The sequence below is a fragment of the Pezoporus flaviventris genome, unplaced genomic scaffold (genome assembly GCF_033815535.1).
Source record: "Pezoporus flaviventris isolate CSIRO_AGI_PZ_B2104156 unplaced genomic scaffold, CSIRO_AGI_Pfla_v1 ptg000025l, whole genome shotgun sequence".
In the NCBI taxonomy this organism is placed as follows: domain Eukaryota; kingdom Metazoa; phylum Chordata; class Aves; order Psittaciformes; family Psittacidae; genus Pezoporus; species Pezoporus flaviventris.
This window is the reverse complement of record NW_026892573.1, coordinates 9,154,525-9,295,000: the sequence shown is the minus strand read 5'-3', so window position 1 is coordinate 9,295,000 and position 140,476 is coordinate 9,154,525. Positions and strand designations below refer to the sequence as shown.

Here is a 140,476-nt window from a genome sequence, read left to right as displayed (position 1 = left end):
CAATCCTGGGTCCCTCAGCCGTTCTTCATAAGGCATTCTTTAGACCCTAGGTCATCTAGCCCAACCCCTTTGCAACTGCAAGGACATCTTCAACTAGCTCAGGTTGCTCAGGGCCCCACCCAACCCGACCTTTAATTTTTCCAGGGTGGGGGAATGCCCAGACCTTTTTCCAAACAGTGGTGGCCACATGATTCCATAATCCTCATTTCAATAGGAAACCAGGCTAAAAATGGAACAGTTATCTAAAAACCAACAATGTTTCTGTGTGACTTCATAGACTTCATCTTTCCTAGCAACTTTAGAAATGTCTCTGGAAATACCTTTGAAGAAATACATGGCATTAGATATCTTGACTCTTGAGTCACCTTGACAGAGGCAAACTGATCTACCCAAGATCCCAAAGAATATTTTCTTTTCACAATATATTAGCAGCAATTGATTGGAGTTTTTTATTATATTTTTTTTTTCTTTTTTCCTTTTTTTTCTTCTAGAACAATGAACAGGAGTTATCTCTTACATTCAAGTGAACATGGCCCCACAACATTTCCTGTATCAATTCCCTATGGAGAAGGCAGGATGTTTAGGAATCATGATGCTGAGGACAAAGGTTGGTCAAAATACTACACCAACCCACTGCAGGGCTGGAATAATGGCTTCAGTGGTATTTTCCATCAGAGAAAACCAAAACCAAATGTAGTTCAACTTTGCTCAACAGTGAGCCAACAAAAATCACTTTTGCCTCTGACAGAAACCTGTCTCAAGTCCAGGACGTGTTCAGACAAGGGTGTATTTCTCACTCCTCTGATCCCCAATAGAAGGCTAATAAATTTTTGCAAAACCTGTGCCCCAGTCAGTTGACATACATATTACTCAGTGACAACGCTGACTGTTTGATCTTTGCTCTAAGGGTAAAGCACCATTTCAGGGTTGCTTGGCAGCTCTGTTTTCTTTGCCTTAGAAAAAGAGATGGATTCATTTAGAATCACAGGCCACGGAGAAGGGAGCTCAGGTGTGGTAGAAATGGCAGGTGGCTAGAGCTGACTTGACAGCAATTAAATGTACAGTTCTTTGATTAGGCTCATGGGAATGGAGTCATTAGCTACTGCGAATGGACCAGCTTGCTTTCCACTGCCTCATTAGCCATAATACTGATACTACTTTAAAAAGCCTGGAAAAAAACTCTCCCACACAGAATTAGAAAAGTTGAATTTCAAGGGAAAAATATAAGCTAGTGTAAGCGTTTTCTTGCTGAACAAACACAGCCTGGCTTTTCTGGTCACTGACAAAAAAGTGCCTCATATTTGCTGTACTGTGAAATAGCCCCAAACCCAGTGCTGCAAGCATTGCATTCACAGAGATCAGCAAGTTGCTTTTGGCGATTGAAATTTAATAATGGTATCATCAAGCAACGTCCTGCTGTGCTCCAGTTCCAAATATCTGTGCCTTTAAAAGCATTCTACCCAGCAAGTGAAGACCTTTGGTCAGTCACACAGTGGAATTACCAGACTGGATGTAAGTTGCACATAAATCTCCAAACTAGCAGGCTTAGCCCAGGCGAAGATTTGGCTTGGGCTGTATTTATCTTCCTGTAACATGGCTAGTTGAAGAAGGGCTGCAATAACAGCATTCTGCCGTAAATTAACGTCCTCCCACCCCCAACTCTACCCTTGCTATTTCATGGAAAATTCATAATGAAATAATTCGTACCCGCTCAGTTTTCTCTTCCATACTTCCTCTGGTCCTCTCTGTCCCACCAACATAATCTCTCTGGTTTACTAAACCAGAGTCTTCTTGAATCAGAACAAACACTGTCCTCCAGGGTCTTCATGTAGGGGTTCGCACCAACAACTTGACTGCACAAAAGCAATTCAGGAAATAGCAAGGCCAGTAACTTCTTGCCTCTCACATTGCTCAAGCAATAGGCAGAACACCTGAAGCAGGGACTAACGTAAGTCTTGTTTGTGAGTCAGTGACAACACTGCTGGGTCAGGGCCTTGCCCCTTACAGCAAGAGATGCCACACTTCCTTGGGATCAATATTGTTCTCTTGTAACACAGGGTACTCAACTGCTGTGCACTCATTATACCATCCCTCACTTAGTTGTGAGGTCTATGTCCAGATATCTCTGGATCCCATGGGTCTGTTCTCTTGTGACCAATGCTTGGACAAGACAGCCAGTTCCATGACTTGCTCCTTCCAAGGTTTCACAGGGACAGGATGCTGCAAAAGATCTCTGTGCCACAGGTGACTTACCCACATAGGTACTGGGTAGAAAGGTTCAGTTTTCACACTGACGTAGTTTGAAAATAACTATACAATCTCCCTGAACTAATAATCACTTAAGTCACCTTCTTTAGGTGCATTTGCTCTTCATGTGACAGTTGATTATGTAAGAGCTAAATACAGAAGAGGAACTGAGCTGAAACGGATGTTTCCTCTGAAGAAGGAGGTTCGTATTGTCAAAGAAGTCTAAAATACGTGTTACAAATTATCTGTTGGAGTTACCTGTAGAGAGATAGGTAACTTCGGTGAAACAGGACATCCACCCTAATCTCAATGCCTCAGTGACTGCCAAGTTTGGGTGAAACACACCCCATGTTAGCTGGTAACTCACACTTCAGCTGAAAGACTGAATCCCATCAGGATAGCCTTTCCCAACACCGTAACAGCAGGGGAAATTCCTGGTTTGAGATGGCATATAAACAGCTCACAGATTCCACAAATATCAGTCATTATTGATGATATTTGATGAGGAATCTCATCAGCCATGTAGCACTGTTTTTCTTCCAAGAAGGTGATGTTAGAAATGGAAAGATTCAGTCAACAGTGTCTTGCATTTATTTCATGGGAAGTAAACTTCCATGATGAAACAAAATACGCTGTGAAAGAAAAGAAGTGGTCTTGGGGGGAGGAGAAATCCCAGGAAAGAGGGAATGAAGGAGGATAAAATAAGAGGAAGAAGAAAATACTGAAAAGCTTCCAGCTTCTTAATTATTCTACTGTAGAAAACACAAGATCCATTGTTTTTTGCTCTTCCAGTGTCTGCCTCCCTGCATTTTAACAACAGTTGAGTGTCTAGCCTGACAGGCATTTTGACAAGTCTTCCTTGATTCCTACCTGCTTATGTATGCACCCAATTTCCTTTGCAGATCTGGTCTGGAGCGTTTTCATTCTAGAACCAGCCCTCTGGTGATCCTGTGTTGCACCTCAGGTCGCTTTTTACATGGAAATTAAAGCCTCAGCAAGCTCTGATAGGTGCAGAGAAGACCAACCTACTTTGCTCCCACTTCTGATCCATACCCCTCTCTCAGCACTTGCTTCCCCTCACAGCAGTCAAGAGCAGGAGGCTGACTCCACTTCAGCAGTTGCAGTTCATCATCTATGTCTTAACTGAAGTTGCTGAAACACAAGCAGAAGTCCTCTCCTGCTGGCTCTGCTGTGGGGATGGTAACCTCTAGCCAAGGAATGGAAAAGACATTGGTGGGCTACAGTAGCTGAAATTGCCACACAGAGTTTCTCTGGAGGTCATTTGTCAAGAGCGGTAACTGATTTTAAAGCCTTGGAAAAGTTCACCCTCTACGACTTAATATGGCTTTTCCATCCCTAACTTCTGTGGCTCTGAAGAAAGTGACAGATTTGTAAACAGTGCAGCAGAAACCCTTTCCAGTCAATTTTGGTGTTTTTTTCCCCTTGCTTCCCATTCACAGCAAATATTTTGGTAAAAAGACCCACTAAAACAGAAGAAGAGGATTAAGCAATATCCAGAGCTGCGACTGAAAAACTTGCAGTCCTCCACTGTCCTGCCAAAAACTGTGGCACAGCCAGGATGGAAATGGAAGGAAAATGTATTTTTCACCATGTGTGTTGACTCTGCTCCGGGGCTTAGATGACCTGTTGGTAAAAATGCCTGTGTCCTGTCTTTACAACAGATACATCAGTTCTAAATTATCTGTCCAGTTCTGCCATTGTGAGTAGGGCCCCTGTGGGAATTAATGGCACTGCATTGTTGTTGTTCTTGGCAGATAGCTCAAAAAAAACCAGCTTCCCCGCTGCTGGAGGCGAATGCTGGTGTTGGGAATATTTCTATTTCAGGCAGCTCTGTGTTTTGGGAGGAGGTCGGAGGGGTGGGGTGCCACGCTCTTTGGTGGGTGCCCCACACCAGAGAAGGCAGGAGCGCCTGCCCATCCTGCTGCCAACTCTGTGCCTTCCCACTGCACGTCCCATTATATGCAGTGGGAGCCAGGGGTCAGAGTGGGGAAGAGAGGCAATTTGTAGTCATGTTACGTTTCCTACTTCAAAACTCTGTTTTTACAACTATTGGCCTCGCCTGCCCCAGGAGCTCTGGCCTCTGCAGCGGGCTGTGTTGTTTCATTTCTGTCAGCAGTGGGTCTTTGCTCCTACAGGAAGGCTTTTGTTTCATGTCTTTCCTCCCCTCCCGCATGCTGTGCTGGCCAGGCAGCCTGCCACGTGCTCAAAAACCTTTCCACTCCTCTCCCATAGCCTCCCACTCTGCTCACCATGCAAACACGCATTAGAAGCTTCGGGCGCTGATGCTTGGGGGGCCCGCTCCCGTGTTTGACTGCAGCACGTTGTGCGATAAGAGGGTGGACACCTGGATGATGGCCAGTCCAAGCATTATGGCCCTCTCTGTTACGCTGTTTACTTTTGTGACAGTCTCTCCTTTTGAATCTCATGTCTGCAATGTTGATCTAGGAGGGTGGCCATCTGGATTCCTGCCTTCACCGCTAGCTGCGGATTCGTCTCCACCTCCTCAGCTCTCTGCCAGCCGATTTAACAAGTTTGCCTCCGGCCAGCCCCCATGTCAGGGCTCACCACAGCCAGGGGGACACAGCTATTATTTCTCACCCTTGCTTTTTCCTCTCCTTGGGTTAGACTGACCACGAGCAGCACACAGGGGTTATCTCGGCTCTGTGCCACAATGGTGGTTACAGCCAAATCAAGTCTAACTCATAGAATGAACTGAGACCCATCTAACCCTCAAGTCCAAAAAGTGGCATAGCCTCTAGTGAGGGATGGGAAGGGAATGCACAGACTCATTTTATTATTAGGATTTCCACCCACCAGGAGACCCTGACTGGGGCTCTGCAGTGGCTTTTAACCTTGGAGCCACTGCATCTATCTCATGTGGGACCCCTGGGTGTGGGGTAAGTTCAGAAATCATGCCCGTAGGTCAAAAAAGCAGAGAAAAGTCTACATGACTTTTGACACATTTTTTTTTCTTCTTTTTTCTTCCTAAAAATAATTTGTCTCAGGAAAAAGAAGCAGCCTTTCAGCCCTCCAGCTCCAGCTATTCTCCTCAGTCCTCACCTGGTCTCTGCATGGGGTTTGCTGCCAGGGTCCTGGGCACCTGGAAAGCATTGGTCATACATCTGCACCGTGGCGTGGACACAATGCAGATACCCGTGATGACTGGGACCGAGCAAGAGTTGGAGCCCATAAAAGTATAACTCTATCAGCATGGCTCCCTGCCCAGCCTAATTAGACCTGCCAAGAAAGGCTAATTAGCCAGGCTCAGTGCCACACTGGTGTGACTATATTGCTTTCAAGAACCACCAAGTATCTTGTGCAGCTCGCTTTAGCACAGAGATGCCATGTGAAGCTGAACAGACAGAGTATATACTCAAAGGGTTTCCCTCTCCAGCATGAGCACACTGAAATTGTAAGAGCCTGCTGCTCATGCCAAAGTCCATTTGCGTGGTAACGGTTTTTACAGCGGGACCACCATGAATGAGGCTTCACGATGCCCACAGTGCAATGAAGCACAGCAGATCTTCCCTTTTGCCACAGAGGAAAACCAGAACTTGGGACACTTGCTGGAGTTCACAGAGGGAGCCATGGCCAGGCCCAGCCTGCCCACCTTGCCCTTCCCTGCCCACAGAACTGCCCTGCCCGCCTGCCCAGCAGCACTTGGCCACCTTCCCTCCCCACTGCCACAGCCTTGGCAGTGTTCACAGAGGACAGCTCCCGAGCGTGCTTTGGACCCTGTGAGGTCTCTCCGAGGATCCCATCCCTACCCTGATGAACAGTCACATGCTCTGCTTTTCCCCTGGTCTCTGCTGCCACGTGAAATGCTGTCCGCAGCCTCACACATTTTGGGGGAATGCTGGCTGCCTGCAGGAGGGCACCGGTTCCACCATGTCTGCGGCTCCCCACAGCCGTAGGAGGGTGGAGAAGTTTGGTCTCCAAGTGCGTAAGAAGGTAGTGAATCATAGGAACAGCAAGGACTTGTTTACCAACATCTCTCTCCGTAAAGATTTAACACAGTAATTTGTGAGATAGCCGTAGTCTGGCTTCTAGTTGAGACAAGCTCAGCACTGTGCTCGGTTGGAGGAAAGGTTCCTCTTGGCTGATGTGGTGGGGACACTGCCCATGGAGCATAATTGTCCCAGCTCCTCCTGTGGATCGGATCTTGTCTGAGACACACACAAGCACACACACAGAGTAACACACAGTGGGACTCTTGCAGCTGAAGAAAGGGCTCAAGCATTGCCTGTTTCTCCCCCAGGTTTGGCTGACACTCTGACAGGGGTAAAACAAATGAGAAGGACCCTATGGAAGTGGTTAATATTCTGACAGTTAGACAATCGCGTAGAAGTACAGCAAGAGGAAAGCATGGGTTTCACACAACCAGAAATACCACTGCATGTATCAGTGCTGCATAATGCACCCAAGCATAGCAGCAACTCATTACCTTAGATGAAGGCTACAATGTAATTAGCTTAATTACAATGCCACCGGCTGAATTCACTTGAGAAGTATGCCATTCTCTGTGCCCTACAGGACAATGCATAATCCCAAATACTTCATCAGTTGAAACTGAGCTCTGAGATATGTTTGGGCTGCAGCATAGTCCCACAGCCAGGCTTTTGCTTAATACAGTTTTTCCCCAATTGCCAGAGGATCCAGCTACAGTTGGTGCCCATCAACACATTTACTTTATCAGTTGTGGGGACAGATTGGATGGAGCTGCATTTAACTTTACCACACTTGCAGAGGCCACAGGCAGCAAGGACTTCTGCCCCAATACATATTAACGTGACAGTGTTCATTTCATAGCTAAACAACTAAGTACAATTTACAGTTGTTTCCCACATACCCACGCACATCCTCACATCACATAGCCTGAACCCCAAATGCAGCCATCCTGCTTTTCAGGGGCCACAGCTCCATAAGATGTGATGCTCTATGGGATGCAGAGCAGGTTGGGTTTATGGCCCAGGTGCTGGTGACAGTGGAGCCACAGGCATGGCCCTATCCTTCCTAGAGGAGTTAGGGCACCAGCCACCTGAGCAGTGCTCAGCTGGCACACAGCTGGTGCAGAAGGAGCCCTGCCCCATAGCTGTCTTCCTGCTGTAAAACAATAACTATCTGGGGTTGCTTCAAGGCCTTGTTAGCCATAATCCCATACTTACAGCGCTATTTGGACCTTCATCAATTGCTAGTTTTCATCTTCAGCTCCACTCCCTCATCACCTTCTCCCACACGTATGCACTGTTGCATGAAACTTTACCTCAATTCCCAGAAAAGATTGATTTCTGAGACTTTTTCCTAAAGAGCTGTAAACATCACTGGCTTTTGAATTCAGCACAGTAAGCCTACAATTACAAAATATGTTTTGGGTTGACAGGAAATGAAACTGTATTTTCTTGGCAAAACAACAAACCCCCAAAATTCCACTTCGGATCATCCGAAGTGTTTGGTATGACCTGAAACAAAACACTTCATTTTTGTGTTTAAACTTTTCACCCCTTTTTATTTATTGCAGGCAGGAAAACCTCAAAACAAAAACAAATGTTTCAAACTGAAAAGTTGAGCTGTTTCACTTTGAAATCATCACATCCCATTGACTGCAGTTTCTCAGAATTGCCCCTTTTGGCTGAAACTGTTTTCTAGATTTCAGGTTTAATTCACAAAAAGTTTTGCACAACACCAAACAGCATCCCAAGGATTTCACCTGATTGTTTGGAATCACACACCTGAAAAGATTTGAAATTATGATCGTATTTTGCTAACAATGTTCTTAATACCAATGCCCTCTCAAAACCAACTCCTTCCTACTAATATATTGCCCTTCTTTTCATAATACCTCATGCAGGGGAGGAAACAGAGAAGGGGTGTTGCCTTTGACTTGGTTCTTATGTGGCAAGAAGGTAGGACTAAAGAGCAAATGTCAGCCTCTACTGCACTGCAGGCTGCAGCTGGGATCCCACAGCTGAGCTGCATAAAGTGCCACTTCATACTGGGCATGTGGGAAGTGGGATCCAGCTGTGTGGTGCCGGGAACTGGGTGCATCTGGGAATGATCTCCAGACTTAGGTCCAGGAAATAAGGAGCTACTCACCCACCCCTCTTTTGTCTTCGACTGCTCATCAGCCAGTGGGAAAGTTTAACTCTGTATGGGGTTTATTTGGCTTAAGTCTGTCTCCAGGTTTTGTCTATTAGAAATAGAGGGGAAACAGCCTCTTAAGATGTTTTATTATTTCCATTTCTAATTTCATACGAAAAAGCAGAACAGGGACTAGATTTGGCCTTTGACCCTAAAAGAGTTTGGGGCAAAGATCCCAGCTGTTCTGCATTTTAGCTGGACCTATTCACCGTTCTAGTAACATCTGGATGCATTAATGCTTTAAAGAGTGGAAATAGCCTTCAACACAGTTCTCTCTGCTTCTAAGCAAAAGTGAGTCGTCCTTATCCTTATGCCTCTGCACAAGCACCCAGATCATAAGACACACATAGAACTGCTTGGTCATAAGCAGATATGCAGCAGAATGAGGGTTAAAAAGGAGGAACAGAAGTGAAAGAGTTAAAAAAAATATGTTACAGCCTCTTCCAGTGTTTCCCTGGGTGGAGTGTGTAAAGGTTAATGTTTTCTAAATATTCAGGAGTAATAAATGATCTAAGTAGTTTTCTGGCGGCACCTCATGTTCCCAGAGAAACAAACGCTTCAAGGATATGCACCATTTCAGAAGAATGTGACAGAGAGAGGGGGAGATTTATTTTAAAACTTGAGATGATGTGTCTCATCATCGATAAAGAAGGTGCAGGCTCTTTCCGGCCAGAAATACCACCAGCTAAACAGTGAAGAACTCAGTGCCTTAGGATTAGTCTCACCACTGAAGGGCTTAAAATCACATTATATGAAGGTTTTTTGTTTCCTCCACATGCATCTTCATGTGGAGGAAACAGATCCTCTCAAATTCTCCATTCCCCCATAAAACCTTACTCCTTCAAGCCGTTTTGGCAGCACACTTGGTGTTATTTCATTCAACCGGGGAAAAAAATCAGCTGTAAAGATCAAATGGGAGTAAAAAATCTTGTAGACATTTGAAGTGTGGTCACTCCTGTTCCCGATTATGGGGGAGGGATGGTTTTTGTGGGAAGTTAATTGTCTTTGCAGCTATCCCATTGCCAAGCTTGGACTAAACCAGTCGATCAACTAAAGAAGCTACTGAGGGAGTGAAACAGAAGAACTCAGCTCCAGGCTGAGCTGTAGCAAAGATTTTTTCTTGCTTCCTTGACGAAAGGGGAAAAGACTGTTATCTCTTGTGCACCATTTACTTCAGGAGCAGGGTAAGGAAAGGGCCAAGGAGCGTGGGAGGTGAGGTTAAGACCTGGGATGGAGAACAGCATTGTCTGTCCTTCTTCCCCTACTTTTGGATGTGAGGCCAAAAAGCAGGAAAGAAAAGGGATGTAGCCTGTGCCAAGATAAGCATCAATAACATGATTTGTAGGTGATGATACAACGGCAGTAGGAAGCAGGACACATTGTAGAGCAGCTCCTGGGAGAAGAGCAGAGCAAGGTTTACCTCCCACAAAATTGGAGCAGGAGCAGTGTGAGGGTGGGTTGCAATAGGAAGCTCAGGACCTGGCTAAGATTGTAGAAATGCAAATAAGTATATGCATTTATTTAGTTTGATCTGGCTGAAACCTGGCCATTTGACTAATGGAAAATCCACAGCCAGAGCACTGATGGTTTGGCACCTTCACAGCACATACCCTTGTTGAGTTAGCAAGAGCTGGTGACTGTGCTTGCACTACACGCAGGGATGCTACTGGTAACAAGCCCTTCTCAACCATGAGCAAGAAGACTAGGGTTTCTTACATGGGATGGAGCTGCAAGGAGGAAAAGCCTTCAGAAGATTCAGGGAAACCTAGATTAAGTTACTGTGGTCAGTGATGCAAATACTGGAGAGCCTAAGATAGATTAGTATCCGTGGGGAAGGACCATCTTACCCCCTACACATCAAATCTTAGCTTCTTATCTGCCAGATCCAGACTTTCACTCACCTCTGAGTGCACTTACACTGTAAACTACAGCTCATGAAGGACTGACCTAGTTGGTGTTAAGTACTGTGACGCTGCTCTGCTTCAGTACATACTGCACTATGGGTGTAACAGCTCCCCTGGCTCCGCAGACATCCCTTCAGGTCACGCTGAGTTCACCCAGCTGCTGCTGGCAAACCCTTGGCTGAGGATTTAGTAACATACTGTGGGATCAGCCCCTTTTCTGATCAAACCCTGACCTGTCACTGGCGTGGCAGCAGGAGCAGGGAGGGATGCCAGCCAGATAGCTGCCAGCCACAGCTCCAGGGTCTTCTCATGGCAAGAGAACCAAAAACTGCTTTCAAGGAGGTTTGTTGGGACAACACATATACGTACAACCTCCCTGTCCCGTCAGAAAACATAACTAAAGACACCCCCTTATACAGAACAGCAATTTAACAGAAACTGAGTGATTGGCACTGGAATGAGTGTGGTGGGATGAACCCTCACCTGTGGGATCCGCACAGATCCAGCTGCTAGAACAAGCCCATGGCCGAGTGCTCTGTGCACACCTCTCTTGGGTAATAGCTGGGCTGAGGTCCAAGGAATCTGTATAAAACATGCTCAGGACTGCTCAGCCAATTAATCTTTTGTAACCTGTGGGGGGAAAAATGGCATGTGATCATGTAATTAATGGTTGGCTCCTGAGGTGCGTGCACTAATTGAGGCTCAGGCCTCCGGTTGCTCAGCAACTGTGTTTGCAGCATTTTCTAGAACTGAAATGCTTGACTTTATGGCCTGAATAAATGTTCTTTCAGGCCGTTTTGCGCATCAGTGCTCCTCAACCTAAAAGGAAAGAAGCAGACAGAAAAGGCAGATGACATCCTAGAGTACTGTCTGCCCACACTGGCCAGAATGGGTGGGACTTCTTGCTCTCCTGTCCTTACTCCCTGTTGTGAGGGCCAGTAGAAAGCAACAGCAGGTTGTTGCATCCTCCAGGAGCTCATGCTGCTGGACAGACGATGTCTGTCCAGTGTGTTTTGCACACCATAGTTCACAGCAGAAGAATGGCAGTACCAAGAGTCTGGGGCTCTCTTCCCAACAATGCAGCAGAGCCTGCTCCAGAACAGTAGCCTTCTTCCTCAGTCTATCCAGGATTGTTTCATTCTTTCCCATTCTCTTCAGCCTACCACTGTCCCAGACTTGTCTTCTTCTCCTTGCTGATTCCTCTCAGCCCCTTGTCAACTTGCTTGTTTTCTTCATTGTCCACCTCAGGTGTCTTTGTCTTTCCCGTTCACACATATCTCTCCTTCAAAGCCCAAACATCAGCAAATGGAGAGGAGCACAGTGAGTACTGAAAGAAAGAAACACCCTGAGAAACTCATGGTGACCCCAGCATATCCTGTGCCCATGATTACAGGGAAATGTGTGCTCAGCCCCTGCTTCCAGCTGTCTACAAACCATATTTCAAAGGTTTATAACTTGCTCAAATTTGGGCAGATTTTCCTGGACGCAGCAAACAGCATATTCCTGCTTCAGAGGCCTCCTTCTGCCAAATTTCAAGCCTTTTCCCCCTTCTCCCAGGGGAATGCAAGTACTTCAGAAAGAAGACGTTAACCAAGATGTAATACAGAGACAGAGTTTTCCCTTAAACTCTCAGAAGTGTTTGGAACAGTCCAGTAGTATCTTGGACACTTGTCATGGAAAACATCAGCTTAAACTGTAAAAGCTCAACAATGTTACAAAATCAAATAAAAATGTGCATTATAGTGGGCACTGTGAAGGTAGTTGAGCACTGATATCAAGATGCCACACTCAAGATATTAACAGCTTCATTCATACTAAACCAAAAGGCTGTAGTGGAACTGAAACTGGCAATTGTATACAACAGCCTACTGCCTGAAATGTGGTAGATGTTGACGGATGGGTGTGTTAATACTTTGACAAAGACAGCAGGTAACTTCTCTCCAGATTTCATTTTCATTCTTTACATAATTTGCTGAAGTTTTAATCAAAAAGGGATGCTTTTCTCACCAAAAAACATGAACAGCCAGAGCAACCAGTCCTCCCAGTCCCTGAGGACCGCAGCCAGGAACATACCTGCACTGCAGCACCAGGAACAGACACATGCCAGAGGGTGGGTTTCTGCTGTAGTTTTTGTAGTGTAATTATCTGGCAGGCCCTAGCAACCTCCTGAGAATTTTACTTAACACCATCCCATCGTGACACTGTGCTACAACAAACTGCCCCAAAAGAATCACCAGGGAAAGTGCTTGCTGTACCAGCGCCAGGCACCTTCAGGCTCCCCATCCAGGGTCTATCTATCTATCTCGACTTTGGGATTTTTAATGGGTGGCAGGAAGGTACTGAAACTTTTTTTGAATGTGCTGAATTTTAGGCTACAAGTTTAAATTCCTTTAAATTTTTTCTTATCCCCAGTTACAACCACAGACCAATAACCCTCTACTGTATTATTTAAGCTGTTCACTGAATATGAAACAAAAGGCTATCAAATCCATCTATTTGTTTATATTGTGATCATTGTTATAGCATACAAATATATGAAAGACAATGTGTTTGGTAGTCAGAACAACGTAACAGAGATGCACAGCTGACATCTTACCCCTACAGAGAGTTGTGTGAACTGAATTCCAATACTGTTCAGCAAAAACATTGCAAAGAGTTCAGATGCTTTGAAGTAGAAACTTACTGTGAGAAATGAATGTTGGGATATTTTTTTTTCTTTCTTCTTGTAGTACTGTTGGTGTTTCCCCAGCTTGAACAAAGTACAATCTGTACTTATTTTTGGTGTTGAGATGTACTCATTGAGGTTGTCTGTCAGACTGCTCATTTGAAAGAACATTCTCAAGTTGTTTTTTTTTAAAAAAGAAAACTATTCCATTCAACTCCAGCCTTCTACTATTTAAATTGGAAATTTTGCACAGCCTGATTTAATGGAAACTCAACATTTTGGGTTACAGAATGGAAAATTTTACCATTAACAAGCTGAGTATGATTTTTGCAGAATTTCACTTAGTTTGAACCTGTCAGCCATAATTTCTCCAGTTAAGAATCTAGCTGGATTTTACAAATGTTATCAAATGGCACAGGATTCACTGCTGGAATCAAGAAATATGGCCAAGAAATATAGTCAAGAAATATATCATGAGTCTTTTAAAGAGAACTGCCTTTCTATGTGTTTGGATATTTGTGGGAAGGACTTTTAGGACTGGATGGAAGGACTTTAAAAATAGATTTTAAATTTGAAATCCTTTTCACCTTCTCACAAATGTGATGAAAATGTGTTTCAGCAGTTACGGCATGTCTGCATTTTTTACCACTGAGTACACCAGACCATTAAAAAAGTTCTAATGTGTGTGTTTGATTACGTTGTGGCTCATGACATACTGAAATGTCATTGTTCACTCTGAGTGGGCAGTCATTTATCCTGAGATCCTTTAATTCCCACAGGAATGTCTGCTGGAAATACCTGAGATCATCATCTGCTTATGTACCTATGCCTATATGACAATAGTTAACTCTATTGGCGTCTTGAAAATTCTCATCCTAAATTATCAATGAATAGAGAAAGGCTGAAATTTGCTGTGTGTATGAATTTAAGTCCCATAAATCTCACATGCAGACAGCCATATCCTAAGCTCTTTCCTCTAGATTCCTTTCGTAGTTAATGAAGAGGAAATTCAGTCCCTCCAGAAGGAAATTGCTTCCAGTTATCTTTAATACCTACCTTTGGATAATGGAAGTGCTCTCTGGAGTTGCAAATCTCCCATTCTCTGCCCTTCCTCTTCCTCTTCCCCTCCAGCAATGATGGAAGAGGTGCCTATATTTCCCAAATCCAAAGTCACTTGTGATAAGTTCTGTACTTAAACAAGTGCATACAGTGGCCTCAGCACAGTTACTTGTATGGGTGAACCTACAGTCAAGATCAACCATCTACTTGATCTGGAACAAAACCTGTGATGAGGAACAATGATATGAGAAGCACAAATATCTACCTATCCTTTGTGGGAAAAGGTATTAAGACCTTACTCCTTTTTTCTTCTACTGGCTCCTGTACCCAGATATGCTACCAGTGAAAGTGCAGGTCTTCCCGTGCAGCAGGAAGAGCAAGTTCCAGTCAACATGGGATGTAAATGGGGTGCGTATTATGCATGAGACATATTTTATCAACCTCAAACATTTTTCCATGAAAATAAGGCAGCATATACACCCTTGCTGCTGCAGAGTGGTTTGCATCTCAGCGTTTAGTGCAGTTGAGCATACACAGAACACAACTTTGCTGGAATTACTAAGCACCAATTGTCTCCCAACTTCTTTGAAGAGTATTATCCTTTGATCATTTTTCAACTGCATCTCATATTTCTTGAGTCTGTAAGAGATAGTATTCTGAACCTACTTATATAACTCACTGGATTTTTGTGATTTATACTGCTTTTCCCAAGGAAGATTACCCTCTCAGTGAGCAAGCAATGGTCAATTGATTTCAAAAGCAAATCCTGTTGGCACTTAAGACAGAAATGATTAGACCCCTTGTTATCAAAATCCCAAGGTCAAGCCATCAAATATGACTGATTACATTTTCTAATGGTTTTTCTATGCTCATTAAAGTGCATTCAAATATTCAGAATCACCTCTGATCATGACATTCAAAACCTGCTCTGACAGCTCCTGACAAGCAGAAATGTATTCTCTAATCTTTAACCACATAAACAATAGATAACTGCTTGTAATTGGGTTCAAATTGATTTCAGGTGGCTTCAGAGAAAAGCAATTTCTACAACAGATTAACCTTTTAATTAATGTTTATTAAGTATATTAACAGGTGCAGGAATCCTCCTAAACCAGAAAATTACACTTCATTGACATTCATTTATGATAAAATAGCCGATCCATTCCCAGGCCATTATTCACATATTTATCATAATTTCTTGCATTTCATGAAAATGCCATTAACTCTAATTAGCTATTGTAACACTGCATGTTATAAAGACATTGTTCTATATTGAATAAGACAATGGGCATGTAAAGATCAAGATGTCCTTTGGCACAAGCTTTTAGAGAAGGAGCCAGCACTCTTTGCAAAATGTCACCATGGGCAGGTTATTCAGCTATAGGATTAGCCTTCTCTAGAGGCTTGTGTGATATCTTACTAATGAGGGAAACACAAATACATGAAGAACTCTGACAGAGCTCACACACAGTGAAGAACTTCATCCACAGATGAAAGACAGGCTGCTCTGTTAAGAGGAATGTAACCTGGGTACAGAGAAGTTTATTTTGCCATTTTGCCATGACTCAATGATAGAGTGCCTGAATCCAGATTGGAAGGAAAGTGATCTGCCAGATACCTTTGGAAATTTTCAATTCTAACTGAGGTTTGAGGTGATTTACTTGAGGCTGTTGGTGGTGCTGCCCCTGTGTAGAATACTAAATAAGAAAAGGCCTGTTATTTTATGGATGCATTTATAATCCTGGATTTTAAAAGGGTTACTGGTTATACTGTTCAACTGCTAGCTCATTTCTGGCTTTGCTTTGGACGGCTTCACCTAGTTATCCCCAAGACACATCTGCCATGGAGAGGGCTGATCCTGGCTAATGTGGTTGTAGGTCAGCATGTAGCATTTGGCTTTGGGGCCAGGATCAGTCCCTGATCCTCCTTCCTTTAACAGTGTAGATATGAACTCTGAGGCTATTTCTAATTTGCTGCTGCGCAAGGCCTTCCCACAATCTCAGGTCAACTCTTCTGATGAACAAATTGACAAACCTTGTATTCTTGGGTGGTTGTTTCATTTTGTTTTGCTGTAATTGCGGAAGTAGTCACTCCCAAGAGCTGTACAGCACTTCTCTACCTATGGTTTCAATTCAGCATGCTATATACAAAATACATGGTTCACGCACCAAGCAAAAAATTGTCTTGAAATATTTTCATTGTTCCATGGTGTGCTTCCATTCTGTAAAATTATGTGAATTAGAAAGCCTTTTTTACAATAATGAAAGAAATAAATAGGTGTAGAAGTCCTTCAATGGTAAAGCTTGTTATTTAATGTGGAAAGCTTTGTTCAGGTGCTGGTAGTGTATGATTTCATTACAGTATCCTTTCTTACCTTCCCAGTTCCAAATGAAAGACCTCGAAACACTACTTCAACTGATACAATATATTTCCTTCAAAAAGTAAAATAATAAAAGAAGGTTGATACTGGGTTTAGGAGAACTCCTTGGCAGACCTGTGCAGGGACTCTTGCACAGAAATAGTAGAACTTGTCCAGTCTATGGCTACAGCATCTCTTCCAGAAGGCAAGGGCTCTGCACCAGGAGAGGTTGACTTTGGAATGTCAGAAGTTACACATCTGCCTGCAGCATATGACACATCTCTTTCTGACTGATAACTACCTGGACACTCTCCTGGACACTCGCCAAAGACATGCTACTGAATGGATGTCTAACTTTCAGATAGGTTAACCACAAACCAGTACAGTCCTTAAAACCTTAGAGGGTTCTCCTACAAGTCAAACAAGATGCTACACAAGATGTTATTTGAAATATATATATATATATATATATATATATATATATATGTATGTTCCTTCCTTTCAATACTTGGGTTTATCTGTTTACTATGAAGCTTTTTTCCATACAGAAATAAACTGTAAGAGGACATGGTAGTATTTTTGTATTTGTTTGGAATATGTAGGTTTCCTGATGCTAAAAAATTCTGTCAACTTCCTAAAGAGTTCTGTTTTCAACCAGCTCAAAATTAAATTTGTCCTACCATTTCCATTCAGTTTCTTTGAGTCCTTAAAGTTTGACAATTTTTTTAGATATCCCAGAACTATGGAGTTCATTTTCATCCACTGAAACACAAAGGAGAGTTATTTTTCTCTTTATTAAACGTATCTGAAGTACAAAAAAAGAACTCCTCTGCAAGACTTACACAAGAGCACTTAAACAGCTCAAAGGAAAAAGAGTTTATGAAGCTGTATTAGTAGGCTCTGCTTAACAATATGACACTTCCTGATTAATATCATTCAACTGTAATGCATGAATAAATTGTAATTTAGATGATAGCACATATGCACCATCATATCAAAACCAAAATGAGACACTTAGATAATCATTGCCTCATAGCTTTCTCTCTCTTCCTTTGTTTTTAACTCCACATCTTTCCCCCCTCTAACAAGAGGATTTGTATGTCATACACTTACTCTAAGATTTTCTGTAAAGGCAGAAAGGTAGAACCTGTAAAGGTTACAGGGTAGAACACTGACAAAATGGGAGGACTATCTAGACACAGTCGCATACAGTTTTGTGGACACCGAAGAGCATGTTACAACCTTTTTAGCAAAAAGAGAAAGCAAAAGTAAGCTACTGTTGTTAAGGCAGCACCCTGGGACACACAAGAGCTGGATTAAGTTCCTTCTGTGCAAGAAAATTCTTCTAAGTTATCAGACACCTGCTTTCTGCAGCCATTTTAAGATACCAGCCTGACAGAGAACTGAAATAACACATCTAGGCTTTGAGGATCTGTGAACTGGGTTACATATCTTTGCAGGGTCCAAATATATTGCAGTGTCCTGGAAACAATATTGTGGCTCAGTTGTCCGTCCTTCACTGCTCTCATCCCAGAGATTCAGAAGCTGTTTGGAGACCAGGGCCTCACGGTGCTGCAGACACCAGAACAGGGCTTCGTGCAGGGCTCAGCCGCAAACAGGAACCAGAGATGTAAGTTCATGGACCCTATAGTCACTGTGCCAATTTGATTTAAGAAAAATGGGACTTCCCACCTGATTAAGGCCAGCTCCTGGGTATCTGAGGCACTACCTCTGATCACCTTTTCCTCAAACATCCAAAATTCATCTGAGGAAGGTTGCCCACGTTGAGCTTACCCTGCTTCTGAAAGTTAGGCAGGACTGTTCCTCGTCTTTCTTTTGCCTTCTGCCACTGTCCCTAAGCCAACCTTTCTGTCTTTCCCAGGTTCCATGTAGTCATCTATTGATTTTTCCATACTTCTTGGCACTATAAGGGAAAAAAAAAAAAACAAATTACGCATTTAAATGCAACTCTCTTCATTGAAGGAGGAGAAATGACATAATCAAAAGCAAAGACTAGTTACTTAATGGAAATTTCTAATGTCATTATGTTTTCCAAGCATAGAATCTATATTTCTCAGATAAGAATATTGATTGTATGGAAAAAAAAATAGAAGCCTAAATTGATGTTCTTTATACATTTATTTTGGAACAGCAATTAACTTGTTGGCCATCAAATTGTTGTCGGGGCAGCAGGAAACATTAAGATTGTCGGTAGGTCACAATGTAGCAGGTAGCATTAGGATAGTTCTTGGCTTGGCCGTATTGAAGATATTTCAGCTGAAGAAGTTGTTGACATAAAACAGCTGGGGAAAAATGGCTTTAATTTAGTTAAATGTCATTAAAGTTTTTGTGATTGTTACAGCAAACGCACTCGTTGTGTGTATATTATATGCTGTGGTCTGCCAGGCACTCTGCTTTAGACATGGTATCATTACAGGAGAACCACAAAAATGCTTTAGATTCTTTGGAAAAGTGAAGGGGGAGAAAAACCTCAAGAGATCCAAGAAGGGAAAAGCAGAAAGAGAGAGAGAGAATAGAAGGTTTGTTATCCATTCTGTTCTTGGAAACTGAACCAACAGGGATAAGACAACAAGGGTGCATATTTATAAAGCACAATAAAAGGCCTCTGTGCAGACATGTCTGCGCAGAGCAGATGAGTGGTGGAGTTCTGGGAAGAATTACATAAGGCATCTTGTGTACACGTGCTTGCGAACGCAGAAACACGCATTTGCACGCATACCCACAGTGCGTGCCCAGATGATGCCCCTCTTCACGCACAGAACCTCTCAGTCTCAGTTAAGAAACTTCACATACACTTCAGATGCAATACACGAGAAGTCCTGTTTCCTGCAGTGCCAAACAACTCAAGTCATAAGCAGCCTAACAGCAAGACTGTGAGTAACTTTTCTCTGAAACAAGGCTACTTATCCTGACTTCAGCTCAACAAATCCAAGAGCAATTATACACAGACATTTAAGTAGATATTGTGGACTTGGCAGATGAGGAAAGGCAGCTTACATGCACAGCTATTCAATAGTAGCATAAATTAGAGAATCTGCATCAAGAAGCTTTCAGATGGATTTGTTGTGTGTCCATAGCAGCTTGCTATGTGTTCCGTTTGCAGTTCACACAGCTTCCAAAATCTCAGTGCAAGCCCTGTGTCCAAGTAATAAAAAGACTTCGTCTTCTCTGAGAGTTAAATGTCAATTAGAACTATCTGGACAACCCAAAGCTCTTGCACTCTTCTCCTCTCATACCCCTGCTGTCTAGTCTGTAATTACTCTGGTGTGCTGACCCCCTAGCACAATATTTCCCTCACCTGAAAATTTAACCTTTTCTCTAGATAATGAAAGCTGTCTGGATGTATACCATCCCAAAGGTGCCTTGTTATACATCCATTTTCACCTTCCTCCCTTGTACAAGTTTCCACACCTTTAATTCTCTCTTTTTGCCAGAAGTAATGGTCTCTCCTAAAACTGTTCTTGATTTTCCTGACAGTTTTTACAGAATTAACCTATTTTTTACCCCTGAGTTTTCAGAAATGGGTGATCAGTGATGTGTGATGAGATGATGCTAAAGAATCTGGCTTTCTCTGCCTCTCTGGATAACCCATAAGTTTTCTACTCTGCCCTCTTGTCTTTAAATGTCTTTAGCAGAAGAATTCCTTGGTTCTGTTGGATTCAGCTCCACTTCCTATCTCTGCTATGGTCTCCCCAGAAACAAAAGTCAAGTCTCCATCCACACCTTCCACATGCATAATATCCCATCCAGGTTGCAGAAGTAACTGAGAAGACATGAGCTGCTGCTTGGTTAATCTCTATTGGCACTCCAGAGACCACTGATATCTGCTCTGTCTAATGAAGTAGCTATGAGTCTCTGCTCCCTCCGACTAGCATGTTCCCTAGCATGATTCCCCCTTCCTCCAGGAGTTAATTAATTTGTACGCTCATTAGCTAGGCTTAGAGAGCTATTTATGTTGCCAGTTGGCTACCAGTTCTTAGCTGTGTAATGCCACAGTACAGTGTTTCTGCATTATAGTTCTCGGACCCTTTCACAAGCCAGAAATGTACCTTTGGTCCAGAACTGTGAAGGTGTTTTTAAAGGGCCTCCTCTGAGCAGCTGGTGCTGATTGTAAGAGGCCAATATCAGATTCTTGGAAAATGAGAGTGAACTATAAAAGCACTGCCAGACCATAGTTAGATTTTTGAGCTAAATGTTTATTTCCTAGATGTAAATGGGCGTTTGTGTCTTACCTTGAGAGTTTTCCATTTGAGAACTGCAAATTTGCACCTCAGAGTGTCTCAGCTCCATCACAAAGCATAGCCTAGACAGTCAAAACTCTTCAGAAACATTTGCAGAGGAAATCAGTAACCTAACGAAGTAGGACTCATCAGTTGTAGCTAGCTAAAACAAAACAGGCTTTCTTCATAGTCAGTAGAGGACAATATGCATTTATAGAGTGCAAAATATGTGATATTCATTAGCACAGACAAATTCTGCCTTACAAAAACCTTTTTTTCTAAATAAACCGCAAAAGGAATAACAAAATTACAATCCCAGACACAAAATATAGCCTAGGTTTCCTGTAAGTCAGAGCAAGGTAAAACCCACATCAGTGACAGGCTAGTCCTCTGAATATCTATGCTGACATTTCAGACAGAGTGCTTAGGCTGCTTATCCCTGCCAGCATGCCATGATGTGCTGACACATGGGAAGGGATATTACCAGGAAAGGACCACAGCCCAACTCTAATGCTGAGGAACATGGCAGCCAAGCTGGGTACCTCCAAGCTCAGAGACAAAGAACCTCTCTACTGATCTGTGATCCCATATGACTAATCCCCACCTTTCCCTAACTCTCAAGGTTCTTCTTTTCTCCATCCTTATGTCCTTCCTCTCTTTTTACCTCTACTCCTGGATTCCCTCTTCTACAATAGGTAGCCTCCTGAGGAAGCTCTGAGAAGGTGATGTCTCAAGACTTTGCAGGAAGGAGGAGGTAAAGAAGATGCTGGTGCAGTGCAAGAGAGTTCTGGGCAGTAGAGTATGACAGCATCGCAGCAAAGGAGTTGCAAGGCCCTCCACATACCTAGTCATTATACACACCATGAGTAATTGCTCTGGCTACTCTCACAGGCTCTTACTGTGAGTGGTCTTGGCCCACAGGGTGGGTGGCAGATCCAGGTGTCCCCCAACCAGCTGTGCTGGGAGCCTGGGGTCATACGGCACGAGGGAAAGCCCAGTAAGGCACTGTGTAAGGGTGCTGGACTTCATCCTCCTTGCCTGGGTGCTGGGGCAGGAGGCAATGGGGTTAACATCCCTTCCACAGAGGGCAGTTCACACAGATCCTGGTTAATGCCAGCTTTTTACTTTGTATATGAAGCCAAAAGAAATCAGACTCCCTGTGCTGCATACTGCTTCAGGCACTTTCTCTCTTCCATTGTTACCTTCTCTGAAGGTTATCCTAAGATAAGAAAACAGATGAAGTACTACCAGGCAGACCATTTCTGCACAAGAAGTGCACTGTATGGTCCTGACACCCAGATGCTCATACTGACTGCTAACTGATTACCTGCACATACTGACTGCTAACTGTGGCCAACACAAATCCCATGTGCTGGTTGGACTTTGGTTTTTTTACACACAGGCTGGGAAGAGGATTTCAAACACTTGCCTGGGGCTTGACTTTAAGGAGCAGCTGTAGAAAAAATGAAGTGACTGTAACGTAAAACCCCACAGTATTTCCATATTATGTACCCATGAGCTACAGTGCCCAAATATACCCCACTCAGCCTCCTGTGACTGTGGGCAGGTTACCCAGAAAGTGAAGTGAGGATCTGTGCCAGGCTCCCCAAGCAGCTGAGGAGAGCAAGGACCAGATCTGCATGTGTGATAGGACTTTAGAAAATGCTCTGGCAAACGTGCTGGGAGTTCAGGACTGGACATAGATGTCAACGGTGCTAGCATTGCATATGTCCATTCTTAACAGGAATTTGCTAATTAGGGCTGAGTAATATAAGGAAAAGGCTATTTGCAGACACAGTCCAAGAATGACCAGCCTCAGAAAGCAGCTGCAAGTAGTTTTGCAATAAGATTTTATCTGGGCAGAATGAGTTTATAATTGGAAACTGCCCCAATCTTTCAGTCAGCTGAATCCTTACTTCTCTTGACCAGATCTCTATCGCGTAAGACATTCCTACAGCTGAGGGAGTGCAAAACCCCCTGCAGGTCTCTTCCCTGGGTGGAGGGATGGAAGTTCGAGAGGGATGAAAGGCAGAAGATTTTTACCTAAGTCTCAGCTATCCATCCATCTGAAAAACCAAAGCTGGTACTCTCTGGCCTAGCCAGCACCTCAGAGTCATGCTGTAAATGTTGATCCATAAACCTCAGTGGCCTATCCTGTGCCAACAGCTTAAAACCAAACCACGGGATATGGGTATGGCACTTAAGAATGCTGACCTAGGGGAAACAACTTATTGAAAAAACAAACAGAGCAATGGACTTTCAGAAATAGCAGCTTCTGCCTTGATCACTTCTCTAATATACATCAGAGGCATTTCAGCCAATTGATTTTTCTCCTATATGTCCTGCGCCCAAACAAGTCAGTCGGAGCTGGGAGCATTTGGCCGGTCAGGAATGATTAACCAGGTGACTTCGCTGCAAGGGCTGACATCTGACAGTAGCAAAAACAGATGTGGAAGAAAGAGCCCAGTGTTCTCGATCTAAAATACTGGCTCTGTTCTTCCTGGGGCTAGCAGTTAAAAAAATCAGAAGCAAAAGTAAGCATGCTAAAGCTAATTTCACAGATCAGAAGGGTCACACAGCAGGACCTAGAGATACTTGCAAAAAAGGCCACAGATTTTTTTAATTTTCTATCACTCTGGTGATTAAGACTTGGCAACTGGAACCATTTCTATGTAATAAAACATTTATGAACAGGCCAGAATAAGTGCTTTTTGTCTCTAAGTGATTAAGTTTTAGACAACATTGGCTTCAAGATGAAAATGGATCCGCCAACTTCACAGATTTCACATAGGCAGTCAAGTTACTGAAAGAATATTTAGATGTCCTTTCAAAGTAAAAATGAAATCAGGTTTTAGTGTCACATACGTGTTTTGGGACAGTATTTACAATAATAAAGTGAGTTAGCCTCCACATTAGAGGAATTACTATTGAGTATTCATTCTCATGCTATAAATCTCAGCCCACCTGGAAGGAGAAATGATTTCAGGTGACAGAAATGGCAGAATAGTACTCTTCTCTTAGTTAAACCAAAGGATATCTACTTTTTACTTTCTCTTTTCTTTGAATTCTCTACCACGTTTGACTCCTGCTCCTGCTGAATCTGCTTGGGCATTCATGCCTCTGCCATCTCATACTGATGTTTTGCACTTGACTACAACTGAGACAAAAAATCTCAAGTTTTCTCCAATAACAAAGATAACACATTAAAAAACAAGTGTGGCTGAGCTCTAATTCTGATGCTGGTTCAATTCACCAGGCTAATCATTTAATCCATGAGAGTGGGAATAAGAAAACTTCTGTTCCTCACATATTCCTTGGTTCAAGAGCAGTAGGAATTGTTACATCAGACATGTTTCTAAAGCGTATTCTAAGCTGTGGTTGAGTGTGGCATATTTTGAACTAGACAGAGAAATCCATAAAATGTATGGTGTGTTTCATATGGAAGGTGAAGGTAAATACATTAATTTTACTTACAGATCACACTTCACTACTTTTTCTCTCCCTCTCTCCTTCAAAAATGGAGCTTTTTTATTTTTGCCCGGTATAGTCTCAGTATAAATGGAGAATATATAACACATCAACATGTTGTGAGACTAATGACTTGAACATAGACCTGGGAATTTTGGCCAGTATTTAACTGAACATGAGCTTTTCGCATAATGTGGTGGCTAAGGGATCTTCTGTCTTTGGGTGTATAAGCTGGGGAAGGTTATGCACAAGTAGGGAAGCAGTATTAGGAGTTTTCTCTAGTACTAGAAAGACAGTTACAAATTCTATTTAGTTTTGGTACACGTTTCAAAGAGGATGATGAAACCAGAGAAAGGAACATTCAAGAGCTAATGCTCTGGATACCAGTGATGATGAGAGCCATCTCACCTAGTTTCAGCCACTAAAAAGTACCTAGTCCAAAACAGAAATGCAATCCGTGGGGGCAGATAGGTGTCTTTAGAGAATGACTCATTTCATTCTAAAAGAAGTGTCTAAAACAAGCTGATGAGTCTTTTGAATGAATCATCTTTCTTCACTGACTACAGAAGGACTGTACAAAACTACCTTAGACTAGGTGCTTCTTATATTTAGGTAGCAGAAGATACATCTCATACCAAGTGACTACACTTTCCTCCTGTGCATATAATTTAACCAAAAGGAGTCTGCAGTTGATCTGATTGTGCATAACACCTTTAGGAGACATGAGGATTCAGAAGAATCTTAGTGAAGGGCATGGTGGGTTCTCCTTCATGTGAAAACCTCACATTAAGAGATGTGCTCTAACTCAACAGCAGAATCTGAAGGTAGTAGTACTGGATACATCAGTGAAATCACATGCTCCAGATTATGGAGGTCAAACCAGATTATTTAAACTCATCCTAGTTTTTATCTCTGCCTCATACCTATGAACAGGGGTATTATATTGATAAGATGTTGATGAGAAAATGAACATGAGCTGACAGTGTACACTCGCAGCACAGAAAGCCAACCATATCCTGGGCTGCATCAAAAGGAACGTGACCAGCAGGTCCAGGGAGGTGATCCTGCCCCTCTACTCTGCTCTCGTGAGACCTCACTTGGGAGTATTGTGTGCAGTTTTGGTTTCCTCAACATAAAAAGGACATGGAACTGTTGGAACAAGTCCAGAGGAGGGCCACGAGGATGATCAGGGGACTGGAGCACCTCCCATATTAAGATAGGCTGAGAAAGTTGGGGCTGTTCAGCCTGGAGAAGAGAAGGCTGCGTGGAGACCTCATAGCAGCCTTCCAGTATCTGAAGGGGGCCTATAGGGATGCTGGAGAGGGACTCTTCATTAGGGACTGTAGTGATAGGACAAGGGGTAATGGGTTAAAACTTAAACAGGGGAAGTTTAGATTGGATATAAGGAAGAAGTTCTTTACTGTAAGGAAGGGTGGTGAGGCACTGGAATGGGTTGCCCAAGGAAGCTGTGAATGCTCCATCCCTGGCAGTGTTCAAGGCCAGGTTGGACAGAGCCTTGGGTAACATGGTTTAGTGTGAGGTGTCCCTGCCCATGGAAGGGGGGTTGGAACTATGTGATCTTAAGGTCCTTTCCAACCCAAACCATTCTATGATTCTAAGATGATATCCCTCAGAACAATGGATATAGGCAAAGCATGAAATAAGTAGTGAACACTTTATCAGACATTAATTCACACATTTCTAATAAAATTTAATTCTACGTTTTTTTGTCTGACACAAAGATAAGTGTTCACAGCTTTGTGGAGATTACTTTAAAATACTCTTGCTTTACTGCACAATTCCTTTCCTGTGTCCTAGAGACACTCCTGCTGCTCCCCATGAGGAAAGCAGGCTCACCTGGGTATATACATGTTTTTAGATTAGCTCTGCTGTTCTGAAAGTCAACACCAATTGGTGCCTTTAAAGACATCCATCCACTGCTGAAGGAAGTTAATTATATGAGGGCAGCTAATTGTTATTCACATATAATTTGGGGGTTGTAAATCCACAGATGGCCTTTAGTGGAAGTGTAGTTTTAGCTGTAGAGCACATTGGTCTTTCTTGTCTCTGTTTGCTCTGAAATTAACATTAATCAACTTTTGCCTCTATGCATGCAGTATCCCCCCAACCAGGTAATTACAGTAAATATCCAGAAGACAAAAAAAAAAGAGACAAGTTTTAAATTTATTGCTTCCAACCTTCAGTGTTTGGTCACTTATTCTTTTTGGTATTGCATCTAGCACTCATTAGTCACATTGAAAGTCAAGGATGTGTGTGCCTAGAAATGTGTCATTTTCCCTAGCACATCAATCAGTTAGTAGAAACTATTGCCCTTCTCTACACACCTGGCCTCTCATAAAATAATGAAGCATAGGCTGCATGCAAAATGCTCTCTGTGAGGCAGGAAAATCACCTCAGAACTCTTCTATGGGCTGACATCTTTTGCAGCAACAGCCTTCCCTTTATACTGTTGAAAAAGGATATATTTAACTGTTGCGTTACAAGCAAATTATATCAAGAAAAGCAATAATATTTCAAATTATTACCACTTAGAAACCATCAAAATAGTTACAAACAGACACAAACAAACCTACATATCTTGTTGCTTTCTCAAAGTTTAAAGAAAGAACGGGAATCTCAGTGGTAGAAGGCTTAGTTTAGTTGAAAGATGCCATACCCTGTGTCTGTGGGAATCTCTGTAGGGTTACGAACTACAACTGGTAAGTATGAGATAAATTATAAAGGTTTGTTTTAGGAAAACAGGCAAACAGCACTTTATCTCTCCAAACAAACAAATAAAAAACCCACCACACACACACACAAAACCAAAACAAACAAACAAAAATCCCCAGACAAACAAATGAATAAGTAAATAGAAAAAACATCCAAAAAACCACAAAGCACAGAAACAAAAAAACAGCAAAAAAGAAACTGGCTGCAACTTCATGGAAAATCTGGCTTCCATTTTCAGCCAACCGCTGCAGGTAAAGGATGCTTTTCACCCATTGCTCATGATACTGACTGTAATTTGGGGTTTTCCCTATTTTTAGTCAGTGTATACAGTGCAAATTAATGTTACACAGAAGTTTCCAGCTCTGGATCCTCTGCAGCACATTTTTGTAGGAGTTCATATGTGGAACAATGTCAGTCCTGATGACATTCATAGAAGAGCATTTCCTACTTCAGATAAGAGTTTTTGAGAGTTGACAGGTGACAGCATTTGTAGGGTCAGCCCAACACTGAGAAGGAGGTCAACCTATGCAGTGAAGCCTGCTATTCTTCCAGTATTTCTAACACAGACTTCACATGTCTGCCCTCCCTGACTGCTGCACTGTTCTCTGTATTTCTTGGACTCTGCAGGCTCTTCAGCAAGCTTTTCCTTCACTCTGATGTGTATCTAATGGCACAAGGCAAGAACCTGCAGTGTAAGCTGGTTTTGGTAATAACTACTTCCCTGCCTGTACCAATGGTCTGTTGTTCCTGTATCACTTTGAAACCTCTGAAATCCTCCTGTGGCTCACACTCTCTATCCCCACACACATAGCACAAGCAGAGGCAGCACAACCTCCTTTTTAGGAAATAAACTTTGGCTTTGTTGTGTTTAGGTGTAAGAAGCTGTAAATAAGGTGTTCTCAACCTTACTCCTGTACCAGGCTCCTCACTGCCATCACCACAGCCACGTGTGTGCAGGGGCACTGAGCCTTGCAGACAAATGTCAAGTCAGCCCCAAAAAAGTGCAAGTTCACCTCCAGGTCTCTTTAAACAGCTGAGCATCTATCACTGACTCTGTTTCTCAGAACTTTTGCTACGTCCTTTCCTCACACATTTGGGAAAACTGTGGATGCCACCAGGTAATTTTTTGTCATAGCAAATCAGCCTAACAGAAGAGAAAGAAGTTCATCCCGCCCAGTGGGATTCGTGACTCAGGTAGCAATAAGTGATGAATCATCTAAAAGTCACCTGGAATGCTTCTTGCATGAGCACTCAGCAAGGAAACCTTTTGATAATTGACAGGTAGTTCTTTACTTTCAGTGTCAATACTGAAAGTCATCTTATCACGCTATGTGGCATAGAAGGAAGCGGGAAGTTTGCTGCTCAGTTTTCTTCTCAACTGAGACAACAGCCATTACAGATCCAGAAGCTGTCAAGTTATTATTTCTCTGAAGAATAACATTTTTGGCACAACCCTTTAGCTCAGATTTATTCGTAACGATTGCCTACATACTCCTTGAAAATTCACCTGGTAGGGGACAATGTAGATTCTTGACCAGATTAGAAATGTCACTCAATATGATACACTCAGTACGCCCTTAACAATAAGGTAAAATAACAGAAATTTGACACTGACCTGTGAAATGTGTAACTGATACTTTAAATGAGGGACTTCATAAAAATGACAGCGGAAGTTTTTAATTATATGGGATTATTCTTAACATGTACTAAATTTTCCATCATCTCAGATTTGGGACTCAGCAAGTATTGAATATTGGGACAATCAAGTATTGTACCAAACAAAGCAAAACTAAATGAATTTGAAATCTCTTTCTAAAAATAACTAAGATCCAAAATTTGCTAGTCATTGGTTACTGCAATGGACTGGTCACTTTCTCCAACATGCAAGATATCTCATAAACCAAATTGACTTGTCCCTTTCTTAGGAGTGCCAGCCATTTGATTCATATTAGTCCTCTCTGTCACTGGGCCCAGAGAAAACATAACTTTTAAACCATTCATCCTACATGGAAGCATAGTTGCACAGTCATTCTATTAAACTGTTCTTGCAGATCTGCAAAGCAGATATTCCAGTGTCTTCCTTCAACATGGAGCAGCCAGGTTCCTTAATCCCACCTGCTTAACTCTGCCATTTCCTTGCCACTTATGACACAATCATCTTTTGAAAATGGTTTACCAGACATTTTTTATGGTTTTGGGATAGAACACCTATTTGTAATTTCCTAAAATGACTGGAACATCCATCCCTAAATACAGTGTTTAGCCTCATCTTTCCTGGATCGCCTTCCAGTTCATTTCCATCTAAATAACTCATTGCTGATGATTCCTTACCTTGCCTTCACTTCATTACAATGTGTGTCATTCATTTTAGATCTAAATTTATCCCTTCTGCCCACAGACATAGTATTATCTGCCTGCAAATTACTGAAATCAGAAATGCTGAGTCCTAAGTCTGAGGTTATGGAAAATTTAGTACATGTTAAGAATAATCCCATATAATTAAAAACTTCCGCTGTCATTTTTATGAAGTCCCTCATTTAAAGTATCAGTTACACACTTCACATGTCAGTGTCAAAAAAAATATTAGATTTTGGCAGTTTCAGAAATCAGGGTGAGCCACACATTTACAAAAGTAAATCATATTGTATGGCTCAAAGCAACAAGGTACAGAGTTTGTTTCTAGGTCACTCACCTCAAGTACACTTTGGTTGTCAGTTCCTGAAATTCGTTACAGTCTAATAAAGTTCTGTGTACATCCAATGATAAACAATTTGGTCTCCTTACCTTGCTCAGATTGATTCTTATAGGCTTTATCAGTATGACCAAGAATTGAGTGTTCATGTAAATGGAAACTCAGCCTCGCTCCTATAAATGGTATGCCTCCTATAAGAGGTATTTCGACAAGAGGTGAAGCTTTTAGAAGCCCCATAGGATATAATATGATTGCATGGAGACTGAAGGGTATTGTAGTAGGTGGTCCATTAATTTTTCCTCTTATGGTCTGTCAATTCTTTCTGTTGTGACTCAGTGCTGATAGAGAAATATTGTCACTTTAGTCCCCTTCACCCACTCTGTCTTCATCCCTGTCTTTCTCTATTGGTAAATCCATCTCTGAGTTGACTAGCTCTGTGGTTGCACTAACTCCTAGTACTTGCTTGAGATGAGCTTTCGTCCCATGCCTTAACAAGTGTAGTAAGGCAGGCCTGTAATTTTTCTACTTGCATAAAAGAATTTGAACAGACAAAACTGCACATACCAGGAAGTGAAACTTTTCAAGTGCAAGCACAATTTAATTAAAGCTACAAAGGGGCCTGAAGGAGAAAAATAACATATTATTAGCAGCTTGAATCTTGAGCTGGCCATAGGTCTGTATGTCAAGCTAGCTGCAATTTTGGTGTGAAAAGGAAGCTGGCCAGTGGCTCTTACCCAACTCAGTTACAGTCTTCCAAAACACACCCTTTCTCATGCCTCCCATCCTTGTGACACACCTAGCATTAAAAAAGCTTCCAGTAATATTGTGCCTCTGGCCTATATAAAATGAGAGAAATTCAAGTCTAAACTTGCCTGCTCTTGCTTTCGGAGGTAATAAACGCACCCTGCTGTGCTAATAGCAATTCTGCTTTAACACCACAAGGAGAAAGTCTACCACTTCTGAACAACAAGCACCTTTCCCCTTTAGCTTCCTAATTATTCTTTTTTCTGATCGTCACCAGGCACAGAATCTACTAGCTACTTTCATGGCGTACAATGATGACAAGCTTTTGTCCTTACCACAGACATTCAAAAGCCTGTAAGAACATCTTGGACCCTGCTGCAAAATTAAAGACACAAGCTGGAGCCAGAATACTCCATACTAGCACTGGTGGAAAGCTATGAGATGTTAACCAAGTTGTCTTTATGTCAAAAGAGACAGCTGATGAGAATCTACTCAACCTTTTCCATATTCTCTGAATCAAGCAAAGAGCACAGTCCAGACCTAGCACTTAGAAAAGAACAAAATTTGCAACCATGATTGGAAAGCAAGTTGGAATTGCAATGATCATCAACAACTTTCATGAAAGAACAACTTCAGCTTGGCATCTTCTCACCCTCTAAGCTCCAAACTCATCTACCTCCATCGTTCTCTTTGAGTTCCTTCAATGTAATTGAAGATTATTATTGAAGAGAGTGGTATTTTTAATTGCCTAACTTGACAGTTAGACAATTACCTATTTTTTTTTTCCTCATTGGTCATCTGGAATGAAAGAAGATGAGGAGGACAGCAAAAGGAAGAGGTCTTTTAGAAAAGGGTGCATGGAAATGATTCATTTCAACCACACAATTCTGTTTCCTCATGAATGTGTATCCCTTATTGCAGATTAGAAATGGAACTGGAAATATCCCTTGTATAGAATGTGTGCAATGTATACCTGTATAAATTAATCCACTTACTTAATACATTCATGGGTAATAACACGTCCTTTATACACATTACATAAATTACATTCTCTTTTCTTCTCCTTTAGAAAATACCTGAAGAACCAGACGGCCACAGAAGTTCACACCTCAGCTGGATAATAACCATCACTAACGGATGTGGGATTGAAAGGATGGCTACCAGGTGGCATTTCCAGCACCAAAGCTGAGGACAAGGACCACAAGGATCTCAGTGATGTAGTGTCTGGGTCAGCCACTGATGGGGAACATAATGTTGGTTAGCTAACAGTTTAATAAGGCAGAAATGTAGGACTAGAGGACTGGTTCTGCACCCAACCAGGAAGTATGGACAAGATCAACCTGTTCCCACCTGGAAAGAAGTGACTTGAAGAGAGGTGAGTCATGCTATGCCTCTTGCTCTGGCCAGAGGGCAGGCCCTAGTCCTGTGTAATTTACTAGCACGGGTATAGCCAAAGATTTCCGACCAGTTGCCCCAGAGAATCATGGGTCCCATGGGTCCCTTTTCCTTCTCTGATGCCTTCTCTTCCACTTTGTGGTACCTCACCTGTGGGTTATTCTTAGTTAAAGAGTACAGCCCATTTCTAGAGCAGTAGTTCTGTCCTGGTCAATTAAACATGAGTTCAGTTTACACACATTTAAGAAAAACTTAAAATCTGTAAACAGTGTTTATAGGATGGAGCGCAAATGAATACACCAGGTATATGGACCAAACCTTTTCATCGTCCCTTCTCACTTCATGTCTTTATTTAGACTCTGATCATGAAAATGATTCGGCATGGGCTTCCCCCCAGAACCAAGTATTACTTCCTAAAAACAGAAAGTGAAGTATACACCAATGTGTATTACATCAATACAGGTAAAATACCTATACAGATGAAATACAAAGAGGAACTTAATTAAGAATTACCAGGGGAAGAAAATGCTGGGAAAAGAATAGAAAAATCACAAATATCAGGGAAAATGGAGAGAAACAGACAAAAGGTGACACAGAGAAAAACTCATCTGTTTCTAAATGAGTGCAAAATTTTTCCACCGAATAGTTTCCTGTTTAATTGTTGCTATGGGATTCAGTTAATGGGAAATACAATGAATGTCAGTCCACTAGATGATGGAAATAGGACTTGTAAAAAACCTTTCAGGTCATTAGAAACATAGAGAAATAGGTATGGAAGGAACTTTACGGTTCATATACTCACTGAAGCATTGTTTGGGGAAGGTAATTCATAAGATAATAAAGATAATAATTCAGATATTAAATATTCAGAATAAATAGTCATTAAATATTCAGATAATAATTCAGATAATAATAATAAAGAAAATAATTCATAAGATAATAAATAAAAACATAAGAGACCATAATGCGTTTGACTTAGCACAAGTCATTAAAGAGCAGCACTACACAATAGCTCGCTCTAACTTTAAAGCTGGCCTTGTTTTGGGTGGGGGTTAGATCAGATGAGCTTCAGAGATGTCTTACAAGCTAAATTATTCTACAGTAATATGAATAGAGTGATGATAAACAAGCAAAGGATTAGTGGAACAAAAATCTCAAGAAGTCATGAGTGCAGATGAAAGTTGATCATTGAATAAAGATTCCTACAGGGAAGAATCTCAGGCAAAATACTCTGCAAGGTTTGGATGATGACCTAAGGCCTAATGCAGAACTACAACTAGTTAAAATTTGTAGATTATGCTGATGGGGGAAAGGGTAGATAATGTTGCAGGCAGAACTGGCAGGAGAATCCATCTGGCTTCATAGAATCATAGAATAGTTAGGATTGGAAAGGACCTTAAGATCATCTACTTCCAACCCCCCTGCCATGGGCAGGGACACCTCACACTAAACCATGTCCCCCAAGGCTCTGTCCAACTTGGCCTTGAACACCACCAGGGATGGAGCATTCACAGCTTCCTTGGGCAACCATTCCAGTGCCTCACCACCCTTACAGTAAAGAACTTCTTCCTTATATCCAATCTAAACTTCCCCTGTTTAAGTTTTAACCACTCTATTAGAGTCAAGAATGAAATACGCATGCAGCAACAATGACTGTAGACTGGACTGGCAGAATTAGGGACCATTATATGGATAGCAGTAAGGCTGGGAAGAAGTTCAAAGTCAAGTGTTCAAGCACTGCTGCAGAAACTGCCATTGTGATTTTGTGACCAGAGGTGCAGCTAGAAAACCCTGGTGGGAAGTGGGGGAGAAGGAAGGGAAAACTACTAGAAATACGGAGGTGAAAGGCAGTTGTCGAGAAAGTAATCTCTGAAATAAAAATGATCTACAAAAATTATTCAAGGGCTAGAGAAGGTAACTTAAAATCTAAGTGTTAGCAAGATCAATCTGTTTAGCTTCTTAAAAAGAAGACTGAGAGATGATTTTATTGCTGTGTTAGCACATTCATGAGAAGACAATACTAGATAGAGAAGAACTTCTAAGCAGAGAAAGACAGAATGAGAACCAGTGCCTGCAAACTGAAAACAGATTGTGCCAATGAGACACAATTTACCTTCTATCATTCTTTTTTTTTACTACAGAAAAAGTAGAGGTGAAAAAAATGATGTCCACTAGAAAAAGTAGTGATTATCTCTTTCCTGGATATCCTTCTATGTGGTAGCAGTAGAATTTAATAGGTTCAAAATAAAGTAGATGGATAAACTGTAATGGCCATGATTTATGGTTAAGATTCCTGGCCTTGCAAATTAATTTACATTTACCATAATGATATGCTTTTTTTGCTTATTTCTGATCTTCTTTAGAGTTGCTTGTTCCCATCAAACTTCTTACTTGTCAAATCCTTCATGATGTTGGGTTCAAACTCTATAGAGTTCTGTTATTGAACAAAGGGGTGAGTAGCACTTAAAGCACAAAACAGTGACTTAGGAGTTTCTTGCTTTGCCTCTGCTTTCCTTGTAACTATGGATGGATCACTTGGTTCCGGTTTCTCAGAGGTATTCAGGTGGCTTAGTGTTCACTGAACCAAAGGATTATTCTAATGGGACCCAAGTGTCTCTATAGACTTGGGTCTGAAATTTCTTTGTACAGCAACCTAACTCCACTTCAGATGCAAGTCAAGGAAACAGCACTGCAATACTGCTGCAGCATGGCCAGTGAGTAGAGTATCTTATAACATGCTTCAAGTGTTACATAGGTCACTTGATCATAGTCCATAGTTACAAATACATGCTCCCTACATGATTAGAACCATAATTTGCCTCCAGCAATTTCCTGCATCTTCTCTGTGTTTTGGATTTTTTTTTATTTTTTTTTTTCCTTTTTAAAAGTTTCCCTGAAAGCAAAACAGCAGCATTTAATTAGGGCTGTAATTTTGTCCTGGCATTTCTAATGAGGTGTCACCTGGTGTTCAGGTCAAAAGTCATGGAAACATCAACATATGAACCATAGCTTTATCTCCACTGTTTAGAACCCCAAAGAATCTCTATTTTTTCACTGTAGTGTAAATTGGCAGGCTTGATTATATTCTTTCAACACCAAGCATCAGATTGGATCATTTTCATACCACAGCCAGATTTCAAAATCCAGCTTTTCCCAAACTCCAGGGAAATATCGATGAGATACTTGGGCTGGAGATCCAGAACACTGGTGGTGTTGGGTGTCTGGTGTCAGACTTCCACGTCAGGTATGCAACACTAATGACACCTCTGTGGTTCAGCTGCAAAAAACCCACTTTTCAGAATCTGTTTAAAAAGACATTGTGAAGTTTGTTAGAATTGAAGATGTATTATGTTTTGCCTTGACAAAATATCAGCAGGGCATTTTGACCTGCTTTGTTAGCATGTTTTTAAAAGAAAGCACTAAAATAATGGAATATGTGGAAAGTTAACAAAAATCCCATCTTATTTTCTGTAGCTTACGATACTTCCGTAATAATTTTTTATAAACAAGATGTCCTAAATGTGTTAAATTAGATGAAATATATATAAGCATGTGATATCTGAATTGCAAATTGGTGACACAACAATCAAGTGGCAAAAATTTCTCACCATGAGTATGGGAATTCACATTATTCATGAGAGGTAAAACCACCAATGACTCACACAAGTGATCCCAGATAAGTATTGAGTTATGGGGCAGTAGATGCAAATTTCAAATTTCAAAGCCTTTGCTCATGTTAGCAACCTGTTACTTCTCCAGGTATTCCCAGCACCTTCAGCATGAATCTGAACTTGTCAAACAAATAATACCTGCACAAAAGTGCTCTCTCAGGTGTAGCTTTAAAACTCTTGCATTAGAAGTCCTCTAAGGACAAATCACCAAGTTTGCCTATAATTTTAGGCAAAAAAATCTGGATAACAAAGCATTGTATATAGTTTGGACAGTCAGGCGCATTTCTCCAGCTCTCCTTGATCTTTTTTGCTAGTATTTTACCCCAAGGTTCCTTAAATGCTGCCTGAGTCTTGGGTTTGGACTCTGTAGAGCAGCTTCCATATTTCCATCTTGCAAGCTCCACACCCAAAACACACCAGTTCTTATTTTTGCCACCCATATACACCCAAACTCATGAGTCAGCTGACCTTCTTCAGATACTGAAGATGCTCCTTCTAAGAGATGTTCTAACTTATCACATAGACCAAGTCTGTAGAACATGTATCCTCACACACTCTTGAGAACACAGTAGCAGAACAGCTGTACTTGGCCAGCCAAAGAGTCAATTTGTCAAATGCCTTCTGAGAACAGCAGAGGAGGACACTAAAAGAGTATACAAACAGCTTCAGAATAGAAATCCTTTCCACATCAGTCAGCATATGGACTTTCCGAACCAAGGGTTGCATCTGTATTGTCTCTTCGGTGTTGAAATAAGACTGGAGAAATAGATAATCCAAATAGGAAAATAGTTCACTGATACCTTTGATCTCCCACTTCAACTGCTTACATACCTTTGAATTTCCTATTTTGCACATCCCTTTCACAGCAAAGAAATATGCAGTAATATCTTGCTCAACTCCAGGATGTAAAAAATCCATGTTCCCAAACTAAGCTTTAATTTACACTAACAAAAAGCCCTCTGTGTGTTTTTATGAAAAAAGAATCACACCATAATACTGTTTTAAGATTATTATTTGACCGTTTCAGTTCTTCTTATAGAATTGATGTCCATTTCTCTGGAATTTATATCATTGACATATGAGAGTTGAATCCTTTAAATTAATAAATATATATTAAACAAACAAACAAGCAAACACCGTTTCCTGACCTTAGCATGAGAATAGACATGTTTCCTTAAGAGTTTTCCTCATAATCATTTCTTTTCTAATGAAGCGTTATTTTCCAATTCAAGAATCAGGCTCATCCTCCTTCCAGGCACTAGACCAATTCATTCATGCAACATCTGTATCCTCTGATATTTCCTGAATCAAGAGGGTTATTTGAGGTTCTCTCCAATTTCATATGGTATTCACAAGCCAAGTTTGCTTTGAGGGTTTCCTTTCAGGCATAGTTACCAAATACAGTCACGGTCTAACACTTCTATAGGATTTCCTACTAGCCTTGCTGCTATGACAAAAATTTACTTCCCGGAAATAGTAACTGGAATAACGTTTTCTGTTGTGTTGCAGATTCCTGTATTCTACACATGCTTTCTTTCTTCTGGATTTCCAGACCTCCTTAGAGTTTCCTTTTCCTGGCCAATAAAATGGTAACTCCTATCCATTTCAGCAAGCTGATCATTTTCTCACAGGCTTCCCTATGTAGGGATGAGAGGAACATTCTAGTAAAGGAAGCTTAAAGTTTAATCCAAGCAAAGATGCAAATATTTCAAGAAAGGAAATAAGCCTTGAGAAGACATTTAGGCACCTAAATTGATGAATATGTGTTCCTCTACAACATATAAGGAGAAGGTTACAGGGAATGGAAAAAAAAAGGATCAATCAGCAAAGCAAGCCATTTCTCAGCAGACAGAGCATGCTGCAAAAGAATGGGAACTGCCAAGTTTTGAGCTGATCTAGTCCAGCAAAAGAAATGAAAAGGTACTGTGAAAAACATCAGACAGCTCTACATTTGGGAGGAGGCAAAGGCACTGCAAGTAATCCAGATGTGACTATAAAACTACGCCAATCACGGTTACTATCATGAAGACTATCACTACTGTAGTTTGGGCAAAGAAAACAGTTTGGCTTGCTCAGCATTAAAACAAAAGCAGAGAAGGGACGGTACTGCTTTCTACAAAAAGCAAAGAAAACTTCTCAAGGAAAAAGCATTTTCCCTTTGCTCAGGGAAAGAACAACTTATTTATAAATTAATAGAGGCTGGCTATGCATACACTGAAAATGTCACTTGGAAATAAAGTCTCTAGCCACCTAAAGAATATGGTTGGAGAACATCCCCTCTTTCACAATACTGGGGTAAAGAAATTCACTGTTTTTAAGGAAGAAGGGAAAGGATTTCTCTTTGATATGATTGACGTAGGGTATTGGACAACACAGCCCACCAAATTCCTTCAAGTTTTTTACTGTGAAATAAAAGCAAAAGTGAGGAACAAATAAAGTAGAAGTGTTAGCTGAGCTGCACATCACATCCAGAGTTTATAAAAGCAGCAATTTGCAGTATTTCCTGCAAAGACTACATACTCAAAAGAGCATATACACATGTTGCAGGGCTTAATCCAAAACTGATTTCCTCTTTACTCAAAGAGGAAATTGCTCTGATTGCTAAGGTAACTGTAGCTCTCCAGGCACCAATGTGTTTTAATAGATACCTTCCCAGTCTTTCTGGCAACTTATTCAACCATTTCTTATATTTGATTTCACCAACCAGTTGAACAGTGTCTGTGAACTTGTTCACATTGCACTGTTGCAGCTTTAGTGCCCCGTTAAGCTCATACTATGCTTTAGCTGTATGTCATAAATTTCATATGGCAGCTGCTATGGAATTGCATCATGTGGAAAAAGCAGAACTGAAATGTGTGTGCAACATACTTTGCAGAAAAAGCCTCCATCAAAAACTCGAATATATTGAATATCATTACTTGTTTAAAAAAAAAACAAAAACAAAAACCCCAAACTTGAGATACTGAAAACTCCAGGGTTTCATCATAAATTCAAATGTATTTCTAGCTCTGCACTCAATAATACAGGCTGTATGGAATCCTAAATTGCCTAATAGAAAAATCAGAGACAGGCATCACAATTTGCATTGCATTAGTTCCACCTCAAGAAAAAAACTAGAGAAAGGTAATGAAGTGGAACAGCTCTCATATTAAGCAGATAGCTATTAAAGCTAGAAGAGGAGTAGCAAATAAGCTGAGATGAGGGAAATCAAAACTACTCATTCAATAGCTTAATATCTGAGCAGATTAATGTTATTGAAATGGTAGCGATTTTTGATCATGGGAATGAAGATGGCAAAAGTTTTTTAAGACTTTTTTTTTTTCATTCCAGCATTTATATTAAAAATGAAAATTATGTGTTGATACAGCCTTACCCTGGAGCTGCTCAGTTTTGACACGTCCACCTCTGTGATCCCAGACAAGTTACTGCCCCTCCTCTTCCAAAGACAGCTGTGTGTTCCTCTGCTTGATGCTGCTAAACATCTGGACTCCCCCCAGTAAGAAGACTGAAATAAGGTAAGGTAACATGGCATTAAGCAAAATAACATACTGAGTCAGACCAAAGACGTAAGGTGGCCCCATACTCTGTCTCTTAAGAAACCCAGCAACAGACCTTTAATGAAGTGCATAAAAAAGTGTGTAGGCTATTCCTAACACACAATGACCTATGTCTCAGGTGTTCAGCTCCACTAAGAAGAAAACTTATAGATTGCATTGGGTGTCTTTGGCAAGATTTTGGTAGTGGGGGGGAGGAGAGAGGCAGTTCTGCAGGGGTGACCTCTGTAGGAGGAGGTCTGGGACTGCCCAGCCATAGCCAGATCTATCTGACTCTACAACAGTCCCCTGAAGGGACTGTAGCTCCTGGAGGACCCACATGAGAGCAGGTACTCCCTGAGAAGACTGTGGTCCATGAAGGACCCACAAGAGAGCACAGGGAAAAAGTAGGAAGGAAGGAGAAGCACAAAAAAAGAGAATAAGGAACAAGGAGTGGCAGAAAGAAACTGCTACACTCTGTCCCTAATGTTCTGTGCCACCTCTTGCCTTGTCAAATAGACTGAGCATAACCTGCGGTGACAACAAGGGCAAGAGACTAGGAAGGGGAGAGGAAAGGTGTTTTCCGAAGTGCTTGGATCTTAGTCATCTTTACTTCTCAACACCTGAATCAGTGTCTTTATTTAGACCCACAAATTTTCTTGCTTCTCTTCCTATTTCTTCCCCTGTCCTGCTTGGGGGAACAACTGAGGGAGCAGCTGGATGAGTGCTTATCTACCAGCCAGGGTCACCCACCATAGATTGCAGATGTGCGGAACATAATTGCAGAAACTTCAATGCAGGAAGTTTTAACGAGGAAACACATTGCTTCAAATGCCTAAGTGTGATTTTATTGATTACTCTATAGCAGTTGAGTGTTCTGTCTTTTCTGCTCTTCCAAAATTTCATTTCAGATACCAAAGTGTTATGCTGGGTCCTTCTTTTATCATAGAAGAGTCTGACACTTGTGGTCTGAGTGGCATTTTCTTGGTAATAGATCTCTACCACACAACCAGTATCAAAAGACAAATACATTAATAGCTGATATGATCAAGTATTGTTGTGATGGTTGGACAAGTTTCTAAAGCAGATGTATGGGCCAGATCCATGTATGGACTAAATGGCATAACTCTATTGGTACCTTCCAATTTTTCTACCAGTGGGAGCACAGTTCACAAGCTCTGTACTCTCACTAAAGCCTGAGATACATAATAAAATATATTTATTATAATAAAACTAATCATGTTGGCCCTTTCCCATTTGGATCTTGTTGAACAGAAGAACACATTTAGATACAAAACCACCAGCAATGAAAGGCAGATGAGGTGAAAAGGCACTGTGTCTGTTCAGAGATTATGCATGTGCTTGCTAGCTCTGTGATGATCAGTGAAAAAGAATAGTTCATTTTGGTAAAGTTAAGAATTTCTGGTCATCACCCCAGGGGCTGACTCTTTAGATGTTACTTAAGTCATGGGACCAAAAGCGACTTGCTGGACAAGATTCTCAGCTGCTGGAAACTGGCATAGATCCACTGAAATTAAATGGAGCTATGCCATCTGGAGACCCAACCCAGCATGAATAAATGTTAAACAAGCAGTTTCTAAAATAGGAAAATGATTCCACTTCTGACTCGCCTTCTAAAATATCCTTAATAAATTGCCTAAATGAATTACAAAATAATTGAAAGGAAAATAATGCAAAAACCTGGCCAAGGAAAACTTTCTTCATCTGTCCTTTCAAATATATTGAAGACTTCATTCTTGTAAAAGAGATCTTAATTTCTTTTGTCAGACAATTGTGAACATCCCCAGGAGATTCACAAGCTCAGGAATGTCTCCCCACCTTGTCCTTCATTGTGAAGGCAGTTAATCAGTACAGGTCTGACACAGAACAATCTGGAATGAATACCAGAAGGGTGCGGGTTACAGTGACTTCTTGGGCCTCAACTCAATGAACTCGGCATTTAGCTGCATACCACTGTCACACCCCAAATGTAGATGTGCCAGGGACATGCTCCTTCATGGGTACTATTAAGTTATCTCAAGGGAACAAGAGAGAATTTCAGAAGACTATAAAAGAAGATAAATTACAAGGGTACACAAATACACAGTATAATCACACCATTTCAATCTCTCCAGGGAAAGAATTTAGTTTTAAGTTGCTTACCAGTGGAATTTTACAGCTCTTGTCAATGTAAATTTTCTCCAGTTACAGTGACAAGAAGATATTGAAAAAAGGGTATCCTTCAAGGAAGATAAAACTGAAGTAAAAGCTGTGAAGAGCAGAAAAGATAGATAGGCTATTCAAAGGGTATGTCCTCCATAGTGAATGCTGACTTAAAATTAGCTGCACTCCTGGGAAGAAAAGGAGAAAAAAAAAGATCTTGAGGATACAAGCCTCAATATTGTTCATGGACAAAATATAATTTTAGATAACCACAGAAACATTCTGAAAACTGTCAGAAAGCAAAAGCAAGGTGATGACTGGAACTGGTTGACTAATCTGTCTCAAACCTTGCCATTTGTCACATCAGGTAACTTATTCATGAGCAATATTTTCTCCTAGCAGTTGACTTATTATTTTTATTATGTGGTAGTACCGAGCTTCAGAACAGCTCACACCAGGATCTTTCTGGATACTTAGTGAGTCTCAGTACCAAAGGCATGGACCATGAACCACACTGAGGCACTGGGCTGATAAACTGTCTAGGATGTCCAGAAATAAAGCAGCTTGACACTTCTCCTTCCAAGTGAACAAAACCAAGATTATCTTTTTCTTAATGGATACTTGAAAATGTGGTGAAATCTGCAATTAGTTCTGCAGTGTGATGAATTATTAGTATTAATATTATTCTTATTTATGCTTAGAGAGCCTCTTTTCTTTGTATTGTTATATGATGAATGACAAACAGATGATGACCTTGAGTGGTAATCAAACAGTGATAACCTTGGGAATCACTCTAAGATGTATTTAATAGTTGACCTTGCCATCCCATGACATGTGAATACAGCTGTGTTAACTAGGACAGCACGGGCAGCAACTAGGAACATAATAAAGGAATTTGCTTTTATGAATTTGATGTCTCCATAGATACAGAAATTTCATTTATCTAGAAATGTAAAGAAATCAAATAATACAACCATATATAGGCAAACCCCCTGACTACTGTGAAATCAGAAAAGTCAAAATTTGCATCTTTCTGACTCTTGTGGCCATTTCAAACTAATCTTAATCTTTAAAGCAATGCCAAATTAGAGGATCGTATTTGTTTTCAAATGTTTGGCATACATGTTTCTCCATTTCTTCCAAGTTCCACTGGGGAGTGGAAAGAGCTAACATGGATTCCCAGTGTTGTAAAAGCAACCCATAGCTAAAGGTGTAGCCACACAATCCAACACAACCAAATCACTGGGTCCTACCACACTGTTGCCTGTTAGACAGTGCTTACCCACGTTCCCTGTAAAATGCTCTGAAATGTAAAGAACTATATCAAGGCTTTCTGAGACTGTACTAATGAATTGCAATAAATTATCTACTCCCTCCTGGGGAGGCTAGTGTTTAGTACAATATCTGAGATGAGGCTGAACATTTGAAGGTTTGAGAGGGAACTGATTCATAGAGACATCACTTAAATTCTGTGATACCAAGTGATAAAGACATATCCTGTGATGAATTTGGTGCATGCCAAGGTAGATGTTATCTGACTGCTCATTCAGATGTTTAAAAATAAACTAACAATAAACTAACACTCTTGCAAAATCTGTCTGCCATTATTTACAGCAACAAGCTGCAGAACTATTTGTTTCAGCGAATGCCACGCAAAGGAGCTTTCAGTAAAGAGATAAAAAATTTTATAGCTTTTTTTTTTCTTTTTTTTAATCTTTGCTTAATTGTGTCCCCATTTTACACTACTCTCTTTATTCTCTGCCCTTTTGACATAGCCAGCTGCCTTTCAGAGCTCTGTGAAGAAGCAGGCTGGCTTCACGCTGTAACAGGCACCAGCTCCCCAAGCCTGGTCTATTGATGAGTCACATTGCTTGCGTGTGCCTGTAGGCACATCGCACAAGTTCCTATGCCGTTTCCTTTTGAACTGCTGGGGAGGAGGTGGGGGGAAGTGTGTGTGAAACATAAACTACAAAACACAATGTTGGTATCAGAGTCTCCTGCCCCCCCGTAGAGCACAATAACCAGTGACACAGTGGAATGTCTGGTTCAGAAGCAGTGCAGGTTCATCCTGTTATTGGCCAAGCAGCCCAGGGAAGTGACATCAGGAGCACGGGGCTCTTGTTTGAAGACAGGGAAACACACTAAGACATTTCAACACTTCCACCAAGGCAGGAAGTCCCTTTTTTAAAGGTTGGAGTTTTCGCATGCCAGTCTCCTGAGCCACCTCTTTCCCTAGCTGTTCATCCCCAATTCAGCCTGGGAGAGGGCTACCACCCTTAGCTCAGAGAACACAGTGCCTTCGCCAGGCTTACTCTAAAGGATACCAGCCAAGCTGTCAGGAGGAAAAATTCCCACACAGCCGTTGCTCTGCAAACCTGTCGTTGAGCAGAATTTCTTTGTACTCTTGGCACTTACCAAATATGCCTTCATGTGCTTAATGAGGTTTTCCCTCTCCTGTTTTCAGCTGCCATGCCACCATGCTTGCAAGGATCACTTCATCCCCACAGACCCACAGCAGCTCAGGCAAGGCACAGGACAACCTCTCAGGAGGCCAAGCCCTCTTCTGCTCTTTCAGTTGTGCCAATGTGTCTCTAAACAGTACTGGTAGTTCTGCCCTTTCCAGAGACCGTGTCTAAAGCAGAGCTTGATTTAATGGCTTAGGTTAGGACAGTGTGAACTTTTGGTGACTAGTTACAACAGACCCTGTATCTGCTCTGGACAGAACTGGTTCAGTTAAGCTCTCTGCAGTCTCACTCACAGGTGCCACAGGTGAGAAACTTAATTCATATAATTCATCTTCTTGGGCCACTGAAAACCAAACAGCCTGTTAAATGCTAGCTTAAGGGCTGCTGGCCAAAACCAGGTTGTAATGCAGTTTCCCTTTTCACTGTGAGATTACTAGAGGGTCTGAAGTATTTCTGGAAGCCTTAAAGTGTTTTCTCTTATTACACAGTCCAAGGGAGAAAACCCTTTAACACTTGATACCAGCAGCAAAATATCTATCTGAGCTACCATGAGGGGCCACACTGCAACCTTGAGCTAAGAGCAGCAAGAGCTCTTGAGAGTACAAGGATTATTTTTGGTGTGAAATTCAAAGACTGATCAAAACCCCAACAGGAGAAATTTACCCTTAAAACTTCTACCTTCCCCGCAAAGCACTGCAAGATGAAAGTCAGGGCGTAAGTAACATCTTGAAATCCTCAGGTTTCTCTCTGGGCCACCAGAACAGGTGAGGTAGAAAGTGTCACTGGTGGTGTGTGTGGAAAGGATGGTCCTGAAGCAGCCACACTGCACTCTACAAAACCTTGGCTACCAAAATGTATGGAAACGCCTACACATCTTGTGGCCTGATAGCTCCAGAGAAGAAGCAACAGGTACTTCACAGTGCTCACAAGGAGCATGCAGAGAAGTGGTGACATGGATTTCCCCTGGGATCAGAGCACATGGATTGAACACCTGTAACCCATCAGAAAAGGAGGTCATGGTGGCATCAGTAAGCACGTAACTACATCAGTGCTTTCCAGTTTGCTGTTTCTTGAAATGAAAGCAACTGCAAAACACCCACTGCACTCCAAGTGATTGGTCCACCAGCAACCCTGTCCATTATAGAATTATGGAATAACATTGCTAGGACATTTAGAAGAGACTTTTTTTTCCCACATAAGCCAAAAGCTGGAGTTTAAAATTCCTATTGTATGAACATTAATATGAAAAGAATGCTGTCTCCTATTATGGAATTGTGTTATAAAACTGGAATGCTGTCCCTGCCCCATCTGGCTCACGATCATCTAGGCTTTGCCAAAAATCAACCTGTACTACAGAGCGTGTGTGTCTCACAACGGGAACTGCCTCCTGACTCACAAAGACAAGAGTCCGCAAATGTGCAAAGCTGGCAGAGGGTGTTTTTTAATCTGTCGGTAACAATCAGGTGACGTGTTTAATCGTTCTGAATTCTGATCTCTACTCAATGTGCAGCCTCCCAACCAGCAAACTGCAGCTGTGCGCCTCTGCTTGTGAACTGCACCCATTGTCCCTCCCAGGAGACTGAAAAGAACTCTAGCTAATACTCCTTTGTCTGCCCTTCTTTTCACTCTTGGCTTTTAAGCAATGACCTAAAAACATTATGCCCAAAGTTCAGAGCCTTGGAAAGCTGGCAGGAGCCTCTTTGGTGCTTTGTGCCTCAGCAGCACACCTTGAAAGTGCAGGTTGTGTGAAGGGAGTTCCATGCAGCAGGGGTTCTCTCTAAAATCCCTTCCTCAGAGCAGCAACTGCAAAAGGAAATTTCAAAGGCCAAATCCTCACTGCAGCAGTGCCCATGTTTGGAACTGAGTTACTCTGGGTATACACTGCTTGTAACTCACTGGAGTTTGTTTACTGCATTACGGATTGATTTCCTCTGGCCATGTTCTGAAAAATCAAGATGTATTATTTTTTAAATGTCTGTGCATGTCCCCGCTTTGCCAGCCTGTTTCTTGCATGAGATTTTTCTTTCCCCACCATTTCAAACCCCAAAGTTATCAAATTAGCTCAGGAAATGCCTCTTGGGAGGGCTTTTTCTTCTCATGCCCACAGGGCTACATCACATGCCTCATAACCGTGGACAAGAACTGGTAAAACTGCTAGGGTATTTTTGAAGGGAACTTGTTCAATTACACAGAGCACATTCTAAGCCGTACAGCCAAGTCCTTCTCTGCACAGGGATGATGTAAGCACATCCAGGAAAGTTGGGATGCCAAAAATCTCAAACTCTGGAGGAAATATCTGCAGGTCGACAAGACTGCAGATTGGTTGGAGTTTAGCAGTCTGTGGAGCGTTCTACTCGCAGCTTCAATCTGAGCCTGAAGACCAACAGAAAGAAAGACACGGTTGCACTTGTCAGGTAGCAGAACAGAGCCTTGATGGGATGGGCTGAAACACAGCTTCTCAGACCAGGGCTGAAGAAAGTAATATATTTCCCCAGCTTATGTGTAAGGAGGATGCGTGAGGAAAATTCACAAGGTTAAGAAGATGAAAATTGCCAGGATTTTGCACTGATGAAGCTGGTTTAAGTATTTGAATAGAGGAATGCTAAATGTAAATAAAAGTAGGATTGTAATACTCTGACAGCACTGGGACATGTGCCAATGGCAGATACCAAGGCAATAGATGGTCAGGAAATACGACACATGGATCCACTTGATTACTTGATAGATGCTTTTTAAAGCCTCTTGTCTGCCTCCATCCAAAGTTATTTCCGATGCGGTTTCCCAAAAGAAGGAATCTCTGGCAAAGATAAACAAGACTGAGTTGCCTTCCTCTGCAGGCTAAAACAAAGATCACAAAATATAGCGCAAGTGGAGAAAAAAACACAGAAGAGGAAATGCCAGTCATTTTCCTGACTAATAAATGCTCGGAGGAGAAATCCAAGGTTCATGGAAGGACCTGTGTCTCTATGGAGTCTGTACATTTCTTCTCCCTGCAATTCTCTGAACTCCATAACACTGACAGTTCTATTTTGCCAATTATGCAACTTCTTAATGCTTTTGTTGCTTTTATGACATGTGTCAGCTGAGTGTGCAATCAAACCAAACACAACTACAATAATAAAATAACCCACATTAACTAATTATCTTAATAACAACTCTGTTAAGAGTGAGACATCTGATAGGAGAGATAGAAGCAATAATAAAAGAGAACTTTCAACTGCATGAACAGACTTGCACGTCCCAGTGTGATGCTCCAGGGATATTAACTCTTAGAGTCCTGGGAGAGAAGTCTTGCGATGAACGAGAGGGTGATCTTTTCTAGAGACTCTTAAGGAATTCAAACCACAGGGATTAAAACTAGGGAAAAGTTCTGGGCTGGGAATGAGATAGGCAAGACATGCCTAAGAGATATTTCCTCTGTTGTCTGTGAGCTGCCCTCTGCTGCAGTATGTTATTGAGCACGTGGGCTGCTGGGGATGAGCTGTACCAGAAAATAAACACTAGATTTATGGAGCAGACTATGTTGTGAGCTCAGACTGAATACATGTGAGGCACGAAGGGTCATCCCAGGAGATCTTCCCTGCCCTTCACCAGGCCTGCTGATGCCAGAGTACAGGAATACTGACATCCATACTGCTTGCAACAGCACTAGTCTTCCAAAACTGGGGGAAAAACACACTGATGTAACACCAACCACCACATCCTTCAGACCCAGTATGTGAGCTGAATAAAGGCAGAGACACTCAGTGTCTCGTTTATCCTAGGAATCCTTCAACAGTCTTTCAGGACTATCCCCAAGGGCAAGGGTAACTTTATCCTATGCACACAGACAGCACAATGTGTTCCACACTTTTTGGAGCTTGAAATCATCCCCCAGTGGCTGAAAAGTGACCAGACTGATGAAACAACTGAGCTGTGCTTGTCAGGATGAGAGATTAGAGAAACATTAAAGTCTATGATTTTTCTTTTGGAATATATGACCCAAAACTTATTTCTGCACATGCGAACTAAAATAAAAACATGTCAAGGCAAATTTTCTTCCTGTGACCACTCTTCTTCATGGTGGTACCTGCATTGCTTTAGGAGCCTGAAACTATCAGCAGGTTCACTTAGAAAAAAGGCATGTTAGTCAAATGGGCTGGGTGCCTGATCTACAGAACCAAATAGATCCAAAGGAACCACAACAGACCTGAGGGAGGATTCAGACCACCAGCTTGAAGGACCCTGCTTAGGTGCTCTCACTAAGTATTCCCCTCTACAGTCAACCAAAAGACATGATGTCTCCAAAGGTTGTCGTTATTCATGGGTGGGTTACTGCATTTTTTCAATGGCTGCAGAGGAAGACCAGGGCAGTAATTACAAAGGCTAACATTAGCCTGAGAAGGCTAGTCTCCACAGGTTTCCACTGCAGTCAGTGGAGGGTGAGAGGCAGCTTTGGCAGGAATTTCATAGCACGTAACAGCACAGCTCCTGCTCAGATTTGCCCTTCTCCCTAGACTGTTCAAAGAGGGAGGTAAAGGAGAACGACCTGGATCAAAATCTCTTTATGAATAGCTGCCTCAGATACTTATTTACATACACTATGTTAGCCCATAGGAATACCTCAAGCCCCAAATCCAACCCACAAGAGGCTGTGCTAGGCACAGCCAGTTATAATCACAACACTGGGAATAGCTGTTGTGAGTGGCTCTGCATATGCCGGTTTCCTTTAGACAGGTAAGTAACAGAGTGTACATAACGTGTCAAACTGCAACACACCTCCCTTGAGACTGGGTCAGGCTGATAGACAAGTGCTTCTGTCCCTTTCAGAGTCCCCTACTACTATGACCTACCCCGGGGCTGTGATTCTGCTTTCCCAGTGACCCTGTGCTGCAGAAGCTGGAGCTGGACCACTGGGGCTGATCCTTCAAGCCCCATTCCCCTGTCCCGTCCTTTGCAGCCCAGACCATGAGTATCTTTTTCCTAAGGGAGAAAGTTCCCTTCCCCACTAGTGGTGCAAGCTATGGAACCATCGTTGGAAGAATGTTTGCAAGGAACATACTCAAGTCCAACTGCACACATCCTTGTTTTATTATTTTTCCTAAAGTATCTCTAGGGCCTTCAGGTGGTGGTGTGGCTCGCCATCGTCCCATGAACCTGTACTCGGTACACACACGTGTACTCTGGATTTCCCCAGTTGCTCTGCACCTGGAATTTGATGTAACGAAAGGTCCCGGGAAGCTCCTTCTGTAAAAAAATGAGGGGACCCATCATTACACGGGTGGCCAGAGCCACAGCACATCACTGGGGCTGCTGACGAAAGGAGGAAGCAAGGGCAACCACATGTCCCCTTGCAAGGGCCATGGAGGAGCCCTCTGTGCTTGGAAAGCAAAGGCCCTGAAGCCTTGCTGAGCAGAGCATTGGGAACCGGAGGAGCACTGCTGACTGGGCAGCCGTGGGATGTGAGGAGGGTCTCACTGAAGGTAAGATGTCTGCCTCCCTCACTCCCACCATCTGCTCTAGTGGGACTGTTTCCCTTCCCGGTCCCCTTCCCACTGCTGCTTTCTCTGTGCTGCCTGAAGAAAAAGGAAAGCCCTTAAGGTGGGACAGCTGTCTCTGGCAGCAAAGCAAAGCCCCATTTGGTCTCCTCTTGCCATCCTCCCCACAGGAGCGAGGAGCATGGGAGAGCAGGGGCTGGCTGGGGTGATACTCTGCACTGTTTCCTCCAGGGACTTGCAGACAACCCTGCCTTTTTCCCAGGCATTCTGCCACAGCTTTTGCAGTACCTGCACATGGAACGTCTGAGCGATCCCCTTGTGCACGTCGTAGGTAAATGTTCCCAAGAGAGTTTCTGCCATTGCCTCATCCACTCCCTTGAAGACAAGAGACAAAAGAGACAAAGGGAGTGGGTCAGGCTCCAGCAGGGCACCAGGAAAAGGGCATGCTGAGGCTGAACCCAGGAACCCTTCCCCACCTCCCTGGGCTCCAGCAGTAGTCTAGCACAGCTTAGGGTGATTGTGGGTCAGGGTGCTTTGAGCACATGCTCCAGGATCTTTGGGCATGAAGCAGAGAAGAAGCTCCCAGAGGCACAGGACCCCCACATACCCATAGGGGATGGGGTGCTGAGAGGAGGTGCCACAAGAAGCACATCTCAGGTATGTCTTTTCTCTTGGGCCAGCCCCCCCTGAGAAGCACAAGGCAAAGACTTACAAAGACAGTAAACTCTCTGGGGGTGCTGCTGACTTCCCCAGAGGGAGACACTGCCTCGGAGATGTGCCAGACGGTGAAAGCTGTTGGCCAGATGTGCACAGGCAGCCGGATGACCACATGGCCCTGAGATCCGTGGAAAGGCCAGCAGTTGCCAGGGGTAACACTGGGCTGAAACCAGAAAGCCATGACCATCAGCAGTAAATGCTGTGCACTTGGTCTGCCAACCTGAAAGCAAAGAGCTGAACCACAGGTCAGGCCTTCCCTTGTCATACCTGCAAGATTGTCACTGGAGGGTTTGCAAATAAGAAGGTGAATAGAGAAAGCAGCCAGGTCATCATGCCTTCCCCACCGTAACTCTTGGATGTCCTCTCCTCATCGATGCTGGCACCTGACATGAAGGTGGACAGAAGTTGACTAAGACAGCGCAGAGATTAGGAGGAGCAGCAGTGCATTACCATGTATTTCTCAGGCTTGAAAGCAGAGCTTAGCAGAGCCCGGGGCAGTGCCAGAGCCCGGGGCAGTGCCATACATAGAAGGATGGCAGGGATACTTTCTGTCTACATACCTATGGCTTCCAGAGCCCAGTCAGGCATCAGGACATAGTTCTCAAGCACCTTCTTAATTGCCACCTCTGTCAACTGCAGAATTTCCTGGGGAAAAAGTGGGAACGGCAAGATGGCAGTGAACACAAAGGCACATGGGGCAGTTCTGCATGAACACCGAGTCCTGGCACAGAGCCGAGGAGCATCTCTGTGTCGGACAACCCTAGGCAAGAGCTGTCGAAAAAAGTGATGACTTTGAGAGTGCCGAGAGGAAGCAACAGGAGGGTGCCCAGAAAGGCAGCGAGGTCTGTGATCCAGCCCCAGCAGCTTTACCTCTATTTGCTCCTCTTGGACAGCATGGTCTTTGAGGACCTCTCTCACAATATTCAGTACTCTTCCCCTAGCAGCATACACCTGAGGCACCTTCTGCTTGAAGTCCTGATTCACCTGGGCCTGTGAATTGCTGGAAGCAAAGGAAAAGCAGGTCTTGACCAGCAGCTGCCAGCCCCTGTGGGCAGGCTCCAAACTCCATGCAGAGAAGAGTCCCATGGGCTTGGGTCACCCCACATCCCCCAGCCCCATTCCTTCCTCCGGCTTACAGATGGCTCCCTTCCACCACCCATAGGGAGGATCAAGATCCCTGGACACAAGGCAAGGGCAGGCAGCACGAGGCCGTCTGAGACAGCTCCACAGGGTGTGCCCCTTAGGAAGAAAGCACTCTTACCCCAGTAGTTCCTGCTCAGCTCCGTGAGGCCTGGACGTCTGCAAAATTAACATACCGCATAAGCGTGAGGATCACTGCCAGGGCTTCCCAAAGGAGACTACCCTAGGTAGAGCTGGAAGAACATCCTGCTGCTTTGAGTCACTTTGGAGAAACCCTGACCCAAAGGTTGGGTTCCCTAACCAGCCACGTTCAGCAGAGAAGCTTTTGGGTCTCCATCTGAACCCCACAGCCCTCCAAGAGGTATGCAAGCAGCAAAGGCACCTTCTGGCACAGTGCTCCCCTCTTCAGCCTGCCACCCTGTGGAGGTCACTGAGGAGGAGCCCCACTCTGAACCCCATCAAGCCACTGAGGAGACTGGAGGATGAGCACAGGTGCCTCCCCCCAACACCGCCCCAGTGGTGATGGGTATTTCTGGCCAGGCGCCCCATGTTCTCAGGGAAGGCAGGAGGGCAGAGCCATGGCCTTTGCAGATGCTGACTTCCCCACAGCAAGAGGCGCTTACCCACAACACATCCTTGAGCCACATCGTCGCACCGCACCAGTAGCCAAGAGCTGTGAGTCACATTGTCAAGAGATGATTATTTTCTTCAGGAGCTGGTCCCTCTTCCCAGGGCTGAGGGAACCATTTTTGGTCAGGGATACTCACTGAACAGGATGGGAAGCAGCCGGAAAAGGAGCCTCAGGCCCCCTCTGTCCTTCTGGCAGGTGTTAAGTTGTCTAAAAGAGAGGGAGCGCTGTTGTTGCCAAAGCCCAGGGTTGGAACACCTATTTGCCAGGGATCCATTTAGGAGCTCGCTGGGCTACCACATTCCATGTGTGCCCAGCACAGCTGCAAGCCTGAGGGCCCAAGACCTGCAGGTCGTTGAGAAGGTCTGGGACACAAAGACCTCTGGGCCTGACACAGGGACAACAGCCTGGCCCTGCTTGGCTCTCCCCAGAGAAGGGTCAGGGCTGTGTCCCCGGAATGGGGTTGCTGTGCTGCAGGGCAGCGGGGCAGACAGACCCCATGCTCTGGGGCTGCTGCTGCTGCTGCCGGGAAGCCAGGCAGCACACAAGGCTTGTGGCACGATCCCTCCCTGCTCTCTGGGCCCCCTTGCTCCCAGCTGCCCAACCTGGCTGGCATCTCTGCAGACTGAGCACACTGTCCGGGCACTGGGAAAAGCCCTCTCTCCTCACGAGATCCCAGCACCTCTTCGCTATGCGTTGCTAGCTGCTGAAAGCGCTGCTTCTCACTGTCCCCACTGCCGCGTGGGGCGCTTTTCTAAGGGGCAGCTTTATGATCTCACAAGAGAGAACTGCTGGTGCCCATGGCAACCTCAGGGGCACTGCCCTGGACGCCTGGGAGGAACACACCCTGGGGGCAATTGGGAGTAACTGAGAACCCTGAGAGTAAGACAGAACCCTGCTGGGGCTACCTTGGAACCCCTTAGGGCAACCCAGAACAATTCTGGGAACCACTGGGAACCCTCAAAGGCAACCGAGAACCCTTCTGGGGCAACCGAGGGCTTTTCAGAAATGGGAGTAACTGAGAACCCCAAAAGGCTACCAAAACCCCTTCTGGGAGTAACTGGGAACCCCTGAGCACAAAAAGAACTCTGCTGGGGGTTACTGGGAACCTCAAGTGCAACCCCATGCCCATCAGGGGAACAGGCAGTAACTGAGAACCCCTCAAGAACCTGTAGTTATCCCTGGACTACTACAGTAATTGGGGTAACTGGGACGTCCGAAAGGCAACTGAGAACCCTTCTAGGGGTAACTGGGAGTAACTGGGAACTCCCATTCTCAGGAGAGCCTGGTCTGGGACAGTACATGAACTACATCAAAGAGAGCCCTTCTCAGCTGCTTCATGAGGGCATTATCGCTGTAGAGACTCTCATGGAATCTCTGTTTATCTGTGTTTCCATGGGAGGGTCACTTTGCATGTCAGATGAGGATATTCTTTTTAACTCCTGAAGCCATGAACTCCTGTTTTCCTTGCCCACACACCTGCCTCAGTCCGGAGTCTGGATAAGCCGGCTTTGCTGCCTGACTTTTTCCAGTGTGTTTGCACCTGTCTTACACAAGGAGGTGTTTATCTTGCATAGGAGGGCATACTGGTGACTGTAGTATCCACCTGGCAGCAGGAACTCCTTTCCAGTAGCTGAAACAACTCACTGGGAAGGAAAATGCCATAGCTGTACACCAGACTTGCCAGGAGCTCTTTCACTAGTGACTTCTGCATGGTCAAACCAAAGACCAAGGGACCCTGCTTTGTACCTGAGGCTGAAAGCACATTTACACATCACTTTGAGCAGCTGCTAAGCCAGACCAAGAAGTTCTTTCCTAGCCACACAATAAATATGTATTTTTAGCAGCCACAAAAATAGATTTCAACAAGGCAACTGAGAACCCTTCTGGGGCAACCGAGGGCTTTTCAGAACCCATGAGGGAAACCTGGAACCCTGCTATGAGGTCTCTATGCAGCCTTCTCTGCTGGCGGGCTCCAGCAGCAGGGCGGGACGGACGTGGCCGTGGACTTGAACCTGGCCGTCCCACTCCTCTTCACCACCCTGGCCCTCGTCCTCGCCTCCTTCTTCGTGAGGCCGCGGGGAGCAGAAGGGGAGCGGCCCCAGGAGCCGGCGGCCGCCGAAGCGGGCCGGGAGAGCGGCCCTGGGGACCAAGCGGCGGCAGGAGCGGGGCCGGAGGCCGGCAGGGAGCGGCTGCCGATGGACGAGGTCGGGGCGGCCGAGGAGTGGAAGGAGGCGGCTGCCGAGCAGCGGGAGAAGGCGGCGGAGGAACCGAGCCCCGCGGCTGAGCCCATCCCCACGACGGCCGAGAGCATTCCCCGGAAGCCGCCCGCCGAGCCCCAGGAGGATGCAGGAGACCAGGCAGCATTTCCCAGCAAGGCAGAGGAGGAAGAGCTGGACTCAGAAAAAGAGAAGCTGGCGGTGGGAGAGCCGGCAAGCACAGCAGCTACACCAGCCCCAGTGACAAGTACATCAGCATCAACTGAGAGTTCTGAAGGTTTTGAATGGCCTTTGGATATCCTTGGGACCTGCCTGCTGACTGTGATGGGGATCAGCATGTTGGCACACACGCATACTGTGTTTTACCCACCACCATTTTGTCTGATCTCAAAAGTTAAGCAGAGTCAGGTTTGGGTCTTGTCTGCGGTTAGATGACGATATAGGGGTACCAGGAGATTTTCCCCAAGGCTGGACAGTCATGAGTGGCAGGGTGTTTGGGACAGTACGGGCAAGTATCTAGTCCACTGGGCCCCTCCAGTGCTTTGGAAGCATCGGAGGTGCAAGGCAGCTGTGTGGAGTCCCCAGCGACAAGCTGCAGAAACTGCTGAAGAGAACAGTGAATTATTTTGAGCCTGGTGGGCCAATGGCACTTCAGGCCATCAGAGCAGAGATGCAACGCAGAGATGGACTCATGATCGAGGGGTGGACTTAGCAATGGACACTATTGCCCAGGTTATTCACGAGTGTGAACACTGCACACAGCCTCTCCTGTTCTGAAAGGCCGTTACAAGAGATGGAGCCTGACATCATGGACCAGATGGACTCAGCCAGCTTTACAGGGACTGGTCCATGCACTAAGATAAGAGTGCACTTAGATAAGAGTGATGGTATATTGAAAATGTGGGATCTGAGCATGATGTGAATGGGATGGAATAAGGAGTGGATACTGTCCTGGGTTCATCAGTAGCAGTCTTTTTTGTCTCTTTCTTAGTAGCTGAAGCAGTGCTGTGTTTTTGACTTTCGGCCTGGGAACAGTGCTGATAGCACCAATGTTTTTAGTTGCTGCTCAAATGTTTGGTCTGCCCAAGGACTTTCTGAGCCTCATGCTCTGCCAGGGAGGAGGGGAAGCTGGGAAGAAGCAGGGACAGGACACCTGACCCATAGCCAAAGAGGTATTCCATACCACAGCACGTCATGCCCAGGATGTAACTGAGAGTTACCCAGAAGGGCGAGGACTGCGGGGTTGGACTAGGCATCGGTCAGTGTTCGGTCGGGCTGGGGGGGGGGGGGGGAGTTATCAGTCGGCTGGTGCTGAGGTGTTGTGTTCTCTTCCCTTGTTATTTCCTTTTAGCATTATTATTACTGGTGGTAGCAGTAGTGATTTGTGTTATACCTTAGTTACTAAACTGTTCTTATCTCAGCCAGTGGGAGTTGCATTCTTTCCAGTTCTCCTCTCCATCCCTCTGGGAGTAGGGGGAGGACAAGAAGGGGGGGAAGTGAGTGAACGAGCTGCATGGCTGGGTTTAAACCATGACAACCTGAAAGAGGGAAAAGTAAACCAAAACCTGGCTCAGGAAAATCTGTGCTTCAAAGAATCATAGAATCATAGAATGGTTTGGGTTGGGTTGGAAAGGACCTTAAGATCATCTAGTACCAACCCCCTTGCCATGGGCAGGGACACCTCACACTAAACCATGTTACCCAAGGCTCTGTCCAACCTGGCCTTGAACACTGCCACGGATGGAGCATTCACAACTTCCTTGGGCAACCCATTCCAGTGCCTCACCACCCTCACAGTAAGAACTTCTGCCTCATATCTAACCTGAACTTCCCTTAAGTTTAAACCCATTACCCCTTGTCCTGTCACTACAGTCCCTAATGAAGAGTCCCTCCCCAGCATCCCTATAGGCCCCCTTCAGATACTGGAAAGCTGCTCAGGTCTCCACGCAGCCTTCTCTTCTCCAGCCCCAACTTTCTCAGCCTATCTTAATATGGGAGGTGCTCCAGTCCCCTGATCATCCTTGTGGCCCTCCTCTGGACCTGTTCCAACAGTTCCATGTCCTTTTTATGTCGAGGACACCAGAACTGCACACAATACTCCAGGTGAGGTCTCATGAGAGCAGGGTAGAGGGGCAGGATCACCTCCCTGGACCTGCTGGTCACACTCCTTTTGATGCAGCCCAGGATACATTTGGCTTTCTGGGCTGCAAGTGCACACTACTGAGTCATGTTGAGCTTCTCATCGAGCCCCAAGTCCTTCTCCACAGAATCCCTTATGTCCTCCAGGCTACTGCTATCTATATCCTTAGCACTCACATGTATCACTAGAAGTGGGTAACAGTCAGTGGGACTTACTAGAGCAGGCAGCCTCTCTGCAGCATCCCTGATCTGTGCCCCTGGGACACAACACACCTCCCTTGAGACTGGGTCAGGCTGACAGACTACTGCTTCTTTCCCTTTCAGAGTCCCCTACTACTATGACCTGACGCCTCTCCCTGGCAACACCAGTAGAGATCTTCTTTACCAGGGCATCAGCTGTCTGTTTCTGGTGCGAGTGCGTTTTCTCATCAGCCCCCGGCAGGACAGCAAAGCGGTTCTGGGTGAGGACAACAGATTTAGGAGGAAGCCCCTTACTTTTAATTGCCCTCTTCCTCCTTTTTTTGTTGTTTCGTTTTTTTTTGTTGTTGTTGTTCTTTGGGTGGGTTTTTTTTGTTGTTGTTACTATTTCCCAGATTCCTGGGTTAGTGGCCTCCTTTTTTCCGCCATGAGCTACCGTGGACACTTGAGGCCTCTGCACAGTTTGGGCCAGGAGCAAGCATTCCTGCTTCCTCTCAGCTTCCCTGACATCTTGCAGCCTATTAATAGCACCCCGCAGCTCAGCCCCTGCTGCCGAGGGCCTCCACCAGGGAGCACGGAGCGCAGCCCTGCCCATTGTGCACCCTCCCCTCACCAGACCCGTGCAGGCACTCTCTACACCCCGAGCTCTGCACTGCAGCCTCCCCTCTCATCGGTTCTGTCTGGGTGCCTACGCCGGCCACCGCCGGGGCAGCCAGAGTAGAGCTCCCGGACCGGGCCCTGGTCACAAGGCGAGCGCTCACCACGCCGCCCGCCCGCCCGCCCGCCCGCGCAAACTGCGCTGACCCGCCCTGTTTCCCCGCCCTCCTGGTCGCTCGCGCTCCCTGGGGCAGGTTTTAACCGGTCAGGGCTGGTGCCAATCCTCCTGGCTCCGCCCCCTGCGAGTCCCTGCTCGCTCTCGTCAGCTGAGCTGCCGGCTCCCGGGCAGGTCCTGTCGAGGACTTGAGGCTCCCTGGGGGGCTCTCGCTGCTCTGAGTTGAGGCTCCTGGGCGCTGAGCTTCGGCCCGCTCCGGTGTGGAAGGCGTCCTCTCTCGAGCTACTCACCTCAGCAACTGACCCACTGAACCACTGCTGAACTGGTACTGGCAGCAGCGTGAGGGACCACCCCGCATGCAAGACCTGAAGATCTTTTTTTCAAGAGGTTTTGTATGGGCGTTGGTTAGCTCTGCTAACACAGCCAAAACATAAATCTGGACAATTCAACTCAGATTTATTTTCCCACTAAATGAGCAGTTCCGCTTCAGTGTCTCTGCCTGACTGCTGTGCAAAGTTGCACAACACACTATTCCAACTTTTGAGGCATTGCTCATGGTGAGGACTTTGCTTCTTAGCCACCATCCCTCCTTCGAATGGTCACCACAAGGCCTGATGAAATGTACTGGCAGGTGTAAAGTGTTCCTACTCTTGCCTGAAAGGGTCTCTTCTAAGGACTGAGTTTTTGTATTACACCCCAAGCGTGATTTTCCAGGCTGTATTGCCACTCTCTTGTGACGCAGGCAAAGCTTCCCAGCTTTCCTTGCACAAATAACAAATGTGCCAAATCTCACAGTGCTGCTGGGTAGATTTTTTTCTGGGAAAAGCATTTGACAGAGACAGTAAAAACAGGGGTTACCACAGGTAAACACTGCATGGAAAGGGATCTTCTCAATAGACAAAGGAGACACTCCTGAAGCAGAACCTCTCAGGGAGCTCCTTGTCTTGAAAGCATTGACACATCCGTGTTACATCTTCACACAAACACATATACATGCACATGCAGAGATATATTTATACACATATATTCATACATACGCAAATGATTATATATACATTATATATATTATATTATATTATATTATATTATATTAATTATATTATATTATATTATATTATATTATATTATATTATATTATATTAATTTATTATACCCTTTTGGCTTGCACGGGAGTAGTGTGGTCCGTGAATGCCATGTGTCAGAGTCAGACTCACTGCAGCAGGCAGGCAGAGGAGGAAGATGAAGGGCTTGCATAGCACTGCCACTGTGACTGTGACTGCACCAGGCTCTGACACCGCCATTTCCTGCCCAGTTTTGGTGTGTTTCTCAGGAAACAGTACTCAGGATTTCCTCCTGGTTCAGACCATTTTCCAGGTAACAGGTGGGGTAGTGCTTGTAAGGACAAACATTTGGGTTACTGCTTGTAGTCACTGCATGCTTGAATGTTGCAGTTTCAAGCTTTCAAGTGAAATTAGATTTTCATAGAACCATAAAATGTTTTAGGTTGGAAAGGACCTTAAGATCATCAAGTTCCAACCCCCATTTTCAGGCAACTTTAGGCAGGACTTCTGTAAGATCACCTGTGCTGTCCCTTCAGCCCAACCCACATTCTGGGGCTTTCCCACCACCAGAAACACGAGTGAACCACGCTTGTGAAACTCCTGAATAGGCAAGAGGCTTCCTTCTCTTCCTACGGAGTGATCTTCATTATGGCAAGTGAAACGGGCTGGAGGAGCATCAATCTGCCTGCTCAGGACTTTCACAAGCACACTTAGCCCCAGCGTGCAGCCCAGTGGTCCTCAGGCCTGCTCTGTGGTTGGCAGACCTTCAAGGCCAACTGCAGCCATGGCCACAAGATCCCTTCCCAGGACAGACCAGCATTGAGACTGGTCAAGATTTTGCCAACAAGGCCAAGATTTTCACCTCTACCTCCTGGGATGCATCCGTGCCCACCAAGCTATCGGGTAGATTGCGTATGTCACATTTCCAACTCCGGTGGCTAATCAAATGTAGACTTGCATCCCACAGCACTTCAGTTTGAATCAGGAGAGAGCAAAAGTCAGCACAGGTCTCATCCTCGAGTGTGTGGAGAGCCCATGTGGGAGTGGATGTGTGAAGGGGAAAAGGCCACCTTGAAGACAGTGTGAACTGAGTGGGTGAGAGGACAGGGAGTTCCCTTGCCCAGACAGACTTTCTCAGTCTTTCCTGGGTACAGCAGTCACTTCCACCTGAGGGCTGTTTACTGTGTTCAGGAAGCACTAGGAAATGGAGGTGTCTAGTACAGGAAAAATGCCAAACACTGAGCAATAAAGATCCAGAAATTTCTGTCTCACTCCAGATACTCTGGGGATATTTTGTGACCAAAGTTTGTAAAAATACGTATGTGCAGGTAAGATGAGGAGATAGCTTAAACCCTTAGGCGTGTGGCCCTTCCCTCTCCTTCACGTACCCCCTCATCATTAATGGGATACAGCAAAGACTTCACACCTTGGTGACTAGGCAGTAATTTTCTCACAGCCATCAGGTGTCAAAATGTCTTTTTAAAAAGACAGCTTCTCCCTTCAGCAGTCTCCTCAGTGAAGGGATAACATCCCAGTGATGCCAACAGCCCCAGACCACATGCAACACTAAACAAGGAAAATGTGAGCACTGTTGGCAGCTGTCTTTTCATGGTGTTTAATAGATGGAAATGGAAAGCAGACATATGAACAATCAGAATGACTCTGGCAGACCAGCTTTGTTTCCTAGGCTAGCATCTAAGAGCTCTTCTTCTATACCAAGCAGCAAGGTGGTGGCCAGCCTTAAAACCAGAACCATGTGTCTCATTTATCTTCTCTTCTAAGGCCTGAACTCAACAGGAGCTTTTTACACTCTAATGACTGTGCTTTGCACTGCAAACCATCCAGCACAGGGACAGCCACATTTTTCTCCATGTCTTAGAAGTGTGGATTTATAAAGCCTTTCACAGAACAGGTCAGTCATGGAGAGAATAAACATAGTAAGTACAATTTACTCCCACCAGAATCAGATTTATTCATACCTATTAATTAGCCTTAATTATACGAAACATAACTGATAGGCAAGAATAAAGGAGTCACTTAAAATGTTACTTCTGGCAAAAACAATGGTATGAAAGTAGAAACCTGCTCCCCCTTCCTGCCGGAGATTATGCATGGACCATCTCAACATGCATTCTGGCAACCCAGTTCTTTCCAATTAAGTGACATCAGGGAAGCATTAGAAATAGTGTGGGCCTTTTTTCATTGCTTCTTATGACTATCTGACGTAATGCTGAGCTGTTTATCACCATAATCCCAACCTACATATCCTAACCACTGAGTCAGTATTTAACTGAATCTCTCAAACCAAAACAGTTGTATAGCAAATACTGCATGGGGTTTTCATCCTGAAGGTTCAGAAACTTTGATTATTACTTACATTATTCTAACAACATGGGTCAGTGCCCATGTGCTGTCTCTGGGCAGGGTCACTGCACTGGGCAAAGAGAGAACAAAGATATATTGCACCCTAAACAATAAATATTACAATGGTTTCTCAAGCAGAAGGTAGCAGAGAGACAGCATGAGGTTCAGAGGCAGTTTCAGCCACCATCCACTTCCACTACCGCTGTGTTTATCAGAAGCTTGAAATTTCAGGGTGTCAGAAGTTTGAAATTTCAGGTAAAGCAGCCTGAAAAACATTGCTGAGGAGTTTCTTCACGTAATTCTCTGATGTGTAAACCAAACTGTTGTTGAACTGCAGCACACACTAGTCAGCACATGTCTAATACCTTATCCATGGCAGGTCTGAAGTTAACTTCCCCTCTGAAAGATGATCTTCCTCCAGCCAACATACTTTGGTATGCAGAATCATGATCATCTGTGTGTTACCAAGGTCTGTGGTACAGACCACAGTGGAAACCCAGGCTACAGCCATCTCACATTTCTTCAAGTCTGGACCTATCCAGTAGAGAGCCAGTGAGGGCACCTGGAAGATCTGCAATAACTCTTTGAGCCATTTATTGCTCCTGAAGCATCATGGGTGCATTCAGAAGAGGGTGATCAGGGTTGCTGGACCACAGGATTCAGACGTAAGACAGCAGGCATGATTTGGACTGATCAGAATAGGCAGATGTTTACAGTCAAACCCACACTGTTGAATGGGTACCACAGAACACACAGGTTCTGGTCAAAGCCTGCTCCGAGGACCAGACCTAGCCACCACTTATGCTGTTAACAGCTCACTGTGAGCCATAGCACATCCACTCCATACATGGATCCGTGCTCTCCCGTTCAGTCAGCCTGCAGTGATCAATCCCAGGCTGTGTGGGAAGCATCACACCCAAAGTGTCAATTTTAAGTTACGCTTCATGTCTTTTGCAACAAGGCAGAGTGGGTCATTCCTAGAACCAAGGAGAACGCTACACAGATAAACCAAAAGGACAGACAAGCTATGGCAAATCCAGTGCAACGATGCAGGCAGAAAACACGAGGGCAATAAGTTTAAGCATGTCTCAGCCTGCCCTGAGGCTCTTCACCCCACAGAGCAGTCGATTGGTGTGAAAAGTGAGGTGGGAAGATGCTCAGGACCCCAGTGGGTGTCACAGGGCATTGGAAGCAGGACAAAACCTGGGGCATGCCCGTGACTAGTGGCCAGTGTCTGCCCTGGCACAAACGGGTTCCAGCTCTTTGTCAAGTCAGCAGGTGTGCCCCCAGCTCTCGTCAGAGCCCAAGGCCACCCCAGGCAGTGCAGCCCAGGGCGGATGACAGCAAATGTGAGTAATTCTTGAAATTTGTGGGAAGGCTGTTCAGACGTCTGACTTCCTGCTTCTGCATGTACAGAGGAGGTGTTTTTGTCTAAAAGAGTGGAAACAGCGCACGCTGATGCAAAGCCTCCTGCACTGGGGCAGAGAGCTCAGGAGAGCTACAACCAGTGAAATGGGAATGAGGAGAACACAGAGAACTGTGCAAGGGGGCAGTGCTGACACAGTAGGGCAAAGAGGGAAGAAACCTACAGCTGAGAAGGAGCTCATATATAGGAATTCCCCTTGGACCAAAGGGGAACTGGCCACTGAAGTGAGGCTGTGAGTCACAGCTCGTTTCCCATGGTACTGCTGGAGAAGGCCATCACACAGTTACCCCTGCCTCAAGGGCAGATTGCGTTATTTCAGTCAAGCCTAAAAGTCTTTTAATAAAGGTTAATCTGAATGGGAATGCCGGCTTTATATAATGGTTCATCATTTAAACATCATCATAAGTTCTCGATGGAGTGTGAAAGTCTGCAGTGAAGGAAAACATTTTGTTTTCAATGCAGCCAAAGAATTAAATAGGATTTCTGTCTGTGGAAACTATTTGCCTTATTCTCCAAGGCACCATAGGTAGAACACTTGAGGTTAACATGCAGAATCTCTTCCCAGCAACTGAAGCCACTTTAATATGAAACGCATCATTAGAGCGATAGGGCCCTGGTGATGGACGACACTGACAGATCACCAGAGTAACCCTGATGGGAGCTGGTGCTCGGAGAACTCACCACATTAATTTACAAGCCTGTCATGATTGCTCTGGGTTTATTTTTAACTAAAATATCCCCGCCTTCAGAAATCTACACCAGGGATACCCTGACTCTGCAGAATGTGCAGAGCAAGATCTGCAGCATATGCTTCTGTTTTCATCAGCCCAAGGATTTAAGTCAGGAGTACTCAATATTAAAGTAATGGCTGGGTTTTTTTTCCATCTCTGCTTCCAGGTTTAACATTCAGTAGACCACCGGTAAGTCCAGATCACATATAGTACATTCATCAACATGGTACTGAAACAAAGTAGACAAAGAAAGATCATCTGGTCCATCACCCTTATCCCAGTACAGCCTCTTTGTATATATCACCCATTGCTAACAGAGTTTTCTCTAGTTCAAGAACATATTAATACCACAGGGGTGGACACCTACAAATAAGCTCACTTCTGTCTTACATGCTGAATTGCCTCTGCCTGTAGCAGAAGGCACTTTCTAACTTGTCAACTGCTGCAGCTCAGCCATCAGTATCCAAGAGGTCTGATCCATTTGAGATGATGAAAAAGCTCATATAGGTGTAGTGCAAGTGTCTTGACAAGTGCACAGCAAGGAAGCAAATGAAAGCTGGTGAAGACAACAGGAAAAACAAACATCTGTTTCCCAGTTCATGGCATGTCCCATGGTCCCTGGGAGAGGAATGAGGTGTAAGTACAAGGCCATTCAGAGCAGGGCCCAGTGCAAAATAGAGCCAGCTTGGAGACAAAATCTGGTCAGCAGAAGCTTGAAGCACAGATGACTAGTTTGCTTTCAGCAAAATCTCCATCAGGTGCTATGGAGTCAGCACAGCATGAACTGGCTCAGCTACCAAGTGAAATCACCTGCTGTGCATTCTCCTGGCCTCCCAGTTCAATGCTTGCTGTTCGTCAGTTAGACTCCAGAGGCTCTGTGGTCCTGAAGAACTGGGGCACCCATGAGTTTACTAGCAGTAGTGTAAAAAATAATCAGGCACTTGCAGGAGGTTACAGAACTACCTACTCAGCTGGGATGCTTGGGTAGGATTTGTCTCATTCTGCTTAACAAGCCAACACCAAAGACACCTGTATATGAGGCAGTAGCCTGGCATCCCTTTATAATCACTGGCAGAAAACCAGATAATTTTTCAGCATACAAGTCATCTGGGCTGCCTTGGACATCTGTGTGAGGATGTGATAAATTATACCCAAGAGGTCTTATTTCTCTCTATGGACACAGAAGTAGCCATGTTAGCACAGAATGCCATGGTACTCATGGGGATAGAAGAGCAGGAGCACTGCCCATCCATTCCCCAGTACCAGAGAGAGTGGGCAAGGAAGGCAGCCACTCTCACAAACATCTTGGGTCTCCCCAGCATGAAGCAGCAGAACTTGTGAAAATTTAGCAAAATTCACAGGCAGTATTTCTTCATGTCTACAACTGCAGTTCTCATTAGGGCTCTAAAGCAGCTGGATATTTTTGGATCCCAGAGCTGCTGAGGATATACATACTAGAACCACTTCATAAACAGGTGGGTGGGAAATAGATAGCAAGTGCAAGAAAATCTCTGTGTCTATAGGCGATTTTTTACTTTGTGGTGATATAAATGGTGAAAACAGTTGTTATATAAGCTAAATCTTTTCAACAGATGGTAAGAAGTAAAATAAAAGGCAGATATTTGCTAAACTTATACACAAGGACCCTAAGGAAGGAAAATGTTCTTGCTTGTGTACAGCCAAAAATCAAATGAAGAAATAGGCTTTGATAACCACGTAAATGAAAGCCATGTGTCATTGAACTGAGTTTGTGGACCTGGAATAGAAAAAAAAAAACAAACAACAAAACAAAACCACAAAAAGAGATGCTCTCATCATGACTGGTTTCTGGTTCAAAGACAGCTCCCCAGCAGTGTTTAACTCACAGAAAGTGAAGCTAAGAAGAAGTCCAAGTTTCCATGAAGCAACAGGGAATACAGCATTGTGCAACAGCTCTTCCAAACCAAACGTACATTCAGGCATTGCCCAATCAAATGATAGCCAACAATGTATGCAACAATGAACTGATTGAATCTTATTATACACAACCCAAATGACGCTATTAAATACCTTAATCTCGGAGCTGACAGAATTGTGGCATGGCATTTTGTGAGCAGAAGTTATAATGAAGCAGTGGTATTACACACACACACACTCTTTCAACTTCTAACACAAAACTGGAGGCTGAAGGAATGGCATGTGGCATCATCAGCCAAGATTTTTCAGGCATAAGGAATTTTCTCACACAACCGACTGCAGATTAGGAAACTATCCTATTAATTATGGCTAATGGAGAAGCCTTTCTCTTCATCCTGTGAGAATTTTCAGCTAATATTTTCAACCACACGTGACAGTCGTCATGTTTGGGATTGACCTGGTAAATTTATAAAACAGCAGAACTGCCCAAAGTTTCTGTCAAGTCCATGCAGAAGACTGGAGAGCACCAAGTGCTCTCCATTAGAAGGTATCTTCACAGACATCAGGGAGGATTTGGATCTGATTCTCCTCCCATTTCTATGAATAAGTCCGAAGAGGATTTTCATTAAAGTCAATGAGAAGAGACTGAGTGCAAAACAATTAGCATGAAATTTAAGTAATGTACTGAACAGCAGTATTCTCGCAAGAAGGACAGATGCATTTCGGGAAAACATGAACTAGTCAATCACAAGTTACTGGAATGCAGGTGGAGATGAGTGGAAGTGCACAGTATCTATATGAAGTCACACTAGATGATCTGATAGTTCTTTTCAGATCTATGAATCTATTAATTGCCGTAGTTTCAGGAGAGGAAAAATACTCTATTAAAAGATCAGCTGCTCAGTGAGCACACTGACATTGTCAAGACACAGCACCTTGACCACATTAGTAGCACACAGCCTGACTCTGGAGGGTGTGCTGTGCACTCTCAGGGGAGACAGCTCCACTGGCACCCTAGCTCCCAGAGCTCCTGAGAGCAGACCTGCCTTCTGTCATGCCCATTATACCCTCACTTACCTGATGCCAAACCTCTTAATGTTGTCTCGATCCATTTAGAATCGGCCTTATAAAAGTGGTGTTTGAAGAAAACTACATTTATAATCAATCCATGCTGCACAGATGAATAATTCTGGATTTCAGGCAATTTTCTCTGCAAACAGGAGTTTTAATTTCTTTTGGTAATAACCCCTTTTGACTTGCCCACATGTAGACGGTAATTATTACTGCTTTTTATGGCTAGGGTATTTTAGTCCCCACACATCTCATTCCCTCTCCCACATAGACTGTCTTTGAAGCAACAATAACAAGTACCAGCTTCCCTAGGCCAGTCTTCAAGTTTGCCTCAGGGCTAAAACAGTCAGAGCAGGCTTAGTAGGTCAGAATTGGATTTCCCAAATACAAACCATTCCAGAAAAGAAGTTTTTTTTCTTATTGTTAACGTATTAACGTATTAACCATTGGAGAAAAAGAGAAGCGTTGGGGGTGGACATCACCCTGAGTGAATTCTATATGGAAAATAACTGCACAAAATTCTCTGGCTTTGCTGAAGAAAATGGGAGTTTTGCCACTGGCTTCAGCAGAGTCACAATTTCAGCCACTGGCTCCAGAGCAGTGTCTCATGTGTCACCATTTACCAGTAGCAGAAAAGAGTTCACCACTGAGCTTCCCATTACCATGTAAAACATAAAGGAAAGCTAAGGTGTCTCTGTGGGGATCTGGCACCCCCACAGAACTCATCCAGATTTGTTTGCTTTTAATTGCTATTACAGTCAAGGGCACTAAAAGCTATGTGGAGTCTGGGAACAAACTGTTTTGGTTGCCCTCGGACACACATTATCCCAGCACAGCCCTGGCAGCCATGTGGTAGCGGTACCCAGCCAGAGGAGCTCCACTGGGGGGGGGGGCTCATCCATTTCTGACCAAAAGGGGGGCTGACACCTCTGCTTCCTCCCCTATCCCTTGGCACCCTCCTGGGGTCTGCATGGGAGGATGATGTATCTCCCTGCAGCCCCAGGGGTGCTTGTTCAGGCTTTTTTCTAAGTTCAGGCTGAATGCTGTCATGACCCAGGCACATATTCCCTCAGCACATACCCTGGGCACAGCAGGCTCAGGGAACATAAGCCTTTGGATAGGCTGAAGGAAAGACAGAGAGAACAGGCAAGCAGCATGATACACATCACTGGTGAATTTGCTAAAGGCTACTGTACAATGGGCATGACTTTGTTATCACACCTGGAGCTGCAGCCTTTCAGTCCCTTGCTGATAGACCTCAGTTACAGCCCCCATTCATCCTAAGATGAAGCAGTTTGTTTCTCCATCTCCTACTGCAGCCAAACCTTCCCAATGAAAAGCACCCCCAGCATCCATATTGCTGTAAATGAAAAAGTTGCTCTAATGAATTGGCAGGAAAAACAGCTTCACAGAAAGAAGATCCATTCACAATTGCCCCTCGCATCCAGAGGCTTTTGTGCTAATTAGGAGTGACACCTTTAATTTCAGTATTGAAACCCACAAGAGCTAACAGATCACAGCTTAAATCTGTGACATCGTCAACTCAGGAGGCAGCTCAGCAGTTGTGTCTTTTTGAGTCAGTGGCTTTTTTCCCTACGATGCCTTGAGAAAAGGTTTACTTGTGTAATGTCTACAAACTTAAAATAACAGGGAATATTTAAATTGAGGTGGAAAGCAATTTAAAGCCCAGCTCAAACTCTTCTGCTGAAATCTCTAACGGTAGGAGAAATGTGCATTTCCAACACATAACTAGGAAGAGACAAATAGAGGGTGTGGAGTGTTACTATGGAATGTTAATTACAAGCAGATCCTGAATCCCGGGGTTGAGTTCCAGCCAGTTGAGGACACATATTGAAATATACTTAGCGATATGCTCATTTCTGCTTAATTACTTGTGGGACAAAGTGCTCGCAACCAAAGGATATTCCTTTAGGATGCAGAAGATAGCTCTAAGAAGGATTAATAAACGTAAAAGATACATGAAGCCGTATGCATCCACCTACTTGCCAATTAAGGGTATTTCACAATAGCTTTTTTTCTCGCGCTCTGTATTGTCTATTTTAATGTCCTAAGTGATAAGGTTTCCACCACTTCCCTTGGAAGATTAGAGAAGTCTCACAGCCAGGATATTTCTGCCTGTGATATTTAGCCTGCATTGTCTTCTATTATACTTCAATAAGGAGGTTTTTGGGGGGGGGGAAATATAACCTAAATAATTTCTCTCTCTCCTCATTAACTACACCTTATTGGCAGACACAAGGGTTGCGCTGTAGAGAGTCTAGAAAGACATTTTTGTTGAACCAAATTAATTTTTTGCCATGCATGAGTGCTGGAGCAGCAACCAAGCAGAGCAAAAGACCTGCGTGAGAAGATGGAGAGGGCTCCCTACAGTCTGCCTTATTCTCCAGACCTCCCAAATTTCATATTGTCTGAGACCCCTGTACCATGTACTCCACAGAGCACAGTGTATGCATTCTCTGTGCTTCAGATAATGCAACAGGGCTAAACGGCAGAAGATGGCTGGTAAGGACTGGCAGCCAGGCTGCTTGTCCTCGCCTGCAGACTGGTACCATTGTCCCTTGTATTCCTAGATGGACTCACTCTGTCAGTTGACCTAAAATGGTAGATGATGAGTCAAGACAACAGCTGCATCAGCATGAACAGATGATAGGCTTTGCCCCAAACATATGAACTTCCAACTGAGGTACAGAAGGTAGGAGCCAATTATGCGAGCCTCGTGAGCATGGCACAGGTCTACACTGTCTGCCTTGCACATAGATACAGGCTCAATTTCACCTCAGCATGAGTCACTAAGGACTTCGACCTGCTGCCCTCATCCTCCTTCCTACCCTACACTTTGTGAATTTTTCTGCTGCTGTTAACAGGGCTATCTGCATGATAAGACACAGAGAAAGTCCTCGACCCCTTGTAACTTGAAGGAGACACGTAGCTTTCTCATCTCAAAGTCAGATAAATCAGAAGTGCCGGTGCCGCACCAGCCATAGATGAAACCTATGTCTGCAATTACTTTCAAAGTCAAGTGGGAAGAATGGCATCAGACGCGATCAAAGTGCAATATCATCTCATTGCCAGACAGCAGCAAAATCGAGGCAATTTACTGCTCCCAAAACATATCGAGGAGCGCAGGTGATAGTCAGGACCTGGAAGTAACCACCAGTGTCATAAATCCACTTGAAGACAGCGTATTTCCACAGGCTGACAAGGCAATAAGCTGCACTTGGGAACACAATGCATGATGGTTTAGCTGGCATGATGTACAAGGTACAAGATAACATCACACGTTCCCCAGTCCTCCAGAGAAATGATGTTTACCAGCTGAGAATACCCCTTACACTTGTGATCATCCACGTGAGGAGAGTCCTCTCTCAGGGCATGCAGATTTGTGTTGCTGCCTGTTTGTGCTGGTTGATAAGAGACATTCAGAGGATGCAACTGTCTGTCAGTAAGTGGCTGCTTGGCTTTAGAGTAAATGCAAGATGAGATATCAACAGAGAAAAAAAAAACAAAAACAAACAAACAAAAAAACAAAACAACAAAAAAACAAACCAAAACCAGGGGGCTGGAAATTACTGAAAAATGAGAAAGGGAGAGAAAGTAGAAGTGTAGTGTAGATAAACACCATTGTCAGTTCTTTCTCTAAATCTGCCACTTCTTTATTCCTAAAACCACCTGAGCAAGAGGATACTGACCCTGCTGTCTGAGTCATATGCCACAATCTCTAAGGTCAGTTCCAAAGAAGCAAGTGAAGGCATCTGAACAAAACCAAGGAGGACACTGGCTTCTTGACCACTAAGGCCAACCCAAAGTCCCACTGGCAACAGTCTTTTGTTGACAGAAAAAGAGCACTTACACAGGCAGTGGTGAATCTGGGGCAGCACAGAACTGGGATCTGAATGTTAGAATCATACATCAATCTAGATAAATATTATGAACTGAAAAAGGCAGGGAAAAAAAAAGGAACCCTATGCAGACTTCTCCTGAAAAGAGATCAGCTATTCTTCTTCACTGGAACGGACTCTCAGTTGTAGGCATGGTTTTCAGCCCTGTCCCTGTCTTTCACAGCATTTTTTAGTCATGCTCAGTCTGGGCTCCTCTCTTCCAGTGGTCAAGGCCTTCCAGATCACCTTTGCATCTCTGTTGTTCCGCGCCCTGGACATGTGGGACAATAGAGCCTCAAAGATGAATAAGAGGGATGAAATGGAGACTGTGAAGAGGGCATAAAATGAGGCAAAAGACAGAGCACTCTCATTGAAGTATGTTGAATAGCTGAAAAGATCATGGAAAAAGTGAGTACAGGAAAGTTTAGCAGACAAGTTAGAGTGCCCAGTCTAGTCCTTTTCGCTTTGATGAGACCTGGGTAGAGTTAACAGTAGTCTAAAAGCCACAAAGCTTCTTTCTTCTTTCTGATGACTCCCCAGCTAGATTGTCTCCAGGTCATCACTCTCATCTGTTCCTAACTCAAGCTAAGGCCGTGTGAATATCTAATGGCAAACCTCTCCATCTCCAACAAAGTCCATTAGCACAAGTTCTCTGACAAGTTATGACATTATGCTCCCATGACAAGAGGCAAGTCAGTCATGATGGACTTCCACCACTCTGATTTCTGCTAACCCAGCAAACTTCCTTTAAAAATCTAACATGATCAAGGGCACCACCCAAGGTATGACACAGTCTGTCAATGGAGTTCCTTACAAAACATGTGGAGAGGAGAAAGGTGTGGGTTATGTGAGATCATCCTTTCTGGTGATAGTAGTACAGGTCCACGTGGGATGTCAGTAGCTCAAGTTCTACATCTTTTCCTAATTCCTACCTCATTTTCCATACACTCTCCTAGTCATACTTGCTTTGGGCAGCTAGGAGGAATAAAGATAGCACATTATGCTATTTAACCCCTGGCTAACCTGTCCACCATCACAATAACTTACTCCATAGATTGTATATCTGCACTTCATATGAGTTATCTCTTTTAAGGAGTAAAAGCAGAGAACAGCTCAGCACAGAGGGCCCAGATATGTCAACGCACCTTAATAAGCTTAGATTCAAAGATACAGGAACAAATACCTGGTCTCATGTCACGATTGCTTTCTCAGTGCATATGGGTGGCAGGCAACATCCAGAACAATGCTACCATTTGGTGGCCAAGGCAAGCTAATACTGAAAGGAAGAAACAAACTGCTAGCAGGGGCCACTACAAAGTACAGTTTCTGTATCTGTTTGGAGGACAATCTCTTAGGTATCAAAATTTTTGAAGAATGGTTTCAAGAACACCATGCCTGAAGAGCCTGAAAGCAGATTGTAGCCTTAAATAAATTGTTGGGTTTTATTTACCTACATGCGTTCTTGGATCAGCTGAAATGCTGGGGTCAGAAGAAAAGATGGAAACAATGGGTATCTTTTCCATACTTAAAAGGTGACTTATAAGAAAGATGAGGACAAACCTTTTAGTAGGGTCTGTTCCAATAGGACATGTGGTAGTGATTTTAAAGTAAAAGAGGGGAGACTTAAACTAGGTATGAGGAAGAAATTGTTTCGATGAGGGTGATGAGACACTGGAACATATTGCCCAGAGAGGTGGTAGATGCCCCATCCCTGGAAACATTCAAAGTTAGGTTGGACTGGGCTCTGAGCAACCTGATCAGTTGGAGATGTCCCTGCTCATTGCAGAGCAATTTGGGCTAGATGACCTATGAGCGTCCCTTCCAGACCAAACTATTCTATGATATTTCGTGGTTTGCTTTTCTTTTCCTTTGCTGGCATCTGAGGCACAAGTGTTTCCTTCAGTGTTTCCCATCATCCTGTCCCAAGTTGGAGCACCTGCCAGCAGATTCCCTCCGAGGAGGACCATTCAAGGAATTGCCACCCCAAGAAAGGGAATTTTTCAGTCCAACAAGAAGTTGCACAGAAGACATCTACTTTGCCAATGAAAAACTGAAGGTTTCAAGAACGGAAAAACCGCAACCCCAAAACTGCCAAAACCAAACAGCCTTTTGTCCAAACCCAGAACTTCTTTAGCCAAAAAAATACTGAGAATTTTGCTCTCATTTTTGCCAGAACTCAAAAATGCCCGTACTAATTTGTATTACTTGCTTTTATTTAGCTGGTTTCAATCAAAGCCCGAAATCTTCTGCACAAACCAATTCAAAGCAGCTCTCCTGTTATAGAAACTGCAGCATCTTCTGGTGCATTGTTCAGATTAACATGAAGGGGTCTAAACACACTGAAGGGGTGAAGCTGAGCAAAGGAAACACTTGCCGCATACTCTTCAGTGCTTTAACATTTGTCCTTGACCTTTTAACACAGCAGTAAAGGAAGGAAGCAGAAGGGACAGTTTGCCATTAGTGTTGCTTTATACTGAAGCTAATTCTCCAACATTCATGACCAGCACCAACACTGAACTTGTCTAAGGCTGGGCGTTGCTGTGCCACAAAGCTAGATACTCAGCAAAACCAACAGCTTGCTATTCTTCCCGCAAAGTACTTGTAACACTCTGCTTTATACCAGAAGGACAGTGTTTCACTTGCAAAATTAAGAAATGCCAGATTTACCTTGGTATGAGCAACTTTAATCTTTTCCTTTCTGATTCAACCCTCTGACACAGGGAATGAAGCCAGGTTTGCCCTTGCCTGTGCAGCAGAGGACAGATAACTTCATCTTACAAGAGATGCCATACCAGGGAGATCAAAAGAGGCACAGAAGAACAGGTGAGAGTCAGCACTGAGCAGGCAGGCTATGCCTATGCCAATAAATTAAAAAGCATGAAGCACATTTCTGCCTCCCACCAGGCCAAGGGGCGCTGCGTGGCTCACATACAGACTGCTAATAGCCACTGCCTCCCCTCAAGAGCGTACCTGTAACCATGCCATCAAGTGCTTGGCCGTGGGTTTCTGGGTTTCTCCTGGGCCTTATTTCCCCCCCCCCCCCCCCCCCCCCCCCCCCCCAAGATACAACTGTTAATTTTTCCTAATAACCCACTAGAGTGGTGTTTCTATAGTTCTATAGCATAGGTCTGGGGGACATGGGGTTCTGTGCCTCTGGGAGCTTCTTCTCTGCTTCATGCCCAAAGATCCTGGAGCATGTGCTCAAAGCACCATGACCCAGAATCATCCTAAACTGTGCTAGATTACTGCTAGAGCCCAGGGAGGTGGGAGTTGCTTCCAGCCTGGCACCACTCACTGGGAGTGAGTGAATGAGCTGTCTGGCTGGGTTTAAACCAGGACAGTTTTTCTGGCACCCAACGTGAGGCACAAAGTGTTGAGATAACGACAGATCTGTCCGGATTAGTAGTCCCCCCCCCGCCCCGGGGGGCTCTCCCCTTCCCGTCTGCAAGAGGCATGGGGAGGAGAATCAAAAGAATGCAACTCCCATGGGTTGAGACAAGAACAGTCCAGCAACCAATGTACAACACAAATCACCACCGCTACCACCAATGACAACAATGATAAGAGACAATAACAATGGAAGAGAATATGATACCACCTGCCGAGAAATGAGTCTGACCCAGAAGACCCTGTGTCCTTCAGTGTAACTCCCAGTTACCTCCCACCCCGGGCATGACGTGCTGTGGTATGGAATACGTCTTTGGCTAGCTTGGGTCAGGTGTCCTGTCTCTGCTTCCTCCTGGCTTCCCCTCCTCCCTGGCAGAGCATGAGCCTCACAAAGTCCTTGGTCAGGGTAAACATTACTTAGCAACAACTGAAAACATCAGTGTTATCAGCACTGTTCCCAGGAGTAAAGTCAAAACGCAACACTGCACCAGCTACCAAGAAGGAGAAAAATTGACGGCTACTGCTAAACCCAGGACACCTTCTTATGTTGAGGACACCAGAACTGCACACAATACTCCAAGTGAGGTCTCACGAGAGCAGGGTAGAGGGGCAGGATCACCCCCTGTCCTGATTATTCCAATATAAAACCTAAATTAAATGCTCTACGAGTCAGTAGTATGAATAAAGTACCTTCAGATCAAGTGAAAACTCTCCCTATTGACCTAGCAAGATGACTATGCCATGTATGATTGTGGATAAATAACAGCATTGCCTCTTCGCCAGTACCTGACTCTGTACTCTGGGGTTTTGATTTATTAAGAGCAGGGGATGAAAAGTACTCTCGTAGGGTTTGTACATTACCTTCCTGGACTGGATCTCTGGGTGCTAGTGAAGCATAGCTGGGAAACTGCATGTCCTTGCAAGAGGCCCTCCAAGGCACAGGGCTGTCACTGGTGTCTGCATGTGCTGGTGTTTCAGCAGATGCAACTACTCTGTGAAATGTGGGATACAGACAAAAGCCAGAGTAGACACCACCTTCCCAAAATAAGTCAGAAAGGTAGATATAGTGCAAAAGCTAGTGAGATGCCTTCTAGGGGCAACTGGGAGTCATAGGAGACCCACAGCTGATTTGCCAGCAGAGCTGGACAGGATATTTTGTCAGGATATTCTTTGGAAAGGAGGGAGGGAAAGGCTGCCTTCGCTGGCGGCCGCTGGGAAGAGCCCTGCCCTTACTGCAAGGCAGGAGGCAGAGCCCAGAGAACAGGGAGCTGAGTGTATGGCCAGAGAGGGTGTCCTCAGTCCCTTCAAGCCAGTGCAGCATCTCTGAGGGAAGCCCCCCTCCTGCACGAAGCAGCTCCAGGGAAGATGGGGCACCTGTGAGCCAGGATGTCCCGAGGCCCTTTGTGCACTGCTCGGGAAAGGAGGGCAGGCAAGCCTTGCAGACAAGCCTGCTTCACTCCTCCTCAGTGCCAGCGGGAGGGCTTTCCCGGGGCTGTGATTCTGCTCTCCCAGAGACCCTGCGCTGCAGAAGCTGGAGCTGGACCACTGGGGCTTCTCCTTCAAGCCCCATTCCCCTGTCCTGTCCTTTGCAGCCCAGACCATGAGTATCTTTTTCCTAAGGGAGAAAGTTCCCTTCCCCACTAGTGGTGCAAGCTATGGAAGCATCGTTGGAAGAATGTTTGCAAGGAACGTACTCAAGTCCAACTGCACACATCCTTGTTTTATTATTTTTCCTAAAGTATCTCTAGGGCCTTCAGGTGGTGGTGTGGCTCGCCATCGTCCCATGAACCTGTACTCGGTACACACACGTGTACTCTGGATTTCCCCAGTTGCTCTGCACCTGGAATTTGATGTAACGAAAGGTCCCGGGAAGCTCCTTCTGTAAAAAAATGAGGGGACCCATCATTACACAGGTGGCCAGAGCCACAGCACATCACTGGGGCTCCTGACGAAAGGAGGAAGCAAGGGCAACCACTAGAGGAAACAAGGGAAACACTAGAGTGGTGTTTCTATAGCATAGGTCTGGGGGACATGGGATGTTGCATGCCCTGAGGTGGGGCAGGCACTGCAGGTGCTGACGGCACAATGCCAGTTGGGATGAGGGCTGGGGGGAACCTTACCGGACACTGGTTCATCTTTGGGGCTGGCTGTGAGCTGTCCTCAGGAGAGTCATCCCCACATTGTTCCCTGGGTGGTCAGGGCTGATGCTTAGTTTGATCCCTGGCCCTCTTTTATTTAGGTATGCAGGAGCACCCTCAGGGCTTGTGTACCTCCTCAAATGTCACTAAGCAGGGCTGTCCATAAGGCAAGACTACACTATAAACAGTAAAAGTCTTCCAACATCCAAATGTAAGAACCTCTGACCATGAAGGTTAGGTGGAGAACTGATTCAGAGCAGCCCTGTAGATGCTATCTACATCAGCTATGTAGATGCTATCGTAAGTATTCTATGATTCTATGATTCTATTAATTCAGACATTGTTCTCACCTTGCTTGAGGCAGAGGGAGACCTTGAGTGGTGGCCCCTGCCCTCCCCACCATTTCCTCCCTGCAGCAGACACCTCAGCTGCAGTCCCCATGCATAAGAGGTGTCCCAAGGAGCAAGTTTCTGTACACCTCTGCCTGATGGCTGTGTTGACTCCAAGTGCCGTATCTCCTTTGACGTCCTAATTTTCTACCTTCTCCATGGGACAGCCAAGCAGAGTGCGATGTAGAAAATCTTTGGCAGAACAGTGAGTGTCCCTGTGTGTCCTCCCAGCATGATGCTAGCTCATGGGTCTCTTGGTAGGGCTCTTCCTCTACAGTGCAACTTTGAACTGATGTGTTTATACGACCTCCAGTTTCAGTACTACCCCAATGGCAATTAATCCTGGGATGTCTGCTTTGCATTGCACTGTATTTTCAACCCCATCCTGCTTCTTTGTAGCCACTGTTAAACTCAGGCTAATTGTAATCCCAAAGCACTGCTGAAAAGCCAGCTTTTAAGACAGCTTCTGCACCCCCTTTTATCACTGCAGGATGTCTTACTCCTAAGGCAATGCCTACCTAGATGGCTTTCAAAGATATAGCTCAAGAATCAAGAGATGACTTGATGAGACACTGGGAGAGTCTGCCCTCAAATAGTATGGTTTCAGTCTTCCATGCTACTCCAAACTTTGCAGCAGTTCCTCTGGTTTTCAGCGCAGGGCTGTGATAGCAGACCTGCTTCCCACATTCTGTCATCTCTGGGCTAACACAAGTCCTGCAGATAACAACACATCAAGGGTCCCGGTCTCCCACGCAGCAGCCTTTACACCTTGACCCTCCTTAGCACCCAGAAAAAGGGGAGATGGGCTTTGCAGCATGATCGGAAGGAGAATGTGTCTGGCCTCTGATGGCTCAAAGGAAAGGGGGAGGGGGGGCAAGGCAGGAGGCAGAGCCCAGAGAACAGGGAGCTGAGTGTATGGCCAGAGAGGGTGTCCTCAGTCCCTTCAAGCTGTGGGTCTCTCTGCTCAGCCATGCACTGCACATAGGTGTGACCTGCCTGAAGAAGGGCTCCCCCGTTCATCACCTTGCCGAGCCAGCAGGAGGCCAGCCAGTGCAGCATCTCTGAGGGAAGCCCCCCTCCTGCACGAAGCAGCTCCAGGGAAGATGGGGCACCTGTGAGCCAGGATGTCCCGAGGCCCTTTGTGCACTGCTCGGGAAAGGAGGGGCAGGCAAGCCTTGCAGACGAGCCTGCTTCACTCCTCCTCAGTGCCAGCGGGAGGGCTTTCCGGGGCTGTGATTCTGCTCTCCCAGAGACCCTGCGCTGCAGAAGCTGGAGCTGGACCACTGGGGCTTCTCCTTCAAGCCCCATTCCCCTGTCCTGTCCTTTGCAGCCCAGACCATGAGTATCTTTTTCCTAAGGGGAGAAAGTTCCCTTCCCCACTAGTGGTGCAAGCTATGGAACCATCGTTGGAAGAATGTTTGCAAGGAACATACTCAAGTCCAACTGCACACATCCTTGTTTTATTATTTTTCCTAAAGTATCTCTAGGGCCTTCAGGTGGTGGTGTGCTCGCCATCGTCCCATGAACCTGTACTCGGTACACACACGTGTACTCTGGATTTCCCCAGTTGCTCTGCACCTGGAATTTGATGTAACGAAAGGTCCCGGGAAGCTCCTTCTGTAAAAAATGAGGGGACCCATCATTACACAGGTGGCCAGAGCCACAGCACATCACTGGGGCTGCTGACGAAAGGAGGAAGCAAGGGCAACCCACATGTCCCCTTGCAAGGGCCATGGAGGAGCCCTCTGTGCTTGGAAAGCAAAGGCCCTGGAGCCTTGCTGAGCAGAGCATCGGGAACCGGAGGAGCACTGCTGACTGGGCAGCCGTGGGATGTGAGGAGGGTCTCACTGAAGGTAAGATGTCTGCCTCCCTCACTCCCACCATCTGCTCTAGTGGGACTGTTTCCCTTCCCGGTCCCCTTCCCACTGCTGCTTTCTCTGTGCTGCCTGAAGAAAAAGGAAAGCCCTTAAGGTGGGACAGCTGTCTCTGGCAGCAAAGCAAAGCCCCATTTGGTCTCCTCTGCCATCCTCCCCACAGGAGCGAGGAGCATGGGAGAGCAGGGGCTGGCTGGGGTGATACTCTGCACTGTTTCCTCCAGGGACTTGCAGACAACCCTGCCTTCTTCCCAGGCATTCTGCCACAGCTTTTGCAGTACCTGCACATGGAACGTCTGAGCGATCCCCTTGTGCACGTCGTAGGTAAATGTTCCCAAGAGAGTTTCTGCCGTTGCCTCATCCACTCCCTTGAAGACAAGAGACAAAAGAGACAAAGGGAGTGGGTCAGGCTCCAGCAGGGCACCAGGAAAAGGGCATGGTGAGGCTGAACCCAGGAACCCTTCCCCACCTCCCTGGGCTCCAGCAGTAGTCTAGCACAGCTTAGGGTGATTGTGGGTCAGGGTGCTTTGAGCACATGCTCCAGGATCTTTGGGCATGAAGCAGAGAAGAAAGCTCCCAGAGGCACAGGACCCCCACATACCCATAGGGGATGGGGTTGCTGAGAGGAGGTGCCACAAGAAGCACATCTCAGGTATGTCTTTTCTCTTGGGCCAGCCCCCCCTGAGAAGCACAAGGCAAAGACTTACAAAGACAGTAAACTCTCTGGGGGCGCTGCTGACTTCCCAGAGGGAGACACTGCCTCGGAGATGTGCCAGACGGTGAAAGCTGTTGGCCAGATGTGCACAGGCAGCCGGATGACCACATGGCCCTGAGATCCGTGGAAAGGCCAGCAGTTGCCAGGGGTAACACTGGGCTGAAACCAGAAAGCCATGACCATCAGCAGTAAATGCTGTGCACTTGGTCTGCCAACCTGAAAGCAAAGAGCTGAACCACAGGTCAGGCCTTCCCCTGTCATACCTGCAAGATTGTCACTGGAGGGTTTGCAAATAAGAAGGTGAATAGAGAAAGCAGCCAGGTCATCATGCCTTCCCCACCGTAACTCTTGGATGTCCTCTCCTCATCGATGCTGGCACCTGACATGAAGGTGGACAGAAGTTGACTAAGACAGCGCAGAGATTAGGAGGAGCAGCAGTGCATTACCATGTATTTCTCAGGCTTGAAAGCAGAGCTTAGCAGAGCCCGGGGCAGTGCCAGAGCCCGGGGCAGTGCCATACATAGAAGGATGGCAGGGATTACTTTCTGTCTACATACCTATGGCTTCCAGAGCCCAGTCAGGCATCAGGACATAGTTCTCAAGCACCTTCTTAATTGCCACCTCTGTCAACTGCAGAATTTCCTGGGGAAAAAGTGGGAACGGCAAGATGGCAGTGAACACAAAGGCACATGGGGCAGTTCTGCATGAACACCGAGTCCTGGCACAGAGCCGAGGAGCATCTCTGTGTCGGACAACCCTAGGCAAGAGCTGTCGAAAAAAGTGATGACTTTGAGAGTGCCGAGAGGAAGCAACAGGAGGGTGCCCAGAAAGGCAGCGAGGTCTGTGATCCAGCCCCAGCAGATTTACCTCTATTTGCTCCTCTTGGACAGCATGGTCTTTGAGGACCTCTCTCACAATATTCAGTACTCTTCCCCTAGCAGCATACACCTGAGGCACCTTCTGCTTGAAGTCCTGATTCACCTGGGCCTGTGAATTGCTGGAAGCAAAGGAAAAGCAGGTCTTGACCAGCAGCTGCCAGCCCCTGTGGGCAGGCTCCAAACTCCATGCAGAGAAGAGTCCCATGGGCTTGGGTCACCCCGCATCCCCCAGCCCCATTCCTTCCTCCGGCTTACAGATGGCTCCCTTCCACCACCCATAGGGAGGATCAAGATCCCTGGACACAAGGCAAGGGCAGGCAGCACGAGGCCGTCTGAGACAGCTCCACAGGGTGTGCCCCTTAGGAAGAAAGCACTCTTACCCCAGTAGTTCCTGCTCAGCTCCGTGAGGCCTGGACGTCTGCAAAATTAACATACCGCATAAGCGTGAGGATCACTGCCAGGGCTTCCCAAAGGGAGACTACCCTAGGTAGAGCTGGAAGAACATCCTGCTGCTTTGAGTCACTGGAGAAACCCTGACCCAAAGGTTGGGCTCCCTAACCAGCCACGTTCAGCAGAGAAGCTTTTGGGTCTCCATCTGAACCCCACAGCCCTCCAAGAGGTATGCAAGCAGCAAAGGCACCTTCTGGCACAGTGCTCCCCTCTTCAGCCTGCCACCCTGTGGAGGTCACTGAGGAGGAGCCCCACTCTGAACCCCATCAAGCCACTGAGGAGACTGGAGGATGAGCACAGGTGCCTCCCCCCAACACCGCCCCAGTGGTGATGGGTATTTCTGGCCAGGCGCCCCATGTTCTCAGGGAAGGCAGGAGGCAGAGCCATGGCCTTTGCAGATGCTGACTTCCCCACAGCAAGAGGCGCTTACCCACAACACATCCTTGAGCCACATCGTCGCACCGCACCAGTAGCCAAGAGCTGTGAGTCACATTGTCAAGAGATGATTATTTTCTTCACGAGCTGGTCCCTCTTCCCAGGGCTGAGGGAACCATTTTTGGTCAGGGATACTCACTGAACAGGATGGGAAGCAGCCGGAAAAGGAGCCTCAGGCCCCCTCTGTCCTTCTGGCAGGTGTTAAGTTGTCTAAAAGAGAGGGAGCGCTGTTGTTGCCAAAGCCCAGGGTTGGAACAACCTATTTGCCAGGGATCCATTTAGGAGCTCGCTGGGCTACCACATTCCATGTGTGCCCAGCACAGCTGCAAGCCTGAGGGCCCAAGACCTGCAGGTCGTTGAGAAGGTCTGGGACACAAAGACCTCTGGGCCTGACACAGGGACAACAGCCTGGCCCTGCTTGGCTCTCCCCAGAGAAGGGTCAGGGCTGTGTCCCCGGGAATGGGGTTGCTGTGCTGCAGGGCAGCGGGGGCAGACAGACCCCATGCTCTGGGGCTGCTGCTGCTGCTGCCGGGAAGCCAGGCAGCACACAAGGCTTGTGGCACGATCCCTCCCTGCTCTCTGGGCCCCCTTGCTCCCAGCTGCCCAACCTGGCTGGCATCTCTGCAGACTGAGCACACTGTCCGGGCACTGGGAAAAGCCCTCTCTCCTCACGAGATCCCAGCACCTCTTCGCTATGCGTTGCTAGCTGCTGAAAGCGCTGCTTCGCACTGTCCCCACTGCCGCGTGGGGCGCTTTTCTAAGGGGCAGCTTTATGATCTCACAAGAGAGAACTGCTGGTGCCCATGGCAACCTCAGGGGCACTGCCCTGGACGCCTGGGAGGAACACACCCTGGGGGCAATTGGGAGTAACTGGGAACCCTGAGGGTAAGACAGAACCCTGCTGGGGCTACCTTGGAACCCCTTAGGGCAACCCAGAACAATTCTGGGAACCACTGGGAACCCTCAAAGGCAACCGAGAACCCTTCTGGGGCAACCCGAGGGCTTTTCAGAAATGGGAGTAACTGAGAACCCCAAAAGGCTACCAAAACCCCTTCTGGGAGTAACTGGGAACCCCTGAGCACAAAAAGAACTCTGCTGGGGGTTACTGGGAACCTCAAGTGCAACCCCATGCCCATCAGGGGAACAGGCAGTAACTGAGAACCCCTCAAGAACCTGTAGTTACCCCTGGACTACTACAGTAATTGGGGTAACTGGGACGTCCGAAAGGCAACTGAGAACCCTTCTAGGGGTAACTGGGAGTAACTGGGAACTCCCATTCTCAGGAGAGCCTGGTCTGGGACAGTACATGAACTACATCAAAGAGAGCCCTTCTCAGCTGCTTCATGAGGGCATTATCGCTGTAGAGACTCTCATGGAATCTCTGTTTATCTGTGTTTCCATGGGAGGGTCACTTTGCATGTCAGATGAGGATATTCTTTTTAACTCCTGAAGCCATGAACTCCTGTTTTCCTTGCCCACACACCTGCCTCAGTCCGGAGTCTGGATAAGCCGGCTTTGCTGCCTGACTTTTTCCAGTGTGTTTGCACCTGTCTTACACAGGAGGTGTTTATCTTGCATAGGAGGGCATACTGGTGACTGTAGTATCCACCTGGCAGCAGGAACTCCTTTCCAGTAGCTGAAACAACTCACTGGGAAGGAAAATGCCATAGCTGTACACCAGACTTGCCAGGAGCTCTTTCACTAGTGACTTCTGCATGGTCAAACCAAAGACCAAGGGGCCCTGCTTTGTACCTGAGGCTGAAAGCACATTTACACATCACTTTGAGCAGCTGCTAAGCCAGACCAAGAAGTTCTTTCCTAGCCACACAATAAATATGTATTTTTAGCAGCCACAAAAATAGATTTCAACAAATGTCCTTTAAAAACAGATAGCATTTCACATCCCTCTTTGATATTTAACAGGGATAAAAACTACTGGGCTCGCACTCCTGTTAGCGTGGGACCCTAAATGTTGTGACCACACCTGTTGATGAAGGGTTGCATAACAGTATAAAGAAAATAAATGTCATGCAGAAATATCAATAACCGAAGGAGCCTCTTTTTTTTTTTTGGCACAGGAACATTCAGAACCATAACAGTGCTGCAAATGAGGCTGTGCATGGAGGCCATTCATTCTAGGGATACATTCATCCCCCCCTCCCCCTTTCCTTTGAGCCATCAGAGGCCAGACACATTCTCCTTCCGATCATGCTGCAAAGCCCATCTCCCCTTTTTCTGGGTGCTAAGGGAGGGTCAAGGTGTAAAGGCTGCTGCGTGGGAGACCGGGACCCTTGATGTGTTGTTATCTGCAGGACTTGTGTTAGCCAGAGATGACAGAATGTGGGAAGCAGGTCTGCTATCACAGCCCTGCGCTGAAAACCAGAGGAACTGCTGCAAAGTTTGGAGTAGCATGGAAGACTGAAACCATACTATTTGAGGGCAGACTCTCCCAGTGTCTCATCAAGTCATCTCTTGATTCTTGAGCTATATCTTTGAAAGCCATCTAGGTAGGCATTGCCTTAGGAGTAAGACATCCCTGCAGTGATAAAAGGGGGTGCAGAAGCTGTCTTAAAAGCTGGCTTTTCAGCAGTGCTTTGGGATTACAATTAGCCTGAGTTTAAACAGTGGCTACAAAGAAGCAGGATGGGGTTGAAAATACAGTGCAATGCAAAGCAGACATCCCAGGATTAATTGCCATTGGGGTAGTACTGAAACTGGAGGTCGTATAAACACATCAGTTCAAAGTTGCACTGTAGAGGAAGAGCCCTACCAAGAGACCCATGAGCCTAGCAATCATGCTGGGAGGACACACAGGGACACTCACTGTTCTGCCAAAGATTTCTACATCGCACTCTGCTTGGCTGTCCCATGGAGAAGGTAGAAAAATTAGGACGTCAAAGGAGATACGGCACTTGGAGTCAACACAGCCATCAGGCAGAGGTGTACAGAAACTTGCTCCTTGGGACACCTCTTATGCATGGGGACTGCAGCTGAGGTGTCTGCTGCAGGGAGGAAATGGTGGGGAGGGCAGGGGCCACCACTCAAGGTCTCCCTCTGCCTCAAGCAAGGTGAGAACAATGTCTGAATTAATAGAATCATAGAATCATAGAATACTTACGATAGCATCTACATAGCTGATGTAGATAGCATCTACAGGGGCTGCTCTGAATCAGTTCTCCACCTAACCTTCATGGTCAGAGGTTCTTACATTTGGATGTTGGGAAGACTTTACTGTTTATAGTGTAGTCTTGCCTTATGGACAGCCCTGCTTAGTGACATTTGAGGAGGTACACAAGCCCTGAGGGTGCTCCTGCATACCTAAATAAAAGAGGGCCAGGGATCAAACTAAGCATCAGCCCTGACCACCCAGGGAACAATGTGGGGATGACTCTCCTGAGGACAGCTCACAGCCAGCCCCAAAGATGAACCAGTGTCCGGTAAGGTTCCCCCAGCCCTCGCACACCATCCCAACTGGCATTGTGCCGTCAGCACCTGCAGTGCCTGCCCCACCTCAGGGCATGCAACATCCCATGTCCCCCAGACCTATGCTATAGAAACACCACTCTAGTGTTTCCCTTGTTTCCTCTAGTGGTTGCCCTTGCTTCCTCCTTTCGTCAGGAGCCCCAGTGATGTGCTGTGGCTCTGGCCACCTGTGTAATGATGGGTCCCCTCATTTTTTTACAGAAGGAGCTTCCCGGGACCTTTCGTTACATCAAATTCCAGGTGCAGAGCAACTGGGGAAATCCAGAGTACACGTGTGTGTACCGAGTACAGGTTCATGGGACGATGGCGAGCCACACCACCACCTGAAGGCCCTAGAGATACTTTAGGAAAAATAATAAAACAAGGATGTGTGCAGTTGGACTTGAGTACGTTCCTTGCAAACATTCTTCCAACGATGCTTCCATAGCTTGCACCACTAGTGGGGAAGGGAACTTTCTCCCTTAGGAAAAAGATACTCATGGTCTGGGCTGCAAAGGACAGGACAGGGGAATGGGGCTTGAAGGAGAAGCCCCAGTGGTCCAGCTCCAGCTTCTGCAGCGCAGGGTCACTGGGAGAGCAGAATCACAGCCCCGGGAAAGCCCTCCCGCTGGCACTGAGGAGGAGTGAAGCAGGCTTGTCTGCAAGGCTTGCCTGCCCTCCTTTCCCGAGCAGTGCACAAAGGGCCTCGGGACATCCTGGCTCACAGGTGCCCCATCTTCCCTGGAGCTGCTTCGTGCAGGAGGGGGGCTTCCCTCAGAGATGCTGCACTGGCTTGAAGGGACTGAGGACACCCTCTCTGGCCATACACTCAGCTCCCTGTTCTCTGGGGCTCTGCCTCCTGCCTTGCAGTAAGGGCAGGGCTCTTCCCAGCGGCCGCCAGCGAAGGCAGCCTTTCCCTCCCTCCTTTCCAAAGATATCCTGACAAAATATCCTGTCCAGCTCTGCTGGCAAATCAGCTGTGGGTCTCCTATGACTCCCAGTTGCCCCTAGAAGGCATCTCACTAGCTTTTGCACTATATCTACCTTTCTGACTTATTTTGGGAAGGTGGTGTCTACTCTGGCTTTTGTCTGTATCCCACATTTCACAGAGTAGTTGCATCTGCTGAAACACCAGCACATGCAGACACCAGTGACAGCCCTGTGCCTTGGAGGGCCTCTTGCAAGGACATGCAGTTTCCCAGCTATGCTTCACTAGCACCCAGAGATCCAGTCCAGGAAGGTAATGTACAAACCCTACGAGAGTACTTTTCATCCCCTGCTCTTAATAAATCAAAACCCCAGAGTACAGAGTCAGGTACTGGCGAAGAGGCAATGCTGTTATTTATCCACAATCATACATGGCATAGTCATCTTGCTAGGTCAATAGGGAGAGTTTTCACTTGATCTGAAGGTACTTTATTCATACTACTGACTCGTAGAGCATTTAATTTAGGTTTTATATTGGAATAATCAGGACAGGGGGTGATCCTGCCCCTCTACCCTGCTCTCGTGAGACCTCACTTGGAGTATTGTGTGCAGTTCTGTTGTCCTCAACATAAGAAGGTGTCCTGAGTTTAGCAGTAGCCGTCAATTTTTCTCCTTCTTGGTAGCTGGTGCAGTGTTGCGTTTTGACTTTACTCCTGGGAACAGTGCTGATAACACTGATGTTTTCAGTTGTTGCTAAGTAATGTTTACCCTGACCAAGGACTTTGTGAGGCTCATGCTCTGCCAGGGAGGAGGGGAAGCCAGGAGGAAGCAGAGACAGGACACCTGACCCAAGCTAGCCAAAGACGTATTCCATACCACAGCACGTCATGCCCGGGGTGGGAGGTAACTGGGAGTTACACTGAAGGACACAGGGTCTTCTGGGTCAGACTCATTTCTCGGCAGGTGGTATCATATTCTCTTCCATTGTTATTGTCTCTTATCATTGTTGTCATTGGTGGTAGCGGTGGTGATTTGTGTTGTACATTGGTTGCTGGACTGTTCTTGTCTCAACCCATGGGAGTTGCATTCTTTTGATTCTCCTCCCCATGCCTCTTGCAGACGGGAAGGGGAGAGCCCCCCGGGGCGGGGGGGGGACTACTAATCCGGACAGATCTGTCGTTATCTCAACACTTTGTGCCCCACGTTGGGTGCCAGAAAAACTGTCCTGGTTTAAACCCAGCCAGACAGCTCATTCACTCACTCCCAGTGAGTGGTGCCAGGCTGGAAGCAACTCCCACCTCCCTGGGCTCTAGCAGTAATCTAGCACAGTTTAGGATGATTCTGGGTCATGGTGCTTTGAGCACATGCTCCAGGATCTTTGGGCATGAAGCAGAGAAGAAGCTCCCAGAGGCACAGAACCCCATGTCCCCCAGACCTATGCTATAGAAACACCACTCTAGTGGGTTATTAGGAAAAATTAACAGTTGTATCTTGGGGGGGGGGGGGGGGGGGGGGGGGGGGGGAAATAAGGCCCAGGAGAAACCCAGAAACCCACGGCCAAGCACTTGATGGCATGGTTACAGGTACGCTCTTGAGGGGAGGCAGTGGCTATTAGCAGTCTGTATGTGAGCCACGCAGCGCCCCTTGGCCTGGTGGGAGGCAGAAATGTGCTTCATGCTTTTTAATTTATTGGCATAGGCATAGCCTGCCTGCTCAGTGCTGACTCTCACCTGTTCTTCTGTGCCTCTTTTGATCTCCCTGGTATGGCATCTCTTGTAAGATGAAGTTATCTGTCCTCTGCTGCACAGGCAAGGGCAAACCTGGCTTCATTCCCTGTGTCAGAGGGTTGAATCAGAAAGGAAAAGATTAAAGTTGCTCATACCAAGGTAAATCTGGCATTTCTTAATTTTGCAAGTGAAACACTGTCCTTCTGGTATAAAGCAGAGTGTTACAAGTACTTTGCGGGAAGAATAGCAAGCTGTTGGTTTTGCTGAGTATCTAGCTTTGTGGCACAGCAACGCCCAGCCTTAGACAAGTTCAGTGTTGGTGCTGGTCATGAATGTTGGAGAATTAGCTTCAGTATAAAGCAACACTAATGGCAAACTGTCCCTTCTGCTTCCTTCCTTTACTGCTGTGTTAAAAGGTCAAGGACAAATGTTAAAGCACTGAAGAGTATGCGGCAAGTGTTTCCTTTGCTCAGCTTCACCCCTTCAGTGTGTTTAGACCCCTTCATGTTAATCTGAACAATGCACCAGAAGATGCTGCAGTTTCTATAACAGGAGAGCTGCTTTGAATTGGTTTGTGCAGAAGATTTCGGGCTTTGATTGAAACCAGCTAAATAAAAGCAAGTAATACAAATTAGTACGGGCATTTTTGAGTTCTGGCAAAAATGAGAGCAAAATTCTCAGTATTTTTTTGGCTAAAGAAGTTCTGGGTTTGGACAAAAGGCTGTTTGGTTTTGGCAGTTTTGGGGTTGCGGTTTTTCCGTTCTTGAAACCTTCAGTTTTTCATTGGCAAAGTAGATGTCTTCTGTGCAACTTCTTGTTGGACTGAAAAATTCCCTTTCTTGGGGTGGCAATTCCTTGAATGGTCCTCCTCGGAGGGAATCTGCTGGCAGGTGCTCCAACTTGGGACAGGATGATGGGAAACACTGAAGGAAACACTTGTGCCTCAGATGCCAGCAAAGGAAAAGAAAAGCAAACCACGAAATATCATAGAATAGTTTGGTCTGGAAGGGACGCTCATAGGTCATCTAGCCCAAATTGCTCTGCAATGAGCAGGGACATCTCCAACTGATCAGGTTGCTCAGAGCCCAGTCCAACCTAACTTTGAATGTTTCCAGGGATGGGGCATCTACCACCTCTCTGGGCAATGTGTTCCAGTGTCTCATCACCCTCATCGAAACAATTTCTTCCTCATACCTAGTTTAAGTCTCCCCTCTTTTACTTTAAAATCACTACCACATGTCCTATTGGAACAGACCCTACTAAAAGGTTTGTCCTCATCTTTCTTATAAGTCACCTTTTAAGTATGGAAAAGATACCCATTGTTTCCATCTTTTCTTCTGACCCCAGCATTTCAGCTGATCCAAGAACGCATGTAGGTAAATAAAACCCAACAATTTATTTAAGGCTACAATCTGCTTTCAGGCTCTTCAGGCATGGTGTTCTTGAAACCATTCTTCAAAAATTTTGATACCTAAGAGATTGTCCTCCAAACAGATACAGAAACTGTACTTTGTAGTGGCCCCTGCTAGCAGTTTGTTTCTTCCTTTCAGTATTAGCTTGCCTTGGCCACCAAATGGTAGCATTGTTCTGGATGTTGCCTGCCACCCATATGCACTGAGAAAGCAATCGTGACATGAGACCAGGTATTTGTTCCTGTATCTTTGAATCTAAGCTTATTAAGGTGCGTTGACATATCTGGGCCCTCTGTGCTGAGCTGTTCTCTGCTTTTACTCCTTAAAAGAGATAACTCATATGAAGTGCAGATATACAATCTATGGAGTAAGTTATTGTGATGGTGGACAGGTTAGCCAGGGGTTAAATAGCATAATGTGCTATCTTTATTCCTCCTAGCTGCCCAAAGCAAGTATGACTAGGAGAGTGTATGGAAAATGAGGTAGGAATTAGGAAAAGATGTAGAACTTGAGCTACTGACATCCCACGTGGACCTGTACTACTATCACCAGAAAGGATGATCTCACATAACCCACACCTTTCTCCTCTCCACATGTTTTGTAAGGAACTCCATTGACAGACTGTGTCATACCTTGGGTGGTGCCCTTGATCATGTTAGATTTTTAAAGGAAGTTTGCTGGGCTAGCAGAAATCAGAGTGGTGGAAGTCCATCATGACTGACTTGCCTCTTGTCATGGGAGCATAATGTCATAACTTGTCAGAGAACTTGTGCTAATGGACTTTGTTGGAGATGGAGAGGTTTGCCATTAGATATTCACACGGCCTTAGCTTGAGTTAGGAACAGATGAGAGTGATGACCTGGAGACAATCTAGCTGGGGAGTCATCAGAAAGAAGAAAGAAGCTTTGTGGCTTTTAGACTACTGTTAACTCTACCCAGGTCTCATCAAAGCGAAAAGGACTAGACTGGGCACTCTAACTTGTCTGCTAAACTTTCCTGTACTCACTTTTTCCATGATCTTTTCAGCTATTCAACATACTTCAATGAGAGTGCTCTGTCTTTTGCCTCATTTTATGCCCTCTTCACAGTCTCCATTTCATCCCTCTTATTCATCTTTGAGGCTCTATTGTCCCACATGTCCAGGGCGCGGAACAACAGAGATGCAAAGGTGATCTGGAAGGCCTTGACCACTGGAAGAGAGGAGCCCAGACTGAGCATGACTAAAAAATGCTGTGAAAGACAGGGACAGGGCTGAAAACCATGCCTACAACTGAGAGTCCGTTCCAGTGAAGAAGAATAGCTGATCTCTTTTCAGGAGAAGTCTGCATAGGGTTCCTTTTTTTTTCCCTGCCTTTTTCAGTTCATAATATTTATCTAGATTGATGTATGATTCTAACATTCAGATCCCAGTTCTGTGCTGCCCCAGATTCACCACTGCCTGTGTAAGTGCTCTTTTTCTGTCAACAAAAGACTGTTGCCAGTGGGACTTTGGGTTGGCCTTAGTGGTCAAGAAGCCAGTGTCCTCCTTGGTTTTGTTCAGATGCCTTCACTTGCTTCTTTGGAACTGACCTTAGAGATTGTGGCATATGACTCAGACAGCAGGGTCAGTATCCTCTTGCTCAGGTGGTTTTAGGAATAAAGAAGTGGCAGATTTAGAGAAAGAACTGACAATGGTGTTTATCTACACTACACTTCTACTTTCTCTCCCTTTCTCATTTTTCAGTAATTTCCAGCCCCCTGGTTTTGGTTTGTTTTTTTGTTGTTTTGTTTTTTTGTTTGTTTGTTTTTGTTTTTTTTTTCTCTGTTGATATCTCATCTTGCATTTACTCTAAAGCCAAGCAGCCACTTACTGACAGACAGTTGCATCCTCTGAATGTCTCTTATCAACCAGCACAAACAGGCAGCAACACAAATCTGCATGCCCTGAGAGAGGACTCTCCTCACGTGGATGATCACAAGTGTAAGGGGTATTCTCAGCTGGTAAACATCATTTCTCTGGAGGACTGGGGAACGTGTGATGTTATCTTGTACCTTGTACATCATGCCAGCTAAACCATCATGCATTGTGTTCCCAAGTGCAGCTTATTGCCTTGTCAGCCTGTGGAAATACGCTGTCTTCAAGTGGATTTATGACACTGGTGGTTACTTCCAGGTCCTGACTATCACCTGCGCTCCTCGATATGTTTTGGGAGCAGTAAATTGCCTCGATTTTGCTGCTGTCTGGCAATGAGATGATATTGCACTTTGATCGCGTCTGATGCCATTCTTCCCACTTGACTTTGAAAGTAATTGCAGACATAGGTTTCATCTATGGCTGGTGCGGCACCGGCACTTCTGATTTATCTGACTTTGAGATGAGAAAGCTACGTGTCTCCTTCAAGTTACAAGGGGTCGAGGACTTTCTCTGTGTCTTATCATGCAGATAGCCCTGTTAACAGCAGCAGAAAAATTCACAAAGTGTAGGGTAGGAAGGAGGATGAGGGCAGCAGGTCGAAGTCCTTAGTGACTCATGCTGAGGTGAAATTGAGCCTGTATCTATGTGCAAGGCAGACAGTGTAGACCTGTGCCATGCTCACGAGGCTCGCATAATTGGCTCCTACCTTCTGTACCTCAGTTGGAAGTTCATATGTTTGGGGCAAAGCCTATCATCTGTTCATGCTGATGCAGCTGTTGTCTTGACTCATCATCTACCATTTTAGGTCAACTGACAGAGTGAGTCCATCTAGGAATACAAGGGACAATGGTACCAGTCTGCAGGCGAGGACAAGCAGCCTGGCTGCCAGTCCTTACCAGCCATCTTCTGCCGTTTAGCCCTGTTGCATTATCTGAAGCACAGAGAATGCATACACTGTGCTCTGTGGAGTACATGGTACAGGGGTCTCAGACAATATGAAATTTGGGAGGTCTGGAGAATAAGGCAGACTGTAGGGAGCCCTCTCCATCTTCTCACGCAGGTCTTTTGCTCTGCTTGGTTGCTGCTCCAGCACTCATGCATGGCAAAAAATGAATTTGGTTCAACAAAAATGTCTTTCTAGACTCTCTACAGCGCAACCCTTGTGTCTGCCAATAAGGTGTAGTTAATGAGGAGAGAGAGAAATTATTTAGGTTATATTTCCCCCCCCCCAAAAACCTCCTTATTGAAGTATAATAGAAGACAATGCAGGCTAAATATCACAGGCAGAAATATCCTGGCTGTGAGACTTCTCTAATCTTCCAAGGGAAGTGGTGGAAACCTTATCACTTAGGACATTAAAATAGACAATACAGAGCGCGAGAAAAAAAGCTATTGTGAAATACCCTTAATTGGCAAGTAGGTGGATGCATACGGCTTCATGTATCTTTTACGTTTATTAATCCTTCTTAGAGCTATCTTCTGCATCCTAAAGGAATATCCTTTGGTTGCGAGCACTTTGTCCCACAAGTAATTAAGCAGAAATGAGCATATCGCTAAGTATATTTCAATATGTGTCCTCAACTGGCTGGAACTCAACCCCGGGATTCAGGATCTGCTTGTAATTAACATTCCATAGTAACACTCCACACCCTCTATTTGTCTCTTCCTAGTTATGTGTTGGAAATGCACATTTCTCCTACCGTTAGAGATTTCAGCAGAAGAGTTTGAGCTGGGCTTTAAATTGCTTTCCACCTCAATTTAAATATTCCCTGTTATTTTAAGTTTGTAGACATTACACAAGTAAACCTTTTCTCAAGGCATCGTAGGGAAAAAAGCCACTGACTCAAAAAGACACAACTGCTGAGCTGCCTCCTGAGTTGACGATGTCACAGATTTAAGCTGTGATCTGTTAGCTCTTGTGGGTTTCAATACTGAAATTAAAGGTGTCACTCCTAATTAGCACAAAAGCCTCTGGATGCGAGGGGCAATTGTGAATGGATCTTCTTTCTGTGAAGCTGTTTTTCCTGCCAATTCATTAGAGCAACTTTTTCATTTACAGCAATATGGATGCTGGGGGTGCTTTTCATTGGGAAGGTTTGGCTGCAGTAGGAGATGGAGAAACAAACTGCTTCATCTTAGGATGAATGGGGGCTGTAACTGAGGTCTATCAGCAAGGGACTGAAAGGCTGCAGCTCCAGGTGTGATAACAAAGTCATGCCCATTGTACAGTAGCCTTTAGCAAATTCACCAGTGATGTGTATCATGCTGCTTGCCTGTTCTCTCTGTCTTTCCTTCAGCCTATCCAAAGGCTTATGTTCCCTGAGCCTGCTGTGCCCAGGGTATGTGCTGAGGGAATATGTGCCTGGGTCATGACAGCATTCAGCCTGAACTTAGAAAAAAGCCTGAACAAGCACCCCTGGGGCTGCAGGGAGATACATCATCCTCCCATGCAGACCCCAGGAGGGTGCCAAGGGATAGGGGAGGAAGCAGAGGTGTCAGCCCCCCTTTTGGTCAGAAATGGATGAGCCCCCCCCCCCAGTGGAGCTCCTCTGGCTGGGTACCGCTACCACATGGCTGCCAGGGCTGTGCTGGGATAATGTGTGTCCGAGGGCAACCAAAACAGTTTGTTCCCAGACTCCACATAGCTTTTAGTGCCCTTGACTGTAATAGCAATTAAAAGCAAACAAATCTGGATGAGTTCTGTGGGGGTGCCAGATCCCCACAGAGACACCTTAGCTTTCCTTTATGTTTTACATGGTAATGGGAAGCTCAGTGGTGAACTCTTTTCTGCTACTGGTAAATGGTGACACATGAGACACTGCTCTGGAGCCAGTGGCTGAAATTGTGACTCTGCTGAAGCCAGTGGCAAAACTCCCATTTTCTTCAGCAAAGCCAGAGAATTTTGTGCAGTTATTTTCCATATAGAATTCACTCAGGGTGATGTCCACCCCCAACGCTTCTCTTTTTCTCCAATGGTTAATACGTTAATACGTTAACAATAAGAAAAAAAACTTCTTTTCTGGAATGGTTTGTATTTGGGAAATCCAATTCTGACCTACTAAGCCTGCTCTGACTGTTTTAGCCCTGAGGCAAACTTGAAGACTGGCCTAGGGAAGCTGGTACTTGTTATTGTTGCTTCAAAGACAGTCTATGTGGGAGAGGGAATGAGATGTGTGGGGACTAAAATACCCTAGCCATAAAAAGCAGTAATAATTACCGTCTACATGTGGGCAAGTCAAAAGGGGTTATTACCAAAAGAAATTAAAACTCCTGTTTGCAGAGAAAATTGCCTGAAATCCAGAATTATTCATCTGTGCAGCATGGATTGATTATAAATGTAGTTTTCTTCAAACACCACTTTTATAAGGCCGATTCTAAATGGATCGAGACAACATTAAGAGGTTTGGCATCAGGTAAGTGAGGGTATAATGGGCATGACAGAAGGCAGGTCTGCTCTCAGGAGCTCTGGGAGCTAGGGTGCCAGTGGAGCTGTCTCCCCTGAGAGTGCACAGCACACCCTCCAGAGTCAGGCTGTGTGCTACTAATGTGGTCAAGGTGCTGTGTCTTGACAATGTCAGTGTGCTCACTGAGCAGCTGATCTTTTAATAGAGTATTTTTCCTCTCCTGAAACTACGGCAATTAATAGATTCATAGATCTGAAAAGAACTATCAGATCATCTAGTGTGACTTCATATAGATACTGTGCACTTCCACTCATCTCCACCTGCATTCCAGTAACTTGTGATTGACTAGTTCATGTTTTCCCGAAATGCATCTGTCCTTCTTGCGAGAATACTGCTGTTCAGTACATTACTTAAATTTCATGCTAATTGTTTTGCACTCAGTCTCTTCTCATTGACTTTAATGAAAATCCTCTTCGGACTTATTCATAGAAATGGGAGGAGAATCAGATCCAAATCCTCCCTGATGTCTGTGAAGATACCTTCTAATGGAGAGCACTTGGTGCTCTCCAGTCTTCTGCATGGACTTGACAGAAACTTTGGGCAGTTCTGCTGTTTTATAAATTTACCAGGTCAATCCCAAACATGATGACTGTCACGTGTGGTTGAAAATATTAGCTGAAAATTCTCACAGGATGAAGAGAAAGGCTTCTCCATTAGCCATAATTAATAGGATAGTTTCCTAATCTGCAGTCGGTTGTGTGAGAAAATTCCTTATGCCTGAAAAATCTTGGCTGATGATGCCACATGCCATTCCTTCAGCCTCCAGTTTTGTGTTAGAAGTTGAAAGAGTGTGTGTGTGTGTAATACCACTGCTTCATTATAACTTCTGCTCACAAAATGCCATGCCACAATTCTGTCAGCTCCGAGATTAAGGTATTTAATAGCGTCATTTGGGTTGTGTATAATAAGATTCAATCAGTTCATTGTTGCATACATTGTTGGCTATCATTTGATTGGGCAATGCCTGAATGTACGTTTGGTTTGGAAGAGCTGTTGCACAATGCTGTATTCCCTGTTGCTTCATGGAAACTTGGACTTCTTCTTAGCTTCACTTTCTGTGAGTTAAACACTGCTGGGGAGCTGTCTTTGAACCAGAAACCAGTCATGATGAGAGCATCTCTTTTTGTGGTTTTGTTTTGTTGTTTGTTTTTTTTTTTTCTATTCCAGGTCCACAAACTCAGTTCAATGACACATGGCTTTCATTTATGTGGTTATCAAAGCCTATTTCTTCATTTGATTTTTGGCTGTACACAAGCAAGAACATTTTCCTTCCTTAGGGTCCTTGTGTATAAGTTTAGCAAATATCTGCCTTTTATTTTACTTCTTACCATCTGTTGAAAAGATTTAGCTTATATAACAACTGTTTTCACCATTTATATCACCACAAAGTAAAAAATCGCCTATAGACACAGAGATTTTCTTGCACTTGCTATCTATTTCCCACCCACCTGTTTATGAAGTGGTTCTAGTATGTATATCCTCAGCAGCTCTGGGATCCAAAAATATCCAGCTGCTTTAGAGCCCTAATGAGAACTGCAGTTGTAGACATGAAGAAATACTGCCTGTGAATTTTGCTAAATTTTCACAAGTTCTGCTGCTTCATGCTGGGGAGACCCAAGATGTTTGTGAGAGTGGCTGCCTTCCTTGCCCACTCTCTCTGGTACTGGGGAATGGATGGGCAGTGCTCCTGCTCTTCTATCCCCATGAGTACCATGGCATTCTGTGCTAACATGGCTACTTCTGTGTCCATAGAGAGAAATAAGACCTCTTGGGTATAATTTATCACATCCTCACACAGATGTCCAAGGCAGCCCAGATGACTTGTATGCTGAAAAATTATCTGGTTTTCTGCCAGTGATTATAAAGGGATGCCAGGCTACTGCCTCATATACAGGTGTCTTTGGTGTTGGCTTGTTAAGCAGAATGAGACAAATCCTACCCAAGCATCCCAGCTGAGTAGGTAGTTCTGTAACCTCCTGCAAGTGCCTGATTATTTTTTACACTACTGCTAGTAAACTCATGGGTGCCCCAGTTCTTCAGGACCACAGAGCCTCTGGAGTCTAACTGACGAACAGCAAGCATTGAACTGGGAGGCCAGGAGAATGCACAGCAGGTGATTTCACTTGGTAGCTGAGCCAGTTCATGCTGTGCTGACTCCATAGCACCTGATGGAGATTTTGCTGAAAGCAAACTAGTCATCTGTGCTTCAAGCTTCTGCTGACCAGATTTTGTCTCCAAGCTGGCTCTATTTTGCACTGGGCCCTGCTCTGAATGGCCTTGTACTTACACCTCATTCCTCTCCCAGGGACCATGGGACATGCCATGAACTGGGAAACAGATGTTTGTTTTTCCTGTTGTCTTCACCAGCTTTCATTTGCTTCCTTGCTGTGCACTTGTCAAGACACTTGCACTACACCTATATGAGCTTTTTCATCATCTCAAATGGATCAGACCTCTTGGATACTGATGGCTGAGCTGCAGCAGTTGACAAGTTAGAAAGTGCCTTCTGCTACAGGCAGAGGCAATTCAGCATGTAAGACAGAAGTGAGCTTATTTGTAGGTGTCCACCCCTGTGGTATTAATATGTTCTTGAACTAGAGAGAACTCTGTTAGCAATGGGTGATATATACAAAGAGGCTGTACTGGGATAAGGGTGATGGACCAGATGATCTTTCTTTGTCTACTTTGTTTCAGTACCATGTTGATGAATGTACTATATGTGATCTGGACTTACCGGTGGTCTACTGAATGTTAAACCTGGAAGCAGAGATGGAAAAAAAACCCAGCCATTACTTTAATATTGAGTACTCCTGACTTAAATCCTTGGGCTGATGAAAACAGAAGCATATGCTGCAGATCTTGCTCTGCACATTCTGCAGAGTCAGGGTATCCCTGGTGTAGATTTCTGAAGGCGGGGATATTTTAGTTAAAAATAAACCCAGAGCAATCATGACAGGCTTGTAAATTAATGTGGTGAGTTCTCCGAGCACCAGCTCCCATCAGGGTTACTCTGGTGATCTGTCAGTGTCGTCCATCACCAGGGCCCTATCGCTCTAATGATGCGTTTCATATTAAAGTGGCTTCAGTTGCTGGGAAGAGATTCTGCATGTTAACCTCAAGTGTTCTACCTATGGTGCCTTGGAGAATAAGGCAAATAGTTTCCACAGACAGAAATCCTATTTAATTCTTTGGCTGCATTGAAAACAAAATGTTTTCCTTCACTGCAGACTTTCACACTCCATCGAGAACTTATGATGATGTTTAAATGATGAACCATTATATAAAGCCGGCATTCCCATTCAGATTAACCTTTATTAAAAGACTTTTAGGCTTGACTGAAATAACGCAATCTGCCCTTGAGGCAGGGGTAACTGTGTGATGGCCTTCTCCAGCAGTACCATGGGAAACGAGCTGTGACTCACAGCCTCACTTCAGTGGCCAGTTCCCCTTTGGTCCAAGGGGAATTCCTATATATGAGCTCCTTCTCAGCTGTAGGTTTCTTCCCTCTTTGCCCTACTGTGTCAGCACTGCCCCCTTGCACAGTTCTCTGTGTTCTCCTCATTCCCATTTCACTGGTTGTAGCTCTCCTGAGCTCTCTGCCCCAGTGCAGGAGGCTTTGCATCAGCGTGCGCTGTTTCCACTCTTTTAGACAAAAACACCTCCTCTGTACATGCAGAAGCAGGAAGTCAGACGTCTGAACAGCCTTCCCACAAATTTCAAGAATTACTCACATTTGCTGTCATCCGCCCTGGGCTGCACTGCCTGGGGTGGCCTTGGGCTCTGACGAGAGCTGGGGGCACACCTGCTGACTTGACAAAGAGCTGGAACCCGTTTGTGCCAGGGCAGACACTGGCCACTAGTCACGGGCATGCCCCAGGTTTTGTCCTGCTTCCAATGCCCTGTGACACCCACTGGGGTCCTGAGCATCTTCCCACCTCACTTTTCACACCAATCGACTGCTCTGTGGGGTGAAGAGCCTCAGGGCAGGCTGAGACATGCTTAAACTTATTGCCCTCGTGTTTTCTGCCTGCATCGTTGCACTGGATTTGCCATAGCTTGTCTGTCCTTTTGGTTTATCTGTGTAGCGTTCTCCTTGGTTCTAGGAATGACCCACTCTGCCTTGTTGCAAAAGACATGAAGCGTAACTTAAAATTGACACTTTGGGTGTGATGCTTCCCACACAGCCTGGGATTGATCACTGCAGGCTGACTGAACGGGAGAGCACGGATCCATGTATGGAGTGGATGTGCTATGGCTCACAGTGAGCTGTTAACAGCATAAGTGGTGGCTAGGTCTGGTCCTCGGAGCAGGCTTTGACCAGAACCTGTGTGTTCTGTGGTACCCATTCAACAGTGTGGGTTTGACTGTAAACATCTGCCTATTCTGATCAGTCCAAATCATGCCTGCCGTCTTACGTCTGAATCCTGTGGTCCAGCAACCCTGATCACCCTCTTCTGAATGCACCCATGATGCTTCAGGAGCAATAAATGGCTCAAAGAGTTATTGCAGATCTTCCAGGTGCCCTCACTGGCTCTCTACTGGATAGGTCCAGACTTGAAGAAATGTGAGATGGCTGTAGCCTGGGTTTCCACTGTGGTCTGTACCACAGACCTTGGTAACACACAGATGATCATGATTCTGCATACCAAAGTATGTTGGCTGGAGGAAGATCATCTTTCAGAGGGGAAGTTAACTTCAGACCTGCCATGGATAAGGTATTAGACATGTGCTGACTAGTGTGTGCTGCAGTTCAACAGCAGTTTGGTTTACACATCAGAGAATTACGTGAAGAAACTCCTCAGCAATGTTTTTCAGGCTGCTTTACCTGAAATTTCAAACTTCTGACACCCTGAAATTTCAAGCTTCTGATAAACACAGCGGTAGTGGAAGTGGATGGTGGCTGAAACTGCCTCTGAACCTCATGCTGTCTCTCTGCTACCTTCTGCTTGAGAAACCATTGTAATATTTATTGTTTAGGGTGCAATATATCTTTGTTCTCTCTTTGCCCAGTGCAGTGACCCTGCCCAGAGACAGCACATGGGCACTGACCCATGTTGTTAGAATAATGTAAGTAATAATCAAAGTTTCTGAACCTTCAGGATGAAAACCCCATGCAGTATTTGCTATACAACTGTTTTGGTTTGAGAGATTCAATTAAATACTGACTCAGTGGTTAGGATATGTAGGTTGGGATTATGGTGATAAACAGCTCAGCATTACGTCAGATAGTCATAAGAAGCAATGAAAAAAGGCCCACACTATTTCTAATGCTTCCCTGATGTCACTTAATTGGAAAGAACTGGGTTGCCAGAATGCATGTTGAGATGGTCCATGCATAATCTCCGGCAGGAAGGGGGAGCAGATTTCTACTTTCATACCATTGTTTTTGCCAGAAGTAACATTTTAAGTGACTCCTTTATTCTTGCCTATCAGTTATGTTTCGTATAATTAAGGCTAATTAATAGGTATGAATAAATCTGATTCTGGTGGGAGTAAATTGTACTTACTATGTTTATTCTCTCCATGACTGACCTGTTCTGTGAAAGGCTTTATAAATCCACACTTCTAAGACATGGAGAAAAATGTGGCTGTCCCTGTGCTGGATGGTTTGCAGTGCAAAGCACAGTCATTAGAGTGTAAAAAGCTCCTGTTGAGTTCAGGCCTTAGAAGAGAAGATAAATGAGACACATGGTTCTGGTTTTAAGGCTGGCCACCACCTTGCTGCTTGGTATAGAAGAAGAGCTCTTAGATGCTAGCCTAGGAAACAAAGCTGGTCTGCCAGAGTCATTCTGATTGTTCATATGTCTGCTTTCCATTTCCATCTATTAAACACCATGAAAAGACAGCTGCCAACAGTGCTCACATTTTCCTTGTTTAGTGTTGCATGTAGTCTGGGGCTGTTGGCATCACTGGGATGTTATCCCTTCACTGAGGAGACTGCTGAAGGGAGAAGCTGTCTTTTTAAAAAGACATTTTGACACCTGATGGCTGTGAGAAAATTACTGCCTAGTCACCAAGGTGTGAAGTCTTTGCTGTATCCCATTAATGATGAGGGGGTACGTGAAGGAGAGGGAAGGGCCACACGCCTAAGGGTTTAAGCTATCTCCTCATCTTACCTGCACATACGTATTTTTACAAACTTTGGTCACAAAATATCCCCAGAGTATCTGGAGTGAGACAGAAATTTCTGGATCTTTATTGCTCAGTGTTTGGCATTTTTCCTGTACTAGACACCTCCATTTCCTAGTGCTTCCTGAACACAGTAAACAGCCCTCAGGTGGAAGTGACAGCTGTACCCAGGAAAGACTGAGAAAGTCTGTCTGGGCAAGGGAACTCCCTGTCCTCTCACCCACTCAGTTCACACTGTCTTCAAGGTGGCCTTTTCCCCTTCACACATCCACTCCCACATGGGCTCTCCACACACTCGAGGATGAGACCTGTGCTGACTTTTGCTCTCTCCTGATTCAAACTGAAGTGCTGTGGGATGCAAGTCTACATTTGATTAGCCACCGGAGTTGGAAATGTGACATACGCAATCTACCCGATAGCTTGGTGGGCACGGATGCATCCCAGGAGGTAGAGGTGAAAATCTTGGCCTTGTTGGCAAAATCTTGACCAGTCTCAATGCTGGTCTGTCCTGGGAAGGGATCTTGTGGCCATGGCTGCAGTTGGCCTTGAAGGTCTGCCAACCACAGAGCAGGCCTGAGGACCACTGGGCTGCACGCTGGGGCTAAGTGTGCTTGTGAAAGTCCTGAGCAGGCAGATTGATGCTCCTCCAGCCCGTTTCACTTGCCATAATGAAGATCACTCCGTAGGAAGAGAAGGAAGCCTCTTGCCTATTCAGGAGTTTCACAAGCGTGGTTCACTCGTGTTTCTGGTGGTGGGAAAGCCCCAGAATGTGGGTTGGGCTGAAGGGACAGCACAGGTGATCTTACAGAAGTCCTGCCTAAAGTTGCCTGAAAATGGGGGTTGGAACTTGATGATCTTAAGGTCCTTTCCAACCTAAAACATTTTATGGTTCTATGAAAATCTAATTTCACTTGAAAGCTTGAAACTGCAACATTCAAGCATGCAGTGACTACAAGCAGTAACCCAAATGTTTGTCCTTACAAGCACTACCCCACCTGTTACCTGGAAAATGGTCTGAACCAGGAGGAAATCCTGAGTACTGTTTCCTGAGAAACACACCAAAACTGGGCAGGAAATGGCGGTGTCAGAGCCTGGTGCAGTCACAGTCACAGTGGCAGTGCTATGCAAGCCCTTCATCTTCCTCCTCTGCCTGCCTGCTGCAGTGAGTCTGACTCTGACACATGGCATTCACGGACCACACTACTCCCGTGCAAGCCAAAAGGGTATAATAAATTATATAATATAATATAATATAATATAATATAATATAATATAATATAATATAATATAATATAATATAATTAATATAATATAATATAATATAATATAATATAATATATATAATGTATATATAATCATTTGCGTATGTATGAATATATGTGTATAAATATATCTCTGCATGTGCATGTATATGTGTTTGTGTGAAGATGTAACACGGATGTGTCAATGCTTTCAAGCCAAGGAGCTCCCTGAGAGGTTCTGCTTCAGGAGTGTCTCCTTTGTCTATTGAGAAGATCCCTTTCCATGCAGTGTTTACCTGTGGTAACCCCTGTTTTTACTGTCTCTGTCAAATGCTTTTCCCAGAAAAAAATCTACCCAGCAGCACTGTGAGATTTGGCACATTTGTTATTTGTGCAAGGAAAGCTGGGAAGCTTTGCCTGCGTCACAAGAGAGTGGCAATACAGCCTGGAAAATCACGCTTGGGGTGTAATACAAAAACTCAGTCCTTAGAAGAGACCCTTTCAGGCAAGAGTAGGAACACTTTACACCTGCCAGTACATTTCATCAGGCCTTGTGGTGACCATTCGAAGGAGGGATGGTGGCTAAGAAGCAAAGTCCTCACCATGAGCAATGCCTCAAAAGTTGGAATAGTGTGTTGTGCAACTTTGCACAGCAGTCAGGCAGAGACACTAAAGCGGAACTGCTCATTTAGTGGGAAAATAAATCTGAGTTGAATTGTCCAGATTTATGTTTTGGCTGTGTTAGCAGAGCTAACCAACGCCCATACAAAACCTCTTGAAAAAAAGATCTTCAGGTCTTGCATGCGGGGTGGTCCCTCACGCTGCTGCCAGTACCAGTTCAGCAGTGGTTCAGTGGGTCAGTTGCTGAGGTGAGTAGCTCGAGAGAGGACGCCTTCCACACCGGAGCGGGCCGAAGCTCAGCGCCCAGGAGCCTCAACTCAGAGCAGCGAGAGCCCCCCAGGGAGCCTCAAGTCCTCGACAGGACCTGCCCGGGAGCCGGCAGCTCAGCTGACGAGAGCGAGCAGGGACTCGCAGGGGACGGAGCCAGGAGGATTGGCACCAGCCCTGACCGGTTAAAACCTGCCCCAGGGAGCGCGAGCGACCAGGAGGGCGGGCAAACAGGGCGGGTCAGCGCAGTTTGCGCGGGCGGGCGGGCGGCGTGGTGAGCGCTCGCCTTGTGACCAGGGCCCGGCCCGGGAGCTCTGCTCTGGCTGCCCCGGCGGTGGCCGGCGTAGGCACCCAGACAGAACCGATGAGAGGGGAGGCTGCAGTGCAGAGCTCGGGGTGTAGAGAGTGCCTGCACGGGTCTGGTGAGGGGAGGGTGCACAATGGGCAGGGCTGCGCTCCGTGCTCCCTGGTGGAGGCCCTCCTGCAGCAGGGGCTGAGCTGCGGGGTGCTATTAATAGGCTGCAAGATGTCAGGGAAGCTGAGAGGAAGCAGGAATGCTTGCTCCTGGCCCAAACTGTGCAGAGGCCTCAAGTGTCCACGGTAGCTCATGGCGGAAAAAAGGAGGCCACTAACCCAGGAATCTGGGAAATAGTAACAACAACAAAAAAAACCCACCCAAAGAACAACAACAACAAAAAAAAACGAAACAACAAAAAAAGGAGGAAGAGGGCAATTAAAAGTAAGGGGCTTCCTCCTAAATCTGTTGTCCTCACCCAGAACCGCTTTGCTGTCCTGCCGGGGGCTGATGAGAAAACGCACTCGCACCAGAAACAGACAGCTGATGCCCTGGTAAAGAAGATCTCTACTGGTGTTGCCAGGGAGAGGCGTCAGGTCATAGTAGTAGGGGACTCTGAAAGGGAAAGAAGCAGTAGTCTGTCAGCCTGACCCAGTCTCAAGGGAGGTGTGTTGTGTCCCAGGGGCACAGATCAGGGATGCTGCAGAGAGGCTGCCTGCTCTAGTAAGTCCCACTGACTGTTACCCACTTCTAGTGATACATGTGAGTGCTAAGGATATAGATAGCAGTAGCCTGGAGGACATAAGGGATTCTGTGGAGAAGGACTTGGGGCTCGATGAGAAGCTCAACATGACTCAGTAGTGTGCACTTGCAGCCCAGAAAGCCAAATGTATCCTGGGCTGCATCAAAAGGAGTGTGACCAGCAGGTCCAGGGAGGTGATCCTGCCCCTCTACCCTGCTCTCATGAGACCTCACCTGGAGTATTGTGTGCAGTTCTGGTGTCCTCGACATAAAAAGGACATGGAACTGTTGGAACAGGTCCAGAGGAGGGCCACAAGGATGATCAGGGGACTGGAGCACCTCCCATATTAAGATAGGCTGAGAAAGTTGGGGCTGGAGAAGAGAAGGCTGCGTGGAGACCTGAGCAGCTTTCCAGTATCTGAAGGGGGCCTATAGGGATGCTGGGGAGGGACTCTTCATTAGGGACTGTAGTGACAGGACAAGGGGTAATGGGTTTAAACTTAAGGGAAGTTCAGGTTAGATATGAGGCAGAAGTTCTTACTGTGAGGGTGGTGAGGCACTGGAATGGGTTGCCCAAGGAAGTTGTGAATGCTCCATCCGTGGCAGTGTTCAAGGCCAGGTTGGACAGAGCCTTGGGTAACATGGTTTAGTGTGAGGTGTCCCTGCCCATGGCAAGGGGGTTGGTACTAGATGATCTTAAGGTCCTTTCCAACCCAACCCAAACCATTCTATGATTCTATGATTCTTTGAAGCACAGATTTTCCTGAGCCAGGTTTTGGTTTACTTTTCCCTCTTTCAGGTTGTCATGGTTTAAACCCAGCCATGCAGCTCGTTCACTCACTTCCCCCCCTTCTTGTCCTCCCCCTACTCCCAGAGGGATGGAGAGGAGAACTGGAAAGAATGCAACTCCCACTGGCTGAGATAAGAACAGTTTAGTAACTAAGGTATAACACAAATCACTACTGCTACCACCAGTAATAATAATGCTAAAAGGAAATAACAAGGGAAGAGAACACAACACCTCAGCACCAGCCGACTGATAACTCCCCCCCCCCCCCCAGCCCGACCGAACACTGACCGATGCCTAGTCCAACCCCGCAGTCCTCGCCCTTCTGGGTAACTCTCAGTTACATCCTGGGCATGACGTGCTGTGGTATGGAATACCTCTTTGGCTATGGGTCAGGTGTCCTGTCCCTGCTTCTTCCCAGCTTCCCCTCCTCCCTGGCAGAGCATGAGGCTCAGAAAGTCCTTGGGCAGACCAAACATTTGAGCAGCAACTAAAAACATTGGTGCTATCAGCACTGTTCCCAGGCCGAAAGTCAAAAACACAGCACTGCTTCAGCTACTAAGAAAGAGAAAAAAAAGACTGCTACTGATGAACCCAGGACAGTATCCACTCCTTATTCCATCCCATTCACATCATGCTCAGATCCCACATTTTCAATATACCATCACTCTTATCTAAGTGCACTCTTATCTTAGTGCATGGACCAGTCCCTGTAAAGCTGGCTGAGTCCATCTGGTCCATGATGTCAGGCTCCATCTCTTGTAACGGCCTTTCAGAACAGGAGAGGCTGTGTGCAGTGTTCACACTCGTGAATAACCTGGGCAATAGTGTCCATTGCTAAGTCCACCCCTCGATCATGAGTCCATCTCTGCGTTGCATCTCTGCTCTGATGGCCTGAAGTGCCATTGGCCCACCAGGCTCAAAATAATTCACTGTTCTCTTCAGCAGTTTCTGCAGCTTGTCGCTGGGGACTCCACACAGCTGCCTTGCACCTCCGATGCTTCCAAAGCACTGGAGGGGCCCAGTGGACTAGATACTTGCCCGTACTGTCCCAAACACCCTGCCACTCATGACTGTCCAGCCTTGGGGAAAATCTCCTGGTACCCCTATATCGTCATCTAACCGCAGACAAGACCCAAACCTGACTCTGCTTAACTTTTGAGATCAGACAAAATGGTGGTGGGTAAAACACAGTATGCGTGTGTGCCAACATGCTGATCCCCATCACAGTCAGCAGGCAGGTCCCAAGGATACCCAAAGGCCATTCAAAACCTTCAGAACTCTCAGTTGATGCTGATGTACTTGTCACTGGGGCTGGTGTAGCTGCTGTGCTTGCCGGCTCTCCCACCGCCAGCTTCTCTTTTTCTGAGTCCAGCTCTTCCTCCTCTGCCTTGCTGGGAAATGCTGCCTGGTCTCCTGCATCCTCCTGGGGCTCGGCGGGCGGCTTCCGGGGAATGCTCTCGGCCGTCGTGGGGATGGGCTCAGCCGCGGGGCTCGGTTCCTCCGCCGCCTTCTCCCGCTGCTCGGCAGCCGCCTCCTTCCACTCCTCGGCCGCCCCGACCTCGTCCATCGGCAGCCGCTCCCTGCCGGCCTCCGGCCCCGCTCCTGCCGCCGCTTGGTCCCCAGGGCCGCTCTCCCGGCCCGCTTCGGCGGCCGCCGGCTCCTGGGGCCGCTCCCCTTCTGCTCCCCGCGGCCTCACGAAGAAGGAGGCGACGACGAGGGCCAGGGTGGTGAAGAGGAGTGGGACGGCCAGGTTCAAGTCCACGGCCACGTCCGTCCCGCCCTGCTGCTGGAGCCCGCCAGCAGAGAAGGCTGCATAGAGACCTCATAGCAGGGTTCCAGGTTTCCCTCATGGGTTCTGAAAAGCCCTCGGTTGCCCCAGAAGGGTTCTCAGTTGCCTTGTTGAAATCTATTTTTGTGGCTGCTAAAAATACATATTTATTGTGTGGCTAGGAAAGAACTTCTTGGTCTGGCTTAGCAGCTGCTCAAAGTGATGTGTAAATGTGCTTTCAGCCTCAGGTACAAAGCAGGGTCCCTTGGTCTTTGGTTTGACCATGCAGAAGTCACTAGTGAAAGAGCTCCTGGCAAGTCTGGTGTACAGCTATGGCATTTTCCTTCCCAGTGAGTTGTTTCAGCTACTGGAAAGGAGTTCCTGCTGCCAGGTGGATACTACAGTCACCAGTATGCCCTCCTATGCAAGATAAACACCTCCTTGTGTAAGACAGGTGCAAACACACTGGAAAAAGTCAGGCAGCAAAGCCGGCTTATCCAGACTCCGGACTGAGGCAGGTGTGTGGGCAAGGAAAACAGGAGTTCATGGCTTCAGGAGTTAAAAAGAATATCCTCATCTGACATGCAAAGTGACCCTCCCATGGAAACACAGATAAACAGAGATTCCATGAGAGTCTCTACAGCGATAATGCCCTCATGAAGCAGCTGAGAAGGGCTCTCTTTGATGTAGTTCATGTACTGTCCCAGACCAGGCTCTCCTGAGAATGGGAGTTCCCAGTTACTCCCAGTTACCCCTAGAAGGGTTCTCAGTTGCCTTTCGGACGTCCCAGTTACCCCAATTACTGTAGTAGTCCAGGGATAACTACAGGTTCTTGAGGGGTTCTCAGTTACTGCCTGTTCCCCTGATGGGCATGGGGTTGCACTTGAGGTTCCCAGTAACCCCCAGCAGAGTTCTTTTTGTGCTCAGGGGTTCCCAGTTACTCCCAGAAGGGGTTTTGGTAGCCTTTTGGGGTTCTCAGTTACTCCCATTTCTGAAAAGCCCTCGGTTGCCCCAGAAGGGTTCTCGGTTGCCTTTGAGGGTTCCCAGTGGTTCCCAGAATTGTTCTGGGTTGCCCTAAGGGGTTCCAAGGTAGCCCCAGCAGGGTTCTGTCTTACCCTCAGGGTTCCCAGTTACTCCCAATTGCCCCCAGGGTGTGTTCCTCCCAGGCGTCCAGGGCAGTGCCCCTGAGGTTGCCATGGGCACCAGCAGTTCTCTCTTGTGAGATCATAAAGCTGCCCCTTAGAAAAGCGCCCCACGCGGCAGTGGGGACAGTGCGAAGCAGCGCTTTCAGCAGCTAGCAACGCATAGCGAAGAGGTGCTGGGATCTCGTGAGGAGAGAGGGCTTTTCCCAGTGCCCGGACAGTGTGCTCAGTCTGCAGAGATGCCAGCCAGGTTGGGCAGCTGGGAGCAAGGGGGCCCAGAGAGCAGGGAGGGATCGTGCCACAAGCCTTGTGTGCTGCCTGGCTTCCCGGCAGCAGCAGCAGCAGCCCCAGAGCATGGGGTCTGTCTGCCCCGCTGCCCTGCAGCACAGCAACCCCATTCCGGGGACACAGCCCTGACCCTTCTCTGGGGAGAGCCAAGCAGGGCCAGGCTGTTGTCCCTGTGTCAGGCCCAGAGGTCTTTGTGTCCCAGACCTTCTCAACGACCTGCAGGTCTTGGGCCCTCAGGCTTGCAGCTGTGCTGGGCACACATGGAATGTGGTAGCCCAGCGAGCTCCTAAATGGATCCCTGGCAAATAGGTGTTCCAACCCTGGGCTTTGGCAACAACAGCGCTCCCTCTCTTTTAGACAACTTAACACCTGCCAGAAGGACAGAGGGGGCCTGAGGCTCCTTTTCCGGCTGCTTCCCATCCTGTTCAGTGAGTATCCCTGACCAAAAATGGTTCCCTCAGCCCTGGGAAGAGGGACCAGCTCGTGAAGAAAATAATCATCTCTTGACAATGTGACTCACAGCTCTTGGCTACTGGTGCGGTGCGACGATGTGGCTCAAGGATGTGTTGTGGGTAAGCGCCTCTTGCTGTGGGGAAGTCAGCATCTGCAAAGGCCATGGCTCTGCCCTCCTGCCTTCCCTGAGAACATGGGGCGCCTGGCCAGAAATACCCATCACCACTGGGGCGGTGTTGGGGGGAGGCACCTGTGCTCATCCTCCAGTCTCCTCAGTGGCTTGATGGGGTTCAGAGTGGGGCTCCTCCTCAGTGACCTCCACAGGGTGGCAGGCTGAAGAGGGGAGCACTGTGCCAGAAGGTGCCTTTGCTGCTTGCATACCTCTTGGAGGGCTGTGGGGTTCAGATGGAGACCCAAAAGCTTCTCTGCTGAACGTGGCTGGTTAGGGAACCCAACCTTTGGGTCAGGGTTTCTCCAAAGTGACTCAAAGCAGCAGGATGTTCTTCCAGCTCTACCTAGGGTAGTCTCCTTTGGGAAGCCCTGGCAGTGATCCTCACGCTTATGCGGTATGTTAATTTTGCAGACGTCCAGGCCTCACGGAGCTGAGCAGGAACTACTGGGGTAAGAGTGCTTTCTTCCTAAGGGGCACACCCTGTGGAGCTGTCTCAGACGGCCTCGTGCTGCCTGCCCTTGCCTTGTGTCCAGGGATCTTGATCCTCCCTATGGGTGGTGGAAGGGAGCCATCTGTAAGCCGGAGGAAGGAATGGGGCTGGGGAATGCGGGGTGACCCAAGCCCATGGGACTCTTCTCTGCATGGCATTTGGAGCCTGCCCACAGGGGCTGGCAGCTGCTGGTCAAGACCTGCTTTTCCTTTGCTTCCAGCAATTCACAGGCCCAGGTGAATCAGGACTTCAAGCAGAAGGTGCCTCAGGTGTATGCTGCTAGGGGAAGAGTACTGAATATTGTGAGAGAGGTCCTCAAAGACCATGCTGTCCAAGAGGAGCAAATAGAGGTAAAGCTGTTGGGGCTGGATCACAGACCTCGCTGCCTTTCTGGGCACCCTCCTGTTGCTTCCTCTCGGCACTCTCAAAGTCATCACTTTTTTCGACAGCTCTTGCCTAGGGTTGTCCGACACAGAGATGCTCCTCGGCTCTGTGCCAGGACTCGGTGTTCATGCAGAACTGCCCCATGTGCCTTTGTGTTCACTGCCATCTTGCCGTTCCCACTTTTTCCCCAGGAAATTCTGCAGTTGACAGAGGTGGCAATTAAGAAGGTGCTTGAGAACTATGTCCTGATGCCTGACTGGGCTCTGGAAGCCATAGGTATGTAGACAGAAAGTATCCCTGCCATCCTTCTATGTATGGCACTGCCCCGGGCTCTGGCACTGCCCCGGGCTCTGCTAAGCTCTGCTTTCAAGCCTGAGAAATACATGGTAATGCACTGCTGCTCCTCCTAATCTCTGCGCTGTCTTAGTCAACTTCTGTCCACCTTCATGTCAGGTGCCAGCATCGATGAGGAGAGGACATCCAAGAGTTACGGTGGGGAAGGCATGATGACCTGGCTGCTTTCTCTATTCACCTTCTTATTTGCAAACCCTCCAGTGACAATCTTGCAGGTATGACAAGGGAAGGCCTGACCTGTGGTTCAGCTCTTTGCTTTCAGGTTGGCAGACCAAGTGCACAGCATTTACTGCTGATGGTCATGGCTTTCTGGTTTCAGCCCAGTGTTACCCCTGGCAACTGCTGGCCTTTCCACGGATCTCAGGGCCATGTGGTCATCCGGCTGCCTGTGCACATCTGGCCAACAGCTTTCACCGTCTGGCACATCTCCGAGGCAGTGTCTCCCTCTGGGGAAGTCAGCAGCGCCCCCAGAGAGTTTACTGTCTTTGTAAGTCTTTGCCTTGTGCTTCTCAGGGGGGGCTGGCCCAAGAGAAAAGACATACCTGAGATGTGCTTCTTGTGGCACCTCCTCTCAGCACCCCATCCCCTATGGGTATGTGGGGGTCCTGTGCCTCTGGGAGCTTCTTCTCGGCTTCATGCCCAAAGATCCTGGAGCATGTGCTCAAAGCACCCTGACCCACAATCACCCTAAGCTGTGCTAGACTACTGCTGGAGCCCAGGGAGGTGGGGAAGGGTTCCTGGGTTCAGCCTCAGCATGCCCTTTTCCTGGTGCCCTGCTGGAGCATGACCCACTCCCTTTGTCTCTTTTGTCTCTTGTCTTCAAGGGAGTGGATGAGGCAACGGCAGAAACTCTCTTGGGAACATTTACCTACGACGTGCACAAGGGGATCGCTCAGACGTTCCATGTGCAGGTACTGCAAAAGCTGTGGCAGAATGCCTGGGAAGAAGGCAGGGTTGTCTGCAAGTCCCTGGAGGAAACAGTGCAGAGTATCACCCCAGCCAGCCCCTGCTCTCCCATGCTCCTCGCTCCTGTGGGGAGGATGGCAAGAGGAGACCAAATGGGGCTTTGCTTTGCTGCCAGAGACAGCTGTCCCACCTTAAGGGCTTTCCTTTTTCTTCAGGCAGCACAGAGAAAGCAGCAGTGGGAAGGGGACCGGGAAGGGAAACAGTCCCACTAGAGCAGATGGTGGGAGTGAGGGAGGCAGACATCTTACCTTCAGTGAGACCCTCCTCACATCCCACGGCTGCACCGGCAGCAGTGCTCCTCCGGTTCCCAATGCTCTGCTCAGCAAGGCTTCAGGGCCTTTGCTTTCCAAGCACAGAGGGCTCCTCCATGGCCCTTGCAAGGGGACATGTGGTTGCCCTTGCTTCCTCCTTTCGTCAGGAGCCCCAGTGATGTGTTGTGGCTCTGGCCACCTGTGTAATGATGGGTCCCCTCATTTTTTTACAGAAGGAGCTTCCCGGGACCTTTCGTTACATCAAATTCCAGGTGCAGAGCAACTGGGGAAATCCAGAGTACACGTGTGTGTACCGAGTACAGGTTCATGGGACGATGGCGAGCCACACCACCACCTGAAGGCCCTAGAGATACTTTAGGAAAAATAATAAAACAAGGATGTGTGCAGTTGGACTTGAGTATGTTCCTTGCAAACATTCTTCCAACGATGGTTCCATAGCTTGCACCACTAGTGGGGAAGGGAACTTTCTCCCTTAGGAAAAAGATACTCATGGTCTGGGCTGCAAAGGACGGGACAGGGGAATGGGGCTTGAAGGAGAAGCCCCAGTGGTCCAGCTCCAGCTTCTGCAGCGCAGGGTCTCTGGGAGAGCAGAATCACAGCCCCGGGAAAGCCCTCCCGCTGGCACTGAGGAGGAGTGAAGCAGGCTCGTCTGCAAGGCTTGCCTGCCCTCCTTTCCCGAGCAGTGCACAAAGGGCCTCGGGACATCCTGGCTCACAGGTGCCCCATCTTCCCTGGAGCTGCTTCGTGCAGGAGGGGGGCTTCCCTCAGAGATGCTGCACTGGCTGGCCTCCTGCTGGCTCGGCAAGGTGATGAACGGGGGAGCCCTTCTTCAGGCAGGTCACACCTATGTGCAGTGCATGGCTGAGCAGAGAGGCCAGCAGCTTGAAGGGACTGAGGACACCCTCTGGCCATACACTCAGCTCCCTGTTCTCTGGGCTCTGCCTCCTGCCTTGCAGTAAGGGCAGGGCTCTTCCCAGCAGCCGCCGGAGAAGGCAGCCTTTCCCTCCCTCCTTTCTAAAGAATATCCTGACAAAATATCCTGTCCAGCTCTGCTGGCAAATCAGCTGTGGGTCTCCTATGACTCCCAGTTGCCCCTAGAAGGCATCTCACTAGCTTTTGCACTATATCTACCTTTCTGACTTATTTTGGGAAGGTGGTGTCTACTCTGGCTTTTGTCTGTATCCCACATTTCACAGAGTAGTTGCATCTGCTGAAACACCAGCACATGCAGACACCAGTGACAGCCCTGTGCCTTGGAGGGCCTCTTGCAAGGACATGCAGTTTCCCAGCTATGCTTCACTAGCACCCAGAGATCCAGTCCAGGAAGGTAATGTACAAACCCTACGAGAGTACTTTTCATCCCCTGCTCTTAATAAATCAAAACCCCAGAGTACAGAGTCAGGTACTGGCGAAGAGGCAATGCTGTTATTTATCCACAATCATACATGGCATAGTCATCTTGCTAGGTCAATAGGGAGAGTTTTCACTTGATCTGAAGGTACTTTATTAATACTACTGGCTCGTAGAGCATTTAATTTAGGTTTTATATCAGAATGATCAGGTTGTAGAGTCTCACAAACCCACAAAAATACTTACAGACCTTCGCACTGAGGACCCGTTTGGGGTTTGACATATGTGCTGGGTCACACTTGGGATTCACACATTTTACTACATATGCTGGATGTGCCAAGTCTGTAAAGTCGGCTGGAATGGGTGGTGCTTTTAATTAACACTACAACTCTGTCCCACACAATGAATAGTTTTACTCAATCAAAAGGGCTACTGAGTAGCTTAGGCTAAGTAGAGAGAAATCTTGTAAATATTCCTTTGCTGAATAACCTCTGAGCAACTCCCTGCTCCATTTATATTGCTTTGAGGTCAGGCAGGAAGCATTGCTTGTGTGCTGAAAATTAAGTTTTTTAAGATTTCTTATAAGGTCTCTAATACTTGTATTTTTAGAGATTTAAAACAGATTGGTATTGTCAGTTTTGCATTCTGAAGGGCATGAGTCTGTGTGGGAATGTCATTCGTGATGTGGCTGGACCATGAACCTTATAACACATAGTTTGCTCCACATTTCACTGACAGCTCTGATGCAATAGGAAAGTCAGAGGGCAAGACACACATTGTATGCAAACAGGAAAATAATTTCTGCTGGGATCTCTTAATAAATGGTAGATAGTTTCACACCTTTGCTGTAGCCTGCTGTCAGCAGTACACAGAGCAAGGTTCCTCGATAAATTCTTTGTGAGTAGGAGATATCCAAGACTCTACCTGGCTTCTCAAAGACAGAAGCCTGTTGAAGAGGAAAACCAAATATGAGGAGGATGCATAAGAAATGTTCTCTAAGACTAAGCAGTGGTGTGACAAGCCTGACCAAAGAAATTATGAAGGGATAATGGAGACCTAAGCCTGTTTAGGTTTATACAATTTATAAATTAAGTTGGTTATGCACATTTACCTGTGTCCTAGGTTCATCAGTAGCAGTCATTTTTTTCTCCTTCTTAGTAGCTGAAGCAGTGCTGAGTTTTTGACTTTCGGCCTGGGAACGGTGCTGATAGCACCGATGTTTTTAGTTACTGCTCAAATGTTTGGTCTGCCCAAGGACTTTCTAAGCCTCATGCTCTGCCAGGGAGGAGGGGAAGCCGGGAAGAAGCAGGGACAGGACACCTGACGCATAGCCAAAGAGGTATTCCATACCACAGCACGTCATGCCCAGGATGTAACTGAGAGTTACCCAGAAGGGCGAGGACTGCGGGGTTGGACTAGGCATCGGTCAGTGTTTGGTCGGGCTGGGGGGTGGGGGGGGAGTTATCAGTCGGCTGGTGCTGAGGTGTTGTGTTCTCTTCCCTTGTTATTTCCTTTATCATTATTATTACTGGTGGTAGCAGTAGTGATTTGTGTTATACCTTAGTTACTAAACTGTTCTTATCTCAGCCAGTGGGAGTTGCATTCTTTCCAGTTCTCCTCTCCATCCCTCCGGGAGTAGGGGGAGGACAAGAAGGGGGGGAAGTGAGTGAACGAGCTGCATGGCTGGGTTTAAACCATGACAACCTGAAAGAGGGAAAAGTAAACCGCCCCCTGTGAGTCCCTGCTCACATCAGCTGAGCTGCCGGCTCCTGGAAAGGTCCTGTCGAGGACTTGAGGCTCCCTGGGGGGCTCTCGCTGCTCTGAGTTGAGGCTCCTGGGCGCTGAGCTTCGGCCCGCTCCGGTGTGGAAGGCGTCCTCTCTCGAGCTACTCACCTCAGCAACTGACCCACTGAACCACTGCTGAACTGGTACTGGCAGCAGCGTGAGGGACCACCCCGCATGCAAGACCTGAAGATCTTTTTTTCAAGAGGTTTTGTATGGGCGTTGGTTAGCTCTGCTAACACAGCCAAAACATAAATCTGGACAATTCAACTCAGATTTATTTTCCCACTAAATGAGCAGTTCCGCTTTAGTGTCTCTGCCTGACTGCTGTGCAAAGTTGCACAACACACTATTCCAACTTTTGAGGCATTGCTCATGGTGAGGACTTTGCTTCTTAGCCACCATCCCTCCTTCGAATGGTCACCACAAGGCCTGATGAAATGTACTGGCAGGTGTAAAGTGTTCCTACTCTTGCCTGAAAGGGTCTCTTCTAAGGACTGAGTTTTTGTATTACACCCCAAGCGTGATTTTCCAGGCTGTATTGCCACTCTCTTGTGACGCAGGCAAAGCTTCCCAGCTTTCCTTGCACAAATAACAAATGTGCCAAATCTCACAGTGCTGCTGGGTAGATTTTTTTCTGGGAAAAGCATTTGACAGAGACAGTAAAAACAGGGGTTACCACAGGTAAACACTGCATGGAAAGGGATCTTCTCAACAGACAAAGGAAACACTCCTGAAGCAGAACCTCTCAGGGAGCTCCTTGGCTTGAAAGCATTGACACATCCGTGTTACATCTTCACACAAACACATATACATGCACATGCAGAGATATATTTATACACATATATTCATACATACACAAATGATTATATAAACACATGAATGTGTGTGTATATATGAGTGACTGCCTTTGTGTCTGTGCATGTATAATTTATTATGTTCCACTGTATTTTTGACATTTGTTATGACATCTATAATTTGTGGTCTGAGCAGGCTGAGCCATGAAATGTGGTGAGCCAGACTGTTTGAATGTCTTCACTGAAAAATAGGGGGTTTATTTAACAGAAATTTTCCCAAAACAGTAATCTTGAAATCAGAAAAGAAATAAAATCTCCTTTTTCAATTTCTTATTTTTCATGCCTTAAGGGGAAAGCATGCTCTGTTGCACACCCTCTTTCTCTTTTTTTTTTTTCCCAAGCGCTTGCCAAAGGGCAGAAAAAGCAGCAAAAGGTAAGAAGCAGACATAGGGTTTGGTCTTGGCTATTGTATTTCTCCACTTTCTTCTTTTCTACTCTTTAATGAAAAATAGGAGGTGATATTTTAGGAGTAACAGAAAGCTGGCCTGCCAGTTTGTTTTCTTACCATCAGAATGATATCATGTTTTCCTAAACAAAAATAATTCACAAAAAATTTCCAACAAAAGAAAAAGTCTCTTAGTTTTTTCCATTAAGCGTGTTTACTGAGCGGCATTGGTGTGAATTGCTCTCTGCCCTGACTACCAAGGAAGACATCACAGGAAGCCCTTGGATGAGCAAGACAAACACTGAACTTAGGATGAGCAGCAGAGTTCCTGGCATCCAGGCATCCATCATTAACAGAGGCGTCCAAGGGACTTGCAGCTGAGGCAAGTGGTGATCGTACGTTTTCCCATTGTCTGCTCAGGTCTTCATACCATGTATGATCACCTTTCAAAGGAGAAAAATAGAGAACTGATGAACATCTGTCAGGTCCCAGCCTGGTTCTTGGGAATTAAAAAACACAGACCTGTGTTGCTCCTGGATGATGGGAGGGCAAAGACATGCCATTTGTAAGTGCTAGGAAACAGAGAGGTTTGCGGTCATTCTGGGCTGAGTTCTACATTGTTTGGGGTACCCCTGAGGATAGCCCAACTCCTTCACAGAGATGCTCTCTGTTGCAAAGGCAACACTATCAGCACCAGAAGGGACTCACTGTGATTCTGGGAAGTGAAGAATTACTTAGAAATTATGCAATCCTTTAGAAATCCCAAAATCAACCCTTTGAGCTAGGTGAATTCCTCCCATATGTACCGCAGTGTAGGAGGCCAGTGCAGAGGACAAGCAAGCATATGTCCCTCTCCCACACTATCAGTAGCATTTTAGCACTCATGCTTTTAACCTCGGAACAGCTCAACCATATTTGGGCAGGAGGTAGAAAAACACTGTACTGATGAAGCTTCGATGAATCAGAACCCTCTGTGCCATCAGGTAATGCAGAATATAAATATGACTTTAAAAGAAAAGAAAAGAAACAATCCAAGAAGACAAATGAGAGCAATGTATAAGTCCCCTCTTTCATCAAGAAGAAATACATCTTTTTTTTTTTTCCTAACTAATCCCTGTATATCTGAAAGCAGAGTTAGACCAGCTCATCTCACCTAAGACCCCTTCATCCAGATACCAAACATTGCCTTTCTAGCTTAATAGTTGGGTACTGGTAATATCTTAAGCATCAAGGCAGTGCTGGGTTAGGCATAATAAAATAGTTATTTATCTGCCAAAACCACAAAACCTAGATTAATAACTTGAGAATTAAAGCCAGATTGCTTGGATGGTAGGTGGGAGAAGAGAAAATACACAGGGAAAGTAAGTGCACTAATGCTTTGAATTTACTTTAAACTAAGTTTGCTCTCCTGAGTAAAGTTCTTGCAGGATAAAAACATTTTATTCATCACAATCAGTTAATAAAGCCCTTTATTCAATTTTGCTTAACTACAGAAGTTTTTTCTTTTTGAAAGAAAAATTTCTGTAGGAGAAGAGAGTCATGTTCATATCCTCTCATTTCAATACCTAATTCATCTTCTATTCCTGTTTTCACATCTTGGAAATTAAAGTACAAGAGCACAGAGAGAAAATGACATTCACAGAAAAGGATACCCTTGCATTCCTGGTCAAAAGAAGAAGGAGACATACTAATTACTGAATTACAATGAGGCTTTTTACTACCTCCTGAATCTCTAAGAGGAATAAAAAATACACCCCAAATCAGAGCCGAGGTATCGAGTAATCAGCTAGCTTTGTTCAGACACAAGGGCAGATGAAAGTAAAATGTCTGAATTCTTTCAAGTGGGAAAAAACACAACTCTTTTCCCTAAGGAGAGAAATCGAATCGTTATGTTTTTGTTTTTAACTTGGCTCCTTCGATGGTCAAATTTAGTTACGTGTAAATTATCACTGTTCCTACAGACATTTCAACCCACCCTGTCCAAAGCCGTGCTGAGGAGCAGAGGCCCAGCTTGTGCTCATGTGTCATAGGATCTCTGCCAGCTGGTGAAGCTCAGATGAGATGACATTCTTTCTATCCTACCAGGAAAACACTATTTGAGTGCACACCGATCTGTGAGGAGAGCCCACCTTCCTTGTGCCATCCACCTCACGCTGCACCCAGGCCCCTGCAGCAAGTGTTCAGCAGTGCCATGGCTCAGCTCCCACAGGCAGAGCTGTGCATTCCCAGCTCTCCCCAGTGTCATCAGGCAGCCATGGCTGCGCAGCGAGCACTTCAAAGCAAGCCCAGACAGACAAATTTCAGCCTGAGACCAGTGAGATCCCTGGGAGTCAGTGGGCTCCAGGATGCCAGGTGACTTTGGGAGTTTCACAGCAGCAGTGACCCACCAAAGGCCCTGGAAATGCAGTACCTGGTGTAGATACATCTCAGAGCTGAATTTAGTTCTGGAGATGGGTATGTTCCATCTCTGTTCCTGTAATCCCCTTATCCTATAAGATCTATTCACTTCAATACTTTCTACCTGAAGCTGTGGGATTTTGCAGCTCCAAGGGGAATCTGAGACTTTTGTCCTGAGGACTATGTCATGACAATGGAAAAGTAATGACTTTGGAATGGGCTTATTGAAAAAAAACAAACAAACAAAAAAGAAAAACCCTAAAATAAAAAGATAAATAAAATCTGGGCCCTTATCCAGGTAGAGATCTTAGCCTGGCATTCCAGCTACATTCTTTCTGTTATTAAAATAATTTAGGAAACCAGGCAGCCTGCTCTGTATTCAATCATGTTAGCCCACGCTGTGTCAATTTGAATTCTGCCTGTGGTGATAACAGTTGAAAATCTGATGGGCCAGATACTGAACTGACAAAAACCGGCATTGCTCCATTACAATGAAGGGGGTCTTGCCAAGTTACTCTTGTTAAAGATCTGGACCTCCAGTTCTAGGCAGGCATTTTTCCAGGCAGCAGAACAGTCTCCTACCTCTCTGGCAAATGAAAAAAATAAAGGAACAATCTAGTGATACTTTGGAAAGTGACATGACCGCAATAATGTAACTTGAAAATGATGTTCTTGGATCATTTTCATCATACTTGGAACTTAACTAGAACCACATCTAGGATCTTCAAATGTGATCAATAGATAAAATGTAGTACCATTTCGTAGTGTAGATGCCACAAGCTTCCAAACTGAAGATTATTATTTTTCCATTTTACTTCATTAAGATGTCTCAACAGCGCTGTTAAAAAGCCCCCACTTGATGAAAATACCAACATTTGCATGTGTAAGCAGCCATGTCAAAATACTTCGTCTTCTGCCCAACTGCTTTTTCAAGATTAAAATCTTTTTTTACATTCATCTTTATGGTAGAAAGTCCACAGGCCTTGCGAAATGACACTTCAGGTATATGTTTCTTAGCTGATCAGCAATTGCATCAGCTTAGCTCTATCCTGTGCACCCCCCTGCTGCAGTTCACTTGATTTGAGAGTGGGTCAGGGCAGTCCCTTCCCCGTTCGTGTTAGTTATTTCTACGTCTGAGTAGCATTTCTTGTGGCCTTCCTTGAGGTGACTCTACAGCTCTGCAGGGTGGTCCTACACTAGTCATTACCTGAAGAACTACTCTTGACAAGTTTCACCAAGAAGCAAAACCTGAAAAGCTTTCATGGTTACATCTCTGCTTATGCTGTTGCCATCTGCCATTGCAGAAAGGAGTGGGTAAAGGAGTGAAAAGAAGGGATTTTGATCTTAGTGCTTGACTGTAATTTGAACTAGACTTCAAACTTCAGGGAGATGTATTTTCCACTGAAACGTGACAGGCATTTTTTTATTTGAGAAAATGGAAAGAAAAAGTAATACATTTCCTACGAGACCAGTTTTATCAAAATATTTCTGCTGGTTATGGCTGTTACAGAGGAGCAGGGCCTCGACATTGGCCACAGTTGTCTAAATGCAGCTTTAAAACTATTCTGAAGGATGTGAACTCAAAGACCACAGCTCTACTAGTGAAAAAAAGGGCCCAGGATTTGTCTGTTGCTCTAAAAGCTAATGATAGAGCTGTGGAGACTGTTCTCACGGGAGAATGGATAATTGGTACATAAACTCTGAATAATCCTGAAAGATACAGCAAGGCCATGAAAGGCCCGAGGAAGCTTAAGCAAGCAAGATAAGAAGAAGCTGGAATTCACTGAGTTATGAGAACTGTGGACTGTTGGCAAGCTTTCGAGGTCAAGTTCTCACACCTGTGCTTAACCAATTATATGTTAGTCACTAAGGGTCTTCAAGACATGTATCCAATCATAATATGCCAAATCACTGTAAGTGCATGTAAGCAATAGTATATAAGGAGTTAAGGCTTTGCAATAAACGGCTTTGGTCTGATCATATTGATCTCTGACTGAGTCCATATTTTTTTCTGTGGCATAGAGCAGACTTGCTTTCATCAAGATAAACACCTTTCCCCAAAGACTTCACCCATAGCAATCTCTGCTGTCCTGTGACCCATGTACAGGCACTGATGGAGATCCCACCATTGAAATCCAGCCAAACCTGTAAAAGGTTCAATAGCATGGACAGTCACAAGACCATGTTAAAGCCTGTGCCTTCACCGTTTGGTTTAGTAGCATAGACCTGGCCAGACAAGGCAACAGGAGGCTGGTCAGTTTGCATGTATTTATATGCATGTATAAATGCAACAGTGACTTTGCAATCAACAATCCTGACCAACACCTCCAGGCAATCCATGGTTAATAATAACACCGAGCATGCACTAGAAAAAGTGTTCGAATAGTTATGTTCAACCATTTCCATAACAGGCAGGACAACATGGCTTATGGTGAGACATGTCATTTGAGATTTTCAGTGTCACATACTTACAGAATATAAGCTGTGGACAGAAAGCTCTCCTACAGTTTCCCAGTAAGGACAAATTTAAGCCAATCCCAACAGGACCCCTACAGAGCTATGGATGAGTAGAAAAAAAGGCATCACAGATTAAATAACAGCACTCAATTTCTTAAATTGGTCTTTATTCCCAATTTCCCAGAGCATTAGGATGGCTTCAGCAATGCAAAGGCAGAGCTAGATCTTTGGATCTCTCTGCTGGAGAAATTTCCTTGGGAAGGATCACCTCCAGTGACAACTCCCATACTAACCCCTCTTAACCTGCCTACTGAGAGCAACGCTGTGCAGCAAGGCCACCCATTAGCCCCAGCTACTGGCATAAGCCCTGCTCAGAGTTAGCAGCTGCTAGAGATGTAAGCAGCAAGCCAACTGATTGCCCAGTTAAGCTTGGCAATATCCAGCAAACCTTGCCTTCTCAGGGAGCTTTACACCCACCTTTACCTCTCCCATTGTTAGCTTCTACAGTGGAGTGCAGAGCCTGTTCTGACAATCCAGCTCACAGTGCTAACTAATACAGTGTAGTATGCTAGTCTTCATGCTTCAGCAGAGATCAAGAATCCTTCAGCTTCTTCCCTTGCTTTGAGGGATTTTCTGTTGTGTTTAGTTTTCAGAGTAGATAGGATCCTATTGATGGCACTCAAATCCATCCACCACGATGAACTCTAAGATGCAGGAAATAACATTTTCATAAGCATCCCAGGATTATGAGTATATTAAAATTTTAATCACGAACTCCTTACGTTAAAATCACAAAGGATTCACTGTGCTGGAGAATTTCACAATATGAAGCTCTTTTATAAATTTGTGTCAGATAGCAATTTTCTGTCTGGGAAATGTAAATCAGCTATTAATGAGCCAAATCACTAGCATCAAACCTGGTATCTATAAGCAAGAAAGAGACAAAAATGTCTCACAAGCTCATAAAGTTCTACGTGTGCTAGCCTGAACAATTTCATTCCCAGTTTCCTGAACTGAGAGACATAACTTGTTGCAAATACTGTTGAACAACTGCATCTCAGTAATACCTCCGCCTGATCCGTGAAGCATTGTAGGGCTTTGAAAGTGATAATCTACAAATTAGCAGCTGGAAAATCTATTCTGAAAGACTGACCCATTGCATTTTTGGCTTTGCAACCAGAGACTATAGATTTTTGGTTCAGATGAATGCAGTTCAAGTATAGGCTTCAATCAAGGTGAGAAGACAGTCAGGTCTGAAGCAAGCAGCAAGGCAATGTCTACAGCATCTGCTAGAACCATGCAGGCTCCACACAGGATTTAATCCAATCTCTGGTTTACAAGCACAACCCAGAGTTCAACACTTACCCCAGCAATCCTGACCTGACCCTCTGCTCTGAATTTCAGAGCTGTTTCTTGAATATACATTTGCACAAAACAAAAATCTTGGATTTTAGCAGCTTCCATATGTTAGGATCTTAACTCAAGCTAGCTGTGCTTGAAATCTAATTCTGTTGTTTTTTTCTCTGAATGTACTAAAAAAATCTATTACTATTGCTAAAGGCTGCAAAAGGTGGTGAGTAATACAGCGTGGATTCTGGGGATGAGTTTGCAATGCAGCTAGAAACCAAGTATTTAGATTTGAAATCCCAGCTCATTACTGAAGTTAATTCTGAATGCCTTCAACTCTTTGCTAATGCCTTCATAGTAAACTACATAGTTTGCATCACTGTGAGATTACCCAATTCATTCACTTGCACAATTGTTCCAATAATCAAGAGTGGACTTAGCCTCTGCAGGTGCAAGAGCATCTTCAAATAACACAAATGGTTCAATAACTGAAACGGACCTTATTCGTGGAGAGAAAATTTACAGGCTACTGGTTCTTTCACTTACTGATTCTTTGAGCAGAGCTTAAGAGATTTGACTGGAATTGCCACAAAGACTTAGATTTAAATGTAGGGCAAAGGCAGATAAACTGATTAATTAACTGATCAATTCCATAAGGAGCTTAAAGCGTATCTTGTAATTTACAAAGTAAGGCATGGGATGCAGTGCTGGCTTCATAAGGGTATCTCTCCATGTAGGAGTGTGTCCCATGAATAAAGCAGTTTCATTTCCCTCCCATCTGTGATTCAGTTTCAGAGGAGTGCAGATGGAGAGTTTGCCTCTTGCAGCACCATGCGTCTTCCATACCCAAGTTTGCCCAAAACACAAAGAGCAAAACCAGATGGAGATACAAAGATTTTTTTTTTTGAGGCTTTCAAAGGGCAGCTTCAAACCACAGCTCCTTCCAGTCGTCGGCAAGCAGGAGTGTGAACTCCGAGCTGGGATATGTACAGTAGTACAGCTGTCTCACTTGCACACAAGCTGTGGCATGTATTTGCAAATCAGTCAGGACCACATTCCGACCATCTCCTCTAGGTGCCTGCCTTTGTTGCCATGACAACTAGTAAGACAGTGATGGGCAATTCGGGCTCCCCACGCTCTATGCCTGCCAGACTCTACTCCTTATATAGGCAAAAGAGAAGTAGGCATCTAAGTTAGGCACCGAAAATCAACATGCTGACTACACCCCCCACACTTCCACCCCCAGCCAGCTGCTAGATTCCTGTCTGCTCCCTGCAAGAGAGCGGGACCCACTACACACTCACCATTCCTGAACCTGCTTCCTCATTTGACTTCCTCTTCCAATGTGTCATTCAGAAGTGACAATGCAACATCTGGGAAATGGTCCAAATCTCTCCATTTTTAAAGTGAAGTGATCCACGGCAGTTAAACAGCCAGAGCTTTCTGCTCATCATAGTATTAGAAACATTCCAGTTTCTTTGCAGTTGAATAAAGAATGGTAAACTCTTACCATTGCACCCAGAATGTTTTTTTCATGCATTTCCAGGTCTTTCATCCTGGAAATGTATTCCACAGCTATGGAATCAAACAGATCTCCTTTAAGCTTCAGAATAAAGATGGAAAATTGAGAAAAAAGAAACACATTTCAGTCAAAATTGCTGGGAAGAAAGATCTTGGGACAGCTCCCAGTCCTGGAAGTAGAGAAAACCATTCTCTGCAGCTACTTGTGCAAATTCAGATTAATTCTGGGTCAGTTCATCCTTCTTGGAAAGACATCAAGCCTCTTTCTGACTTCAGTACCTCTTCCATTTTTATGGGATTTTCCCTTGCATGTATAGAACTCCCCATCAGACCTTCATCAGTGTCACTAGCACCAGTCTTGAGGTGTTTTCTCTTTCATCCCCTTTGCAGGTGAAGTGCATGGAGTGGAAAGTCTCACACTAGTAACCTCTGATTTTTTGTTTTCTGAGCTTGGAGGTTTCTGTCTTGTTGTTTGGTTGGTTTTGCACAGGTAATTTTATGAGAGCTGTTTCATTTTTTCAGTTGGCATGCTGCTGTGCATTTATGATAGGGACCGCCAAAGAAATAAACTAGCAAAGAAATGGACCTTACACTTGGAGCAGAAGGAGGTATGACTTGTGACATGCCTTAATTCCTGGAGGAGCTCATTACAGATGTTCAGATAACAGGCTGAAGCTTGTTTCAATGGCCAGGAATTCCATTATTCCAGCAGAGTGAAATCTGTGACTAGGGAGACTACCTAGGAACTCCAGCAATTCAAATAGCCTTCAAGAATATTCAGAAAGGGCAAGTTTAGGCCCCTCATTCACACTGACTTGTGTTAGGAATTAGTCCTTTCTCCTCACTTGATCCATCTAAAAGCTTAGTACCTCATCTGAGCAGGGGATCTAAGATTTCCCAGCTGCCCATAGAGAGAGACAAACTTCTTTAGGCAACAAAGAGGAGATGCCTCTTCTTCTACTCTTCTACCCACTGATTACAGAGAATTGGCTTACACAGGATGCATGACTGTTTGAAAGCTAAAGGGAGGAAAAATTAATCCCATGCTTGGAGGCAGTAGGAATTAGGCAGTCTGTAGTAGTCAGCGATCCCAGCACCCTTCTGGGCCTCAGCAGATGATTTTGAGTTTGATTTGATGATCTAAGCAAAGCCAGTGGAGAACATGGAGAGAAGGTGAAAGCTGCTCAGCAAAGCCTGTGTTGTTGCAGAGACCTACTGCTCTGTTCTGCAAAGAGCTAGGTGCAGAGGGCTTTCTTCCCGGACCATCTGAATTACCACAGTCCACCCAAGACATGGTGAAAGCATGGATAACTGAAGTGAGTTTATTATTGACAATGGTGGGATGTGGGCTTTGAGGCAGGTCAAGTCCGTGCAAAAGGTTCAAGAATTATAGAATGGTTTGGATTGGAAGGGACCTTTAAAGGTCTTTAATGCAACTTTCCAGCAATGAGCAGGTACATCTTCAACTAGATCACATTGCTCAGAGACCCATGCAACCTGACCTTGAATGTTTCCAGGGATGGGGCATCTACCACCTCTCTGGGCAAGACTTCCAGTGTTTCACCAGTTATTCACTGCTGCTGCTTTGTGTAAGCAGAGTTTCAAATGCATTTTACAGGCAGATGTGATCAGTTTCCAACAAGCCCCTTCCTCCAGCTGAACCTTCACCAAGGCTATGAAATGCACTCCCTCTGCTCACCAATACTGTTGCCTTGCTCAAATTCACCTTCAGACAACTGGTCTTCATGAGTGGCTGAGCTCTTCCAAGACAGAAGGTTACCAGGGTGACAGTAAATGTATTTGTGTCAATCCCCCGCTGCTACCACTCAGATTAAAGCTAGTTAAGATGTTCACTTTCTGAATATTAAAAAGAAGTAAGAAAATTAATGGTTCTTGTGGGAATCCATCAATAAAGGTCTAGTGATAGTGACATAATTTCCCATTTCTGAGGTCTCCCTTTTGCCCTCCTACTCTGAGTGCTTTAACCTGTGTGAGCTAAACCAATAATTTCAAATTACATTTTCACAGTTATTTGTTGAACGTGTGTGAGCTGTTTTTTAAGATTGGCTATGTTCAGGAATTACAGAATAAATGGAAGTGTAATCTGAAAACAGAAAAAGAAAAGGCAGTATTTTATGCATGTGTCATTCACCCTTACCCACTTGCTCAGCATGCAGGGGTCACTTTGGCACACCTAGACTGAAATCAATGACATCCACCGCTTGAGTCAATATTCCCTGACAAGAGTGGAGGCTGCCAAGCTAGGCTCTTTGATGTTACTGTTCGGTCGTTGTTTTGTCGAAATGTCATCCTCTTTGATATTCAAGGCAGATACATGTATAAATTAAAGGAAGATCTTATGCTGAATGCATTAAAATGGCACTTGTGCATTTAAATGGACATGGAAACTGCATTTGTACAAGCATTTTATCTGCAACAGACAGGGCTTCAATAACAAGATGCCTGCCATGGCACAGGAGAAAGCAGCTAAGGCAGAAGCAGTATTCATCTATTCTAATGTGTAATTACAAAATATAACCTTTTTTCAGCTATTTGTCTAATTGCACAGCCAAATTTAGTCAGTGCATTTGAGAGCATAATTAATTGCAATGCACTTAGTAACATTCCATTCTGCACTGCCTGTAAGTCAAACTGCTGTAAGACAGATTTGATTTTTGGAAGGGTTTTCATCACACCGTGTGTACTGAAAATAATTAGTGAGCCAGGAGGGCAGTTACTTTTATCCTGCTAATTGGATATGCTGGCAGTTCTTATGCCCTTGTGGTCAGATGTTGGCCTCATTTGCACAGTTCTAACTATTGGGATTACCTCGCTTGGGTGGTCTTATGTGTATTTAAGAATATAATTCAGTCTTTTCAGTTTTGAAGGAGTTGAACTAGTCTGTGTGAGCCATGGCTCTTCTCAGAGGAGCTCAGAACTCATGTTGTCTTAATACAGCACTGAATGACTGACTACCTATGGCTTAGTCTTGTGAGTGGCTCCCACAAGGATTTGTAGCTACCATCAGACCTTCAAAAGTATTCAGCCTGATCTGAAGGGGCTTTCTCCATGGATTTTCACCATTTGCAATAGTCTTATAAGGTTTGGAAGAAAGTGTTTATGGAATGTGACAGTGCAGTTTCACAATAATTTGGTTTTGGCAGCTTAAGAAATTCCACTCTCCCTTCTCTTGCCTTTGCACTGAAGGTCACTGACCTCTCAGTTGTGCCAGCACAACTGTTTGTAAAACAGTGTGATGCCCTGGATGAATGACATAATCCAGGTTAAACTGCCTTCTTTTTTTTTTTTTCCTGCTTTTGGCTTTTAGAGAGGAAAATGGCAAAATGAAAGATAAACTTTGGTGAAAGAAGGGAGTGGCTGGGAACAGAACTGTCTAAACAGGGACTGCCACTAAAGCCTTCAACATTGCACAACTGCTATTCTGAACGTGGCTTGTTGGTGTTTGGGGTTTTGGTTTGGTTTGTTGCTTGTATTCTTTTCCAAGCAGAGATCACGCATACTAGTAGAAGGAAAAAGTTGGCAAAAAATAAAAGCATTAGTGTATTATGGTTTTTTATCTGCCTCAAGTGCAGATTAATTGTTGGAAGACTACAATGACCTCTGTCAACAGTTCTCAGACTTGTTTAAGATTTTACTTAATCCTTGGGCCACTCAACCACTAGGTTTCTCATCCTGTGGTTTGAGAACTACTGCTATGGCATTTCAAACACTAGATCCACATGGAGCACATGGATCCACAGAGCAAGCCTTCTGTCCACACAATGAGGGTGAAGTCCCCAGGGATAAAGGAATCAGGACCAACAAGGAGGTGGGCAGTGCAGGGATGGGGCCAGGGAGAAACAATGCCAGACAAGCTTCAGCTCAGGAGACAAGGAACATTGGGCTGCTGAGACCTGGTAGGGCATGAACCTCCTCACAGCTGGAGGTCCTTGTTCAGTATAGTCTCGGCAAGGGGGAGCTGGCAGGTGACACTGAAGCTGATGAGACACAGGAGCTCTGCGTGCTATACTTACTAGAAGATTGATTAACCTGAGATTTTTCAACTGCTTTTAAGGACTAACATCTTTTGAATGAGTGGGAAATGGCCAGGCAGCAAGTTAACCAGAAGGGAAAAAGAAGGGGAACAAGAAGGACATGGAAGAAATATGAGTCTGAGGAAGGTAGCACAGTTTCAATTTGCTAGAAAACAGCTTTCAGTATGAACAGTTTAAGAACAAATGGGAAGCAAGATCAGTGCTTCTTATAAAACAGTAATACTTATTTTTAAGTACTCATGCTAATGGGTTTTTTTTACTTTATTTTTCATTGAAATAAAACTTGACAAGTCTAAGAAAACGTACTGAGAAGGTTTTCCTCAAAGCCTATCAGATCTTACCTGGAAAATGTACGTAATTCCCAAAAAGAAAGAAAGATTGATTGCAGAAAGGAAGGAGAAAGAAGTGAAGTTTTGACAACTCAGAGCAAGAATATGCTGATATTTGGGTTTTGGTTTTTCAACAGCAACCTAAAACTGTTCAGAAGTCCAAAGACTACTCTTTTTTTTCCTGTTTTGTTTTGGGTTTTTTTCCTACAAGGGAAATGAAATCCCTTTTCCAAACTGATTCTAATACTGGTAATTGTAATGTCATTTACAAGCAGAGCTCTCTGTTCATGACCTATTTCCATCAACACAATAAGGACAAAGGACATAATGAAAACAGAGATAGATGTTTATGTCAGCTAGTTCCAGTCAAGTACATAAGCAATGGTAGCAGTAGTGATAGTACTGGAAGCAGTCATATTTCCTAGTTTATCATCTCAGCACTGACATCCATTCAGAAAATTGTATTTATTAATCCAAAGTATAGAGGCTTGCTTTAAATTTCAGACTGCATTTGGATGGTGGAGATACTAAATTTTGAAAATGTAATGATCCATTTTACAGAGAACATTCTTTTTGACAGATTTAGACTCTCTAGCTTTGAATTGCACAAAATGCAATAAAATAAAACAGAATAACATAAAATGTGTTAATAAAAATACTCACTGGAGGAGTAAAGACAGATGGCTCAGAAGACAAGGAAATAGTCATCTTTTTTCAGTAACTAATTCAGACAAAATCAAGGTTAGCAAGAACAAGAGTGAGGTGACACACTTGCATGCTTGTCTAAACTAGCTTCTTTTGCTTCAATAACAATCAGAAAAAGGACTTAGGTTTTTAGAAACTAGCATGTTACCCACATTAAACCAGTAAATATTTTCCATAAACAAATGTCAGCTTGTTCACCGTGGGTAGTGACTTAAGAATTTACTAAGGGCAAGTTGCAGAAAGTGGCTGGTCTTCAGAGACGCATGATGGTTTTCCTCCTCCCTGACTTGGATAGTAAAAATTCCAGAGTTCTTCAGGGGGTAGGGTTGAAACCAATTCTTTTAGTGAGCAGCATGGCTTGCAAACTTCATCAACTGCCAAGCTTTCACCTGCAGTTTGGCAGGTATCACACAAGTATTTGCACCACAATAATGCATTTGCTGGTAAAATATTCACATATAAAATATGACTTGAAATACTGTTTATGGAAACCAGATAAAAGGGGTTCAAAAGCCAAAGCACGTTTGCAAATCTTTGTTTGCAAATATTTCCTTTGGTATTCATCTAGCTCTACTGGGAGAGATCTGCTTCACCTAACTCTAGGTTAAGCAGCTAGTTTAAGCATGTAACTTAAAAAAACTTTCTGCAGATGATGGAGAGAAATAGGCACTGTCAGAGGGCAATTCATTCTGTCTCTATTAGACACCCCTTAGAGGATGATGAACCATCCCCTGGAGATGTATATATGTATATATTTCCTGGTTGCAAAGGGAATACAGATGACCAGTTTGGAGAAGACACTGGTAAATCAGATTACTGTCATTAATGACTTACCTTTTGCCAACTGACACACCTTCAGTAGGACTTCATGAAGAAATCAGCTGCTATGGCCCCTTTTCTTGAGGCCAGCCATCCTTCTCTTCCATTTGCATGCACACCCATGGGGTAGGTGGGTTCAGTTTAATTGCAACTCTGCTTGGGTCAGGATTAAAGCTCTTCATAACACAAAGGAGATATCTCCACTAAAAAGGATCCACATTCAAACCACCAATCATCCTGTCAGACCTTGGCTTTTAATAAGTCCAAAAAGGAGACTTCAATCTTTTATGAAAAAAATTCCTCTGTTAAGACAGCGTGAAAGACAAAGGACATTTCTGTGAACAAAACTAGATGCTGAGACTGTGTCTAAGCATTCATGTCTAAACAGTGCCATGGAGCTCGCAAGCATCAGAACTTAATTTGGCTTTGCTAAAACAGTCCCTGGCACAGCTCATGCCCCTGCAAAATACCTTTCTCCGTGGCCTGACTGTGGGAGTTAGGATTAGCCATTACCAACAGGGAATTTGGATGCAATCTCCAACTGTAGGGTAAGAAAGTTTAAGAGCATGGACGTAGATTACTGTGTGCCAATTTACCCAGATGCAAGAGAATGATAAGATTAGATATAAGTGTAGCCCAAAGTATACTAGAAAAGTGCAGCCTATTAGGTGAGACAGCGGACATAGTAATCTGTGCTGAACCTGGTATGTCCATACTTGTAGCACATGTATTTTGATATAGAGCAGCAAATCTTCTCACAGCACTTAACAACAGATTCATTTTCCATATCTTTAATTTTATGACTGTTCTTACATTTGTAATCTTCCAGTGATTCAGCTTTGCCTTACGAGCACGACCTCAGAAAGGTTCAGCTACAGCAAACACCTGCTGGGGGGAATGATTACCACATAGCCAACAGCCAAGAGTGATTCTACAACTGCCTTCTGCAGTCATCTAAAACAGCCATTTTCAAGAGAGGGCTAAGGGACAATCTAATAGCCTGCTTGAAGGATATCTACCAAGCAAAATAGCAAAACTATTCTTACTAGTCACAGATTGTATAGGTAAGAGCCACAAACAAAAATCACAGCTTGGGTTGTTCAAGAAGGACATTAGGTAGGCTTTATCAACTAGGAAGGGCATGCAGCACTGGAAGAGGCTACCAAGATAAATTTTGGGGTCTCCATTTTAGACCTTAGTCTTCAAGGTTTGGCTGGATAAAGCCACAGCAAACCTAATCTAATACCACTGATATTCCTGCTTTAAGTAGGCAGCTGTACTGGATGAGCCTGAGAGGTCCCTTCCAACCAGCATTTCTATAGAAATGAGGCTGAAAGTGTCTCAGAAGATTCTCCACTTGAGAGTGCTGTGTGTTCCCTTCCAGTCCTTCCCTTCTTTTGTGCTCCACTTAGGTCAAACAGCAGCGCCCAGAGGTCATACAGGAAGGATTATTTCCTCAGTATGCCTTCCTCTTCCTCATACTCTTTCTTCTGACCTCAGCAGAGCCGTGCAGGTTTGCCTAAGGAAAGAATGTAACCTTTTGACAAGAGAGTCATCCAGCAATTTGTTCTAGTTTGAAGCTATTTCCCCCGATTCCCTCTTGGTTTTTCCTTAGCCTCTTTGCCACCAATGGGAAGGTTTGCTATGCTTGGAATGTGAAGTTCTGGTCACCACTCACTGCGATGTAATTCCCAGTTCAACAACACACACCAGAAACTTGGTTTCAGCCAGGAGTTGTTTCTCTTACGCAATAGGCTGTGCTTCAGTAGAACTTCCCAAACATGTTTTCTGAGGGTTTTTAAAGTAGAAATGGTGAAGAAAGGTAAGCTTATTAAAAAGTATGCAAGCATGTTGGGCTCAAGCAATAGTGATGGCATAGGTAAACATATTACCAGTTATGAAGTTCTTATATTTATTTAATTTATATTATAGATATGTGTTGTGTACATTTATAAGTAAACACATATACATGGATTTTTTAATTATAGATAAATATGTGCTTACATGTTGATATAAGAAATCAACAGAAATGTTTGTGCAGATTCATTGATTTCTACGTATACACTTTGTGGTTATGGTGGCAAAAGGCAGATACTGCGTAGTAATGCAACATGTGCTAAGCCATTTAACCTGCTCTCTGAACAATAATACACAGTATTCGTACTAAAATTTAGACTGGACAGTTCACATCGCTGATATTTAATACAAATATACAGCAAAATAAACACCTGCTAAAGATTTCCTTTGTTCTATTTCATCTCTCAATGCCACAGAAGTCAGGCAGACCTCAGCATCCAGTAATCCACTATGCACAAGATACTACTCAGCCCTAGGATGAAATGTGAGATCTTACTTAGAGATGACATAAGACATGAGTGAAAGATGCAAATTCTTTGCTTTACAACTCATTTTCCTCCTAGAAATTCCCCGAATACGATAGATATTCTTTAAATGAATTACAAGTCGATTTTAATTAGAAGGAATTTCTCACAAACCAGTAATGCTTTTCAGAACGAAAGACACTTTTTCAGGTGACAAATCTAGTAGTCCTTAAAAGCCTATTCTTATTATATACATATGAAGCTTTGATAGATACTTTGAGCTAATATTTTTATTGGCCTTAAATTATTATTTCTTGCCTGAAATAGTTAGCGGCGGAGGGGGGAAATATTTGGCTTTTAGAAAGTAAGGCAGATGAAAAAAACAGTGGGAAAATGCTATTTTTAAAAAGGCTGAGTGTTTTTCGAATAGCTTTTGTGTAAAATATGTTGCAGCCACTGAGCACATGGTGTGTCAGAAAGCTTGGATCGGTGTTCCTTTTGGGATGTCTTGCACAATTTGCTCCTGGTTTTTTTTCCAGTACAGATCACTAAGATTTCCCAGAAAAACAAATTACCTCTGTTAAGAAAAGGAGGAAGAGATTTTACTGCTAATTTTTCCTTTATTGCTAAAGCAAATGTTAATGGTTTAAGTGGTTATAATGGATGATCAATTCAATTGAATTTAATTCATCAGAAAACCCAGAGCATGTGGAAAGAGGCTTCATGAGAAGGAATTCAATGCAGCACACCAGCTGTTTCTACCACCTTTTCCATTTTTTAGTTGTAGGCCTTTCTTGCAGCTGACCTGGCACTGAGGACTTGCCTGCTTCCAGGAATTGGTCTGTCCAGCTCCACCAGGCTTTAAAGTGACATGGCATGAAGTGCAGATATCAGACATCCAGTTCTACACAGGTTGGGATCCCTTTCCTAACCTGCCCTCACCTCCCTTAACACGCAGCGTGGGTACTGCTGGGTAGCTGCACAGTTCTTGTTCAGCTTGTAACACCCTTCCCTGAAGAGCAACAGGAGGAAGAGGACCCACCAGCTCCAGTGCAGGCGAAAGCAGCCCTGTTTCACTGGTCACTGTCTCTCTCTGGCAGCCTTCAGTCTACAGAAGCTTCTCATGTTCTTTGAACACAGGCTAACACATTCACAATGCTTGAGTGGAAGCACCAAGTTCCACATTTTGGGCTCCAGTGTTTTGCCTTCTCTTCCCACCTATGCTGCACCCTTCAAGAGCATTTCTATGACAACAAAACAGCACATGGCTCCATCAGCCTTTGAAGATGGAAGAAGGAAGAAACAGGTAGATACATATTTATATCACACAACTCCTGGGAGTCCAGACTTTAAGCTTGCTCCCCCTCCATGCTAACTGCAGAGATAATGGGTAGGTGCCTGTGAAATCCCACCCTTGGTCCTGATCATGGAGAGCACTGTGCTGTTCTCAGCATTGTCAGTGATTTTTTTCTGGTGAAGAAATACCCTGAAATGAGCGCGCCATGACATAAAAATGACTCAAGAATGACACAGACACAAAAAACACCTGCCTTCAAAGGCAGAGTCCTAACTGATTAAAAAAAACAACTCCAGAATCTTGTTGTCATCAGCTGATTCCAATTATACCCTGAATGTCCAAAACATTGGCTTTCCCACTCCCAGAGTGGATTGAAACATGCAAGCCCTAATGTGGAGAGCATGAAGGAAGAGTGGGGTATTAGTGTTAGTCCTCTCTGGAGGAACTGGTGGTTCAGAAAAATGGGAACAAACCCTCCAGAAACAGCAGCTGGGGCTGGATTATGGTCCACAGGCATCTCAAAATCAAACTTTTCTATTGACCACTGTTAGTCATAAGAGGGCTTCTCCTACACAGGAGCACAATACCAAAAGGAAATCTTCCAGGGAAGAGGACCTTCTTCCATCTGAGAGCTGAGTTTCTACAGGCCAATGAGTTGAATTATGTTCATTGGTGAAAACAGTCAGAAGCCAGCAGTGTTTTAGGAACCTGTCAGGAAACTGTTTGATCCCCTAAAGTCTGGGTTTCCTCAGCTTTGGCTGAATGTTAGTGTTCTGTGTACAGAGTGACACATAAACCCCATTGCTTAGCTCAATTAGGGACACCAACAAGAGACTGAAAGAATATGCAATCAGATGTCTTTTTATTGATGTGGCCTCCTTATCTGTAATCTCCAACCACTTCTGCACCCCATTACCGTGAAACAATGACCTAATGTATTCTTTCAAAATCTTTGAAGATGTCTCAAAGACAGACATCTACTTCTTGAAGCACAGGGACCTGCAGTTCTGTCTATAAGCACAGGCAATTGGGCAAGTCCCCTTTTTATTCTATTCCAGTTTTCTTTAGTGCATTTGGTAGCAGATCAGCAAGTGAATCCAAACAGTGGTATTTAAGCCTCTCAGAACCTCCCTTGCATCCTAATCTTCAGATAATTAAATTCTGTGTGCATATTCCCCCAGTATGTTCAGTGTTAACATTGAAGCAGATATTCCCCCCTTCTTGTGCATTTTTTAAACAGATGTTCCAATATCCTGAACAAAACTGAACTATAAGCCTCAAGTATGTATACATTATAATATACTCAGAACAGATAGAGACAAAATGTTTTTCATCTAGTAGCTACTGCTTGTCACAGAGGCAGAGACAGCCAGTTGAAATCCTTTGTATGTCACCCACCGTCATTTATAACCCTAATGCCAAGCTACCTCAAGGAAAGGCAAGCCATTCACTGCTTGCAGAGAAGCTCCATCTGGCTCCATGACTCTTAAACCAGGCAGGTGAAGCTGGTAGAGGCCAAAGGATGTGTCCCATCAGGGCCTGCAGCCAAAAGGTCCTTGGAGGGTCACATCCCAATGCCATGGGCTGATGGGGGTCTTCTGCACCATACCACACAGTGTGCCAGTCATGCTGTGGCAGCATCAAAGCTCAAGACGTAGATGGATGGCTTTGTTCATCCACTTTCAGGTGTCAACACACTGTTCTGCATAAGTTTAGTCATTGTCCCAAATGACTTTAGACTGGGTTTGGCTCTGAATTTATATCTGTTACCTAGGAGGTGAATTTATTGGGTCAGAGTTTGGCAGCAGCATTGTTCTCATCCTCTGCAGAAAAGACAACGCTCCCAAGCCCCTCAGACACTAGAAATATTGCTCTCTCTCCTTGCGTAAACAAAATCCATGACAGAAGTTGTCAGAGGATCCTGCCATGTGTATGAACTGTGGGAACACCTTACTTTTCAGACTTAACAAGTGAAACAAGACCAGAGATGACTACAGAGTATACAATTTTGAGTTTTCCCTTAGATAAAATGACAGGGTGTCCTGCATTTCCAACAAAGTACTTAGAAAATAACCTAATCATTTTATGCAGAAAGTGCTGGGGCTTTGTTAGAGGTAAAAGCATACAACAAAGAAAAGGAAAATCACTCTGCAGCTTACATCACAGCCAGGAGACTTTGGGTCCAAAAAGTGTCAATATTCTTATACCTTCATGTGCACATGACTCAGATATGTTACAAAATGGAGCCTTTTTTCTCCCTTTCAACAGGTCATTATAGATATAGTCCATTCTTGATTTTCATAGGTGGATTACCTCGGCTGGGGACTAACCAAGCTGGAGTGCCTTGTAGAAGCTGCACAGTCTGGGGCCACAGCAGCTTCCTGCCCTGTGTATGTGCCCAGGTGGTTATCTCCCCCGCCTGCTTCCTTTACAAACCCTCACTACATCTTCGGAGAACTCGACTTATATCAGTTCTATGTGATTTCAGGCTCTGCTTTTTTGGGGTAGTTTCCCCTTTTCTCTTCCCATTGCTCTCACTATTGAGACACGTAGATAGAGCAACCCTTGGTGCATGGTCTGCCCTGCAGCAGCCTGCAAGCAATTCACCAGAGCAGCTAACTGGTGATAGCCAGATGCTGTCAGGGAAGATGCAGGGAGCCTGGCAATCACCCATTAGGTCTTTATGAGGCAGGTGCTGTTCTTGCCAGGTGGAGAAAAATTATATTCAAGCACAAAACTGTATGATATTTTCTGTCCATAAGACAAGCTGCATTGCAATTCAGTGCAAAAATTTGCAGGCAAAAAATTTTCAATCACAGAATATTTTCCAAGTAAAAATTCCTTCTTCTGTCATTTTTGTAGCTTTTTCTCTCACAGACATTCGACTTTTGGCCTCCTCCAGCACTAACTGCTGCTAGCTTCACTGTGGATTATGAAGCTGTGAGGGGAAAGCACTTAAATGCACATGTAATTAGGAAAAGAGCCAGCAACATCTCTAGCAGAAAATCTCCAGGTTTTCCCAAAAGATTAATTCTGTTGAAGACTGTGATTTACCTGTACCCATAATTCCACAGGGAAAACTCCCAAAGGTCATGTCCGAAGCTGCTGCTCTTTTGCCTAAAATGGAGAGTCCAAATCTTTACATACTTTCTGCAAAAGGTAGCCCCAGAGAGGGCTTTTTATGAAACCCTTTTTATGACATGCCTCAACATACAGCCTTGCTTTTCTTCCTTTCCAAGTGCCAAGACTCCAGATGAAGTCCCAGAACATAAGATAAGAAGATGCTGTCACATTTATGGGGAATGAAGAGACTTCACTGGCCCTCCATTTTAGCAACACTTCCAGAGAAAGGGATGAGACTAAGCTGCAGCACGCGAGATCCTGGTGAGGACACCACAGCCCGACTACACCTGATGAAAAGCCTGACCGGTGTGTCCTCCTCTTCTGAGGAGATGCAAAAGCACAGGAACATTAAAGCTGCTGAATCTTGTCACATCCACCAAGCTGCACATACTGAAGCAAGATACCACCAGTGTCCACTTTGGTCATTTGCAAACCAAAGCCCAACTTTGATCGTGACCCTAGACATTGTCCATCTGTCCTCTGTCATGGGAGCAGTTAGTCTGCTTTGGTCAGATGAAGAAAAAGGCAGGGGCATTGGCAGGTAGAGAGCTTCAGGCTGTGCTTCAAGCAAGATCCAAACCAATGTTTTCCCATTTTGCTCTTTTCCTAGTGGAGAGCAAGGTGAGAGCAGTATTTTCTGTGTCTAGTTTCAAAGCAGGAAGCTAGTATCTTCAACAGGACATATCCTGAATTAAGTCCTTCAACATGTTTGACCCCCAAATGCAACTCTAAGCCTTGATAAAACCTAAAATTAAACAATGTCACATACCATGATCCTGTTCTCATCCAAAGAAGGTATGGAGTTTGCTGGACTGTTTTGTACCATCTGACCCTATAACAGAGCACCAAGTCTGAGTTTTGGACCATCTTCATCTGCATGGGCCCAACCATTAGAAGGAAGGACTTGTGAAATAAAGGTGGCAGCTCTCCCCAGCCAAGCAGAAGCATCTGGTGATTCCCCAACACTTCCAGGAGAAGGGTGGGGGACTGAGCTTGTACAGGTTCAACACTTTCAGGTGTATCATAGTGGGAATCATTGTTCCGTGGCACTAGATGAGTCAGCTGTCTTTTGCAAGCTTATCAGTTTAAATCACAATTATTTTCTGGCATCTCAGCAGGGCTTGCTCAATATGAAAGCAGACTACACAGGGCATTAACTCGTCTGTCCTGGAGCCGCTCCAACCAAAATACAGAATTGCCAGCATGTGAGAAGAATTCCCACCAGGAATACCACTCTTTGAGAAATTACCGTGATGTCAAGTGTTTGTCTATTGTTTTGGTTTTTTTTTTTAATGAATGGGTTTGAGCTCAATACCAAGCTGCCAGCAGCACATTTTTCCAAAGATCAGACCCTTCAAGAAAACATTTCAGGATACATTAAAGTTTAGATTACGTTCTGTAACCTTCATGAGGGAACATTGCTTAGACAATCCTTACTAACTCAAAACTCAGAAGCAACTTTCCCCACAGGTTCACCAATGTTTTCACACTTAGTGAACAAACCTGGGCATAAAAATAAAGGAATCATCTACTTTTTCATATAAAGAGTAAAACTTTCTTGGGCTCAGGCCCAATATCAAGTCATAACCACTGTGTTATCAGTTAAACTGGCACATATGGCCAATGGCACATGCAAAGTCACCTGATTGAATTCTATTTCATTGTGAGCCAAGGCCAGATAATCAAAATACCTTGTATTTGTCAAAGGTGGAAAGTACACTCATGGACAGTTACTTTCAATGACTTGCAGTAACTTGTTATGTCACCATTGAGTGATATTGCATCTGAGCCTTGAGTTTGCTTTGAGATTTTCAAATGTTTCAGCTGCTTGCAGCAGACCAAATCACATAACACAAAATGAGAAAAAGCATTTAGACATTTCATCAACAAAGAGGTCCATATGGGACCATCAATTCATCGACGCATTTGAAGTCATGCTGGTTTACAGAGTACCAACAATTAGTTAATGCTTCAGTACTTTGAATTTGAAGTTTTTAACACATTGTTTTTGGTTACATTAACCAAAGAAAACTGTTTGGGTTAGTAATTTCATATTCTGGTCGTATATACACTGGGAGTCCTTCCCAATCCATGACCAGCAGGTGCTACCCTATTGTAACAGAACTGCTCCAAGTGACATGCAGCACACTGCATGGCCACAGGTGAGCAGTTGTGCTGTCACCCAAATCACTGTAGGGTTGTCTCCAACTGCATGCATTGCACTGCTCCCAACAAGCAAACATGAACACTTAGCCCTGTACTTCACTGCAGCCCTTTCAAAACAGCCCTGAATTAAGAAGTGGACATGTTTCCATCTTCATTCTGCTTTTGCAGTACTGTATAATCACACTCACACACACTGATCTGCTCCTGGTTACATGACCACATTGCCAGTTAAAAGTTTCCTCCTCTCAGGCTGCAGGGTTAAGCCAGTTGAGTAGGGACACTGGCAGTCTGAACAGTATTTGGACCACATGCAGAAGGAAACACATGCACTGACAGTGTTAGCAGCTCCCATGTGGCTGGCTGTGCTCAACTCTAGCCCTCACTGGCAGCCAGGAACAAGGCAGCCTGGGCCCAGGGGTTTCACCGATATCAGAGCCCAAGCTCACTCACGTATCCTTCATCTCTTGTGCATTCTTTCGTTTCCTCTCCAACTTCCAAAACACATGAGGAAAAACATGCCCAGGTCAGCAAGCTTCTGGGAGCTTGCTACCTGTCCTGGGTTCAGCAGTAGCAGTCATTTTTCTCCTTCGTGGTAGCTGGTGCAGTGCTGTGTTTTGACTTCCAGCCTGGGAACAGTGCTGGTGATACCGAAGTTTTCGGTTGTTGCTAAGTGATGTTTGCCCTGACCAAGGAATTTGTGAGGCTCATGCTCTGCCAGGGAGGAGGGGAAGCCAGGAAGAAGCAGAGATGGAACGCCTGACCCAGGCTAGCCAAAGAGGTATTCCATACCACAGCACATCATGCCCGGGGCGGGGGTAACTGGGAGTTACCCGGAAGGACAGGAGGGGCTTCTGGGTTGGACTCGTTTCTTGGCTGGTGGTATTGTATTCTCTTCCCTTGTTATTTTCCCTTATCATTGTTGTAGTTGATAGTAGTGGTGGTGATTTGTGTTGTACATTGGTTGCTGGACTGTTCTTGTCTCAACCCATGGGAGTTGCACTCTTTCAATCCTCCTCCCCGTTCCTCCGGGAGCGGGAAAGGGGAGAGCCCTGGGGGGGTGGGCCCTCGATTGCTCTCAGCCCGGCACCACTCACTGGGAGTGAGTGAACAACCTGTCTGGCTAGGGTTTAAAGCACAGCACTACCCTACTCAGATGGTGGAAAGCATGTAAGTTTTGGCACCTTGCCCCATTTCCCCCAAGACACTTGTGTCTTACTATGTCTATTTTTTTCCCCAAGGCATTTCAAAATAAAGAGAGGTGTTAGAGTTTATTTCCTCTCACCTCTTAATCATTTTGTATTTATCATAGCACAGGCCAGTGCTTTATTACATGGGTTGCATACTTCCTCACATAGGCATCTCATATCTGAACCTCAAACTCTCTGCCTAGAAAAACAACTCTAGGCCAAAAGCAGAAAAGATTTTCCTTTGCTATTTCAAGTCCATTGAACAAACACCAACAGCTTCACCTATCCCAAAAGAATAAAATTAATTTAATATTTGTTAGGATAAAAGGCCATTGTTCAAAGGGTTCTCCCCCCTGCTAGCCCTGAGCCAGTAAAACACAGGCTGGCTCAAGTACCCCCTAAAGTATTATAAAGGTCTTTGGGCAACCAGGAGCAAAAGGAGCTTAGAAAAGGCCATTGTTTCCCATTCAAGGGGAAGACCCAGGCTGAAGAGCCTCCTTTCAAAAAGACAGGAATCTTCCACAGACCATGGTTCACACTGCCCAAAAATATACAGCTGGTCTTTAGGTTTGCTCTCCACAGCAGCAGCTGTGCCTCATGCTGGGCTGTTTAAGAAAGTGTTGCTGATACATTGGTCAGAAGAGCATTTCACAGACCCTACCATTTCCCAGCACATGAGAGAAAACCAGGAGATCAAGCCCAGTCAGAATGGGCTCATGAAGAGCAGGTCCTGCTTGACTAACCTGATCCTCTTCTATAACAAGGTGACCCACCTGGTTGATGAGGGAAAGGCTGTAGATGTTGTTCATTTGAACTTTAGTAAAGCATTTGACACTGTCTCTCTCAGCATTCTCCTAGAGAAACAGGCTGCTTATGGCCTGCATAGGTGTGTTCTTTGCTGGGTTAAAAACTGGCTGGATGGCAGAGCCTGAAGAGTGGTGGCAGATGGTATCACATCTAGTTGGTGACCGATCACTAGAGATGTCCCTCAGGGCTCAGTATTAAGTGCTGCTTAATATCTTCATGGGTGGTCTGGATGAGGGGATTGAGTGCACCCTCAGTAAATTTGCAAGTTGGCTGGGAGTGTAGATCTTCTGGAGGATAGGAAGGCTCTGCAGAGGGATCTGGACAGGCTGGAGGGATGGGCTGTGGCCAGTTGCATGAGGTTCAACAAGGCAAAGTGCCAGGTCCTTCATTTGGGCCACAACAACCCCATGCAATGCTCCAGGTGTGGGGAATAGTGGCTGGACGAGGCCCTCAGTGATATGGTTTACTGGTGGACTTGGCAGTCCTGTAATAAAGGTTGGACCGGATGATTTTGAAGGTCTTTTCCAATCTAGCTGATTCTATGATTCTATGGTTTATTGCATAACCACCCAGCAAGAAAGTCTGACCTTCCTGCTGTTTACTGGTGGTGACACTGGCTGCAGATGCCCGAGAACTGTGCAAGCAGTGCTGTGGCATCCACAGCCAGTGCCACTGCCACAGTGAACTGAGAGTCCCACGAACCCCTCAGAGGTGCTCTCATCCTGTAATTCCCCCACCCTTTCTCAGGCTACTTTCAATTAATTATCTGTAAGAAGTCTCTCCAGGTTCCTTCCATACCTGTGGAGAAAGGGATTTTCCCACATTTCAATTTGCTTGATCCAAGGCCACACCATGAGGCATCTTACTAGGGCATGTGATTAAGGTATTTCCAAGTGGGGAGGGCAAAGGGAGGTAGCTCTGCAATGCTGTGACTACCAGCATGCCTATCCAGAATTTCATCATCTATGATATGGAGAAACACTGTCATGTAAGGGACCAGTCCTGCCTCTTCAGTGGCCTTCTGCTGCCTTGTTTGCGCCGGCCTTCAGTATAAAACATGATCACTTGACTGGAGCATTTGCCTGATTTGCTTCAGCCTCTTCACCAGCACAAGTTGCTATTTCAAGGCTGAGAGCTCTATTCATTTGGCTAAGCACAGGTGAACAGTGCTACTTCCAGCTGCCTACAGCATCTGTGGCATCAACATGGATAACGATATGCAACTGGAGAGGCAGCCAGAGGCCATGCCAGGCACATGAGGGTGACTTGAAGGGCACTAGATGTTTGGGTTTAGGCATCTGATTGAGATCTAGGTATCTACACAGCAGGCAAGAGTGCTAGCCTTGTGCTTATCTCAGTAAAATCTGCTCAGGAAACCAAACCAGAGACATCGCATTCTTTGGAAGGACGATAAGGTGCATTTTGGGGTGTCTAAACTGTCATGCCACAAGTCCGAGTGCAGCAGGAAGAGCTGCAGGTTCAAGAGCTTCCATCTGAGGAAGCACAACCTGAAATCTTGGTATACATGGGAGCACCTAAAAATAGAGGGACAAGGTGCAGTGCTTGGAGCTGTAGGCTGATGCAGCAGCCTCCACTTTGGTTTCTGTCACGAGTGGGTTTACTTCAAAGATGGTCATGCTATTTTAGAGTGTTGCCTTGTATTTATTTCTCCTTTTTATCTGTGAAATGAGTTAAAAAATGCCATATGCCTGTTTTTGTATTTCTTGGGCTTCACCCCCACGCACACCCCATACACACACAGAGTTTCCAGTTGACTAAGGAATGCTAAACATTTATCTGTGGCTCGGCACAGCCACTGGTATACCAGTGCATACATCCAGTGTGGGTGTACTGAGAGATAAAGATGCCATATGGAAATCACATCTGACACATACAGCTTGGGACAAATGGGAGAGAAATCTGTGCCACTCACACTCACCATGCAAAGAACTTTTTCTGAATATCGTTGTTTGCTTTGGCTTTATATCCCTCTGATGCACCAAAGCACAGATGCCAGCTTGCTATTAGAAAGGAGATGGAGAGAGAGATGGGTTTGACTGTGGCACAGAGGGAAAATCGATCATGCTCAGCTTCCTCCCTTCACCCAGATTTGCACACAGGCTGGACCCAGCATAAGGAGGCAGCAGCACTATGCCCACCCACCAACTGGCAGTTCCACGTTGGCATTCCCAGGGCTGCCGGGAAAGAGCTGGCTGCTGTCCTGCCTCCCAGAGCTCCCTCCCTTCAGGAGACAATATACACTTCACCTTCTAAAAACTGGCTTCCCAGATACTTTATACAGCCAAATGATAACTGATAGGCAAAGAAGAGAAATCAAGCAGGGCAAGGAGTTATAAGTTAGAATAGGATTTAATTATAAGGATATTATGATGATTAGGATCATACACATAGGTAGGTGGATTTGCAAATCCAGGAAGTTCTGCTTCAGCAGCAATAATTTCTTTCCCCTCCATCCTGGCTCTGCTCAAAGCTGGTCTAGACAGCACAGCACTCGAAGCGCCTAGAGGTAGCTGACCTTGGCAGTCCCCCTGCTGCTAATGACAAGCAGGGTTGTACCAGCACTGATGCAACTTGTTTGAATGCTCAGGGCAGGCTCAGCCCCCAGCAGCACTCAGGCAGTCAGAAGAGAGGCTGCTTTTCCAGGAGTGGGGAGGAGGAGAACCGTGATTTATGGAGGAGGCTGGCACTGATCCAGAGAGAGATTTGCAAGTGGGAGGCTCTATCACCCACTCTCTATGCAAAGAGACTTGTACTGCCGTTGGTGGAAGTCTGGCTGAACAAAGACCCAA

General features: G+C 45.2%; 2 protein-coding genes, 4 long non-coding RNA genes and 1 pseudogene across 6 annotated transcripts; 3 read left to right on the top strand and 4 right to left on the bottom strand.

Moving 5' to 3' along the window:
* Window positions 1-48,550: 48,550 nt before the first annotated feature.
* LOC133271735 (SUN domain-containing protein 3-like) lies at window positions 48,551-50,778 on the bottom strand. Its single transcript, XM_061458168.1, has 6 exons — window positions 50,563-50,778; window positions 50,253-50,337; window positions 49,960-50,075; window positions 49,688-49,855; window positions 49,264-49,350; window positions 48,551-48,724 (listed from the first exon to the last, which is right to left on the bottom strand). The coding sequence occupies exons 1-6, from the start codon at window positions 50,776-50,778 to the stop codon at window positions 48,599-48,601; spliced, it is 798 nt and encodes a 265-aa protein (XP_061314152.1). The 3' UTR covers window positions 48,551-48,598.
* Window positions 50,779-50,782: 4 nt separating this feature from the next.
* LOC133271757 (uncharacterized) lies at window positions 50,783-52,177 on the bottom strand. The gene is made up of 3 exons (XR_009744239.1): window positions 52,066-52,177; window positions 51,600-51,670; window positions 50,783-51,505 (listed from the first exon to the last, which is right to left on the bottom strand). It is a non-coding gene; the product is annotated as an uncharacterized LOC133271757 (long non-coding RNA).
* Window positions 52,178-74,376: 22,199 nt separating this feature from the next.
* Window positions 74,377-79,057, bottom strand: LOC133271734 (SUN domain-containing protein 3-like; annotated as a pseudogene).
* A 439-nt stretch (window positions 79,058-79,496) lies between these two features.
* Window positions 79,497-80,222, bottom strand: LOC133271755 (uncharacterized). Its single transcript, XR_009744238.1, has 3 exons — window positions 80,111-80,222; window positions 79,642-79,712; window positions 79,497-79,547 (listed from the first exon to the last, which is right to left on the bottom strand). It is a non-coding gene; the product is annotated as an uncharacterized LOC133271755 (long non-coding RNA).
* Window positions 80,223-80,296: 74 nt separating this feature from the next.
* LOC133271754 (uncharacterized) lies at window positions 80,297-113,499 on the top strand. The gene is made up of 3 exons (XR_009744237.1): window positions 80,297-80,387; window positions 81,815-82,009; window positions 113,401-113,499. It is a non-coding gene; the product is annotated as an uncharacterized LOC133271754 (long non-coding RNA).
* LOC133271753 (uncharacterized) lies at window positions 105,521-106,614 on the top strand. The gene is made up of 3 exons (XR_009744236.1): window positions 105,521-105,632; window positions 106,028-106,098; window positions 106,193-106,614. It is a non-coding gene; the product is annotated as an uncharacterized LOC133271753 (long non-coding RNA).
* Window positions 106,685-109,147, top strand: LOC133271334 (SUN domain-containing protein 3-like). Its single transcript, XM_061457253.1, has 7 exons — window positions 106,685-106,689; window positions 107,006-107,135; window positions 107,361-107,445; window positions 107,623-107,738; window positions 107,843-108,010; window positions 108,348-108,434; window positions 108,974-109,147. Exons 1-7 carry the CDS (start codon window positions 106,685-106,687, stop codon window positions 109,097-109,099), a joined length of 717 nt encoding a protein of 238 aa, XP_061313237.1. The 3' UTR covers window positions 109,100-109,147.
* Window positions 113,500-140,476: the final 26,977 nt, after the last annotated feature.

What these genes read in the sequence shown, in the direction of transcription:
- LOC133271735 (XM_061458168.1), bottom strand. Translation starts at nt 50,778, where the DNA reads ATGGGACTCTTCTCTGCATGGAGTTTGGAGCCTGCCCACAGGGGCTGG. An exon ending in CTCCAGTGACAATCTTGCAG is followed by an intron (nt 49,856 to 49,959) that starts GTATGACAAGGG and finishes TTCTGGTTTCAG; the next exon opens with CCCAGTGTTACCCCTGGCAA. An exon ending in CCAGAGAGTTTACTGTCTTT is followed by an intron (nt 49,351 to 49,687) that starts GTAAGTCTTTGC and finishes CTTGTCTTCAAG; the next exon opens with GGAGTGGATGAGGCAATGGC.
- LOC133271334 (XM_061457253.1), top strand. An exon ending in CTGGGCTCTGGAAGCCATAG is followed by an intron (nt 107,446 to 107,622) that starts GTATGTAGACAG and finishes CCTTCATGTCAG; the next exon opens with GTGCCAGCATCGATGAGGAG. An exon ending in CTCAGACGTTCCATGTGCAG is followed by an intron (nt 108,435 to 108,973) that starts GTACTGCAAAAG and finishes ATTTTTTTACAG; the next exon opens with AAGGAGCTTCCCGGGACCTT.